This window comes from Cibotium barometz, chromosome 60 (genome assembly GCF_041138505.1).
Source record: "Cibotium barometz isolate CiBa-2024 chromosome 60, ASM4113850v1, whole genome shotgun sequence".
In the NCBI taxonomy this organism is placed as follows: Eukaryota; Viridiplantae; Streptophyta; class Polypodiopsida; order Cyatheales; family Cibotiaceae; genus Cibotium; species Cibotium barometz.
Window position 1 is genome coordinate 24,696,636 of NC_141105.1, and position 127,337 is coordinate 24,823,972.

General features: G+C 43.7%; 2 protein-coding genes across 4 annotated transcripts in view; both read right to left on the minus strand.

Annotated features, from left to right (window-relative positions):
• The window catches only part of LOC147605159 (MACPF domain-containing protein At4g24290-like), a 20,328-nt gene extending 7,317 nt beyond the window's left edge, over nt 1-13,011 (minus strand). The window contains exons 1-2 of one of the 2 annotated variants that reach the window (XM_086793705.1): nt 12,449-13,011; nt 12,126-12,364 (exon numbers count right to left, since the gene is read on the minus strand). In XM_086793705.1, the coding sequence (XP_086649831.1) occupies nt 12,126-12,364; nt 12,449-12,733 (524 nt within the window). In that variant the 5' untranslated portion in view covers nt 12,734-13,011. The remainder of the gene's footprint in view (nt 1-12,125; nt 12,365-12,448) is intronic. The other variant, XM_086793706.1, reaches the window with a different exon arrangement.
• Nucleotides 13,012-41,337: 28,326 nt separating this feature from the next.
• Nucleotides 41,338-121,350, minus strand: LOC147605160 (chromatin remodeling protein DDM1-like). 2 transcript variants are annotated; one of them, XM_086793763.1, is made up of 32 exons: nt 121,145-121,350; nt 120,699-120,778; nt 120,578-120,612; nt 119,952-120,105; nt 119,298-119,551; nt 119,085-119,154; nt 118,818-118,966; nt 118,486-118,561; nt 118,304-118,359; nt 118,153-118,207; nt 117,823-118,029; nt 117,665-117,735; nt 107,502-107,583; nt 76,430-76,494; nt 75,132-75,207; nt 74,947-75,018; nt 74,766-74,866; nt 74,595-74,670; nt 72,997-73,041; nt 70,596-70,646; nt 70,431-70,514; nt 67,642-67,731; nt 67,361-67,462; nt 66,097-66,138; nt 65,925-65,993; nt 65,672-65,776; nt 65,405-65,482; nt 65,254-65,322; nt 64,929-65,081; nt 43,458-43,535; nt 42,162-42,221; nt 41,338-42,061 (listed from the first exon to the last, which is right to left on the minus strand). In XM_086793763.1, exons 1-32 carry the CDS (start codon nt 121,149-121,151, stop codon nt 41,585-41,587), a joined length of 3,189 nt encoding a protein of 1,062 aa, XP_086649889.1. In that variant the 5' UTR covers nt 121,152-121,350; the 3' UTR covers nt 41,338-41,584. The 2 variants fall into 2 exon arrangements, with proteins under 2 accessions (XP_086649889.1, XP_086649890.1); XM_086793764.1 differs by lacking the exon at nt 66,097-66,138.
• Nucleotides 121,351-127,337: the final 5,987 nt, after the last annotated feature.

Here is a 127,337-nt window from a genome sequence, read left to right on the forward strand (position 1 = left end):
TCTCCTTTCCTCTCGGTGTTGCCCCAGACACAGCATGGGATTGCAACTCTGTAGAGGAAGTTTTGCGTGATCAGATACTGGAGTTTTCTCACCACTTCAGTGACTTGGGGCTCACGGACTTATTGCAGACCCGATTACACTCAGCCCGCATGAGCTTGTTTGGTATAGGAGATTGGCGGGCGGATTCGGTCCACACCTCAGTTGAGGCGGTGTTACTAATTCTCCTCCACGCCACCCCGAGGATGCAGCCTACCTTTAGATACATATATGCAGAGGATTGGTCTCACGCCTATGCCCTGGACAGGGCGAAGGTGGAGTGGGGCTGGACACAGAGACAGGTCACCCTCTTTTTGGAGAGACTCCCCACCCGGACAGACAGTGACTATTCCCCCTCCAAGCCGGCGCCCAAGACTCAGAGTGGAGGGTAGCTCATCCGGGCCGGCTGAGAGGGGTGAGCCAGTGGCGGCTGCTTCACTTGCCATAGCTCATCCATGAGGATCCTCTCATGGAACATCCAGGGTCTTGGTGGACCTCGCTGCTACATTGGTCGGGCAGACTTCGCCAGGAGATCCAGAGGGCTCTCGTTGGAGGACCCATAGATATCCTTTTCATCCAGGAGTACCACCTTTCTACCGGGCGTACCCGCACCTGCGGGGAGATCTTGCCAGGCAGGAGTCACACTTTTTGGTCACCGGCATATGGCTCCCTGGGGAACCAGGGTGGAGTATGCATCTCAGTCAGCGAGCAGCTTCTATCCGAGGTTGTGGATTCTGGCACTCTGGTCCAGGGTCGAGCGCAGTGGATCATCCTTCGGGTTGGGGAAGACCGCATTGGCTTCCTCAACTTCTACGCCCCTAATGGGGCGACCGGGAGAGCTGAGTTCTGGAGCACCATTAGGCAGTCCCTCCCCATGGCAGACCATTGGTGCCTAGGGGGGGATTGCAACATGCTGGAGGATGCAGAGGACAGGATGGGGGGCAGCCAAGAGACCATTCATGGGCCGGAGCTCGCTGCCTGGGAGGAACTAGTGCTGCAGGTGAGAGGCCAGGATCCGTGGACTCTCTCGGAGTTTGGCAGGTTGCAGGGGAGTTTATCTTTCTCGCGCTCGGATAGACGGGCCACAGGAGTTAACCTTTCCCGCATCGACAGGTTTTACATTGATGAGTGGGCTTGCGATAGAGGTGGCACTATGGGTATACTTGCAGGCTCCTCGTTTTCAGACCACTTTCCAGTGCTTCTCCAGATCGAGGACCCTACGAGAGGAGAGCGAGGCCAGAGCGTCCGGATTCCAGATTGTCTCATAGAGGAGCCCGAGATTGCGACCAGAGTTGAGCAGGTCTGGCATGAGCTTCAGTTCAGGAGAGGATCGGCAGCCAGCGATCTTGACAGGGGTTTGCAGGAGATCAGTAGGATGCTCAGACAGGCTGCCCTGGACCGTCTGGAGGCTTTCAGAGAGCAGGAGAGGAGCCTGCGGAGGAGTCCAGCTTCCCTTCAGAGACTTCAGGAGAGGGATCCTACGAGCCCTTGGATTTCAGAGCAGATGGAGTCAGCTCGCACAGAGATCAGATCCATCGAGGAGAGGAGGGTGGAGTTCCGATTCCATGCTCGGGCTTCTTTTTGGACACATGCTGGAGACAGAGTGACTCGAGATTTCTTTGAGGCGACAGGGCCTCGCTTCAGACGAGAGGGTCTCAGGCGTCTTCGGCAAGCTGATGGCCAGGTAGTGGTGGATCCCCCCAGGGTTCGGGCGATCGCCACAGATTTTTACAGGGATCTGCTCTCTGCTGAGCTAGCAGATGACAGGGTGAGAGAGGCTCGGGAGGCAGTCTGGAGCTTCACGAGACCGGTTGTGCCGGCCCATTTGCAACACTCCCTTCTCTCCCCCTTCTCGGATACGGAACTGGAGGCGGCTCTTCAGGCACTTCCTCGGGGCAAATGCCCAGGAGAGGACGGTCTCTCAGTGGCTTTCTTCCAGAGGTACTGGGGTCTCTTGCATAGGGGTTTCAGATTGGCATTCCAGGAGATCATGGAGTCGGGAGACATGCCGGACAGCATGGCAGAGGGGTTGATTCACTTGATCCCCAAAGCGGGAGGAGACAGACTGGAGATTAGACAGTGGAGACCGATCACCTTGCTAGGCACGGCCTACAAGGTCCTAGCTAAGGCGATCAACAGGCGGCTTCAGCCTCACCTTCCGGACATCATCCACTCCACGCAGACACGCTTCATCCAGGATAGGAGCATCCTGGATAACATCTTCTCTTTCTGGGAGGCTACGGCTTTGGCTAGATTTCGGCAGGAGGATCTAGCAGTGCTCCTTCTCGACTTTGAGAAGGCATATGATCGGGTGGACTGGGCCTTCTTGGAAGGCACTATGGAGAGGATGGGCTTCCCCCCTCAGTGGATCCGTGGGGTCTCTGCACTCTACACATCGGCTCACAGCCAGGTGCTGATACAGGGCGTGCGCGGAGAGAGGTTCCAGCTCTCGCGCTCGGTGCGACAGGGGTGCCCCTTGGCGCCCTTTCTTTTTCTTTTTGTGGCAGAGGCCATGAGCACTTTCTTGACCGCACAGGATACAGGTTTGCGGGGCCTCCAACTCCCCATCCGCACCTCGGAGAAGCTCCTAGACTCGGAGTTTGCGGATGACACTACTGTCTATCTTCAGGGAGGGGAGGAGAACCTCCGCCGCTTCGCCTCAGCCATGGACAGGTTTTGCAGAGCTTCGGGCGCTTTGATCAACTGGCACAAGTCGTGTGGGTTGTGGGTCAGTTCTGTGCCCCCCGACTTGGAGGCCAGTTGATGGGTTTCAGTGGCTGCCTCCCGGCACTACAGTGCGCTATTTGGGATGCTATGTGGGCATTGACATATCTCCGGAGCAGCAGATAGCCCCCCTTCTTCTGAGCATTCGGAAGAAGCTTCTGTATTGGAGTACCGCTCGTTTATCTCTGGCTGGCCGAGTGGTTGTGGCCAACCAGGTTCTGCTTGCTACCATGTGGTACATCACTTCTTGCTGGGCCTTCTCTCGGGCGTGCATTGGCCAGGTGCAGAGGCTCATCAAGAACTTTCTTTGGTCCGGTGGCGACGGGCGGCCCGCCAGGGCCAAGGTGGCATGGGCTGTGATCACTCAGCCAAGGGAGAGAGGCGGCCTGGGCATAGTTGATCCTATTTGTCAGAGCCGAGCTTTGCTTGGCAAGTTGGTGGTTCGTGGCCTCCTACCAGGCGCTGAGCCGTGGAAGGAGTTTCTTGTTTCCAGGATTATCAGCTGCACTCCTTCTCTTAGCGGCCCCTGGACCCCCAGCATCAGGTGGATCTTTACAGAGCTGCGATCCAGAGGAGTGGGCCTTGGCTTCGAGGAGCGTTTTGCAGCTAGCCTTCTGAGGGCCTGGGAGCATCTGAGGCCGTCACTCTTCCAGACTCCCTTGGGCACCGATGAGGAGCGCCTGAGGCAGCCATTGATCTGGAACCCCTTGATCCGACTTCCCAGTGGTCATATGGTTGGATCGCGATCTCACGTGTCGTGGGGCCTGTTGAGCTCCGGCCCAGCCCAGTCCCTAGACGACTGGTTATGTTTTCAGCAGCTGCCTCTAGAGGTTCAGGAGAGGAGACTCAGCGGGATGAGGGGCAGAGAGTTGATGAGGCAGGACATTGAGGCGGCCATCCCCCGAGAGTGGCGGACTCCAGTACAAGACCCTCCACGTCCACAGTGGATGGGCGTCTTTACTCGGCATGAGATCCTTCTAGCGGTCTGCGGCTCAGCAGAGAGTCGCCCCACTCACCTTCGAGGTGGGAGAGGGAGGCCAGCTTCAGAGGACCCGACTAGATTTGGATGAGTTCTAGGGTTGTATCGTTCAGAGGGTGCGGGTGGTCGGCTTTCATCAGAGACAGTGGCATGTAGACCCCTCACCGGCCTCGATAGGGAAGGACTATTCTTGGAGATTATGGGCTTGGGACAGCAGGCCTCTTATTCGCCTTCAGTGGGATCCAGGCGAGTGGCTTTGGCGAGATCCCTACTCGGCCCCTACCAGCCCAGGCACCCCCTTTTTTCAGTACACAGCGAGGCTGGGGCGGCGGATCCAAAGGCACAGGATAGCGGGCACCCCGGCAGCGGCCGAGCATTGGCGGCAACAGGGGCTCTCCCCTGCCTTCCTTAGGGACTTCTGGCAGCGCCTTTGGGCCAGCTTCCGGCCCCGGAAGGTGACGCTTTTTCTCTGGCTTACAGCGCATAGAGGACTGGCTGTGGGGGCTTGGCTAGCTTTTGGCAGACACCCAACGTCCTGCCCTCGGTGCGGCCATGCACAGGAGTCGCAGCGGCACTGCTTATGGGATTGCCCACAGGCACAGCAGGTCTGGCAACGCGCTCTCAGGATGGTTTTTGCAGGCTCGCCAGGTGAGATGATGGTGACGTGGGGTGCGGTGGCTTGGGCCACGGACAGCGGCCCGGCCCTTGGATACGAGGACGTCCCTGGCAGTGTGACCATCCAAGTCTCTGACAGGGCGATGGCGGTGGTTCCGACGCCAGACTTCTCTTCGGCAGTCTCCGAGGAGGGGAACGGGCACAGATGGGAGATGATCAGCAGCATGACAGCTTGGCACATATGGAGAGCCCGATGCAGGGAGGCCATAGACCGCCAGGCGACTCCACCGGCAGAGGTCATACAGGCCCTCTGGGTGGACATCATTCACACCTTGAGAGGACACTGGGGGAAACTTCAGGGCGACTCGGATCGCATGAGAGATCGCCGCAAGGCGTTCCTCCGCACTTGGAGGCCTGGCCCTTTCCTCATCGCGAGGGCCGAGGATGTCACTTGGCACTACAGGCCTCCAGTTTGGCTCTTCTCACCTCCCGCATGTACTACTAGGTAGTCCCCCCTAGAGAGCGGCCAGCCACGGGGGTGGAGCTCCGGTGTTCACTGTGTTTATTATCCCTCCTTGTGAGGTGAGCTTTGTAGCCTTATGGCGTTTTCTCATTAACTAATAGAAGGATCGTTTTTCCAAAAAAAAAAAAATCTAGATTTCAACCTAGCATGATCCTAGGGAGTTTAGAGAGCATGCATGTAGAACTCTAGGGTTAGGGTTTTTGGGCTGATTACAACAGAAAAAACAGCAAAATAATATCATGAGTTCATAGGCAATGGACGACTTTCTCTAGACTTTATCCAACGAAGAGTTACGGCATGAGTATGAGACCATGCAGAGTCATTGGAGACAAGAAGATAAAGAACGATACAAAAGGGAACAAGAACGCTAAGCCCACTACGAACGAATTGTCACCAAGTTTAGACAACTCCTCATAGAAGAGAACCGTCGATGTAACCGCTCCCTCTGGGAGGCCTACAAATCAGAAAATAAAATACATATTATTAGATCACTTAACCAATACAAACAATGGAACAATACTTGCAACGTTAAAATTGGAAATGACAAAGAACACTTGACACCATCACTCGGACCGGAAAGGGTCACCCCCCCCCTTGATACAGTTTGTATTTAGTATTTATATGTAGAAGTGTTCCAGGGTCCCAAGGACAAATTTCTCCATAACATGGAGTAAATACAACTAAAACAATAAGGTTTACTGTCGATGAAGAATCGGTTGTCAGAGTAGACCATATCACAGGTAGTCATCCACCTTCATTGGGTGAACATCCGCCCCTCACTGGTCTTCCGAGACAGTGCACCAACAAGGACGCCTGTACTAACACCTGGCAGGGTGAGGCACCGCGGAGGAAGTGGTACCTAGTGCTCCCAAGTAGGCTTTGCTCTCAATTTCCCTCAAACCCCATTGACCTTCATTGGCTCCTCTGAATGTGAGGGCACGGTCAGGATACTCACAGGGAAAGATCCCCATCCCAGTGACCTTCCATGCTGAAGGAAACCGGAGGTGATGATTACCTACACGAGACTTGAAAAAACAACATTTAAATTTTTTCTTATCTGAATTTAAATTACAAAAACAAGTACCTGATTTAGATTCAAATTGGGATCTAAGGAGAGGAGACTGTCCCCTTTAATGTGGTCCTAGTTGGTGCAGATAGCAGTAGTCGACGGGTACTGATGGCAAGCACAAGAGCAGCACCCAAAGTGCTGATGGCGAGTACACGGGCAGCAACAACAACAGCCGGCCCGTTTGATGGCGGGTACAGAAGCTCCAGCCGACAGCAGGGCTGGAGGCAGATACAAGAGCAGGAGCAGGAGCAGCCGACGGGTGTGACAGCAGGTACCAAGGCAGCAGCCGACAATAGGTGTGAAGGCGGATATAGGGAAAGCAGCAAGCGGGTGAAAACCATTCCCCCTCCACCAATCCAATCGACGTCTCCCTTTCCATCCATCACCCCCATTCACCACCATCCACATGCTAGAGTCCCATAGACAAAACACAAATCCTCGCACGGGCCTTCCTATGGAGTGACAATCCCATAGACAAAGCTTGGCACAAATATCAATGCTACCATGGAGTGACAGTCCCATGGGTAAGACGCAATCCTGGTTATACACGGGTGGTAGCAAACAGGCTCCCGTCCATATGGCACAATACTAGTCACACACACAGGTGGCACAAAACTGGTTCCTGTCCATGTGACATAAGATGACTGACCCTTCCACATGGGACACTGACCTGACCACATGTGAACATGGTGCAAATCTGGCCCCTCTATGGAGTGACAGTCCCATACAAGTGGCTCCAGAAATGAAGATGGACCAAATGGTGAAATCCCCTTGGCTTCCATACAATTGACCTCAACTGAAAAGCCTCAAGATACGCCTGCAAAAGTTGTGGGTAATCAACGAAGTAATCCTCATCTACCCACTTTGCATCAATGGGTAAATAATTTTTAAACTTCACAAGGTATCTCCTGGAAAGCTTTCCTGCTGGTAGCCTTCTCTCCTTGTGAAACACAATCTACTCTAGCTGGAGGATCTCCTCAAGCTCATCAACCTCGAGCGGATCTTCTATGACAGGCTCTTCCGGACCTAGCCCCACATACTTCCGCAAAAGACTCATGTGAAAGGCATTGTGAATCTTCCAATGATTGGACAAGGCAAACCTGCTGGACACTTCATTGATCTTTTCAATCACTTTGAAGGGTCCATAATATCGAGTAGAAAGCTTGGGATATGATCCCTCTCGTCTTGGCCTCTTTCGAAGCCTAGCTTTCTCAAATTTCAGCAATACCCAATCACCTTCCTTGACTTGCATGTCCCTTCTATGCTTGTTGGCAACCTTCTTATGCTTGTCTTAAGAGCGTGCAATGGCTGTCCGCACCTGAGCAAAGGCTACATCCAAGTCACGCACATACTCATCAGCTACAAAAATCTCATCCTTAGTGCGTAGGATGGGTGGCAAGACCACTCTGCCATATATAATCTCAAACCAAGCCTTTCCCATGGAAGCATGCACACTATTATTGTAGGCAAACTCTACAAGTGGAAGATACTTCTCCCAGGCACTCTTTTGATCTACCACATAACACTTCAACAAATCCAACACAACAGAATTCGCAGCCTCACTTTGACCATCTGTTTGGGGGTGAGAAGCGCCCATGTTGTCAAATAGAGCCCTCCAAAAGAGGCTCGTAGTCGTGGGATCTCTATCCCCAACAATGGACTTACGTATACCATGATGCTTAAATATGTGAGCAAGGAAAAGCTTCACCATATGATCGGCTTTAATGGTTTTCTTGACGGGCAAGAAGTGAGCTTGCTTACTAAACCTGTCAACTATGGTCCAAATAGCATCATTCCCATGCGGGGATCGAGGCAGGTCCATAATGAAGTCCATAGTAATGCTTTTCCATGGCTCCGAGGAAATAGGCAAAGACTGAAGCAAACCTAGAGGCTTTTGCCCATCAAATTTCACTTTTTGGCAAGTAATACATGCACGTATATAAGCCTCAATGTCTTTACGCATACTTGGCCAAAAGAAATCTTTCTATCATACGTGTCGTAGGTAAAATACCTCTACGACCAGCATAAAGTGGGGCGTGATATTCCTCCATAACCTTTGGACGCATATCTGTCATGTGCAAGAAATGCCATGGACATATCCTGAAACTAGTCCAGAAGGGGCAGCCAAAAAAGATCAGTTCGAACCAGAATTTAGGAGCACAGAGTGCAGATATGGCAGTGTTGGACTTGAAGCAAGGCATGGAAGACTTGGAAGAGGCTGTCGCGGCTGCAAGACAGGGGGCTGTTGGCTGAACAAAGTGGAGTCAACTGTACCTGATCAAAACGGCTGCAGGCAGCATTTAATGGAGAATTATGCCAATTGGCTGGCCGACCAGCAATCGGCCAGCATTCCCAAGGTTCAAGAAGCCTATAAATAGGCGTAGGTACTCATTGTGTTAATCATTCATTCCCTTATGGAATGGGTCATAGCTTAGGACAGATTTTGGTGTTTACCACCTTTTATATAAGGCAACCTATGGCTGTAGATTAGGGTACCTTTTTGTACCATATTAATATACTGAACTTCCAGCCATATCTCTCTCTCTCTACTCTCTTCATATCTGCGTTTTGCATCAGCATGTTTCCAGGAGTGTTTAGGACTGAAAGAAGACCCCCAAAGCTTCCACATGTTACATTGGTATCAAAGCATCAGGCTCAACAAAGCTAAACATTGATTCAGTCCCATATGATGATGTTCAGGTCCAAGGTACAAGAAAGTACACGGATATGAAGCCCACACAAGACTTGAAAAAACAACATTTAAATTTAATCTTTTGAATTTGAATTACAAAAACAAGTACCTGATTTAGATTCAAATTGGGATCTAAGGAGAGGAGACTGTCCCCTTTAATGTGGTCCTGGTTGGTGCAGACAACAGTAGTCGATGGGTACTGATGGCGAGCACAAGAGCAGTAGCAGCCAAGTGCTGATGGTGGGTGCAGAGGCAGCAGTAGCCAGCCCGTTTGATGGCGTGAACAGAAGCTACAGCCGACAGCAGGACTGGAGGTGGATACAGGACCAAGAGCGCAGCCAACGGGTGTGAGAGGGTACCAAGGCAGCAGCCGACAACAGGTGTGAAGGCGGATATAGGGAAAGCAACAAGCGGGTGAAAACCATTCCCCCTCCACCAATCCAATCGGCGTCTCCCTTTCCATCCATCACCCCCTTCACCACCATCCACATGCTAGAGGAGATTTTTCCCCATGCAATCCTTAGTCTAACATAATATTAGACCTTAATCAATGGTAAATTCTGGGACACCCACATTGAAAGGTGTCAAGCCATACATTTAAATATGTGTGAACACCCAACCTTATAAATATTAAGGTTTACACTACTCTATAGATTTTACATTTGAAAAAGGCCAAAAAGACAATACTTACCAGTGACCACCTGTTCACAAGCCACACCAACTCGTCAGCAAACAACACACCCACGGTACATTGGGAGCGTCCCAGTCCAATGTATTGAAACATCATAACAAGCAAACACATGAAAACAAGTTTATGCATGTGTGCATGTAATGGACAAAATCTCCCCTTCATGAAATTTGTACAAGAATTTCTTATCGAGCACAAAACTGACGCGATAGAAATGTGAAGTCCAGGTCTCCTCCTATGGAGTGACAGTCCCATAGGCAAACACAAATCCTGGCACAAGCCTTTCTATGGAGTGACAATCCCATAGACAAAGCTCAGCACAAATATGAGTCCTACCATGGAGTGACAGTCCCATGGGTAAGACGCAATCCTGGTCATACCACGGGTGGCAGCAAACAGGCTCCCGTCCATATGGCACAACATTGGTCTCACACAGGTGACACAAAACTAGTTACCGTCCATGTGACACAAAATGACTGACCCTTTCACATGGGACACTCGCCTGGCCACATGTGAACATGGTGCAAATTTGGCCGCTCTATGAAGTGACAATCCTATACAAGTGGCTCCAAAAATGGAGATGGACCAAATGGCGACAGTTGACAACGCAAGAAAGAAGCACATCAAGTAAAGCTTCAGAAAGAGACGCATCAAGGCAAGCTTCTGTACTAGCAAAGATGGGCACACCTCAAGGTAACATGAACACAGTTCATGGCAACATCAACAAAGGCCAAGGGGGAATTTATGAAGCAACCCATGATCGAGAGTGTTGACCCAACGACGAGAGCTTCTAAGATGAGGGTTCTTGGGAGACGTGATCATAGAAACATGTGTTTCCGAGAACTTAGAAGGTGCCATTCCTCAAGATGCACGTGCCAGAACCGAAACCCAAACCAAAGCCATAGATCGAGCAGGTGGATCTTTCTAAATCCTATTTAGAGGACGATGAGGTCAACCCAATAGTTCCCAAGGAGGTGGATCTCTCCAAATCCTATTTGGAGGAGGATGAGATCATCTCGACAATTTCATAGGAGTTTTCATAAGATTTAGAGATCGAGCCAGAGAACTCAAAGACCAAGTTAGAGAGCTTGGAGATTGAGCCGATGGATATGAAGTGCAGTCTTCAATCGAACTAGAATAGAATTGGAGCAAAGCTGTACGGATCACCCTAGTACTCCAAGCTTAGCAGGAGGGGATGTCATGTACATCCGTTAATCTCGATACTCATAGACATGTATATTCTCATTAAGAAATATATGGGCAGATTTAGTGGCAAATTTAGAGCAGATTTCGCAACCCTACAAGCTCCTGCAAGTGCCCAAGACATAGCCCAATGGTTGGGACATCTTTTGTGCATAGTTTGGACACAAAATCTGACTTTTTCGACAATGTTTTGTGGGAAAATAGACAAAACTGACTTGATTACGAATTCATATCTTTTTTCTATAAATAGGATCATTAGGTATTCATTAGAATCATCAATCAAAGATCAGGAGGATCCATTTGTCACAGTCTACAAGGCAACAAGGACACAATGGTGGATCAACAAGAGCTTCTCTTGGCTGATTGCAAGTAGAGGGCTACAAGGATCTTTGGTATGCATCATGAAGCTTTCAATCCGCAAGGTCATTGTATATATCGCATGTTTTGGCAATATACAGTAGATTAGGTCTATCTCATCTCATAAGAAGCAATGCAAAACTCTTTGAAGATGTTGTTTGAGAGTTGGGAGCCCTTTAGGAGCATGAAAATAAAATGAGTTGCTTTTTCTCTACGTTTGTTTTGCAACCAATCCTTATCAAAAGCGCTAACGCTTCTCAACTAAAATAGGCAAATAATTGTTTTTGAATGGCACTTTGAGAACCTGCATTGCATTTTATTTGCACCTTTTTGCTTCTATCTTGACCTTACTTCTCTAGATGAAGGCTAGCCCCTTTAAGCATCGGATCTTGAATAACGAGTACATTGGCTCGGTGATCTTTCTTTGTCTTAGGCACAATAATCTCCAACTTACTAGTAGACTTTGCTAGCTAGCTTCAAAGCTTCTCCCATGCCCATACCTTCGTTTAATGTAGCCGTTGTGCTAACTTTACAGTTGACACTACAATTGGAACTATCCACTTGTTTCCTATTGGTGGCCACTTGAAACATTAAACTTTAATTGATTCCCTGACCGGCCTATGACAAACTCATTTACAAATTGTCTTTTGCTTGCCGTCCTGCTGATTAATCATTCTTAAGAGGTTTTGTTAATCTGTCTTTTCAAAGCCATTGTGCTACCTGATTCTCATCTATCCATCTGCCTTCTTCGATCAAACCACAAGCAGCTCGCAACAGAGCGTAACATGTCTTTTGAACTTTGTTCTTCACAGGCTGCCCTAATCAACCTAGATTTCTTTAAAAATGTACTCTTTGTAAGGAGTTAATCAACCTCTTTGACTAACCTGTCTATGATAACAAATGTCAAAACTGGAAAGAGACTAATATCAATACTTGGAGCATTCAATGGACACACGTGTAAGGCATTAATAAGTCCTATAGCACCTTTTTTAAAGACTCCTTGAAAAGCAAACTAATAACACGTGCATCAACACACTTATGTGGCTTGAAAATGTCATCTTCGCATGGTTAAACCCTCAAATAGAACTGAAAGAGTTTCAATTCTATGTCTGACACAAAACGGACATCAATTTCCACGCTGATGATTGCATATGTAATAAAGTCAACATTTGGAAGTGAAGGGATTGAAAAGTCAAGAACGCCTTTTGTATCTTGGGCAAATGCTTAGACACAGCTTACCTTGCCAATGCAGCTGGGTCCCAAGAAGAGGGCACTGCTGCCTTCACTTCTTCCTTCAAGCTTAGTTGAGTTCTAGGGAGTTCCAAGCTGTAGAGATTAATGAACACCCCATCCAAAGCTAGAGTCTTGATCATGGATGCATCTTTTTGCCATGAACCCGTGAAAGCGAACATGGCGTTAAAGTGACCTACAGGGATCTTCCCTGTTATTGACAAACTCTGATTGAAATGCTCGGACATCTGCAAAAACAAGCTTAAGCTGAGATGGATACATGTTAGTTAACATAAGAAGATACAATGCATGGATGCATGTAAGTAGGGCACCTTGGTGAAAGTGAGGACATCGGATGTAAACCTCGTACGGTCTCCTTTATCACACTTGACAGAGGCAGGAACATTGGGGATGACAATATTGCCTGGCAGCACGAGATTTTGAGTAGGGCCGCCGCCATGGCCCTCGATCAAGCACTCACCGCCTTTGCAGTACCTCAGCCACAAGTCGGATGTCACGTCGTAGCCACGCCCCAAAGCCTCCACGGCCTGCTTAGCCACCGTCGAAGCGGGCAACGCCTGCTGCTGCGTCGCTGCTGCTGCTGCTGCTGCTGCCATAAATCGATCGATCGAGCGTAGCCAGACCCGCTGCCCGTCCGCGCCTCTCTCTCTCTCTCTCTCACACACACACAGTACCCTGACTTCTTCAGATTGTGCAGTGAAACTTGCTGGCCGTATGCAATGGATATGTTCCTAGCCTGCCAGACGACTGTGGTGCGCAGCCTTCGAATTTGGAAATGGAAGCCAGGAGTGTCTGTGCGCAACACAAGCGTTTCAGTGTGCCGCGCATTTGACCTGGCCTCGAGCCGTTTACACACTGGGAACCGGTCGTCAAAGATAGTGAATCTAGTGTATATCCTCGGGCCCGTTTCACAACAGGGCGCCGGGCGTAGGATGCCATGTCACGGACGTCCAAGGCTAAAAACCCTATCCGCCGACCACACGACACCAAAAAAAAATCTTGCTATGCCAAGTTTGTGATTGGTTGGAAAAGTATGCTCTGGCCCACTAACACGTGCCTCTAGAGGCCTTGTGTGAATTTATTTATGCGTGGCACGCGTGAACTCGACCTAACACTCCTTGAACTACAATGTGTTGTTTTCTAAGTTGACACATCTCTACTATTTTTTGTAACTTCGTTGACAAAGTATCTTGAATTGACCTAGTCGTAGCTAGTGGATTTGGAATACACGATTAGTTTTCAAAGTTTATCTTGAGTTGTCCCAAGCAATGACCTGAAGAAGCAAAGCAAAGCAAACCCAACCTCTTTGTCTTAATGTTTTCTACTTCTTCAACGAAAGCATATAAATCCAAACCTGAAGAAGCAAAGCAAAGCAAACCCAACGTCTTTGTCTTAATGTTTTCTACTTCTTCAACGAAAGCATATAAATCCACAGAAAGCGTCCATGTGTACCAACTAATTCAAAGAAAGCATATATATGCCAATTCACATGTGACAAGATCTTGGTACAAGGAGAAATCTCTCACCACCCTTTCAAACTAGAATTGAACTACATGTGCCAATAAATCAACCAATGCAAAAGCATATGAAAACGCATAAAATCATGAAAAAAATTGGGTGCAATCTCCCCACACCCCCCCCCACCCACGATGTGAGTGGCTCCACTTCCCACACAAGTATTTTTTATAATTTTTCCACAATAGCCCAAGGAGCCATTACAAAATTGGGCTTGTCTTTTACAAAAATAACCATAAGTCTTGCAACTAAGGTTGCAACCATAAATTATTGCACTCACATGTGCACAAATTGTTATAGGCCCCAACTATACAAAATGGATGGCGATAATAGTAACAAAATGGCGGCTCATGGCCAAATTATTATAGGCCCCAACTATACAAAACAGACGGCTATAATAATAACAAAATGTCGGCTCATGGGCAAATAAATGAAGTAACTCCACATGATACCACAAATGATAAATATGTGCTATGCACAACCCTGCACCCATACGACGTCCTAGTCGGTTGCATCTTATTACTCGTCACCTATTACTCACCAATGCCAACCATGTTACTTACATACAATCAATTGGACTCTTCATAATCAATCCCAACATAACAGCATAAAGTAGGCACAAACATATTGTTGCCATATATATATAGGCAGTGATGTGTGTGAACACACTTAGGACCGCCGGGGCACTTTTTGCCTCTTTAGGAGGTTTTTTCCCCCGGCTTGTAAATACGCCCATCCTTCTAGGGCTAACTAATCTTTTGTACATTGACACAATCTAATACACTTTGTGTTGTGTGCATTCTTGCTCCTTCTTCTCCAAGCTTTGTGTGCTTTCCTGCAACCCTAATTCCAACACATATACACCAATAATAGTAGCTTGGTATATAACACGGAATCACCCACAATACCAATAACACTAGCATGGCCCCAAATGTGCATACACTAATAACACTAGCCTCTTAGTATCAACTACCAGCATGGTGCAATGGTATTGCAAGCGTCCTCAATTGCATGTTTGCTTACATGAGCGGATGAGGTCTGGACAAGTGCGCTTACGTATCCACCAAACATCTTATATAGGATGGTTCTTTAAAAGTCAAAAGATACATAGTGTAGATTGATACCAAGTTCTACACCCACTATTAGGCACTGATGACGTTAGTGGGGATGTCGTAATATCCAATCCATACTATGCATGATGGAGTTGATGGTTTATTGTCTTGTGGATGACTACCATGAGGTTATAAATTGCACATTCTTATAAGGTGAATTTGGGCATGTTCCTCGATTCATCTAGGTACATATATATATATATATATATATATATATATATATATATATATATATATATATATATATATATATGTTTCCCGTGTAGGTGATAGATTCAATGATTGTGTCAAACTCAGGTATTTCCTCTTGATCGTGGCTCTTCATAAGTAGGATGTGAAGGAAGTGGTCCTCTAAATGGTTCCAATAAACTAATGTGGAAATAATCATAAATGTGCTAATATGATGCCAGATCTAATCGATATACAAGGTCGTTAATCTTTTTGGTGACCCTAAATGGTCCATAAAGCCTTGGTGCCAATTTCACTACTACATTCTTCTCACAACACTTTGGAGATCTCTCTTTTTAATTCTTAAGAGGACATAATCACCTTCTTTAAAAGAAATGGCTTTATGTTTCTTGTTTGCTTATTTAGCCGACGCTTCTTGGGATTTGCATATAGCTTGGTGTACTTATTGAAATATATTCTCAAAATCTAAAGTAAACTCATCAGTAGGCTAAACATAATACAAATGTCCTTAAAGAAAGAGTACACATACCCATCAATCAAAAAAGGATATTCCTATCCAAAAAGAAAGTGTACATTTATTCCAATCTACAAAAGGAACAATGTGTCTCGTGAAAGATGCAAACGTGACAAGAGTTGAGTGCGCCCACTTTGTCCTCGAAGATAAGTAGTTTATTTCAAACGATTGAATGGGAACTTAAATACCAAACCAAAGATTATGTTTACTGGCCTTTCAAACAAAGGATACATTTGTCACAAAAGAAAGAGTATGCATATTCACCTATCAAAAGAAGAGTACATATATCCCATATGAAAGAGTATGAATACCTATCTATGGAAAGAAAGTGACTATGCATATTGATCATCCAAACAAAGGGTACATCAAAATAGAAAGAAATAAGGGTACATGAGCAATTGAAGATAAGTATGTTCTTTCTAATTGGACGTTCTAATTGGACGAAGGGTATATAAATTCAATTTACAAGATGTGTATGAATGTTCCAACTTGAGTGTCTATATTGGAAGGAGGGTATATAAGTACAACTTACAAAAGATGTGTACGAATGTTCTAACTTGAGTGTCCATATTGGAAGAAGATATATGTTTCAATTAGAAAAAGGGTGTATATGTTAAACTTGGAAGCAGGGTATATATGTTTAAAAGTAAAATTGGATAAGTCCTTTTAAACCATAGAATAAGTAAAACTGAGTAAGTTCTTTTAAACTGTAGAATAAGTAAATTTGAGTAAGTCCTTTTAAACCATATAATACGTACAATCAAGTAAGTCCTTTTAAACCATAGAATAAGTAAAATTGAGTAAGTCTGTTTAAACCATAGAATAAGTAAAATTGAGTAAGTCTGTTTAAACCATAGAATAAGTAAAATTGAGTAAGTCTGTTTAAACCATAGAATAAGTAAAATTGAGTAAGTCTGTTTAAACCATAGAGAACATGTAAATTTGAGTAAGTCCTTTTAAACCATAGAATAAGTAAATTTGAGTAAATCCTTTAAACCATAAAATGAGAATGTAAATATTGAATTAGAGAACTGTACGTAGTACTAATCCATGAGAAAGTGTGTGTATCGACCTTTTCAAAGAAGGGTTACGTTTGCCCAAGAAGAGAGAGTATACGTTTGCCCAAGAAGAGAGAGTATATGTTTGTCCAAGAAGAAAGAGTATACTACCCTAATGCCTTTTCAAAAAGGACTTAGGTTTGTCCAAGAAGAAAGAGTATACTACTCCAATGCCTTTTAAAAGAAGGGTACATATGCCCCATAAGAAATAATGTATGTATCACTCTATAAAAGAAAGGGTACATCTCATGAAGGATGCCATACCAATTTTCCATGAGAAGAGTATGCATACCAACCCATCAAACGAAGGGTATATATGCTCTATACGAAAGTGTACACCCTAAATATGTATGTCTCTAAAGAAAAAGTACGCATACTCACCTATAAAAAAAAGGATACTTCTATCCTAAAAGAAAGTGTACATTTGTTGACTTATCAAAGAAAGTGTGCATACCAATCTATGAATAGTACGTCTCCAGAAAGATGCAAACGTGGTGAGAGTTGAGTATGCCCAGTTTGCCGCCGCTGAAGATAAGTATGTTTATTTCAAACCATAAAATAAGAACCTGAATGCTGAACCAAAGACTATGTTTGTTGTATGTGTACTGATCTTTTAAACAAAGTATAAGCATGCCCACTTTGTCCGTTGAAGATAAATATGTTTATTTCAAACCATAGAATAAGAACCCAAATGCTGAACCAAAGACTATGTTTGTTATATGTGTAATGATCTTTCAAACAAAGGATGCCTCTGTTACAAAAGATAGAGTATGCATATTGAGCTATCAAAAGAAGAGTGCATGTATTCCAAAAGAAAGAGTATACATATCTATCTATGGAAAGAAAACGAGGATCCATACTGATCGACCAAACAAAGGGTACATCTAAAAAGAAAGAAGGGTACATGAGTAATTGAAGATAAGTATGTCCATTCCAATATGTTCAAATTATAAAAGATGTGTATGAATGTTCCAGCTCGATGAGTGTGTCCAAATTGGAAGAAGGGTATATATGTATATGTATGTCCTAATTGGAAGAAGGGTATACAAAGCATATCTATTGTCAAGTAAAATTAAGTAAGTCATTTTCATAGAATGAGTAAGTTCTTTTAAACCATAGAATAAGTAAAATTGAGTAAGTCCTTTCAAGCCATAGAATGAGAATGTAAATATTGAATCAGAGAACCATGCATAGTTAGTCTAATCCATGAGAAGAGTGCATGCATTGACCTTTTAAAAGAGGGTTTTCCTTTTTTCAAGAAGAAGAGTATACATACCCCCGTGCCTATCCTCCAAAGAAGGGTACCTAAGTCCCATGTGGAAAAAAAACACGTATCAATCTACAAAAAGAAGGGTATGTCTCATGAATCAGAGAACCATGTGTAGTACCGATCCATGAGAAGCGTGCATGTATCGACCTTTTAAAATAGGGGTTAAATTCATCCAAGCATAAGAGTATATATATACCCCAGTGCATATCCTATCATTTCAAAGAGGGGTTACATTCATCCAAAGGAGAGTATATATATATACCCTACTGCCTATCCTCCAAAGAAGGGTACATAAGTCCCATAGAAAAAAAAGCATGTATCAATCTATAAACGGAAGGGTGTGTCTCATGAACGACATTATACCGATCCTCCATGAGAAGAGTATGCGTACCAACCTATCAAAGGAAGGGTACATATGTTCCATACAAAAGGGTACCATGCCAATAAAAGAATACATACGTCTCTAAAGAGAGAGTATGTATATGCACCTATCAAAAAAAGGATACTATCTGTCCAAAAAGAAAGTGTACATTTATTGAGCTATTAAAGAAAGTTTATGTACCAATCTATAAAAACAACAATACTTTTGCTAAAAAAAGCAAACGTGATGAGAGTTGAGTATGCCCACTTGTGACTCAAGCCTAGAATGAGAACCTGAACGCAAAACCAAAGACTACATTTAAAGTGAGTGTGCATACTAATCAACCAAAGAAAGAAGGGTGCGTGAGCAATTGAGGGTACATCTATAGAAAGAACGAAGGGTACACGAGCAATTGAGGGTACATCTATAGAAATAAAGAAGGGTACGTGAATGATTGAGGGTACATCTATAGAAAGAAATAAAGGGTACATGAGCAATTGGGAGTATATCTATAGAAAGAAACAAGGGTACATGAGAAATTGAGGATGCTCCAAATGGAAGAAAGGTATTCATCAACTTACAAAAGATGTGTATGAATTTCTCAACTCAGTCAGCCAAGTTCATACAAAAAAGGCATGAGCTACTACATTCATGAACGTAGACACTTGAACTTACATATGTGAGCGTGGAGGTGTGAGTCCAAAGGCATAAACCTAGATACATGAGCCAAGTGACATGAACTTTATAGACATGAGCCAAGAGGTGTGAGTCAAGAAACGTGAATCTACAAACGTGAGCCTAGACATGTGAATCTAAAAGCCAAAAACAAAACTTGTATGAAACCATTTTTGGATCTACACCAGAAACACCAAGGACCTTTGATGTAATCTCCACTAATTATTAGAAACAACAATATAGTTAATTGCAGTGCATCAAACCGCATCTCCTTAAACCCACCAAGCCTTTGATCCCAACAAATGACTAACACTCAGCAGAGTGCTCCCCATTTAAGATGGCTAAACTCCTTTAGATCCACCTCCAACGATAGGAGATTTGGCAGAAACACAGATGTGAGTGGAGGAACAAAGGAACCATTGAAAACAAGAGCCTCCATATGGGCCTCCGAGCTTTGGATTCACCAATTGGCTCTATAAACAATGTCGTAGAATTTATGAGGGAGGCATTTAATGGCCCTATCTTTGGGTACAACTCCAGTGAAGAAGCGGGAGCAGGAACTTAAACCTCAAGATTCACTTCCACATGAAGTAGTCAAACGCTACAATGTTTCAAACATTTGGTGTCGACCACCATGAGCTGGGTTTATTACAAGCAAACCATGACCAACAAATAGCCCAATAATCACAATCCTAGCAAATAGAATATATCTTTTTTACTATACCACCAGGGATAAGTGTTCTACAATACAGTCAACAAAAAGTGCACAAAGCGCAAGTAGGAATCCCGCTCTCCACAAGAGCCCTTTATAAAAGCACCGTTACCACTATACCCAGTTCCAGTTCTTCTCCACTTGTTGGATGAGAAACATGGAACACAAGGAGGGGTAAGGAGCTAGTGTCTAGGACTACCTCTTCACAAAGGGATCCATATAAGCATTCACAAAGGGATCCATATAAGCATTCATAGAACGTGTCCTTAGCCATAATAAGCAACTTTGTAGCCTCAAATCCTACTGGACTACATTCACAAAGGGATCCATATAAGCATTCATAGAACGTGTCCTTAGCCATAATAAGCAACTTTGTAGCCTCAAATCCTACTGGACTACATTCCTTAAGGCTATGGAAACCTCTCTAGATCTCAATACCCAGAGGCTGATGGCTAGACCAAGAGAGTGAACAAAGTGATCAAAGATATCCTTCGAGCATTTTATGGACAAGAACCCAAAACATGGATGAACTATCTTCCTTTGGTAGAGTTTTCTTATAATGCATCTCATCATCGAAGTATGGAAAATTTAAGGCACTTTCCAAACAAGATTGTGTAACTCCATTGAATTGGTATGCCCCACCACTGATCATAGTGAAAGTGTCAATACATGTTAGATAAAATGGATCATCAAATGCAGTCAATAAATAAAGATATTAAAGTTTCTCAATACAAACAAAAGTAGTATACCAATTTGAAGTGTACTTCCATAGAATTTGAAGAAGATGATATGGTATTTCTTCATGTGTGATTGAAGAGAATTTCCCTTTCCTTGGGAAAGTATAAGAAGCTATCACCCAAATACTGTAGACCCTATGGTTTGTCTTCACGTGCGATTGAAGAGAAGTTCACTTTCCTTGGGAAAGTATAAGAAGCTATCACCCAGATACTATAGACTGTATGTAATTACAAGGAGAATTAGACATTAATATTATGAACGTTTGTTTCCTTCATACTTAAAGATTCATAATGTCTTTCATGTGAGATTATTAAAGAAGTACGTACCATATTTGAGTCAGATATTAGATAATGAGCAAGTTTCCTTTACCGGCCATGTTGCGTGGCGAGTGGTGATCAATGCAAGGATGCAAAACAAAGATGGAAGTAGGAAAACAAGAGACTTGACATTCTTATTTAGGGCTCTTGTAGAGAGTTCCAAGTTGTAGGTGAGTGTGGGAGTGGGCTTGAGAATAATCCCACATGGGAAGTTTTGGGAGTTTTAGGAGTTTTAGTATAAATAGTGGCTCATTTGAGAGCTCACACACACATTGGGCTAAACTCATGCTTGAGCTCTCTTGAGACTAGCTCTCCCTCTTGTTCATAGAGGTGCAAGCTCTTCTCTCTCCCCATCTACCCTATTGTATGAGCAATGCTCTTCCAATTCAATGCAATGAGATGATGTTTTTCTCTCTTCTCATCTCCATTCTCTAGTGTGCATGCTCCTTTGTTGATGCTTGTGGATTCTCTATTAGGCTTTGTGTGGTAGTGGATTCAAGCTTAAGCTTTTCCATAGCTTGTAGCTTTTCCATGGGCAAGGCATTGCTTGAGTAGTGAATGAGAATGCATGTTTATTTCAAGTTCCATTAAGCTTCAAGGTTTGTGTGCATGCTAGGGAAGTAAGTGCTTGAGAATGAAGTGTGCTTTGAGCTTGTGTGCTTATGAGTGAGCTTGTGTGTGCATTAGCTTAGCCATCTTCTTGTATTGGATGCATGAATGAGTGGGATGAGGAGTGAATGAGCTATGGCAAGATTGAGCTTGTGTGTGTAAAGTCTATGTCAAGATAGTGGTGTTCATAGCATTTTCTCCATTCGTGGATAAGCTTCCGTGCACCAGTACGGGTTGAATCCCTAGCTCCGAAAGGGATGCAAATCCCATTGGATTGAGCTACACACGGATCATGCTACTCTTGCTAGCTTACAAAACGTCCATAGGCATGACACCTTTCAATCTAGTTTTTGGATTGGACGCTATCCTTCCGATAGAATTTATTGTACCTACACTTCGAGTTGCAAAACAACTTGAGTGGACGGATCATGAATTCTCTACACGGATCGATGAATTGGAGAGGCTAGATGAAGACAGGCTATTGGCAGTCTCATTGGCATGTATGCTGAAAAACGACGCCAAAAGCGTTGGCATGATACGCATGTGAAGAAAGGTCGCTTTAGGAGAGGTGATCTAGTGTTGCTTTACACATTGAAGAAACAAAAACGCAAGCTGAAAATGCGAGGACTTGGTCCATTTGTGATCAACGAGCTTAGTGCGAGTGGTGCAGTAAGGTTGGAAACCTTAGACGGAGAGCCAATGACTAACTTCATCAATGGTAGCCGCTTGAAGCGCTATGAAGAACCTCTAACAGATGATATGCTGATACGCATACATGCTAGTCAGACACGTAAAAAAGCTCAAGCTTTGTTACAAAGTCAAGCAAAAGAGGAAGCTAAGGCTAGAGTAGCACTAGCATGAAAGCGTCGCAAGGCAGCTATCATGGCCATCCACTTGAATGATGATGAAGACTTTGTAGATCCCTTTCATATTGATGCAAGGATCCCTACTCAAAGAGCAATCTTTGCAGCGTCTGCACTTATAGATTCGGGAGCCGACTGCAATGTTTTGTATTATGAAGCGTGGACATCATTAGGCCAACCATTGCTCACTAATGCATCATTAAACTTCCAGAGTTTCTCTGGTGATGAAACCCCAGCCCTAGGCAAGTGCTATATTAATATGTCCATTTAGGATCAATCTATGCACGTGACTTTTTATGTTGCTAACAAGAGCCAAGCAGTGGTGGATGTTGTTCTAGGCAGATCATGGATTAGAACCACTAGATGCGATATGGACTGGAACTCACGACAATACACCTTGTTGGTAAATTCTACTCACCTTACAGGATCAAGTGCTTCGGCACTCCCATCTTTTCAAAAGGTGGAGACCATCACCACTGTGATAGAGACAACCTCAAAAGAACCAATGATTTGGGTGAATAATGACAATGACAATACACAAGGATGGCATGTGCCAACATCTCTCTTATATGCACAAGGCTACGGAAGGGGGGAAGCACTTAGAATTCAAATCTGGTTACCTAAAGCAGCTCGCAAGCCAAGACCCAATGCTGCCAAGGAACATCCAAGGAATACAAAGCTAAAGAGGAGCTTCACCAAAACCAACAGTTCCACCTCCAACAAGACCACTCAACAACGGTGGATCCCAAAGAAGGTTCTGCAAGCACAAGGCTACTACGAGGGTGCTACTACCTTGTGGCTACCAAAGAAGAATGCAGGGACTACTGCAGCAAAACATAATTATGTTCCTAAATCTACTCAAGAACAAAAGCAGTCAATACCACCTCACTTACAGAAACCAAATCAATACTGGAAACCACGCCTTACCAAGCCTGAAAGAGTCTAGGTGGAAACACAAGATGACGCGTCAATCGGACATCATCAGAAGGTCTCGAACAGGAAGGGATACTCCAAACTGACATGGGAAGAAAAAGGCAAGTGGGTACCTTTACTCACTTCTATCTCAGAGGCAACACATCAAAAGGAGGATATTACAACCGAATCAAGTTCAGAGTCTATTCCTCAAAACACACGCAATGTCAAAGTTTGTTTTACAAAGCCGACAACTTTCAATCAGGCTCCTACACAAGTAGACTCCCTGACTATCAAGGAAAGAGCATTCTTCCTACAACTCCAACTATTTGGAATGTCGTCAGTATTCTACTCTTTCCCTAATCAAATTACATTACTACAGGCATAGGTGTTAGAGTTGGGCACTCTGAAGACCCAAGAAAATTTTGAAAGCCCCATGGGACGGCAAGAACACAGCTGCCATATGGTTGCCAAAGCTCAGAAGTGTTCAAACATCTACATTCACACCTCCTCCTATTTGTCCCAATGCCTTTCCTATGCCTATCGCTAAAATCTCACCTCCGACTAAACTTCAATCTCTTGCACGTACTCTGAAATGGGTACCAAAAAGAGTCCAACAAAAAGGAACCTGTGCCATACGTCATCACCCCAAAAACAGTTTGCATAATGTTACATCCAAAAGCAAAATCATTTTTGAAAGAACTATCATGCTACAATAGCTACTTTTTGGCAATTCATATATCGAATCTATTAGCTCTATTTCCGTCATGCCTGTACATACTAGCATTCTTCGTTCAACTTGCATTAAAATCTGAACACTCCCTTGTGTGTTGTGTAGAATAACCAAATGGAGACTTGGCTGGACACATGCAGTCCATCTTTGGACCTAGATAGCACTCACCCTGACCATCAAGGGGGCTATAGCATTACACCTTTTCAGACGCACTCCCGATATTTTTATGCCCCAGTGGGTGAGGATTGCTGTGGAAGACAATTTGTGGAGTTATACTACCAGCAACATCATCCGTTTCCACACTGCCGCGACTGTGCTTGTATGGTATTGGGGAATGCTTCCCATATATGTTGGCAGTGTCGCACATACTTCCGTCGCTATGGCACTGGTATGATGCAGCAGATCATGGGGGTCACACCACAACGACATAATCTCTGGGCAATTATGATGCCGCAACGTGGACCCAACCAACAAAGACTCCCGGAAGAGGAAAGAGCTCAAACATGGCGCGAAGACACCCTTCGTTTGCTAACCCCTCCCATTTTGCAGGTTCTTCTTCTCCATGAATCTACATGTCAGTTTTGGCTTAATGTGAGTGAGTCTTTAGAACGGTTTCAAAACCATAGGTGCCTCTTTAGCCTTCCTACTGTGCCCATACCATATGTTAGTGAAGATGCACTTCTTCCCTTGCCATCTTCTCCATAGGTAGGATTACGTTCTGGGTTATCTTTACATCCTGAAGCTATTGATGTCCACCCACCTGAGAATGCAGACATACATCCACCCCCAGTGCAAGACTAGCACTTGTACTCTCTTAATAAGAACTAGAAGCCAGGGCACTTTTTTCCATTGGGTTTTTCCCCTCGGCCAAATCCGGTGTTTAGCACCAATGTTTCTTATTTTTTATCTTTTTAATTTTCTTTCTCTTTAGTTTGTTTTGTCGGAATAAAACAGATACAAGCACCAAACTACATCTTCCGCTTCAGTACCGCAACTGACAGTCATACAATCAAGTGCAAACAATTCTTCACCAACTAGCACTTTAACAGAAACAGGTGAACTCATGCCAATCTCTTATGTTTTTTGTATTTTTCTTGTTGCTTGATTGTTTATAAATTTCACTTTACTAAGCATGAAAATATGCATCTCCTTTGGTCTAGAGTACGGATAGAATTCTAGTGGCTTTAGACTTGATAGTGTAAGTTTGACCGTAATTGTTTTTACCCGTTTAGCAATACAAAGTAATTAGTGTTTTGTGCTAAAGGTAGAGTTCCAGACCTAGGACAAAGAGACTAAATTAATCATAGGACCGTCAGTGGATATCTTGCCCTTACTAGGACATTGCTTAGGGACAATTTAATAAACCTTCCATAACAAAAATTGGCATGCCAAAAATAAAAGAAAAGTGTTTATGTTTGTGGCCTATTGCCTTGTTATTCATGGTAGGCAAGGGAGGTCTATACCTTTCCCAGACCAATGCCTTGTGTAGCAAGGAATAGCCATACCGCGGGTGCGTAAACATACTCTGGAAGAGAGGCCTGTCCCAAAAAAAAAAGAGGACAGAAAGGCACCAAGAGGAATGCTTGTCTAATCCAGGATGGTCGCCGTTGTGCTTAAAATATTAAACCTTAACACTAAGCAATATCAAGAGTCTGCCACTACATAATTATGTTAGATTTATTAGTGTTGAACCGACATCTTTGACTTAGCATAGGCTAGGTATACTACTTGATAGTCCCTCAATTAACTGTTGTCTTTTGCCTTCTAGGAAAAGAACAATACATTTGGCATAAAACATTCTTTACTTTAGTTAGCTGCAGTTAGTAATTATTAAGGCTTGAACAAACCTATTCAATCTCTACACTGCTTCAATGTTTCCTTCCTCTAGCTAATTGGACGTTTATTGCCATGTCTTATTCAGTAAAATTGCTTGTTTCGTTATTGTCTGTCAGTACTTTTGCTTTTAAAAAAAAGAACACACAAACCACCTATCATTTTGCTTGCAGGTACACACTGGAGATTCTACTCTTCCTTGGCATCTACGCGCTCGAGGACGTTTATTGCCATGTCTTATTCAGTAAAATTACTTGTTTCGTTATTGTCTGTCAGTACTTTTGCTTTTTAAAAAAAAAGAACACACAAACCACCTATCATTTTGCTTGTAGGTACACACTGGAGATTCTACTCTTCCTTGGCATCTATGCGCTCGAGGACGTGCGCAAAATAGGAAGGGGGGGAATGTTGCGTGACGAGTGGTGATCAATGCAAGGATGAAAAACAAAGATGGAAGTAGGAAAACAAGAGACTTGACATTCTTATTTAGGGCTCTTGTAGAGAGTTCCAAGTTGTAGGTGAGTGTGGGAGTGGGCTTGAGAATAATACCACATGGGAAGTTTTGGGAGTTTTAGGAGTTTTAGTATAAATAGTGGCTCATTTGAGAGCTCACACACACATTGGGCTAAACTCATGCTTGAGCTCTCTTGAGACTAGCTCTCCCTCTTGTTCATAGAGGTGCAAGCTCTTCTCTCTCCCCATCTACCCTATTGTATGAGCAATGCTCTTCCAATTCAATGCAATGAGATGATGTTTTTCTCTCTTCTCATCTCCATTCTCTAGTGTGCATGCTCCTTTGTTGATGCTTGTGGATTCTCTATTAGGCTTTGTGTGGTAGTGGATTCAAGCTTAAGCTTTTCCATAGCTTGTAGCTTTTCCATGGGCAAGGCATTGCTTGAGTAGTGAATGAGAATGCATGTTTATTTCAAGTTTCATTAAGCTTCAAGGTTTGTGTGCATGCTAGGGAAGTAAGTGCTTGAGAATGAAGTGTGCTTTGAGCTTGTGTGCTTATGAGTGAGCTTGTGTGTGCATTAGCTTAGCCATCTTCTTGTATTGGATGCATGAATGAGTGGCATGAGGAGTGAATGAGCTATGGCAAGATTGAGCTTGTGTGTGTAAAGTCTATGTCAAGGTAGTGGTGTTCATAGCATTTTCTCCATTCGTGGATAAGCTTCCGTGCACCGGTATGGGTTGAATCCCTAGCTCCGAAAGGGATGCAAATCCCATTGGATTGAGCTACACACGGATCATGCTACTCTTGCTACAAGTGTAGAGAGCCTTCCGTCTCTCCATTACCGGCCACTCAAGGCCAAGTGAAACCTAAACCAGTTTTGGATGTCAAAGAAAATCTCCTTAGAAATCAAATCTTAAAGGAATATCTGATTAAATAAAAGTTCTTCTCGGTTAAAGATGCTGCCTGGCTGGGAAAGGTAAGAAGACATAGTAAGCAATTATTCCCAGTGCTTACTTTTCCCAAGTAGCATCTTGTATTTTCAAATAGGGGAGAATGTAAGGTAAATGGTTTATTCAAAATTAGAGTCGTGTACTTTCTATTAGTCCAAGGTTTATTTTAGCCCCCAATTTCTATGGTGTGTATGCATTGCATGGTAGGTATGGCTTAACATTAACTCAAGAGGACTAGTCGCATGTGGAGGCTCCCAACCACCATTTTCAAATATAAATAAGCCCTCCCCTCATGAGAAATCCATGAGTTTTTTCTTGAGGCTTGAGAAGTCCATTTCATAGCTTTTTGTGCCAAGTACACTTCCTAAGCTAGTACAGTCCCTTTCTTAGCACTTTAACCCCTTCATAAATACCAAAATCTTGTCATATTGAGTATTACAAGGACCAAGGGAGGTGCATAAAAATTTCATTCTAGGATGATATGCAGGTCCTTCTCGTCCCAATTTGCATCAACACCAAGTCCAAAACAAGTCCCAATAGATACATTTCATATTTATAATTCAAATTTGACCTTTTCTAGCACTTATCTTACTTTTGATTGGTCTAAATTGAATTAATGTAAATAAAATGTATTTTGCATAAATAAATATGCAAGAACCTTAGAATTTTACTAAGTCTATAGGTTCTCATATAAAGATTAAATTAATCCTTCATGCTAGGTCAATTCTAAGTCTTAGTATTAATATGGTGCTCTTTTATTTAAATTTGAAAAGGAATATTCTCTGCTCATACCTTTAAAAAGAGAATATTAATTGACTATAGAAGTTGTCTTAGGTTTAATTTATTAAATTGACTATAGAAGTTGTCTTAGGTTTAATTTATTAAATTGACCTTAGCTTAAAATTCTAGTCTAAGGATACAGCTCTAAATTTAGAGAGGAAATGAATACTCTAGATTTAAGAGGAAATGAATACTCTAGATTTAAGAGGTTGCGCTTTAAATACGATAGAATAAATGGCTTTATTTTTAGGAATATTCTCTGCTCATACCTTTAAAAAGAGAATATTAATTGACTATAGTTGTCTTAGGTTTAATTTATTAAATTGACCTTAGCTTAAAATTCTAGTCTAAGGATACAGCTCTAAATTTAGAGGAAATGAATACTCTAGATTTAAGAGGTTGCGCTTTAAATAGGATAGAATAAATGGCTTTATTTTTAGAAATAAATTAGGGTTTAATCAATGAAGTGCATTGAATTATGCACATACGTGTGCACCTTGAGGATGTACCAAATGTGCACATAGATATGTATAAATTATGCACATAATTGTGTACCTTGAGGATGCACACAAATGTGCACATAGATATGTATAAATTGACCCTCTTCAAAGGAAATTTAGTTAGAAGGATATTAATCAAATGAGAATTAAGAGTTTTTTAATAAGATTTATTTTAAAAGGAAAACCCTAGGTCTAGAGAGATAAAATAGGATAAGGATTTTAGAGAGAGAACATGCAAACAATTCTAGAAAGAGAATGAAGAGAATTAGAAAGAGAGAAAGAGAAAAGACCTAAGCTAGTAGGATTAAGCATAAGATTGAGTTAAAATCTTAGGATGAGCTTTAGAAAATCTAGTTAATCTTTGAATATGACTAGACTAAGTCTATCCTTCTCCTACATTTATGCATAAGGAGGAGGAAAGCTCCTTGCTAATACCTACTTCTATTTGGAGGAGAAAGAGAAAAGACCTAAGCTAGTAGGATTAATCATAAGATTGAGTTAAAATCTTAGGATGAGCTCTAGAAAATCTAGTTAATCTCTGAATATGACTAGACTAAGTCCATCCTTCTCCTACATTTATGCATATGGAGGAGGAAAGCTCCTTGCTAAATTCTACTTCTATTTGGGCTTGGGGATGCCACCTAGGGTTTAAATCAAACATAGGTCCAATGCCTAGGAGCCTTCCAATCATGGGTTCGTCTAGAAGCCTAAGCATAGGGTACACATGAAGTGCAAGGTTAGGGAATTGCACCCATAATAGATAGAGAGTGGGTTTAGGACCCGAAGGGAAGAATTAAGGGTTCCAACTAAAGAGAGAATGCAGAGAGTTTATGAGGAGGGAATGGCTTGCTCCTAGAGTGTTCATTCATTGCGATACTCTTCACCCTGAAGAGGAAACATAAGTAATTGTTGGGGAGGTATTATGTTTGCTCGACCACCAAACCTCTTGTTCCCTAAATTGTTCCTAATTCATGCTCTAAGGACCTCTACTAGGGGATGAGGCATGTAACATAGACCATTTTTGGATCTTCCTTGGTATACTTGCTACCAATCATGCACTTGTTGAATTGGTAGACAAAGATCTTGCCATGTCCGTGCCTTATCAAGGGATTCATCCACTATACTGATCGAATCTTCGCTACATAAGGTTGGGGGGCTAACTTCTTCCTTGAAAAGGCTAGGGGGCTTCTACAACAACATGTCATTTTAGATGGTCCGACTCTGAGTCCTTGTTGAGATGGTACATCTTTGCCTCCTTGCACATGCACTTCTATTGTGTAGTCCATGGAGGGGCTAGTTGGGTTGTCTCTTCCATAGATATGTGAGAGGGCTTCCATTTCCTATTGTTACAAATGTTATCAGAGCAACTAGAGCAAGGGGAGCGGGGTGAGGAAGCACAAGAGAACTAGAGTTTGGGAAAGGAAGGGTAGATGCACTGGCCACGTGTATCAGCTGAACCACAAACTCGCTTGAGATCAAATTTGAAAATTTCGCATGTGAGAGAGCCATGTGCCACTCTCCTTCTGTACACATCTATTTCCTATTGGCCATAATTTAACTCAAACCCCCTAACCCTAACTTCCATAAGATGGGATAGAAAAGCAGGTCGTGCAAACTTAAACCCTAACCCTAACTTCCATAAGATTTTGAGCTTCTTATTGGTTCACCAATCTCATCGTGAGTTGATCTAAGGACCTATCCTAATATAATATAAAATCACCCTTTAAAAAAGAAAGAAAGAAAGAAAGAAAGAAAGAAACATGGCTAATTTGACCTCTCAATGTCTATATCCACACTTACCTCTTAGCTCACCTCTAGTTTATTCACAAATGTTCTTTTGCCAACTTCCCACACACTATACGCTCCACCACTATGCCTCCAATAAATTATATCCAAAATAGTTGGTATGATGATGAATGCAAAGCTACATGCATCCACCTTTTAAGGGAATGGGCATAGGGACAAATTTCTACACGTGAGATGTAGAAGTCCTTCCGAACGAGAAGATTCCTAAGCTTCCAAGATCCATGAAGGAAGAGTGAAGTTAGAGGAAAGAAGTAGAAGTGAGACTAGATGAGTGTAAAGAAGGATTTTGGTGCTTGTGCATAGTCAAATAACCTATCTAGCAGAGACTTGGTAGACCTAGACTAGTGTCGAGTAGTTTGACCTATTCATGACACAAAGATGGGTGGTTTCATGTACAACTACAACCCATTAACAATCTTTGAAAGAATGTCTAGCACTGACAAACCACACATAAAAGCACCAATTTGGAGGCTTCAATCTCATAATAAAGAGAAGATGGATGTAAATTGTTTTGCATCAAATTTGAGCAATGGCAGTCCCCATCCAAAAGCCCCTCTACCTTCTACCTTCTCAAGTGGTCAAATGAGCATGTCCTACCCTACTGCTGCCACCCATACCCCTATCTCGACAACAATCTAGGTGACACTAGCACCATCTTGCTAGGTGAAGCCCTAACTACAAAATAAGACAAAGCTCTACAGAAGAAGAAACCCATTTTTGAGTGGAAGAATAAGGAAATGAGTGGTAGCGGCATCTTCTCTTAAGATGATGACTTGACCCCCAACCACATTGTCTGTGTAGACAAGTCAACTATGATTTTGCTCCTCCAAGCATGAGAAGGGGTCGCTTAAGTGTAAGAGGAGCAAGAATAGACTATAAAATGCGAGTGTGTGTATGATGAGATGAGGGCAGTGTCTGCTATCTTCTATGCATTTCACAATGATGGTGTTGTGAAACGAGAGGAAAGCTTGCGATGACGAGAAAGAGTAGAGGGATTAAGGATGAGCAAGAGAGAGACTCCTCTATGTATGATAATTAATAAAGATATCTTTTAAGCACATACAGAACTGTTTACTAATGCCAAATTCTTGAGAAAAGTGTTGCTATGAAGTAGGCAAGGGCTCAAGCTTGTGCAAGACCTGAAAGAGACCAGCCTTCCAATCCTCTTCACATATGTCCCAACCTCTCTCCAAAACCTCAATCGATGACACCGTTAAGCACACCAATCAAGACTCATTCTAAGCACTACCCCAACAAAGCTACAAGCCACCCAATGAGACAACGAAGCCACCAACACACCAACCTCAATGTGCCGACAACAACAAGCCACAACTGTTAGATCGACGAGAAGAAGATAGCATCTATCGACCATTGGATTTTCGGTAAGCAACGATCAACACCATGCTGATGTCCACACCCTGACAACCTGGTAAGTGCAAGTAAACCCTTCACCCTCCTTTTACTATGCTTATTTTGGCTCTCCACTAGGTGGGTAGAACACTTGTAGAGATGGTACAACAAGTTGTTTATAGGTACTCTCTCGGAAAGTCCAACTGCATCTTCTTGAATAATCCAAAAACCTTTCCAAATAGGCACTCACCACATAACAACTATGCACTTACTGAAAACCTATGGGCTTAATCCATTGTGTATAAGAAACCTTCATGTACTCATGACAGCAGATGATGCCACATCCTTTTGCCATCAGTACTTAGGCACATATGTTTGGATAGTCCTGCCTGTTTTATGGTCCATCTTGAACCCATCTGTGCACTCATGCCTTTCATTGATCACATCATCCACGATCTCTCCACTGCACCTTATCAAGGTACTTTGACACCGAATCCCATCCTTGCATGCAACATCCATGCCCCATGCCAACACCTTGTATCTTTACCTTCAATCTAGTTATCTTGCTTGGTATTGTCTTCTTCATTGAGTCTCATTCTTGCTCAATCTAGCCCTCTTTCCATCTATAAAGTTGTTTTACCCATGCACCTAGCCGGAGCTCTTGACACAAAGCAGTGACACAATCCACCATGCTTTGCATCTTTGTTAAAGGCACACACCTTGCCTACATCCATGCTAATCAAGCAAGGTAGAGATGCCCAAAAGGTCACATCAACGTTGCATGCTCAAGGTCAACATTACTTGGCAATTCAAAATTTCACCCCAAAGCCATGGAAGCTTTGTAATGCTTCCATTCTTCTCGTCAATATCACCATGCTTTAAGCAAGCAGGCTGAATAGCCACCACACATCAAAAAGGGGCTCAAAAGTGCTCGGATCCATTCAGCCATGTCTGAGTTTGTGGTTTACTCTAGATTGGGTGTCCTAAATGCATTCATTCTCATGGGCAACCTAACCTCAATCACACCTGCCTTATCGGCCAGCCTCATTACACATCAACAACCAATTCCTTCTCTCAAACCATGTGTAAGAGTCAAAGAAAGCAAATTGAAAAGTGTTAAAGAAAGAAGAGTGTTAGAATTTTCACCAAAAGAAGCTTCTACATGGGCCCACTTGAATAACCTTCTACAAGGGCCCACCTTTTGCCGAATGCTCATGCATGCCACCTATAATATATCCACAAGCCTATGGATATATTATAGGTGGCATGCATAGCCTATGGATATATTATAGGTGGCATGCATGGGCATTGGGCAAAAGGTGGGCCCATGTAGAAGTTTCTTCTCGGTGGGCCCATTGGGAAAATATGAAAATTTTAGAGACTTATTATACATAGTTAGAGCATAGACATTGTTCGTTCTAGCTTTGTTATTATAGACATATAGACATTGTTTATTCACAATCCTACATTGAGCCTCATCACCAATAGCCTCATAGCCTTTGTAAGACAGAGTTGGAATATAAAAAGCTCTACGCTTAACCTTAAATAGGGAAAGTCTATAGACTTAATGTACATAGTTGCTTAAGACTAGTAATAGAGGCCGGACCATTTTTAAGTTTGGCCGGCCTAGTAAAACTAGTCACTTTTATATAAGTCATTTTTGAAAATAAGTAAGACACAATCATTCCCTTGCAATAGTTTTCTTGTGAACTCTCCTTCTTCCCTCTTCTTGCTTGCAATAGTTTTCCTATGAACTCTCCTTCTTCCCTCTTCTTGCATGCTTGCATACTATTGTATTCTTACTTGCTTGTTTGAATAGGTGTGATTATAGGTTTCCCTCTTCCATTAGCTTCTTCCTCCCTGCCTTTTGTGAGAAAGAACCATTATGAGAAGGACAATCTCTTCTTATCTCCATCTAGGCATTGAGAGCTCTTCCTTCACCCCTTTGGAAAGGTACATTCCGGTGTGATAATGGAGTGATGACGTGATGGACAAGCTAGTGCACTCACATTGGAAAGTTACAAGTTGCGACTCTAAGGAAAAACCCGATAACACATGCTTTGGTAAGACTAAGGTGAGCTCTTGACTTAAACATTAAGTTTTGGTAAATTTTTTGTTAATCTCACTTGCAAAGTGTTAGTTTTTTATTTTAAAATTTTTTGGTTAGATTAGGATGAGGATTAAAATTAAAAATAAGTCACTTTAGAGCTAGGAATAGTTAAGATATTTTTCACACTTTTAGGCATTGATAGAGTATACAATTAGTTTGGTTCTTACTTAAACAGGTTTGAATTTTGTTTTCTCTTAAGTAGTGTAGATAATTACACTAATATTTAATCTAGTTTTCTTGCTTTAGTTAATAAACAAAGTTAAATTTTTATCTAGCTAGTGTAACTTTCAATTTTAATTAGTCAATTTGATTATAGAGAAATTAGAATTAAAATTGGTCTTAATTGGGGTAAATTTCAATTGATGACACATGATTTGTAGCCCTTGATGAGACCTAAGAATCATGCTCTAAATAAGTCCCATAACTAGGTTTCAATGCATGGATTAGATTGGGATTAGTATGCTAATCAAGGCCTAATTTTAAGCCTAAACAGACCTTAAATTTGAGGTGACAATCATCTCAAATCATCTTAAATTTGAGGTGACAATCATCTCATTTGAAGGAAAAAATAAAGTTAAATCAAGAGACAGCTTCATTGATTGGGCCATTTACCAAAACTTGATGCCTAAATGTAACCTAATTGAGAATTAATTTGGAAGAGGACTTGATTTGTAAGATATTGAGAGCCCTGTTGTTGCAACTTCAAAACCGTGCCTTAATCCTTGATCAAAATGGGCTTCAATTCCTTACTTCCTTCTCTTCTCCTCTCAAATGTAGCCTACTTGAGTATCAAATTGGAAGAGGACTTGATTTGTAAGATAATAAGACCCTTGTTGCAAGTTTAAAACCATGTTTTAATCCTTGATCAACATGGGCTTCAATTCCTTGCTTCCTTCTCTTCTCCTCTCATCTTTCCTTTATCCTCTTCTTGGGGGTCTAGGCATTTCAAGCAAACACAAATTGTTATTAAGCCATATAACAAATAACAATATACTTACATTTTCCTTGCTCCTTTTGAAATTGTTCATCGTAGTTACATAACATCGAAGAACTAAGAAGACATTGATGTTACACCATCATCAGCTATTGTGAGAATACTGGTTGCTTCTTGCTGCTCGTATCATTAGATAGAGTGGCATGGCATTCCCACATGTGGATTTATGGTAATCTAAATCTATTTCATTCTCATGAAAAAACTTCCACTCTTGATGTGAATATCCTCCAAATAAACAACCTTAGGTTTTTAGGGTTTAATTGCTTTACTGTAAAAAAAGGTATTTGCTTTTGATAGGTCAACAAAACCTCAACCTTCACCCACATTCATACCATCCAAGAAAGAAATGGAATTTCTTTTCACATATTAACTAGAGATTAGAGGGATGAATAAAGACGACTAAGCATTGTTGTTGGGAAGCATCCCTCTTTCAGTCTCGTGAGGGATTGTCCACTTTCCTAGGACTGCCCCACTGAAAGCCTAATCTACATTTTCTAATAAGTTGTTCATCTTCACAAGAATTGCAGGCCTGTCACCTCACATATTACATGTGTTTTTAGTTCTCATAGCCACCCTCTTGTGCTATGTTTTCACTCCTTGTAGCCACCTACTTATGATCTTGCCATGATCATGATCTACAGGACTGCCATCTCACAAAACTCACCCAAGATGTAGCCCCTATAGTCACCCTTATAGTTGCATTTCAGACCTACCTATTAGCTCATCATATGGCGCATTTTCATATGTTGTGATCACTCCATAATTAGCATGTTATCTCATGAGGATTATCATGCAACAAGAGTCCATATAGTCAGCATTTTTCATGAAAAATCCTATGCTGTTATAACCACCTCCTATGCTCCACAAGATGACCTGAACCTGCAGATTTATTAGTCCATTCATCAAAGGTCTTCTACAAGAGTCCTAGAGCATGGGGGCATACTTCATCAACATCATCACTACAGCATGAGCGATAACTTTCCGATGCTTCTCTAATAAGAAGTTTAAGAATCATAATCTTTTTTAGTGGTTTGCTTCCTTTAACGAGGAAGTACATGAAGCACAAAAATGTGCTTCAACTTATGATGCCAAGACCACCACAGGGTCTACCTCATACACTTCTTTCATAAAGCCATGGGATCTTCTAGATTCGACATTGATGCCTATCTCAAGGCAAATATGTTCGGCATTGACACTCACTTCTTCGACGAGAACAAATCAAATTCTTATAATAATAACATCAATTTCTTCCTTAAGTCACTACCTTGTTAATTATGTGCAATAGGGCTTAGTGATCTACAAAAACCACAAGGTAATGTCCGCATTTTTGAACATAATACACCATTCTAAGCATGTGGTTTGTATAGGATTTCTCAATAATTTCTCAGTTGAGAAATTTCAACTTGAAAAATGTGCTTAAAAATATACATTCCCTTTTGGATTCCCTTCTGACTGTGTGAGGATAACCTCAAGTGCTACTCCTAAAACATCTACGTAGACATGGAAAATGGTATCCGACCTCAACTACAGAAGGAAAGGGCATTTAAAGGTAAATCTTTAAGGGTTTTAAATGCCTCTTCCGCAATCGATCCCATAAAAAAATTATACCCTTCTTGGTGAGTTCATATAAAGATGTAGCTATCTTGGCAGAAATATATATGAACCTTCTATAAACACTTATACAATTGATCTTACTTATGCATAATAAGGGTGGATATATTATGGATGGCTTTAATATTCCATGAGATTGTACATATACCTTGTTATATTTGAAACTTGCAAGTTGGGAATCATTAGGGTGGACAAAAATAGATTAGGCTCAACATTTTGTTATGTTTCTTCTAGTCCCTTGTCATTCCTTCTACCAGCTCTTCTATGGGTAAGTACTCCATTATCTCCTGCCATTCTAAATCCACGGTTCCTATTACAAGCAAATTCACATGTGGAAATGAATCTACTGCCTACTTCTTAGTGAGGTCCAAAAAGTAATGTCTGCATTTTTGAAATAATACACCATTCCGAGCATGTGGTTTGTATAGGATTTCTTAGTAGTAGTTGAGAAATTTCTACTTGAAGATTGTACTAACAAATATACATTCCCTTTTGACTATGAGGATAACCTCAAGTGGTAGTTCTAAAGTATCTACATAGACATGGAAAATGGTATCCCACCTCAGCTACAAAAAAGGATAGGGCATTTTAAGCTAAATCTTTAAGGGTTTGAAATGCCTCTTCCTCAATTGATCCCATTAAAAAATTATACCTTGCTTGGCGAGTTCATATAAAGATGTAGCTATCTTGGCAAAATTATATATGAACCTTCTATAAACACTTATACAATTGATCTTACTTATGCATGGTAAGGGTGGATATATTTTGGACGAGTTTAGTTTTCGATGAGATTGTACATATACCTTGTTATATCTGAAACTTGCAAGTTGGGAATCATTAGGGTGGATAGAAATAGATTAGGCTCAACATTTTGTCATAACTAAGTAGAGGAAAAGTAATTAGCACTAATGACAAACAATGCTAGAGACTTCATCCAACATTTTAGCATAAACTAAGTAGAGGAAGTAATTAGCACTAATGACAAACAATACTAGAGAGTTGATCCAACACACAAAAATTTCATTAGATGGGGGACCTTTAAATAGGCTTAGCTACATCATCATTAGCCCACTGGCTTAAGCTTAATCCTCACCTATCATCTGCTCACCTCCCTTGATTTATTCAAAGTTGATTAAAAACTTTTATGCACATCCAATGCCCACTTGTAGGCGCCTTCTTCTTGGGAATCTACCATGCCTGGTAACACCTTTTAAGGTTTACATTGCTTCTTAAAATTTACCAGTGTGATTTCTCATAACCTTAACAACCTTTTATCTCTAAGGTGTATACTCCTTCTCAAGTACCCTTCATCACTTATTTTCTAGCATTTTCTTTTAAGTGATGAATCCCTATCATCATATATGTATTGGGTCTACTATCTCAAGTCATTTGCTAGAGTGGTCCACCTCAATTTTCCTTTTGGGCTACAATGTGTTGACTTTGACTTGGAACTTTACACCATAGGTGGGAATAGGGTTACAAGTAGATGTAGGTGTCCTTATTAGATTCTTTTAAAAGAGAACTAGTATATGAGTCTCGATTTCATTTCTTGAAAGTCTTCTCCTTCCCTTCTCTTCAGTATTCATATTTGCTTCAGCTCATAGTCAATGCTAGTAGTCAATTTCTATCACAATAGTGACACTTCATCTTGATCTTGTTTCTCACTCCTAATACACTAATGACAATGTTAGAGAGTTGATCCAACACACACACAAATTCAATTAGATGGGAGGCCTATAAATAGGTTAAGGTAAATCATTATTATTCCATGGATTAAGCTTAATCCTCACCTAAACATGCCCCGATCCTCTTCACCTCCCTTGATTTAAGGCTCATTCAATGTTGAATGAAGACTTTTGTGCACATCACATGCCCACTTGAAGAGGTTTACATTGCATCCTAACATTTACTTGTGTGATTTCTCATAACCTTAGCAACCTTTTAACTCTAAGGTACATACTCCCCCTCGTTTCCAAGTATCCTTCATCACGTAACTACCCATTTTCCTTGAGTATGACCACTATAGGAAATAACCATAACTACCGAATAACTCAAGTGATAAACTTGGCCTTTAGGAAACTATCAATCTCCTTCCTCACTTTTGTTAGCACAGTTAGGGTTCATGTTATATCTCTACATCCTAATGGCTCAACAAAGGGAGGGCTTTAGAGGGATCCTATTTTCCCATTTATTCTTCAAAATATTTAGGCTCTCGGGTTTAGCTCTCAAGTTTCTTGGTCCTCGAGTATGCCCCATTCTTGTGTCTCTTGCGCTTCTCTTTCACGTGACTTTGTAACTCTCGAAGATGGTGTATTCCATTGCTCCTCTTGTTTCTTTATGTTAGTTGCCATTGTGAGTATCTCCCCCCACTGGGATAATGTCTATGGCCATCAATCTTTCCTTAATCTCTATTATTGTATACTATGCATATGCTAGCGTCCCTCTCCACATGTAGGAGATTTGTGGAAGTGGTGATACCGTGCCTAATGATTCCTAGAATTAGCTTATTATTGTCTCAACAAACATGTAGAACAGAGGCTATCCTTAGGCACCATCTACTGAGTAGTATTAAATAAGATGTACGTCCATCACAATGAAGTTAACACAAAATTATATCCCCTCAAGATCCTGTCAAGTTAGCCGAGTACATTCTTGTCACTCCTTGGGTCTTTGTGCCTTACGTTTAAAGCTTGTCTCATCAGCTCACATAAGTAAAAATGTGCTCGGGTGTGCATTGATGGTGTAACCACTTTTGAGCCCTCTCTCATAGAGTCTCATGACAATAATCTAGAGACTTCCCTTCTGATGTCCTTCAACCAAGCCCATCTCTCGAAGCCTTAAATATGGATCCTTGGACCCTTCTTCTTATCACCTTTGTACGTCGATGCTCATAATCCTAAGAAGATAATATTAGGGAGTTTGAAAAATTCCCATTACTTTGGGAATCAACTTTTCAATATGCTTTTTTAGTGTATCTTTAGCATATCAAATCCAAAGTTATCGAAGAAAAATGTGGATTTAGAACTTACTCTCCAAGAGCTTTCCAATGTCAAATGAGCTGCTTAAAAGAATTCACCATGCCCCTAGCTTTTTTATCTTGCAATATCTAGGGGTCGCTTTGCTAGAGAGCCTCTCACCAACACAACGAGCTTGATGTACCCCAAATCACTTCCCTTGGCCTCAATCAATCCCATATTCGATTACAAATGAAAAATAATATTGTCCTATTTAAAGAAGAATCTAAAACCTAATTCTAATTGACGATACTATCTTATAAATTCATTATCATAAAGCACTTAATACTTCACACATTCTACGAAGGAGAGAACTAGGTTAATCTCTAATCTTCTCATAAATAAAGACCATAAAAAAGATACTTAAAGAGAAGCCTAAGATTCTTGTTCTAAACAATATATTGTAAGTATTGTGATAAGAGATGCATAACAAACTACAATACTAGGTAAAAAGGGAAACTATCAATTAATCTACGAAGACACTAATGGACATAGAAGGTGAGATTACATATGCCTAGCAAGCCTATAGATTTGTCTTCAAAACTTATATAATTATGCAAAAATTTCATACTTGTGAATATATTTGCATAAGACACAAAATTATCCTTTGTCTTAAAGTACTTGGGATCTTTGATGTGTAGTTTAACCTTGACCAAGTGTGTGTAATAGTGACCAAGTGTTTGTGGCCATCAAGATGGAAACTCTTTGGTACATAAGTCTTTGTATGCATGACATGGTGCCCTTCGAGCACTACTTATCACTCGTTCTTAAACTTGGCCTTGTCCAATGTTTTTGAAGAAACATGTAAAGAGTTATAAATTCAAAACAAAGGTATAACAAGGGTACATGACCAACTCATCAAGGGGAAATGCAAGCAAGAAAAAGAGTGAGAGCCAGTCCCTCTTAATTTCATAATATGCTTGGCATCTTATCTTGGTAACAAATAACTAGGTCCCCTCTAGGGACTACTAGAATCTTTGAGTTAATGCATGTAGTTATCGAAGATGTTGAAAAGGCGGCAACACATTTATAAAGAGCCCATGTGTTTTCAAGAACTCCACTAATCTAGCATATCCATTCTTAATCCCTTCTGCAACAAGGAGCATGGATGACGATAGGTATAGCCTTATCAATGTCACTACCTACGTTGTGTATCAAGGCTACAAACTTGCATGCCTTGTATTAGTAACAGACTAAATTAAAAATATAAGCTCAAGAGAACAACTACAGATTCTAGCACAAATTGGAGTTTATTACACGCATCATGAGTTCGAGTTTGTGTGACCAATGCATTGGTAAGATATGAGATGTATATTGGTGTGGTTAATGTGTTTGAGCATATTTTACATTGTTATGTTGGGATTGATTGTATGGATTCTAATTAATTATTATAACTGACGAATGTGACTTAATAATTTAATTAATCCAAGGAGGGGCTTCGATTGGACATCCTGAAAGTCAACTTCCTCCAAGCATGCTGGCAAAGAACACAACTCCTACGTCTTGTGCCTTCACTTCCTATCCCCCTCAATGGTGAAAGTGAGTTTTGTCATCTCTAATAGACAGTCTAGAAGACCAAGAGCATAGTCCTGCCATGGTTAGCATGCAAGTAGATCTTATACTAGTGCCATGCATACAAGTGTCCTTGCAGCTCTTCGTGCTACATCATCTGCACTGGTTAGAACCTTGACTAACAAGGAGACCTTGCCAAAACTTGCTAGTGAATCTATAGTTGGTGTTCAAAATGGGTGTGGGCACACTTGCTCTCAAAGTTTTTGTGATATTTGTGCATAAACACTAGTGACTTGCCCTGGTGGTAAGATCATGGCTCAAACAAACTCATCTTCCACCACCTTTGGGCATCGTGCATTGTTATCACATCTACTTTTAAGATAGCACGTTGCTTCAATCTATGGTGACATTGTACAACCCTACAAACACCCCTTTATTTTTCATCAACATATTAGAGCACCTAGTTTGAAAAGTGGGAAAACTCTTTGAGAGTTCTTAGTAGTATATACTATCACAAAGTAGTATATACTATTCTGGAAGCATACATAAGCAACCTTTAGTGCTCTTACTCCATGCTGGGACTCATGCCACCAATTTAGTGATATAAGTATATCTGGTATTGTTACGTCATTCTTTTGTTAGCACTCCACATGAGTCCACCAGGGACATCTACCCACTCCACCCAGAAGTCACCACAAAAGGGCAAGATAGCCAATAAAAATCCAAGATTAAGTAAAAGGGGCCAAATGTTAAGAGTTACTGGAAGATCAAAATTTTCCTATCTCCTCTTCAACCCATCGTGAGAAGGATAAATGTAAGGTTCAGCAAAAATGTTTACCCCACCACCTTGCCTTCAAGAAACATCCTTTACCTCTCTCTGAAACCATTTCAATCAAGTATCTGCACCAATCTACTATCACAATTCACTATCATATGCAGCAATTTGGAACAAGGCCTAGTCAATAATCACTATCTCTTTCAAGCTAGACCAGTTTGTTCCATTTTTGACACCCATGAGAGTTTTCAACGAAGGATTTGACTCATGGAGGTTACATAGGGAAGGCTTTGTTTCATGCATGTCGTCCAGTGATGGGTTTAATTGCTTGACAGTATCCAATGGACGCTTTTGTTCATGCAACTCTTCGAGACACTGCTTGGATTCATGAAAATGAGGTGGTAGCACTCCTTTGGCTGAGTTGTGAAATTCCACTGCAGGATCCAATACCATCGTAGAAATATCCTTCTTTTCAACCTTCTCCACAGCCTTGAATTCAGCCCCACCTGAATGTGACAAAACTTTGCTTTTACTTCCCTCTGAGATGTAACCTGGCTGATTTTCTCCTCTCTCTGCAGGGTTCTGCAACTCAGCAGTCCCATTTTCTTGAAGTTTTGCTAAGTATCCACAGTAGCTGCAGCAGTGTATAAAGTATGCCTACACAGCTCAAGGGACAGAAATAGCTAAATGTCAGGACATTTTACACACCATATTGTGTGAATGATAATACAACAAGATTGTAAAAGAGATAGCACACCTGTGAAGGATGTACTTGACCGAGGTTCTGAAAGCGTTCACAGCTACCAACAAGTTCCGCCTGCACGACCATTTGCCAGAATATGTGGTTTCACTAAAAGATTCCTAGTTGGAAACACAAATAAAATATATGGAGGAAAAGCCACCTCTGTAGCTCTTCCATAAACCCTCGTGTGTAAAGTCAAACCTTAGGGCACTCACATGCAAGAGATGTGATACCAAAGGGTACTTACACCTGAGCAAAGCACCCTATGAATGCATGGCAGGCATACATCGATAAAAAAACTTTAGGTCGGGGGGAGGCTAGCATTGTTAGGTTACACCCCTATTATGAAAATTTTGAAGACGAGCACCCTATTGTCTTTTAGCCTTCTCTTGGAACACCTAGTAGTATCATGAAGAACATTCACAGCTTCCCACCAATCTGGTTGACCTACCTCTGGAACTAGCACTCCTTTTATTTGCCATAGATGAAGTAACACCTGCTCAGTCTAAGCTGTCTCCCACTCTCTGAAACATACACGGGATCATCCTCCCTACCACCAATCAAAGGCACCCACCCTGCCCTCATTTTTGTTTCTTCCTGCTTGTCTGTTGCCATATTCCACGCTTCTCTGTGCTCTAATCTGGCTTACTTCTGCCCACCTCTGCTGTCCCTTCTAGCTCTTATTTCGGGTTTCCTTCTCTCTGCTCTAAACTGACTTACTTCTGCCCACCTCTGCTGCCCCTTCTTGCTCTTATTTCTGGCTTCCCTTTCCAAACTGCACAGAACTCTGCTGTCACAGTCCAAATTGAACTTTTAGCAGCCTTCTCTTTCCTTCCAATTCTACCCACACCCAACCTCAATTGCCTTCACTCCGTATTAATCTATTCTGCTAGTGACCTGCTCTCAGATAACCTCGGGTGTACACCCACAGATCCACCCTGATTCTCAACCTTCTAGGGGCCTGCTGATTTGAGTGCCACACGGACCGGCACACAAACTTCCTTAAAACAGTCAAGGTTTGGCTGGTTGGGGCGGCTTGACAGTGTTAACAGCAACTAAGCCATCCCAGCCCCTGTGAATGTGCATGGTCTTATAGAAGAGAAACTTATTCCATTAATCCCATCTTGATCAATATGAAAGCCAAGTATCACCCCAGATGAGCAAACAAATTTGAAGAGCCCCCATTGAAATATCTACACCACTCTGGATCCCACTCGCTTATGATTTTGTGCACGTGTGAAATTTGTCATGCCAGCCTTGATAAACAAAGTAATCTTCAAGAAGCGCATTTCAAAAATTTAATTTCCTTACCTCTGCTGGAAGGTCATCTTCACAGTAAGCGTTTGGACACATTTCGCAACGAAACAAGAGTCCACCAACCGCTGCAGCCTGTAGAAAAGTCAAAATCATTTAATCAGTTACTTGATACATACCGAAAGAAACAATTGCCAGGTGCATTCCACCTACTGGGGATGGTTTTGACTATCATAATTGCACTTAAATTAAAAGAAAAATAGAACGACTGCTTTAGGGTTGGTGCCATGCTGATGCTCCTTTTTTTAATCTTAGTCCTCTGTCACTTGCCACACAACCCCCCTCTCCTCCTCTATAGGATCTAAAGCTTATTGAAACCCTAAAATCTGAGGGAAGAAAAGAAAGGGACACGAGATCCACAAATGCTACATTGTTCTTCTATGATCCACCAAGAGGGTGCATGCTCCCTGAAATACTTGAGGAGTTGCTTTTTGAAAAAGCGGGTTTTAGCTTTTTGATCCAATTCGATGCCCTCAGCTTTTGGTCAACAAAGTTTGACTTTTGCTTTTTCTTCCTTTTGACCTAGATGAGTGCTTTTTCCAATTCCAACTTTAGGAACCCAATTTCCATGTGTCCATCATCTTGTCCATGTGTCTGGGCATGAGTTCTATCATGTGAAAAGAGCATGGAGGACCAAATACATCACAATTGTCCTCAACTGTGGCATGCATATGATCATGGTACTAGCCCCATCTGGTGCTCTTGTGCATCTAGTCTTTTCTCATATATGTGGTGCCTTTTGCTCATCTGGCAACATCTTTATGCCTTTCTTTGACCAATGTCCTTGTTCTTGATGATACAGATTCTTCATGGCCTATAATAGGGGTTAGATATAATAAATGTATACTTACCTCTGCAAAAACTAGACACAAGCTAGTCAACAAAGTATGCATCATTCGCGTCTACTAGGTATTCCAAGTGCTGCGCAAGTAGTCTAGAGCCCAGTGGACTATCACATGCCATAAATCCAAGCATTGTCCACTTATCAATAACAGCACACAAAATCAAAGAAATTCAAACATACATCAATATGCAATGCACAAGTAATGATCCTTCTATTCATGGATTGTCGTGTCTGGTTTCATCAAAACCGTCCTAAGCCATCTGGTCACTAGGACTACTTAGACTGGTCTCTAGGACCACCCAAGAGTTTAGGACCGCCCGAGAGTTCATAAATAGTCATCTAGGCCATCTGGTCGCATTGACCGCCCAACTATGAAATCCAATACAGCCATCTAGTCGCAACGATCGCTCGACTGCAGAGTCCAATATAGTCATCTGGGCCAGCTGGTTGCAATGACCGCCCGACTACAAATGTCCGCATTATTGCCGTCCAATGGGTCTTCTGGCATCGTTGCCTCCCATATACAAAGCTTGCTCCTTGGGTTTTCTGGCATCATTGCCACCCAAACTAGGGCATGTCTACTCAAGACCATTAAATAAGCAAGATAATGATCAATTCCATTTTAGTATAAATATATACAATGAAGAGAGCTAGGACTACAATCCCTCCCTCTTAAATCTGTCTTGATCACAAGACGTTTCAAGCCTGTACTTCAAATATATCTTGACTAACTGCTTCCTCATAAGCTCGAAGAATATCTGAGCAGTCTTTTAAGTACTCTTCTGGCATCCATAGGCGAATAGTTCTTAAACTTCAAGAGGAATTTCCTGACCACTGTCTTTCCTCTTTTTCTCACGGTATGGAATACAAGTTGTTCCGCCTGTAAGATTTCTTCATGTTCTTCCACTTTAGGTGGATCCTCCAATACAGACTCCTTTGGGGGTAGTCTTCTATATGGCTTCAATCAATTGACATGGAAGGCATTATGTATCCTCTAATGATCTAGAAGGTCCAAACGATAACATACATCGTTGATCTTCTTGATAACCTGAAAAGGTCCATAACTCCTTAGCTTTTGACTTTCCAAGTCTTGCCTTTTCAAATCGTAGTAATACCCAATCCCCTTCTGAATGTCCTCTGAAACAATCCTTGTGATCTTGTGAATGTCCTCTGAAACAATCCTTACTACTTGATGGTATCCACTCTTCAAATCAATCGTGCTGAAAATAGTGGCTCCATCCAATCTATATCCACAATATCATCAATCCTAGGAATATGAAAACTGTTCTTTAAAGTGATCTTAGTAAGAGCCCTCTAATCAATGCACATACTCCAAGAACCATCCTTTTTCTGAACCAATAAAATTGGGGAGCAAAAGGTGATGAGCTAGGTCGAATCAAACTCTTTCCAAAAGCTTTGTCACTTGTTTCATAATCTCCTCTTGTTGAGCTTGACTCACTCAATAAGGAGGCCTATTATGTCAATCTTGTGATCTTCTAATCTCTTTGGAGATAGCTCTCTTGGAAGACTATCTGCAAAACAATCCTCATACTTCTTTAGGAAGTCTTTCCTTTCATGATCAAGAGTTGAGTGTTTCATTACCCTCAGATTCCTTTGGATCGCTTACATATATAAAGTACGAAGAAATAGATTGCTTTATTGCTTTAGGAACTTGTACATGACTAATGAGTGGAATGGAATTCCCCTCGACTTCTACATCAAAAGTTACATTCTTGTCTTTAAAAGGAAACCTAATCTTATTTCCAGCCCAATCAATGGCCGGATCTATCTTCTTGTGGCGACGCATACCCAAAATCACATCACAATGTCTAATTTTACCAACCACAAAGTTCTCGTGATCCACATAGTCTCCAATCTGTAAGCTAAGCTTTCCCAAAATAAGAGTCACCTCGGTCGACATTCCTTCAAAAGCGGCACCTATTGTAATAGGAGTTCTGAACCTATCGGGAGGGAGGTTCATGGCCTCAACCACTCGTGGATGGATGTAGTGGTGTATAGCAACACTATCGAAGTGGATAAGTATTGGTTGGTTTGTCACTTTGCCCCAAGCTTTGAGGAGTTACCTCTTCTCTGGTGGAGTATCATCTTGATGTTGAAGTTCTTTAGGTAATGCATTACTTTAGGATGGTTTGGCTTCTTGGCTCGATTTATCAAGACATTTTGCAGGCATACGTTCTTTCTTTCCACATTGGAAACATTTACCTTCTTTGACATAATCCTCGAGTTGCTTGCGGGATAGCTTCTTTTGGTACAATGGGAGTTTTTCATCATTTTTGTTCTTCTTTTCTTGTGGCTCGTTTCTTGCTTGAGATCCCCCTTTGGAATTCTTCTTTTGAGATGAGTCTCAATTCTAATTCTTTGATTTGCCCAACATCAAAGGCATATATAGAGCTTCTGCTTGCAAGGTTTTGTCTTGGGCTTCTTCCAAGGTTTTTGCTCCCATCATATAGATTGCTTAATAAAGGTGGCTCTTTGATACATTAGTGACACCAGCCTTGATGTATGCAGCAGCGGTTTGGGCACCAAGACTTGCAGCCTCCACATGGGTACAGCTGGAGAGACGGAGCTTGATGCTCTCGAGGATGATACGCAGCAAACCATCCGTCCCGCACGACATTGTTCGAGCTGAGTTTGCCGCACCACCTATGAAAATTGATTTTCAATGAATGACATGAGCAACACACTACGATATACAGACCAACTATAACTTTAATGGGTGATATCGTGTTGTATCATGCCATGACATGAGACAGAACCAGAAGCAATATAACTAGCACACGAAACAGATAATCAAATGTAATACAATGCGATGAGTTGAATAGACAATAGATACATCAATCATATCATGTTGTGAGACGAAATAGCACATGGAAAATAATCACATGTAATACAATGCAATATGTTTGACAAACATGAGATGTATCAACCATACCGCGTTGTGATGAGCTAGCACATGGAAAAGAATCATATGTAATACAATGTGATATGTTTGACAAAGGGTTTAACTAGAAACCAAGCAAGCAAGGACCAAGAAAGGATCAGACGATCTCCTTTATGTACAGGATAAGGGAGATGCCCACAGAGAGATTATCCCGCCGAGCTTTTGAGGCATCCAGACAGCTGGCCGAGGCTGGACACATTGGATCTTGGTATGCACACATGCTACAGTGGTTCTCACATCATGGGATAGAAATTGAGCGGTTGCCACCTTTTCAGTATGATCAATCTGCTCCACGGGGTTATCTCTCTCTCAATGAGAGGAACAGAGTGATGAGACATGACACATGGCAGCACTACATACAGGAGACATGTACAGCACCAGAGAGCCCACTACCACTGCAGATGCTGTATTACAAAGACCACTTTATTAACATCTCAAGGGATGGGTTTATGCAGCGACCGCTGTATACATGCCACAGCTCTCGCGTTGCTATTGGACAGCTGCGAGTCTCATCACATCAGCTAGAGATAGAGGCTAGGAGAGCGGCACGGGTTCCCATAGCCGAGTGGATATGCAGATTGTGCCGCGAGGATGTGGAGACTGAGGATCACTTTGTATGTAGATGTAGAACCCACCAGGGGGTCAGAGATAGTTATGCAAGATTGTTTGAGGAGCACTCTCGGACCAGCGATAGCTTGGCAGACTACTACTAGAGCTTCATAGTTCTCGAGAGAGACTCCTCCAAACACCCGCTCCCACTAGGGGTGGGAGACAGTCCTAGCTCACAGATTTCTTCCAGAGAGCTATGCCAGTGCTAGCTGATGTACCACGTGGGGTGACCGCACAAAGAGCAGAGGAATTGAGAGCCAGGAGGAGACCTAGACAGACTGGACACAGAGCACCCCGATTCCGTCACCGAGAGATAGCAGCCATCCGGATGAGACACCAAATGGAGACACAAGAGAGGCTAGCTCGCTTTCATTCAGACTCAGGGTACATGTTCACACCACTCACAGCCTCAGCATCGACGATGTATGATATCTTATATCCCTCTTATGGCACTGGATGGAGTTAGACATAGATCTGCATAGCATGCTTGTACTACCCCTTCAGCGTATAGAGATGCATCTTGCCTTAGCACTCCATCCACATCTCCACCCCCCTTTATATTGTTTATATATGGGCTCCACCGATCCATGATGATTCATGGTTGTATCCAAACACATGCACACTTTTTCTTTTCTTTCTTTTCCTTTTCTTCCGATGACCGGAAGAACACAGTTGTATTATTTTTTGTCTCATAGGCCGACTTTGGCGTCTCATAGACATTAATATATCTTTCTTTCTTTCTCTCCCCCCCTCCCGCTTTTTTCAGTATGATCAATCTGCTCCACGGGGTTACCTCCCTCTCAATGAGAGAAACAGAGTGATGAGACAGGACATATGGCAGCGCTACATACAGGAGACATGGACAGCACCAGAGAGCCCACTACCACCGAAGATGCTGTATTACAGAGACCACTTTATCAGCATCTCTGGGGATGGGTTTATACAGCGACCGCGGTATATGGATGTATACATGCCACACAGCTCTCGCGTTGCTATTGGACAGCTACGAGTCTCATCACATCAGCTAGAGATAGAGGCTGGGAGAGCGGCACGGGTTCCCACAGCCGAGCGGATATGCAAATTGTGCCGCGAGGAGGTGGAGACTGAGGATCACTTTGTATGTAGATGTAGAGCCCACGAGGAGGGGTTCAGAGATAGTTATGCGGGATTGTTTGAGGAGCACTCTCGGACCAGCGATAGCTTGGCAAACTACTACTAGAGCTTCATAGTTCTCGAGGGAGACTCCTCCAGACACCTGCTCCCACTAGGGGTGGGAGACAGTCCCAGCTCACAGTTTCTTCCAGAGAGCTATGCCAGTGCTAGTTGATGTACCACGTGGGGTGACCGCACAGAGCACAGAGGAATTGAGAGCCAGGAGGAGACCTAGACAGACTGGACACAGAGCACCCCGACTCCGTTACCGAGAGATAGCAGCCATCCGGATGAGACACCAGATGGAGACACAGGAGAGGCTAGCTCGCTTTCATTCAGACTCAGGGTACATGTTCACACCACTCACAGCCTCAGCATCGGCGATGTATGATATCTTATATCCCTCTTATGGCACTGGATGGAGTTAGACATAGATCTGCATAGCATGCTTGTACTACCCCTTCAGCGTATAGAGATGCATCTTGCCTTAGCACTCCATCCACATCCCCACCCCCCTTTATATTGTTTGTATATGGGCTCCACCGATCCATGATGATTCACAGTTGTATCCAGACACATGCACACTTTTTCTTTTCTTTCTTTTCCTTTTCTTCCGATGACCGGAAGAACACAGTTGTATTATTTTTTGTCTCATAGGCCGACTTTGGCCTCACGTAGACGTTAATATATCTATCTTTCTTTCTTTCTTTCTCTCTCTTTATCTCTCGTATACATGGTTGCATTTGTCACTGCATGCTCCGTTGGGCTTACTGTGGTATCAGAGCAAGATTTCTGTTGAAGAAATCTTTTCTGGGGTGACAGAACCACGTCGAGAGTTGAGGGAGACCAAGGACCTCAAGAAGGAAACAACTTTGAAGACAACCAAAGACATCTAGAAGAGATCCAAGGCCGCAAGTCTGTCTCTCATGAGACCGCAATCATGACATCAACTGAATATAGAGAATTTCAAAAGTTCAAAACTAGTACCGAAATCCAAAATTTGATGTTTCCAAATATCTACAAAAGCTCTTTGTTCTCAATCCGCACAAAAACAAACCCAAGGGATTCACACCAAGGTATGTATATGAGAAAGACATTGAGCTTTATGATTCGAGAATGTTTATTATATCAAAAGGTCAAGTTTGATCGACAAACACTAGCAAGATTATTGCACCCATTGAATGATCTATGGGAGAATATTACTTTGGATTTTATCTTTGGATTGCCAAAGTTAGGGAAAGACGATATATGGACCTTTCAAGATACCAAGAAGATCAACCATGTATATCATCAATTGGACCTTTCAGATCATTGGAAGATATATAATGTTTTCCGTGACAGTTTATTGAAACCATGAACAGGTTATCCCCAGAAGAACTTGTTTTGAAGAATCCACCAAGGGTGGAAGAGCCAAAACAGATGGTGTTTCATTCTGTGAGAAAAGGAGGAAAGACGGTGGTCAAAAAGTTCCTCTTGGAATTCAAGAGTTATTTGCTCTTGGACATGAAATGGATGCCAGAGGAGTATTTCTAGGACTATCCAGATATACTTCGAGCTTATGAGCATTGAGAAAGTGGTTGGTCAAGATGTATTTTAAGTACAAATATGGATGTCTTGCGATCAAGATTGATTTAAGAGGGAGGGATCATACCTCTAGCCCTCTTCACTGTATATATATTGGACTTGAATTGATCATTATTCTGCTTATAATGGTTATTTGGACATGTTCTAGTTTGGGTGGCAACGATGCCAGAAAGCCCAAGGAGCAAGATTTGTATATGGACGGCAAGATGCCAGAACAAGATTTGTATATGGGAGGCAACGATGCCAAATGACCCATTGAATAGCAACGATACCCGAACCAGATTTATGTATGGAAGGCAACGATGCCAAATGACCCATTGGACGACAACGATGCCAGATATATTGGACTTTGCAGTCAGGCGGTCATTGCAACTAGATAGCCCAGATGACTGGATTGGATTTTGCAGTGAGGCAATCAATGCGACCAGAGGGCCCAAATGACTGTATTGGATTCCGCAATCGGACGGTCATTGCGACCAGATGGCCTAGATGATTGTATTGGATTTCGTAGTCGGGCGATCATTGCAACCAAATGGCCCAGATGACTGTATTGGATTTCAAAGTCGAGCAGTCAATGTGACCACATGGCCCAGATTACTATCGGTGAACTCTCGCGCAGTCCCACTGACCAGATGGCCTTGAGGATAGTCTGAACGGTCCTAGTGGCCATATGGCTCAACACGGTTTCGATGAAACCAAACAAGACAATCCATAAATAGGAGGATCATTACTTGTGCATTGGATACTAATGTATATTTGAATTTCTTTGACTGTGTGTGCTGTTTTTGATGTATGGACAATGCTTGGATTTATGGCATGTGATAGTCCACTGGGTCTTCAGACTGCCTGGAATACCCAGTAGACGCGAAGGATACATACTTGTTTGTTGACTAGCTTGTGTCTAGTTTTGGCAAGAGGTAAGTATGCATTTATTTTATCTAACACATGTGACAGGCCATGAAGATGTCATCGAGAACAAGGACATCGGTCAAAGAAAAGACATTGAGATATTGCCAGATGGGCAGATGACACCATAGATATGAGGAAAGACCAGATACATAAACTCACCAAATGGGACTAGTACCTTCAAACATATGGAAGTACTTCATGTACTTGGAACACACGGATATACATGGAACATATGGATGTGCTTGGAACACTTGCAATCCGCAGTTGAGGACAACTGCGATGTAAGAGGGAGGGAATGTAACTATTTGGCCCTCCTAGCTCTATTTCACATAATGAAATCCATGCCCGACCACCAGACAGGTGGAAGAAGACATGGGGACAAGGTCCATAAGGATTGATTAAGAAAAAGCACAATTCTTGGAGAAAAAGCAAGAAAAACCAAAACGTCAAATAAGGTTGACCACGAGCCAAGGGCACCATTGGCAAGAGGCGACTAAGCCAGACCAAAAAGCTAAAAGCCGCTTTCTCAAAAAGCAACTCTAAGGCCAAAAAGCAAGGCCCTGAAGTTGTAAAAGCACAAATCAAGAATTTTGACTATTATTAATAATATTTAATAAAAAGACAAAAGTATTACTTTTTGGCAAAAAGCAAGGCTTCCCGAAGTATAAAAGAAGCATGGGCCTCTCTTGAGCATGAAGTTGAAGAAGAACCTCTTCATCGCATTGCCATCTTCGTTCAAGTGTGGAGATTATCTTCTTCATCATCATCTATGAACCAAATCATGGAGTTTTTAATTGCTACCCGCTGATTTTAGAGTGCCTCCAGCAACTGCACTGCCATGCTACCATCTTTCCGTGCGACTGTATGAACAAAAAGTTTCAAAAACCCTAAAACTGCTCAAAAAACCCTAAAAACTGCTTTTTGGAAGTTTTTATCGGCCAAAAACCATTAAAACAGGTTTAATATCTGTTTTCTTGCCAGAAAGAGCTTCTCTAGGGTTTTCATCATCAACAAGGCTATAGGAATTGTGGAGATTATTCATGGGATGAGCGAGTGGATTTAGAGCTTGGACATGGAACTTGGACATAGAGCTTGGACATGGAACATGAAGCTTGGCCATGGAAGCTTGAACTTGAGCATAGACATGAAGAACTTGGACATAGAGCTTGGTAATAAAGCTTGGACATGAACATGGAACACAGAGCTTAGACATGGAGCTTGGATTTTGGACTAGGATTTGGATTTGGATTTGGATTTCATTGGACTTGGAATCCATTGGATTTGGATATTGGATCTGGTACTAGCCTGGTGAGAGATACTTGTGGGTCATCCCCATGGTGTGCTCGACATCAAAGATCTTGTGCTTTGACATCGGCATTGACTTGGATATCCTACATCGGCATATTTGTTTGTTTTGTATTCATTGATTGTATTGATCTTGGCCAACGTGCCCGTGGATTATTCCTAAATAAATTCCTGAAAGGGGACGAGGCCTGTTCCCCGCTCAATGTGGTGTATTGTGCAAGATCCCCATTCCCTTTTCTCTCTCCCCTCTCTTTATATTTTTATCTCTTGGACATGTGGTTAAGTCTGTCATTGCACGCCCCGATGGGCTTTACAGAATGAAATTGTCCCAAGCTTGATGCTCAACATGCAACATAAGAGAAAAGCCAGATGTATTATCCTCCCTTGGAGGAGAGATGTTAAAATCTCCACAAACAAAAGCATTCAACAACCACAAATAGGAATTGAAGAAATATCCTTTGCCGCTCATGGGAAGATTGAGATGCATACACTTTTGCAAACTAAAAAATTTCACACATTGCATAATGAAACATCGGCCCAATGAATCATTATATTCAAATGTTGGCTCCAATTCATGTCGCAAAAGAAAAGCAACACGTGAGAATTGTTTACTTCCGGCATAGAAAATGTCATATTGAGCAAAATAAAACTCGCCTCCATACTCATGCTGATTGTGTTCTTGCAAACAAACTATATTTGGTTTCATCATATGTACATAATTCCATAAACATCTCCACTTATGAGGATTGCAAATACCATGTACATTAGGTGACACACTTTATTGAAAGCATCTTATGTACATCACAAAAAAATGAGAGGATTTAACTCTCATCCATATGTGCAGATCCCACGAGTCCCGCACTACATTCCAAACAACATCACGCTTAACAGAGAGCTGAGTACCTCCAGTACAAAATTGAACCCAATCATGTGAGACCGCATTAGCAACAAGATTCGCTTTTGCATTGAGAATATTAGTTGCCAAGGAATCCACATTGTCAGATACAGTCTCTTGAGTCCAAGTCCAATTACGGGTTTGTACAAAGGCGCCTTGAAAGTCTTTTTTGGGACAATCAAACCATCTTGATCCATTATGCTTTTCTCTTTAGACTTGACAATTGGCATAGCCTTACTAGTGGCAGCTTGTTGATGAACCACAGGCAAAGAGCCTCTCACTTTTTCTTGCTGCTTAGGTGAAGTACCAACGGGTGACAGCAAGAATGACATTTGCAAGAGAATTAGAAGGTGAAGCTGATGCCATTAAGAGACTAGACCACAGCTAGTGGTTTATAAATGACAATAGGACATTTATTGGAGATATGCCCAAACTGTTTACATTTAAAGCATGCACCAACAAAAGTGCACCAAATAAGCTCATAGTTCCAATGGCCAATCCCAAGTTGTCTATCATCAATACATTGTATTCCAATAGAGATCGAGGGAACAAGAGATCTAGTTGTATCCCAAAGAATCATAAATGATTTCCATCTTCAGCAAGTCGAGGAGGATAAATACCTTAACCAATGAAGCAACCAACATAGGCAAATGTTCACGGAAATGTTCTGGGAAATGCTTCACTGTGACCCACTCTAGGCATTTATACTTAAATGACACTTTCATAATCCTTATTTGCCGACCACTACAATACATGAACCAACTGAGTGCCAAACATGAGGCAACTTTTTCAACAAAGCTACTTTGTGTTGAGGTTCTTTAAAAAGAACCTCATAAATTGCTCTAGCAGCCCAGTACACACACTCACTACATTTCCCTACAATTATGATTTTATCATTTGTGCCACCTCTTTTACAAGAGGCATCTTGCCCAGAAAGAAGACCACTCTATGACATTTTCAAAGAACTTCTTTAGTGGTGAGACCATCGAGGGAGAGGAATATCAAAACTTGAAATCAAGATCCGGCAATTGCCATTACTATCCACAAAATCATCAATCAACATATCATGAACAAAGCGTTCATCAAGAGAAAGCTCTTGGAACATCAAGAGAAAGCTCTTGGAGAGATTTGCCAAGCTCAGTACAAAGAACCTTGTTCCTGTGCTCATCATTCTTGTGAGCATAATGATAGACCTTGATACTCACATTCTGATCCAAAGCTAACCGGTCTGAAGAAGAAGCCATGCTGAACCACGCAGTGAAGAGATACAAAACTGCTCACTATACACGAAACGGATGCACACACACACACACACTCTCACACTTAGAGCCCGCAGGAGACAGAGGACACCTGGCTTTCGGACACCACGCCTATACCAGAGAGAGATGACAGAGATCAAAGCTCAGTTTCACAGAGAGGGTGCGGAGCGACTGGCTCGCTTTAGAGCACACCCAGGCATGTTCTTCAAGGAGCTATGGACACCCCCTTCACTGATGTATACCATTTTATACCCCCAGTATGGTACAAGATGGAGCTAGCTAGGTTGCATATCATGATTGTATACTCCATGCATATAGTTTTGCATTCTCCTAGTAGTAGAGCTCCATCCCCTGCACACCCAGATTCAGCTTTTTTGTTCAGTACTTTTTCATTTTGTTGGGATGACAGAGGATACCCCATACAGGTACTCCGATTTGTCTCATAGGCCGAGTTCGGTTTTTTGGAAGACGTTAATAAAATCTTTCTCTCTCTCTCTCTCTCTCTCTCTCTCTCTCTCTCACACACACACACACACACACACACACACACTCACTCACTCACTCACTCACTCACTCACTCACTCACTCACTCACTCACTCAGAGAGGAGGAAAAACACGAGACCCAAACGAAGGGGAAAGGAAAGGTGTAGATGACAGGAGGCTAAAGCGAGCAGAGAAAGTGAAAAGAGAGAGGCGACACTCATGGCTCTTGGTCCCAGGTGGCAAGCATTGTTGTCTTGGTGGGTCTTAGTCACAGGCATAAGGCGGCTCTGAGGCGGCGCTGCTATGGAGACGCTCAATTGCAGATCTCAGGTGGCATTCAATCACATGATCTCGCGCAACACACAAAAAGCATGCACTCAAGCGACGCACAGTCGCAAGTCTCCAAACACAAACACACCACACACACACACACCCACCTAGTAAATGAACCAATCTTTCTTTCCAAGAAGAAGGAAGTCTGGACTCTGCTTGAATGCCAACAACAATTAATTATAAAAAGCAGCTCAAATTTCAGCATATCACAACATGAGGAGGCCACGGTGTATGGGAGGTATTTCTTTCTTAGAGCTAGGAGCTGCACATGGTCTCGTTATCTATATAGTGGGATGTCATGATAGCCATCCTCTGACGCCCTCACCTCCTTTCCTCACTCAGGAGATACTAGCACCGTGGACTATCTTATGGGATCTTTGGCTTTGGCACACCTTCTCCCCAACTTCTCCATCCCCTCCCCCCCCCCTCTATGAAGCTGACCATGCCTACCTCTCTTTCACTCTTACCTACGCACCACCTGTCCCTCCACCACCACACCCCATCTCAAATTACACCAAGGTCCATTTTGATCACGAGCTTGACATTATTTACTCCAGCCACATCTACCGCCACCTCCAAGATGTGGAACCTATCATCCCCCTACCCACCCTCACATCATAGCTCACCACCATACTCCACTTCTGCCACTTCTTTCATCTGCACATGACGGTCTACAGCCATGCCACCTTGCGGTTCCATGTCCCAAAATTGTTGGTATGATGACGAATGCAAAGCCACACGCTCCCGTCTTAAGCATGAGGTACGGATTGGAAAAATCACAAAGTGCCAAGTGCAACGGATTTCTCAACGGCTCACCCAATGCAAGAAACAGGAGTTCTACGCTCGGAAAGAGGATAGAGTTATAACGGCTTTTCTTAGGGCCAAACTGCAAAGAGGCCTAGAGGAAACTCCAAAAACATCGCCTCCCCACACCTATCATATACTTGGACACATGGCACTCCTATGCACGCTCCCTCTATCATATCTCCCATCAGCCACCCCTACCCCCACCACCGAATCCCCAGCCCAACACCTCCACCTTCTTCACAAGAGGCATGGTCCTCAAGGCCATTTGTAGACTACATAATGGGCAAGCATGGAATCATGAGGGACTCGTTGTCGAGTACATCTCGCATGCCGATGATACCATGGCACTCCTACTAGCCTACATGTTTAATAGTCCTTTGAGAAGGATTTCCACCCTCTTGGTCCACCAACACCATCACCCCCATTCTCAAAACCGGAGATCATTTGATCCTAATAATTACAAGACGATCATGATTGACAACACATTGCCCAAACTCTATGGATCGGTGCTAGAGACAGAGCTCAGTTCACTTGCAGAGAGACAAGGATGCAGAGCCTCCAAACAAGCAGGTTTTCGAAGGAGCTATTGTACCCTTGACCACATCTTCACCCTCCATGCCATCATCGAGGAGGATAGAGCACGACATCAGAGATTTACTATTTTTTTCCCCGAGAAAAGATCCTTTCATTAGTTTAAAAAAACGCCCACTGGGCTACAAAAACTTTCCTGCTCATAAGAAGGCAGAGCAGAGATCCAATCAAGGCAGCTAGGGAGACTCTCCCTAGGTGTAAAAGGTACAAAGATCAGTACAAATAACTGAGAGCTATATCATACAATAGGAGGGGGAAAAAGCCAAACAAGTGGCCTGTAATGCCAACGGGGGATTCTCGCATGTAGTGTATAGAAGGGGCCGCTGCGCCAAGTGGTGTGGAAGGCCTGGCACCGCAAGATCGTCCCATCCGAGTCGCCCCGGATCAGTTAAACTGTCCGCGCAGGGTGTGAAACAGCTCCTGTCAAATCCCCCAAACAGTCTCTGCTAGTGGTTGCAGTCTCCCCTCAAAGGCCCTGAAACATCGGGCTCTCCAGGTGAACCAGATGGTGAGGTTGCTGAGGAGCTCCCATCGTAAATCCCTCTCCTTTGTCCAAACGGCAGACGAGAAATCTGATGAAGGAACAAGGCGAGGCTGGCCCCTAATGAATCGGATGGCTTGGCTGTCCTGCTCCGTCTCGTATCCCAGAGCAGGCCTTGACGATGTCGACCAAGCAACGGCACCTCACGTATACATGCCCTCTGGAGAGAGGGGGGCCAAAGTGCGCCTCATCCTCAGCCAAATCTGCTGCGCCTGTGGACAGTCCCATAGGCAGTGTCTCTGTGTCTCCAAAGGGTGGCCGCATCGGACACAGGCCGCCGAAAGACCACTGTAGACAAGCCAGGAACCAACTGCAGAGCCCCTGTGGGGAACAAGCCATTGAAAAGTCGAGATCCTGCGTGCCTGTCGACTAGCCTAGAGCGTGGCCTAAAAATCCTCCAGGAACTCTTGTGAGAGTCCCTGTAGCCGCCAATGCTCCGCTGCGGCCGGAGAGACCATCCTCAAAATATGCCTCCCCAACCGAACAGTGTACTGGAAAAAGGTAATCTCTGTGGCCTCGAGGGACGCATAAGGATCATGCCACTAGTACTCGCCAGGGTCCCATTGGTGCCAGGCCAAGGAGCGCGCAGCATATGCCCAAATGCGCCAATCAGAGTCCACATCTGCAGGGTCTGGATCAATATGCCATTTTCGGGGAGCGACGGCCACTACCCGTATCCTCTGAAAGATGCACTCTACAACCAAAGGCGACTCCGTCTCCACTCTCTGAAGTCTGCCCTCATCCTGGATCTCATAGTAGAGGCATCTACCATCCTCAGTGCAAGCTCTGACAGCAATCAGGATCTCCATCTGTGTAAAGGCTCCCATCCACCGTGGGGCCGCTGGCTCGAAAGGCGTGAACCACTCCTCAGTGAGTGCCTCCTGAATGTCATCCCTCATAATCAGCCCCCCTCTGAAGTGACTCATCCTCTCCGCCTGGACCTCCTCTGGGAGGCTGCAAAAGGCCTGCCAGTCTCCAAAACTACGTGCTGGGTCTGCCGCCAATGGTCCCCAAGCTAGACGAGGCCGAGAACCCAGCATATGACCTTGCTCAATGCATACCGCAGGGCTCCAGATGAGCGGCTGTCTGGCCCGCTCGTGATAAGTAGCAGGTCTCTGAGAAAGCCCCTGTCTCAGCAGCTCCCAAGCTCGCAAGATGCTCAAGGCAAATCTGTCCTCCCATCCTCTACTGAGGCCTGTCCTCCTCATCTCTATGAAGATCCATCGTATCTCTGGTGCCCAAGTGCCCCCTGCTGGAGGAGCCCTAGCCTGCAGTCGCTGAAAAAGAAGCTCCTTCCAAGGCTCAGCGCCTGGAAGCAGCCCCCGAACAAAAAGCTTCCCCAATAAGGCTCTACTCTGATCAACTGGATCTATAATGCCCGAGTCCCCCTGGGCCAGCGGAAGAGTAATAACTGCCCAAGCAACCTTAGCCCGAGCTAGCTGACCGTCCTGCCCAGACCAAAGAAAGTTCTTGATCAGCCTCTGTACCTGGCTGATGCAAGAGCTCGAGAAGATCCAGCAAGACGTGATGTACCACATGGTCGCTAAAAGCACCTGATTTGTCACCACCACCCTCCCAGCCAAGGATAGCCGAGCTGTACTCCAATACAAAAGCTTCTTCCGAATGCTCAGAAGAAGCGGGGCGATCTGCTGCTCACGTGACAAATCAAGTCCAATCTGGCATCCCAAATACCGTACAGTTGTGCCAGGAGGAATCCATCTAAAACCCGAGTCTAGGCTTCATGCCGGAGTGGGAGCGCTACTGATCCAAAATGCCACTGTCTTGCGCCAATTGATCAATGCTCCCGAAGCTGCACCAAAAACCTGTAGCGACTGCTCTGCCCTCTGAAGATTGGCCTCCTGGCTCGTGTCATCAGCAAACTCAGAATCGAGCAAGTTCTCTCCCCGGACTGGGAGTTGAAGTCCTCTCAAACCAACCTCCTCTACTGTCAGATACATGCTCATAGCCTCAACAAAGAAGAGAAAAAGAAACGAAACAAGAGGACACCCCTGACGGACTGATCTCGTCAACTCAAAACTTGGCCCCCGTCTTCCTGCCATCAGCAGTTGGCTACAAGCTATGGAATATAGAGCCACCACCCCTCGAATCCAGACTGGCTCAAAACCCAGGCGAAGCATAGTGCCCTCTAGGAAACCCCAATCGACTCTATCGTATGCCTTCTCAAAATCGAGAAGCATAACGACCAGGTCCTCGCCGAGAAATCTAGCTCGGGCCGTCGCCTCCCAGAAGGTGAAAATGTTGTCAACGATACTACGCTCCTTGACGAATCTTGTCGGGGTAGCATGAATCAACTCCCCAAGGAAGGGCTGGATCCTCAAACTCAAGGCCTTGGCCAGGACCTTGTAGACAGTATTGAGGATCGTAATAGGTCTCCACTGCCGAATATCATCAGACACTCCCTCCCCCTTGGGGATAAGAAAGATCAAGCCCTCTGAAAAGCTCTGTGGCATCACCCCAATGTCCAAAACATACTGAAAGCCCCTGCGGAGGCCTGGCCCCAAAATGTCCCAATAGCGCATAAAAAAGGCAAGCGTCAATCCGTCCTCCCCAGGGCAACTATGGCGCGGAAGGACCCTCAAAGACTCAACAAGCTCATCCTCTGAACGAGGCTCACCTAGAATTGATTAGCATGAGTCTTCCCAAGAGCCTGCTTGACTTTGCCATAAGCCTCATCCTAGTCTTGTAAAAACCGATCCGCCTCAAAGTTCTTATCCTTAGTGTGCAAAATGGGTGGAACCTTCTTCCCTCCCTCCACAATTTGAAAAGGTGCCTTGCCCATTGAGGTGTGAATGGTGTTATTATATGCAAACTCTACCCATGGAAGATATTGTTTCCATTTTTCCCTATGATCCTATACATAAAACTTTAAACGATCTAACATTGCTGAGTTGGCAATTGCCCATCAGTCTTGTGAATGAAATGACAATGAGAACTTCAAAGTCGTATGCATATTCTCAAATAGTGCTCTCCAAAACAAGCTAGTCATCCAAGGGTCTCGATCACTGATAATAGAAGTGGGCATCCCATGACACTTGAAGATGTTCACCATGAACAACTTCCAACATTTGCTCTACATTTGTCTTCTTCCTTACTAGGATGAAATGTGCTTGCTTATTGAATCTATCAATAATAGTCCAGATGCCATCAATTCTCCTCCGAGTCCTAGAAAGCTCAAAGATAAAGTCCATAGCAATACTCTCCCATGGTCTATCAAGAATAGGTAAAGGATGAAGTAAACCAGGTGTCTTCTGACAATCATACTTCACCTTCAGACATATAATGCAATCCCGCACATGAGCATCAACATCTCTCCTCAAAGAGGCCAATAAATGCAATCTTGCACATGAGCATCTGCATCTCTCCCCAAAGTAGGCCAATAAAAGAAAGCCTCGAGTGCTCTCACTATAGCCTCAATGCCTCTATGGCCCGCGTATGGTGGAGCATGACTGTCAAAACCTTTGGCCACATTTACTTGGTGGCACGAAGTCGACCATGCATTAACATAAAACCATCCTGAAGAGTGTAATGATCATGCCCGTCTCCACTAAACAATTGATCCTACCAAAATCCTCGTCATGAGCATACTGCTCCCGCATTTCATCAAGCTCATGATGAAACACAAGAGATACTGCTACCACTTGTGGTTTCTTGGACAAAGCATCTGGCACAACATATCCACATGAACAATCTGGAAATGGAACATGGACAAGAAATTGACCCATCTCATGTGCTTCTTCGAAAGCTTGGCCTGAGTGATGAAATACCTTAAGGTCTGATGATCCATCTGTACCGTGAAGTCAGCTTCAAGAAGATTATGCTTCCAAGTAGAAAGGACACGAATTACTACCAAAAGCTCTTTCTCATAGACCTGCAAAGTCTTCTTGGCCCCATTCAAGATCCTACTCTCATAGGCAAGCACATGCCCATCCTGCATAAGAACAGCTCCAATGCTATCCCCACAAGCATCACATTCCACTACAAAAGATCGATAAAGATCCAATAATATCAATACAGGACCAGTGATGAGCTTCTCCTTAAGCCAAGAAAAAAACTCTCCACCTCTCACTCAATCCATTAGAACTTTACTCCCTTCTTAGTTAGTGCATGCAACGGTGAAGCAATCTCTCTAAAGAATCTATAGACATCATGTACCGTCCTGAGGTTTGGCCAATTCTTGATTACTTCAACCTTCGTTGGATCCATACGAACACCATCCTTAGATAATATGTGCCCAAGAAAGTGAATTTCTTCCATGAAAAACTCGCTTTTTTTTCTTTAATGACCAATTTATTCTATTTGGGCTCCTTAAACACAATGGTCAAATACTCCCTATGCTCCTCCTCCGTGCGAGAATACATAATCATGTCATCAAAGAAAGTGCCCACAAAAGCACGCTATGGACGAAAGATCCTATCCATCATCCTATAAGAAGTAGCTGGAGCATTTTTCAAACCAAAGAGCATGACTAAGAACTCATAAAGCCCAAAAGTAGTCCTAAAAGTCATCTTGTGCACATCCTCATGTCTAATCCTTATCTGATGATCCTCGCTCTTCAAATCTATCCGAGTAAAATAAGCCAAACCCTGTAATTTGTCCAAGATATCATCAATCCTTAGTACTAGAAATCGATTCTTGATAGTATTCTTACTAAGTGCCCTGTAGTTGATGCACATCCGCCAAGATCCATCCTTTTTTTGAACCAAGAGAACCGGTGAGTAGAAGGATGAAGAACTAGACTGTATCACTCCCTTCCCCAAGAGCTCATTCACTTGACTCATAATCTCCTCCATTTGGGCTGCACTCACTTCCGAACGCTCTGAAGGAAGCTCCCCTCTGAAAAGCAATCCCGATACTTTCGAAGAAAGTCCATTCTGTCTTTTGTCTAAAACCCCAAGATAAGACTCTGTTGATTCCTTTTTCTCTTTGGCAAAAATCAAATACACAGAAATATGATTTTTCATTACTTGAGAAATGGCCGAAGCAGATACAACAGGGATAGATTCCCCTTTAAGTTTTACATCCAAGACATGCTCTTTACCATTGTGAGTAAATGCTATCTTCCTATTATAAGAATCCACCACTGCCCTAACCTTATGACACCAAGGCATACCCAACAAGACATCAAAACCATCCAATGGCATGATGTAAACCTCATCTGAGTCCACATTAAGTCGAAGCTTCCCAATAATAGGAGTCACTAGAACTAAATGTCCTCAAACTAGCCTCTTGAATAGCGCCCATCTCCTCTAAACGCATCCTGGAGAGATGACATTAGTCATAGCTCCTAGGTCAAAGATGACAAAGCCGTCTAATCTCTTACTTTACCCCATGCTTTGCATAACTCTGACTCTCCATCTCCTTGGTGCTCCCCAACCAAATCTCGAACCAGTCCAACCGTAGGTTTTGGTTCTTTCCCTTTGACTCATCCTTAGTGCTAGAGTCTCCAATAGATTTAGAATTCCACTTAGGACATTGATAAAAGTGACGTCCCTCTTCTCCACAAGAGAAACATTCGTTGCCTGCAATCAATTCCTTCCGTTCTTCTCGACTCTTAGCAAAAAGTGGTAAAAACTTTCGCTTCTTTTCTCCTGTACCTTTGTCTTTAGACCCTGTTTCCTTTGATCCCTTCTTTCCAAAAAGATAACTATTTTTTAAGCTTGACATTTGGCCTGTGAGCAAAGCATACCCTGTTTGTACATTCTCTATCATATGAGACATTACCAACTCTGGTCTTGATGCAATAGTCCCCGAGTTCCTTGGGTACTCCACAAGAGTAGTTCTCCACTTGTTCCACCAATGGCACCGCACGAAGAAGTAGCTGGCAAACGGGCATTCCAAAACTCCCTGTTATACTCTTCTAAATTCACACAATCCCTGAAATCCAGTTTATGCCATGCCGTCATGACATCCACCTCAAATGTCAGTGTCAAGCATAAAGATGAGAAGATCTGCTTAAACTCCACCCAAGTACTACGAGCTATTCCCTGATGTAGCAGTGTTGACCACCATTGCAGAGCATTCCCCTTCAAAAAGGATGCTGCCTTCCACACTTTCGAAGCCTCCGTGAAGTTCCCTCCTGAAAACGTTGCATCACACTGCTGAATAAAAGTAAGGCAGAGGCGTAAGATTATCATACGTCCAGCTCAAAGACAGAGTACTTCTAACCTTAGCTCCAGCAATTGTGGGTCTTCTTAGGCATGATGACCATGGGAAAGAGCATGTTTCATGGGAGAAAGAAAGGTGAGCAACTTCCATCTATCCCAATTCCCTTTTGATTACATTTTTGTATTTGGGGGTGAGCTTCTAGGCCAGCCGGCCCGTAGACATGGCAGGTGCTCTTTTGAAGCATTGTACAAACACCTTCCAAATCCTAGGCAAACACATCCTTGTACTTGAAGGTGATGAAGAATTCACATGAGGATCTAGGCAACCCACTTACGAAAAACAAAGAAGAGTACCCAAAAAAAACTAAATCGCTCGGGCTCTAAAGTCTTTCTGTATGAGAAACAGATAGAGGAGCTACTTCAATTTCCAGATATGCACTAGTCTGCTAATGCGTGATGGGTAGGATTAAAGAACTTTGCAAGATAACACACGTGTGCGAGTCACATGAACAAGACCAAAATTATGAGTTTTCTTCCATAAATAGATCCTTCAGTAGTCAAGATTTTGATACACCCGACCAAAGGATTGGTCTTCCAACCCGAAGGCATTATAACTTGTGATCACAAAGTTGCCACAACATCAAAGGTGGCTGGTGGGGATTTGAGCTCAGGAACTCTGCTCCCCGAGTCACAAGCACTTGCTGCTTGGCTACATGCCTATTGCATAACAAAGCTAATCGTATCCACATGATTCACGAAATAGCACACATTCTTCACTGATCATGTAGCTAGGCTCGCATTGGATATATGAGGAGTCTGGCAACTGATTGGTGAAAGTTTGAACTGAAACAAATTATGAGCTTTGCTTTCTTCACTAGCCGTTGTCCAGTGTTGCATAATTCAACAATCCACCAAATGCAAACATTTTTTTAAAATGAAGACCCTAGGGTCTAGCCTAAAAAAGTGTTGGAAAAAAAAAGTATGTGAATTCATTGTTATCAAAAGTAACAAGTCTACAACAGATAGATAAGACACCAGCAAGTTTGTTTTCTTTTCACTCTGGCTTACCTTCCTACCACAAACTCCACAGGAATGATGAGGGCATAGCCACCTCAGCTTTGAAACCTTGGCTACTTCAGCCATGGTATAGCCAAGGCACTCCGAGTGATATGCAGCAGGGCACCCATCACAACAAATTAGCAATCCCCCATCTTTACACAACTGCCATGAAAACATAGCAAAAAATCAAAAAGTCAAATAAGAGATGAGGACACCAAGATAAAAATTGCATAGTCTCTATGTAGAAAGAAAAGGACTGCCGTTTGAAGTGTAGCAAAGTGTCAAATCTTTAAACTCATCTGGCAAATCCATAGGATTACTGTGTGTTGCATACCAAACAGACATCATCATGTTCATAATCAATGCCAGCCCTTTGAAGTTGCCTTTTAGAGGATTTGAATTCCTGCTTCATGACCTTCACCATCAGCATGGCTGCCACGTTTTACAAGCACACAACTTGCATTACTAGTTGTCAAAAAATTTACCTGGCCATTTTTTATGCATTCACGCCCGAAAACACTCGGTTCACCTTCCTCCAAGTCGTAAAGATTCTGTCGAAGAATCTGGGGAAAAATGTGCAAGATGGGTATGAGATAATAAAAGACAAGAGTTGCATGGATCCAATTTAAGCATAATAGTCTTTATTTGAAGCATTAATGTGACGGTGGGTGCAAACTTTAATTAAAAGTTTGCATTGAAACTGACTTTTTGGATCTACACACTTTGTAATCACTCGGTGTCTCACTACTTACACAGTAGCCATCTACTTCAACAGTTCTGGTAACACGCTTGCGCTTGGTTGTTTCAAACCATTCCTCGCCAATACTCCTGTTTGAAGAATGTGTATAATTGGTACCCTGCAGACAACACATACTCAGCAAACAAAATCAGTCGAGGCTGGACTAGAGTACGAATCATTCTGTGTGACGTATTGTCATCATGGCTTAAATTCATTTTTAATCCAAAAGAAACTCGTAGTAAAGGATTGAGCCATTGCTGCAACACCTCAAAGACCCTAATTGATGTAAAAGAGTCCAAAACTGTTGATTCTGTTTGTCGCACTTTTGAACATTCCTGAAAATGATTACACAGTACAACTTAGCATAATGTGCATACAAAATGCAGGCCATTCAAGGCAACATCTGCATAACTTATTCATTCAGGCCGTACGACATACAATCTTATCATCCTCTTGGTGTGAATCGTTCATCATGCTCTCCTGCGATAGAAAATCGATAAATTTGACATTCAATGCAGGTGCCTCATTATCGTTATATGAGCGTTTTTCAAATGTGCTTTCCTCTTTAGAAACAAGTAGGAAATCATTCATACACAAGCAAGATGGAATGCTCCTATCATTTGTCCCTTCCTCGTAACAATAGGAGCTAACTATGCCAAAGAAGCCCATAAAAAGAGGAGGAAAAGAAAGCGTTATGATCCCAAAGACATCCCCTGAGCTTTCACTGTGTAGTCAAACAGCAGTAATGTTAGCAATCTGCAACTCTTCCAAAGGATTGAATGGAGTTGTGAAGGTGCTCATTAATGGATTATCCCCATTGACAGGGATTTTTTGTAAATTTTTGTGCGAAATAAGATTTCTTGTTACAAGCTTTGGGCTGGTGAAAAGATACAACCCATCAAAGTCATTTGTATAGAAATTCTCCCAACTATTAAAGCCAAATGTCTCTCCCTTTCAGACCAACGCATTTAGCCAGTAGCTACATGGATAGTCATTACATGTGATAGAAAGCGTAATAATGCATTTATGAGGGAACTAGATCACATGATCTTCTTTTCCCATACTCCCTCATGATCTTCCTGTAACCATCAGCTCCCGGATTGCTTGTGCATGCTTTGCACACTAGGGTGAAATTTTTTCTTCTGCTTGACGGTCACTTAAAAGATATCTTTTTTGGGGGTCAAAAACAAAGACGGAGGTCCCACCTACAGTCCTAGAACTCATCCAACGTAGATCTATAACCTTTAGTAAATGCCACCTTACCTAAATTTGAAATGTTAGACAAAAGGACTAGGCTAAATACATTCTCTCCTAATGCCACCTATACTTTGCCTCTAAAAAGATCCATCTAGGAATCTGCATCAAGTCTATACCAATGGTAGAATTTGGCGTTGTAGGTTGACTGGTTTAACCTCCTTACCTAGGGTTGGTCCGCTTGAACATAACACCTCATTACGATAGCAAAACTACCCTCAAGGCACCCAGGCCATCCTAAAGATGCTAGTTTCCCTAAGGAAGAAAAGTCCTACATATGATTCATAAAATCCTTCACAATCTCCCATAAGTTTTAAAATTGCTATGGCAATGCTAGCATGAAATGTGATGCAGTTGGTAGGTCAAGTGACAACACCCAAGGTTGTTCCCTTTTTTGCAAGAAAAGAACTTCACACAAACAATCGAGGAAGTAGTAAAAGCAAAGCACCTGCTTGCCTATTTCTCCATCGGCAGTCGATGACGAACGATCTATTATCTTATCTAGGTCTTCATCTGTCAACTCTTTAGCATCCTCCAAGCTAATAAAGGCCTTGGGCCAAAAAAAAATAGCACATTTAGCATGGAATCTTTGAAGTGCCATAACCAAAAGCTTCTGATTTAGAAACACCCAAGCTTAAAAGGAGAAGCCAAACAGAGCCATCTCAATGGTAAGAGAGACATGGTTCCTACCTACTACAACAAGAGGAAGAAAAGTAGATTTGTCTTTACCTTTGCTCCGAAGGTAATTGTAGCCAACAACTCAGATAAGCTACTAGCTTCGGTATCTTCATTCTGACCAAAGCCACCTTGGTTGACAGCCTAAATAAACATGAAAAATAACACCCCTTTGATATCAATTCTGTGCACAAGTTATGACTGCAAAGCTAAAAATCTTGAATTAAGCATGGGATATACCACTGTTACATCAGTTTTATCAAAACATCCATGCAATCAGAGGCGCAAGACAGCCATGCTTGCAATCACTTTATTAATGGTGTATTATTCAGCCATGCTCTAGGGCTTGCATGTGTTCCTCAAGATGAAGGTGCTAAGGTGGCCAGCATGCTACTATTTGCTGAGTAATGGAAGCTCCTCTCACTTAGACACAAAAATTTCCTGACAAACACACTGATGAAATAAATAAGCATAATGGCAATGAAGTAGCTGGGATTTGCAACACCCTAACAGACTCCAGAGCCTGGCTGGACAATCTGCAATCTATTCTCTCTCTGCTCATTGGCAGCTCTTTCTTTCCACTTTCACCTACTACAAGAAACCCTTAGCACCATATGAAAAGCCCCATCTCAAGGCCCAATGTTATGTACCTAAGTCTAACCCTAGGGTCACGTTCACGAATCTGTGGGTTAGGGGACTCAAAAGATTAGTGAGCAGTGCCATGTCTGTCAAATGCACCACTGAAGTTACCTGATCTACCACGCACTTCCGCTTTCTCTCCCTCCTACACCTTCTCTGCCCGCCCCTCTCCTCTGCTTTGAGGTTATTAAAGACTTTGTGTTGCCTCCACGACCTAACAGTCTGTTGAAGACACGTATGAGATTGCATACGGAGATTGCAGGTAGACCTAACCAATGCTAGGTCTGTCACCAACAGGGGCACTTTGCCAAGGATTGCTCTAGGGCTAGGGGTTGTAGGAGATGGCGTTAACACGCATCAAGAAACTCACCCTCATGCTCCGTCTCGGCCAACGTTCCGCTAGGAGTGGCGAATCGTCTCTCAAGGCCACCTTTGGTGAGAATGTTGGCACACGGGATCATGCATCGCCCACAAACAATGTTTTTTGGATGATGATGTATTGGGTCACAGTGATGAGGTTGCTTAGTCATCACCTATGTAGAGACTGTGCAAAGTGATGACCCCCTCCTTCAGCATTATGAGACGTGAGCACAAACATCGACTAAGCATTTGCTTAGGTCCAGGGTCAAAACCAGATCTTTACCATGAGGATTGTCTCTTGGAATGTGCATAGCCTCAAGGGGCTTCCCACCCACAGCAGGAAACGCCTCATGAAGGACAAGCTCCATATTGTTGTTATGGGTGGATAAGCTCTTGTTGCAAGAGCACAAATAGGATAGGCACTAATGTGGTAAATCTGGTAAGATTCTTTCTGGCTACAGTTTTGCTTTTGGTCACATTGGACCAAAGGGGGTGGCATCTCAGTCACAACATCACTTATGCCACGTGTTATTGGGTGGCGGATGCAACAAACACTTCTTCTCAGCACATGCGCCTACCCACAGTAGAGAATGTGTACGATAATGACAGGACTCACACGGAGAGATTCAGACTGAGCCTGATAAGGTGAATATTGCATCAGATGTTTTTCGAATATTGCTTTGTTGGTTTATAGGAGATGTGGCATACAGGTATGATGGCCCCCCTTCTCACGGAGGGTCTTATCCACCTTACCCCAAAAGGTGGGGATAAGACCAACATCAAGCAGTGGAGGCCCATCACTTTACTTGGACCTGCATATAAATTCTTATGCTATGGCATTGAGTATGAGGTTACAGCCGGCTCTTCAAAGTATTATTCACGACACAGAGACTGGATTCCTCCAAGGAAGGAGTAATGATAACAGCTTCTCATTTTGGGAAGCTATAGAGTGGGCTAAATCTAGCCAACAACCCCTTGCCATCCACATGTTGGACTTTGAAAAAGCATATGATAGAGTGGATTGGGACTTCTTGGAAGGCACAATGGTACGTATGAGGTTTTTTCAAGACTGGATCAAATGCGCGTATAGGGAGGCCCATAGCACAGTTTTGGCTTGTGGGGGACATGGTGAGCACTTTCACATTTCCTGTTCGATGCGATAGGGATGCTCCCTAGATCCCTTACTGTAACTCATAGTAGCAGAGGCTATGGCAGGGCTACCCATGTAATCTCGGGCCTTAGATTGCCTCTACGTACGGAGGAAGAGTTATTGTACTAGGAGCTGGCAAATGATACTGCAATGTTTTTAGAGGCCTCACATGCATGTCTTTGTGCCTTCCGGACAGGCTTGGAGATGTTTTGTTTGGCAACGGGGGCCACGATTAATTGGGATTTTGGATCAATGATGCTCCGCAAACAAATTCAGGTTTGGATGCATGCTAGAAAGCTTGGCTGCCAGGTTGGCATTGACATCACCCCAGCACAAAAGTTTGCACCTGTGCTCATGAGTATCAAAAGCAAACGTCAAGCAAGAAGCTTGAGGCATCTTACTCCCAGAGATCAGTAAGTACATTAACAGCCAGTATTTTCAATGAAACATACTGGAAACAGGATCACCATCCAATCAAATGCCAATGTGGCTCTAACCTCAACAAAGAAGCTACTGCCGCGGTGTCTATCACCACTTGCAGCCCCATCGCCTTATGTGGAGCTCACATTCACTTTGAGTGTATACTCAAACTAGACCTAGTGAAATCAAATTAGCACAAAATATTCCAGATTCAAATAGACTATAGACACAAAATTGACCATTAATTGTGCCTTCATTTTTCACAAACTCGTACATGATCAAGGAATAGCTTTTTCTCAGCCCGTTGTTGAATTCTTTCTTCCACTGTACCAGCTGTAATAAGTCGATATACATGCACCTACATGCCCAACACATTACTCACAATTACTGATCCTACACAAAATCAAAGAAAACCTTTTTAGAAAAATACACAACTCACAGGCTTTGTTTGGCCAATCCTGTGAACCCGAGCCATGGCTTGCAAATCAACCTGAAAGTTCATACAATACTGTTGGTGATCCTTTCTGTCAGAAAAATTCGCATGCAGTACCTGCAATAATCTACATAGATAGATGTTCACTTGTAATTAAGAATTTCAGTACCTGCAATAATCTACATAGATAGATGTTCACTTGTAATTAAGAATTTCCATATTGCTGAAGGCATTATATCAGTGGACAGCTGTGATTTTTGGTTGTCCAAAGCATGACTAAACTCATAAAAGCAAGAAATCTGATTGAACTATGCCCTTGGAGATGATCAGTGCTACCGACTTTGGAAACTTTTCATCATTAAGCAGAAAGAAGCGTCTCAAGTGCCCATGCCAAACTGAGTTCGTGAAAATTCTAGATTTACCGACTCCTTTTCGTCACCTCCTAGAAGAAAAGAAAACAACTATGAGGTAGTCTGCCAGACTTCCCTTGGACTTGGTCTCTAAATACTAAAATCTTTATCCTTAAGGCTGGAGGTCCAATGGAACCAGACAAGAACAGAATTTAGATATAATTACTCCACTTTAGCTCATATTTTTTCTTTGAGGGCAGTCATTGAGGAGGCACATGCTAGATCTCAGAAAAAAATTATGTTGTTTAGTAGATTCTTGTAATGATTTTGATAATACAAAAATACATATTAGGAGTCCGCTAAAATTGTGTATAGGAGTGGTTCACCTGCACAGTTGGAAAGACAATTTCCAATGCTACATGGAGCCACAGACAGTTTGTTGTTTGACTCCAAGTCCACCGAGCAGCTATGTATTGGGCACCCTTTTGGGGCCTGCCCTCGACCAAAAGGAATGGGGTAAGATTGAGAGGCTGCACGTTATGATGATGTTCTGGCTGATTAGGAGCAAGCCCTACAGGCCAAATGAGACCATCCTTGTACAGCTTGGAGATTTGCCTCTTGAGGTTGACACAATGTTCCAAGCAATCACCTATCCTCATAGGATTTGGTCCTTAGCAATTAATGGCCTACCTAGGATTGCACTTGCCCCTTCGATAAAGCTGGTTAGCACTGAAAATGGATGGTAATATTGGACTCTCTTCTCCCATGCCATTCAGATGGACAAAACCACCACCTTTCTAATACAGCCTTGATGCCCACAACCTCTACCTGAACAAACAGGAGTTGAACAGTGTTATTCTCATGAGATTCCCAGCATCCAATGTTCCAGATAAGGATTGAACCGCCTCATCTTTCAACAGAATATGATGTTTTCTAAGGAGCAGATTTTAGAGCTTATTAGGATGGTTTCATACAGAGACCAGGGAATTTGCACACACATAGAATAGGTCATTTGCAGAGATACGTATTACATGCTGTGAGGACTGCAATCGATCATCATACACATCGTCTCACAAATCCGAGAGATGACTTTATGGAGATCCACAGTTACAAAACACTCCTAAAATATGCCAACTATGTGAGATAGGGAAGATTTAGATAGGAGTACTCTATCCTCAAATGGCTGGTATACTATGAGATCAGAGGGGAATACCACCAATTTTTCCTCTATCAAACTTCACTCAATACCCTGATCAGCAATACTTGAGCTTGAAATGACACGGCTCTGAGAGAGAATTAGACTCCTAGAGAGACTACTTATCAGCCGCAGACACTTATCACCTCCTTTCAGATTACCAAGGAAAAAAGATGTCAGATGGAGAAGAGTTCCAAGTGGCGTGTCATGTTAGATCCAGACCTTCCCAAGGTACCTTGTGAGTGCAACATTAGAGGCTATTTCACAGTAGCTCTGAGGCCACCTATTGGAGTAAGCACAGATGATGATGTTCAGTTGATTCCCCATGTCCCAACCCACACGTCCATCTACCATTAGGCAAAGGCAAGGAGCCATGATCCAGAACGCACACACTACAACCCCATGGTGCAGTCTCAATCTATGAACGTACTCCATGGGATCATTGAGACTACATCTACACCTTCACTAAGGTTTACATCTTCCAGTCGTCTGCTACGCAAGACATCCCCAACGTCCAGAGTGGGAATTCCCGAACGTGGCACGATATAGTTGGGCCTCATCTGGACTTTAGTGATCAGGGGGAGTAGCAATGTTGTCCAGCCTCATCATTCAAATATTGTCTGATGTGACGGACAACAGACATATCACATGTGGGTGAAAACCAAAAGAGGAGAAGCTGAACCAGAATATGTTGTCGTATGCTACTTTCTTCCTAGTGAATCACCACACATTGGTAAGGAGACTAGAGAGGGCACATAACCTTTTCTTTGAAAAGAAACAAAGGAAAAAAAATTGCAAGACCTGGGCTACAAAGATGATGCAGTAACAGTAGCTACTAGACAAAACTAGAAAGACTGCTGACCTGTGGATTCCAATCACTGTCAAAAAGTATAACTGTGTCTGCAGTCTGCAAAAACATTGTATTAGATGCAAGCAACTAATTGCGAAGATCAAAAATACTTGTATTGTTACTTCTAACAACCATGTATGCGCAAACTAAGCCAAATTGATCAGATAAAACAAAGTAAGATCCCATTCATACTCAGAGCCATTACCAAAATCAAAAATAACTTGTAACCAAAAAAGTGAACCATTTGAAAGGCATTACTACCACTAATAAATACAAACTGTGCAGCAAAGTGGACTTCATGTTGAAGCCTTTGATTCTTCTATTAGTGGAAAAAGTGTACATCCACAGAAACTAACCCTCCACAGAGAAGAGAAAATGCATGAAAACCCTCCAGCTCTGCCATACCTGTGGTTATCTCAATTCTCTTCTTCAGGAGGCTACACATTGTGAATTGTCAATCAACCCGAGACATGGTGTGCATTTGCATCTCTCATTTCTTGAGCATTCTCACCATTTGGTCCAGGCGCCGACAATCAATCCAGGTTTCCCTGTTCTGATCCGTTTCCTCAAAAGCATATCAGCAGTATTGTTTCTTATTCTTTGTTGCTAGGGATCAAGTATTGTCGCTATGTCCACTTCAATAGTCGTTAGCTACAAGCTAGAGTGGGACGAAGCTAACTGGCTATGAAAATGGGTGAGAATAGAATATGCAAATGTAGGAGAAAGGTGCTAGAAACACTAAAGTGTGTCTTTCATTGCTAATTTTTGTAAGACGTGGTGCCCAGACTGGAGTGGTGGAACAAAGGATGGCGAGGTTAAAGAGGCCCAAGAAAAATGTGGTACACTATTTTTAAACCACTTAATGCTTGGAGGATCCCCCAGGAGTGCATAAGTTCATCACTAGATAAAATGTCTGTTTGATCTTAGATCAAATATCATATAGATTTTTTACCATTTTCAAACTTTCTAGGTAAGAACACTCTAGCCATATTTCAATATAGCCAGCTTAGTACAAACCTGAACTGCCAGCACACAGACCCGGAATTGCACAGAAGCAAATGGAAAGGGGAGATTTAGAGACCTTAATCACTCAAGAATAAGCACGATTCAAAATGGTACTCAATGCCCTAGACATGCTTTTTTTTATGAGCTTTACAACCTGCCTATCCATGATCCCCTGAGCCTGCCCACACCTTAACACTCCAGCTCCCCTTTTTCTCAGCCCTCAACTCACCCACTCTTCACCCTTGTCCACACCGCTTATCCATGTCCCCTTAAGGCACTTCATTCCTATCGATACACCCAATAAGGCTTCAAAGCAATGTCCATTTGACTGTCAACTTACCACGGCCTAAGAAGTCATCTTTGAAAGCTGCAGATGCCACTTACTCTTACAGGCATCATACTGCCGTACCTCTAACTCCACAAAGAGACCAAAGTATAGACATGCTTAAGTGAGGTTTGCCCTTTCATTTACAAGTAGTCTCACCAAGCGATGATCTGTTTATATACCAGAAATAATTACCCTCAACATGGATTAGAATTAAAAAACCTTCACTAGGTTTCTTTACCTTTATAATAAAGAGGCTCCGTACATAGCAAGCACTGACCTGAAGGTTTATTCCCAGACCACCTGCCCTTGTAGACAGTAAAAAAATGAATATTGGGCTAGACGGCTTATTGAACCTGCCAAGAAAACCACATGATAAGGCTGACTCTCGAATTTAATTTAAAAGCATAGTTTTAAGTATTATCACATAAGCATTCATCTTATCCCTTACATATGCATATCGATGGTCCGTCTTACACGGTTGGTGGAACCATCCAATCGTCTGTAATCAAAGCCACGGAACTGGCAGTACTCTTCAAGAAGGTTCAGCATCTGCAGACCGGTAACAAAACTTGGAAAATGTACACAAACTAAGAGACCTTAGGAAAAAATATCCGTAAAGAATTTGATACCGTTGTGAACTGAGAAAACAGCACCACTCTGTGTCCATTGCTTTGCAGTTTATGCAGTAATCGGTCCAACAACTGTGCTACATTAACTTTAAATCACAATCTTTTCCGCTAGAAACCATGTCTTGGCTATGCTGTAGACAGACAGCCATAATTTCATAATCGACCCTGCATGGACATAAACAGACCTGCATTTTCCCTGAGGCCGTGATGATATCATCCCCGACAGTGTCTCGGTCGTCATCAGCTCCGGGAAACAAATACCTGTTTGAAAAATTTAGATGAAATCAGCAAATGAGTACAGCATTAACCCAAACAGCAGCCTACTACCCTTAAACCCCACTTAAAAACCATTTTCTGCCACAATGATCAGGAAAACAGTTATAGTGACCAGGAAAGCTCAACTTGTTCCCTCAACTTAACAAGGTAATGATCAGGAACACAGTTATAGTGACCAGGAAAGCTCAACTTCACAAGGTGATGTTCAAGACTCTTGTCACAAAATTTCAAAATAGCATATCCCATTGAATGTCACAATGTAGTGGTTTATCTAAAAAGATTTGTTCACCTAAGGTGGACATGTTTATGCATGAACCTGCACCTACTCTTGGCCGCTGATGACATGAGGGGTTGTCATAGTATTTAGTCTATGATCAGCTTTGTGAATAGACTCTCATGGAGTTAAGATTCCACTTTGGCTTTTGTTTAGTTCGGGAGATAACCTGATTTGGTAAATATCCATTCAGAAAGATCCGGTTTTTAGGAGCTTTAGTTTTTTTTTGCGCAAGGTGCAGAGTCTATTAATGCAGTTTAGAAATGCATTATAGGTATAAAAGCTTCTAGTACTTGGTAGAGTTTTTCTCCTTTTTGTGAGATGGAGTATCATTGGGATCTAGTTGTGATGGCATCTCTATTTGAGAGCAATCTGGTCCTTGAAAAAAAGAGGAAACTGTTGCCCCCCGTCATTCAGACATTCGGTTCTATATATGTTTTGTTCATTGGCCTCGCCATTTCTTAAGGTCACGTTTTAGGATTTCCATTCTTCTTGGGCAATGCTGGTTTACTGGCTTTTGTGATGTCAAGAAAATTTGCACTGGCTTATGTTTGTGGGTGAAGGAGTGTATTGAAAGTCCCTTTGATATCTTTGTCTCGAGTTTTTTAGCTTGTTTTTCTTTTTTGGTACGAGAAAAATAAGGTTTAGAGTGAAAATCTATATAGGATAAACGAGTTCCAAGAAAGCATAATAATATTTTAAATATTGGAACACATCTTCGTTAATAGAGGATTATGATAGTTTTGTTACTTAAGCATTTGATCTTTGGCTAACATGAGTTTATCTTACACAGCCTAAGATGTCATCACTCCTCACTGGGCTGGCTGTAAAGATGTAACTACTGAGGTGGAAGTTTTTTATGAACCTGCACCTTGATGTGTAGGGATGCCATGCAGAATGTTTGTGTACTAGCTGACAGAAGCATCAACTTACGGATGATTTGCACATTTTCTAAGCTGCATCAACAGGCTCTGTAGCTTCTTCCATGCATCACTATCCTGTCAAAAATTTCCATATTAGTATTCTAAATGCAAAATTCATGATTACATCTATTATTAGCTTCTCCCGTTGAGCACGAGTTGAATAATTTTATCGTAATATTTAAGATAAGTACAAAAATAACAGCATCAAAGGATGTGTAACATGACCTTGGTGCCTTTCTCATTCAAAAATTTTCCATGACAAGTTGTACTTAATAGAGCATACACAACACTAATAGCATCATAGTCATTAAGAAGAAGCACTCATGAACCATTGAATGTTCTTTGAACTGGAATATGAGGAAGCACAAGACAAAGAGCACAATGACATGTCACCACAATCTATTTGGATTCAATTTCAGACACTTGCAAGGTTCTATGCTAGAATCTGCATCTACATGTTTCTAAAAGCCTTCGAGCACCCACATTGAACGTTGGTCACTTCTTTTACCCAGACCACTGCATATATCTGCTAGCCCACAATTGATGTCCAAGATCATCATACATGCAATCATTATCAAATATGGGGAGTCTATTAAAACAAAACCACAAATTTCTGAGATCTGCTCCTGCGAGCTCCGCCTCACCCCCCCTCCCGCTGCTTCTCGCCGTCGCGCGCCCCTCTCCCCCCCCGCCTGTCCCCCGCCTTCTCCCCCGCCTCTCTCCCCCGCCTCCTCCCCCGCCATCTCTCCCCCCCCCCGCCTCCTTCCTCGCTTCTCTCCCCCGCCATCTCTACCCCCCCGCCTTCTCCCTCACCTCCCCTTCCGTTTCGCCCCTCCCCCCACCGCTAGCTCCCCCGCCTCAGCTCCCCCCTCCCCCCCCCCCCCCCCCCCGCTATCCTCTAACCTTCCGCCTCTCCGTTTCCTCATAGGGCTGTGTCCCTCCCGTTGGTGACCCCGGTTTCTGGCCTTTTCCCTCTGGAGGACTCCATGGAAGCCGCTCCGACTACCCCTGCTGATTCCGGTCTCCGTCTCAAGTTCACAGCTGCAAATCATCAGTTGTTTGTTTCCACAGTATCCGCTCTTGAGGCCTCCTCCTTGGTCTGCAAGATAGTGGGTAGCCGTCCGATGTGGAGAGAGCTTCGCGACCTTCTGCAAGGCAGCCTCGTTGGCGTGCCTGCCAAGATCGTCAGCGTCGATTTTTTGGGACGTGGCTACTACCAGGTGGATTTCGAGCCCCCCCAGGCAACTCAGATGGTGCTGGCTCGGAGCCCCATTGCCCTCCGCTCATCCCGGGCGTTCCTGGCGCGATGGACTCACGGTTTCGACCCCGCTTCTGACCCGCTAGCAGGCGCGACAGGTTTCCCCATCACTATTTGCTTTCGTGGACTCCGCAGGGAGTACTTGCCCCTCTTGTCATCCATTGGCAAGGCGTTCGGACAGGTGGCGGAGACGCCTCAAACAGCGGCTTCAGTGATAGCTCGGGCAGCAAGACTCCCGGCCATTCGTGTTGTGGTTCCGTCACCAGAGTCCCTCCCGAAGACGATCCTCCTCCCTTGTCTTTCTGGAGGACATCTGATACAGCGCGTGGAGTATTCGGGCCTCCCCGGCCAGTGCTACATCTGTCGGGAGATGGGCCACCTCGCACGCGCCTGTCCCCGCAAGGGGGTTCATCCTTCACGCTTAACCGCCTCTGGACCCCCTTCAGGAGGCCCGAGGGGTGGCCATCCACCTCAGAGACCGGACATCCCTGGCTCGTCTCAGCAGGCGCCATCATCTGACGAGCAAGCCCCGGCGGAGGATGCCGTGCAGACCCAGGAGGCTGGCGGATGGCAGGAGGTTCGCCGGCGGAAACGCCCGGCCCGCAGGGACCGTCGCAGACGCCAGCAACAGGCAGCACAGGCTGGCGGACAGGTGACTCCGGCTGGCGTCCAGGCACCTACCCGCACTTATGCTCCAGTCAGGGATAGGCGGCCAGCAGGTCCCACCTCGATGGACGAGGATTCAGACTCAGTGCCCGTTGAGGCCGCCGGTGGAGCCCCCACGTGGAGACCTCACTCCCACCTCCCCCCGCGGGGGCCCCGCCCCCTCCATGGAGCAGATTCCTGAGGATCCCGGGCCGCACTCTGCGACCCCCGGCTCCTCTTCCCCTCACTCGGAGAGCACTCCTTCCACTCCCCCCTAGCCCCCCCCCCTCCCGCCTCCCCCGGCGGCCCCCCCTACACCTATCCTCTGGCAGATGCCTCTCCATCCTCTCCTTGCTCTCCCCCCTCCTCTCCGCGAGCCACCATCCCTCCCTCGGCCTCTCCAGGATACTTCGCCAGACCACCCACTGCCCCGGGGCAGCGCAGCTGGGTAGGCCAGAGTTCAGTCCAGCGGCTGTTCCACCGCCACTCCGGGCCGGTGGAGATGGCAATCCTAGCTTCGCCCGCCACAGAGTTCTCTCCAGCCTCCCCTGGGGGGCCCCCGCGAGTGATGGGGCTCCCAGTGGATTACGTTTTTTTCAGGTGTCTCCAGCTGGATGCTCGCCCGTTCGAGACACTGGTCGCGCCCTTGCGAGTTTGCGTGGTGTGCCATCCCTCTCGTTCTCCTTCAGTGGTGAGCAGCATGGTGGCCTTCTCCTTTCCTCTCCGTGTTGCCCCAGACACAGCATGGGATTGCAACTCTGTAGAGGAAGTTTTGCGTGATCAGATACTGGAGTTTTCTCACCTCTTCAGTGACTTGGGGCTCACGGACCTATTGCAGACCCGATTACACAGCCCGCATGAGCTTGTTTGGTATAGGAGATTGGCGGGCGGAGCCGGTCCACACCTCAATTGAGGCGGTGCTACTGATTCTCCTCCATGCTGCCCCGAGGGTGCAGCCTACCTTTAGATACATATATGCAGAGGATTGGTCTCACGCCTATGCCCTGGACAGGGCGAAGGCGGAGTGGGGCTGGACACAGAGACAGGTCACCCTCTTTTTGGAGAGACTCCGCACCCGGACAGACAGTGACTATTCTCCCTCCAAGCCGGCGCCCAAGACTCACAGAGTGGAGGGCAGATCATCCGGGCCGGCTGAGAGGGGTGAGCCAGTGGCGGCTGCCTCACTTGCCATAGCTCATCCATGAGGATACTCTCATGGAACATCCAAGGTCTTGGTAGACATCGCTGCTACATTGGTCGGGGCAGACTTCGCCAGGAGATCCAGAGGGCTCTCGTTGGAGGACCCATAGATATCCTTTTCATCCAGAAACACCACCTTTCTGCCGGGCGTACCCGCACCTGCGGGAAGATCTTGCCAGGCAGGAGTCACACTTTTTGGTCACCGGCATATGGCTCACAGGGGAACCAGGGTGGAGTATGCATCTCAGTCAACGAGCAGCTTCTATCCGAGGTTGTGGATTCTGGCACTCTGGTCCAGGGTCGAGCGCAGTGGATCATCCTTCGGGTTGGGGAAGACCGCATTGGCTTCCTCAACTTTTACGCCCCTAATGGGACGATCGGGAGAGCCGAGTTCTGGAGCACCATTAGGCAGTCCCTCCCCATGGCAGACCATTGGTGCCTAGGGAGGCATTGCAACATGCTGGAGGATGCAGAGGACAGGATGGGGGGCAGCCACGAGACCATTCATGGGCCGGAGCTCGCTACCTAGGAGGAACTAGTGCTGCAGGTGAGAGGCCAGGATCCGTGGACTCTCTCGGAGTTTGGCAGGTTGCAGGGGAGTTTATCTTTCTCGCGCTCAGATAGACGGGCCACAGGAGTTAACCTTTCCCGCATCGACAGGTTTTACATTGATGAGTGGGCTTGTGATAGAGGTGGCACTGTGGGTATACTTGCAGGCTCACGCAGCGATGATGATGACCAAATCTGGAAACACTTGAGCAAGAACAGTGCAAAAAAACAGCACAAGAGAAGGAGAGAGATAGAGGCGTGTAACTCTGCTCTATATACACAAGAAGATCCCGGAATACAACACAATACAAGACACTAAGTGGCAAGGGGTTGTGGGGCCATTATATATGGCCCCAACACTGCAGTCGATTTGCTCTAGGACAACCGACAAGAACATGTCCACCACGATCAATATAAATACCAATCGGCCAGGTATGAACAGTCGGCCAGAATCATCAAGGTGTCCACGACCTGTAATACACAGTCGGCCAGCACTAATAGACATAGATGAAGTCGGCCAAGAAATAAGACATCCTGCCACCTGAGGGTTGCCACCCAAGCCACAAAAAATTGGAAAAAAATGGTATCAGTAAAGACAAGAGATGACTTCTAGCACCCCCTCTCAGCTCCTGGCTGCGAAACCAACCGCAGGGAGCTAGAGTGCCGCCTGAGCAAAGCCTAAGATAGCGACTTCGTGAAGCGATCCATTGTACTGTCCTCCGTCGAACAGAACTCTAGCAAGATGTCATCAGCAACGATCTATTCACGAACAAAGTGCCTCTGGATGACCGTGGGTTCCTCCAATGGAAGCCCAATCCTACCATGCAACCTCTGCAACCTCACCACCACAAAAGCAGCCCGCTATTCTACCTCTGTCGACGACAAGGCAAAAGATGATTGTCTCTTACTGCTTCATAAAATTGCTCCTGGGCCTAAAGTAGATCTCCTCGTGTCTGGATCTCCTTCCCAATCTGAGTCACTCCAACCGTGGAGTCGGACTCCATCCATGAATCCCCCTCTTGTGTAAAAGAGTCTATGATCCTTCGCATGCTGCACAAACCACAAGATACGCAATCCTGCCTCCCAAAGAGTCATCTCCAAACACGAGCTCAACAGCCTCATCAGGAAGCTCTCGTTCAATCTGGTATTACATCAACCAAATCAATGAACCATTTTGCTTCCGAGTCAAAGAGACATCACACTGCTCACAAGGATCAACACCTGTTACGGTGGGAAGCCAAGTCTTGGAAACCTGTTGAAGACCATGCAAGGCCTTCTGAAACCTGTAAACCACTCCCTCTGAATCCGAAACCACTAAGCCTGGAGAATGAGCAACAACCACCTCCTCCTACAAGTAATCAACTGTCACCTGCCTGGCTTTCCAAGAGGTCCCCGTGCAAAGAACATCCTCATCTATAGGAGTTTCTTTGTCCCGAATACTACAAGACATCATAGCATAGGTTACCTGTAAAGTTTCCTCTGACTGACGAACACAAGAACTACCAACATCGGTACTGGAAAGTTCCTGCCAACAACTACATATATCAACTAGCAAGCTATCCTCCATCTGGTCTCGGAAAGCCTACACCTGCAGCGTATCCACACTTAAGTGGCCATTACTAGACTGCCACTCATCACAAAATTGAGGACCTGGGAGAGAGAGTGCTGAAAGTTTGTAAACTCCATTCTCCACTCCGCCTTCCCAAACTACCTGGCCTGTTGCCTTGTCTTGGAGAGCAACAAAATGCTCATCAAACTGCACCCGTACACCAGTCTTGCAAACCTGATGCACTGAACAAATGAAAACCAAGTGATGGAACATACAACACCTAGAAGGAATGCTTCCCTCCTCTGCCACCACGAACTATCTCCAACCTACCCTCACTGTGAACTGGGATAGTGGATGTATCCTCAATAAGAATTTACCCAAAATACCTGCAGAGATCTTGTAAATCTGAACGGGAAGGAGTCATGGCTTGGAAGCACCACTGTCTAGAATCCACTCCCGAGTATCCGTAGCAGCGAGTCCTCCAACCTCCTCCCTGCTTGAAGAAAATGAAACATCGGTGTCCATCACCTCCAGCTGCACAAATGCTGGAGTCTTCACGATTGCTGCTAAGGAGTCTTCACCCTTCTCGGTCTTCCACTTGGAACACTGCCTCCAATAGTGGCCTTTCTCGCCACAATCATTACAGGTCCTCTCTGCCTTTAGTTTCTCGTGGTCTGAGTCGAACTTCTTCTCAGAAGACTTCTCCGACGAAGCCTTCCCTTTGCTCTTGTTACGGCCTTGCGACCGTTGGCCAAGAAATCCTCTTCATGGGCGATACCTTGTTATAAAGAGAAGCCAAATGCTGCCATATACCTCTGGCCAGTGTCATATGCTTGATATGATTGATTACTTGCGGTGTGCAGTTGAGGAAGATAAATGAGCGGACCCTGGCATTGACATGATCCCATAATTGTGCCTATGCCCCCCGGTCCTTATTACGAATCGACGATAACTCCCCTTCCTCTACCTCCGACCGTGGAACCCCAACAACGATGAAATCAGCAAGGTCGTAAGACTCCAAAACAGATTCCATCATAACCTTCCATATGCCGTAGTTGTTCCCATCCAACTGACGATCCACTGGGAACGTGGGGAGTGTCGGGATCTTCACATGTCTCTCAGCCATCTCAAGCAGATCTGCCATTACAGGGATGTAACTGAAAAAGGGTGGGTGGATGGGTGGGAGCAAAGAAGAACTTAACCTACAAGTGGCTGTCCCGCAAATCAACCCACCATCCTCTTGCTTCTCCTCTTCCCAAACAATCCCAAACAATCCACCAATCAGCAACGCAATAGTCCCCCTCTTGCTCACACAACTCCCAACAACTATCAAGAGCCTAGGACTCTGATACCATGTCTGAATACGCAGCACAGATGATGACCAAATCTGGAAACACTTGAGCAAGAACAGTGCAAAAAAATAGCACAAGAGAAGGAGAGAGATAGAGACGTGTAACTCTGCTCTATATACACAAGAAGATCCCGAAATACAACACAATACAAGACACTAAGTGGCAAGGGGCTATGGGGCCACTATATATGGCCCCAACACTGCAATCGGCCTGCTCTAGGACAGCCGACAGGACCATGTCCACCACGACCAGGTATGAACAATCGGCCAGCATCATCAAGGTGTCCAGGACCTGTAATACACAATCGGCCAACACCAATAGACGTAGATGAAGTCGACCAAGAACTAGGACATCCTGCCACCTCACGGCTGCCACCCAAGCCACAGAAAAATGGAAAAAAATGGGGGGAAAATATGGGAGGTGAGGAAAAATGAGAAAACACCTACAAGGGCGGGCATACCCACAACAGAGTCCCTCGTCTATCAGTCAAGACACGAGATGACTTCTAACACAGCCATGGGATGGCCATGGAAGGGCTGTAGGACAGCCCTAGGGCTCCTGGATAGGCAGCCGACAGGTTACACAGCCCTAGAGGGCTGTAAGCCAGGTGTGGGGCAGCCCACACGGACTGCCCAGCAGCCAGATCTGAGGCGCCTGATGGCCAGCAGTGGTTTTGGGTCATGCGCTGATTTTACAGCATTTAATGCTGATTTTACCAGTCGTGGAGCAAATTTCAGACAGTCGGCTGGCTTTAAAACAACCGACTACCTTCCCTTAAGGGTATAAATACCCAAGACATAAATCAGTTCATTTAAAATGATCTCATAATTCACCAAGTGCTGAAGCTGAACAAAGGGCTAGGACAGCCAAGGACAAGCTAACGCAGAAGGGGTGAAGGATTGAACGTCAAGGGCAGAGATCTATCTCAGCCAAGAAGGTTCAAGTTCAGTCTTTTATTTCAGTTTTGCATCATTCTAATAAAAGCAAATACACCATTTGTTGTGGGGGCCCTACAGAGGGTATTCGGGACCCAATACTGTGTTCTCTTCTCCCTCTCTCTCTCTATTTTTCTACACATCTATATTCAGTTTTGTGCATTAATTTCGTCGCGACAAGTGTGCTTTTTTCTGAGCATTGAAGTTACCGATCTCCCCCAAAGCTTCCGCATGTTACAGTGGTATCAGAGCCTACTTCAAGTGTAAAGATTCAACAAGAAACCAGGAATTTTTTTGCGCTCGTGTGGTTGGTTTTTTAGACTCCGGTGGACTACCCCTTTCGGAATGACTCCTGTCCCTCGAAGGACGGTTGGTTTTCAGCCTCCGGAAGCCTCCTGCACACACAGTGGATGGTCAGATTGCGCTCTGGAAAGGAAGTGTGTTTTCCTACCATGGCGAGCTTCGACAACAAGAGAGACCAAGAACCTTGGGATCAGAGTGCACCATGCAGCCGAGCTAGGGCATCAAGCATGAGTGTTACAGAGATGTCCCAACAGATGATGCGTGCAATCGCAGACCAAACTACCAAGTTGGAAGAGCAGAAGGCACAGATCCTGGCTCTAGAAGACCGCACCCGTTCTCCAACGCCACGTTTTCCGTCTCCTCCTCCCTCTCCTTCCGTATCCCAGATTCCAGATCCTCTACACAGGGACCCTCTCGTAGGGTCACGACCGCAACCGAGTTCCGACATTGGAGATCCGACAACAAGAAGATGAAGTCATGCAACGCGTGGAACATGAGCATTACCTTGCAGCTTTGGATGCCAGATTGACACTAACGGCTTCCTCGAATCATTTTCCCGAGAAAATAAACTTCAGTAAGTATAATGGTAAACTCGACCCCACAACTCTTTATTCATGGTTGCATCAATTTGAAGCTTACTTTGCCGCAGTTAGAAAGAACGATACTGACAGAGTGATCTTAGCCAGTTGGTACTTGGAAGGTGAGGCCATTCCTTGGTGGACCCAATGGGCTCATGCCCACACCAATTTAGGTATGGAAGCTTAGTGTGGGACGAGTTTGTCCGCGACCTTTAGCAACGGTTTCTACCGCCCATTACCTTGAGTGACTCGAAGACGAGTTCAAGGGAGCACGTCAAAACGCGCAACCAGTCCTTCAATTTGCCAATAGAATTTTGACTTTATGTTTGCAATTAGGCTTATCTGATTCGAACAAGAAAGGGCAATTTTTGTATGGCCTTGACACACAAATCCAGTGGGAGGTGCGTATGTTCAAGCCAGCCACCTTTGAAGACGCACTCGCTGGCGCAGAGTGCTAAAATAAAGCATAATGGTGGCAAGACCAAGACTTCCCAGCTGGCTACTCCCAAGGCTACCGCCTCGGGGGGGAAAGGCCATAACAAGACAGGGTCTTCTCCAAGACAGAGCACAGGAGCCTCTGGCTCCAAGAACTCGACCAATGCATCCAAGCTTACTCCAAACCAGAAAGCAGAGACAGATAAGACGGGTGGCAAGTTGAGTGCTGAGGAGATTTCTCAGTACAAGGAGGATAGGTGTTTCTTTTGTCATACAAAAGGCCACACTTCTCGGGAGTGTCCCAAGAAAACTACCGCTCCAAAGACCGCAACGGCACCACCTCAACCTCCACAGCTTCCGTGGTGAGCTCAGCTCCCACACAAACCCTAGTAGCTGTCCCTAGTTCTTCAAATCCCAATGCTTCAGTTGGAGCAATCATTAGCCGGGAGCTCGAAGATAAGCAGAAGGGCGCCCATGACCAGGAGTATGAGCGCAACGAATTGCTCAAGACCTTTGGCTACATAGGTGGCCAGAGAGTCGTTGTCTTGTTTGACAACGGCAGCACGGAGAACGTGGTCACGAAACAGGCCGCTCGACGTGTCCATTTTATTTTGACTTCGATGGACAAGCAAGTTGAGGGGTTTAGCAAATGCATGACAACGAGTGTCAAGTATGAAGCTCTAGGTGCTAAATTAGTTATTCAAGGCATAGAGTTTGTACGTGATTTTATGGTTGTCCCTCTCGTAGAAGCAAACATAATATTGTACATTTAATGGTTTCACAAGTTCCTTCCTAATGTCAAGTGGGACAAGCACACTTGCCAGATTAATCAGAATGTGTCAAACGCCCAAGTGACCGTTAAGTGTGAGCCAGGAATTCCGAACTTTCCACTTATAAGCCACTTGCAGGCTAAGCGAGCAATCGGGAAAGGCGCACATTGTGCGATGATATACATCTCGACTGCCCGGACGGTGGCCAATACTTCTGAGAAGTATTTGGCTCTCCATGAAAAGTTCCATAAGATTTTTCTTCGGGACAATCTCCCTCCCCAACTCCCCCCGTCCAGATCGAAGGACCATAAGATTGATCTCCTCCCATGCTCGGAATCCCACGAGCAAGTTTCCACATCGCCTTTCCAAGGCAATGGAATCGGAGTTGGACCGCCAACTCGAAGAATTGTTGCAATCTGGCTTTATCCACCCCAGCATGTCGCAAGCCATTTCATGCAGCAGTAAAGAGCAACCTATTGTGGCGCTTTCCTCTACAGAGGCGAAGTATCATGCAGTTTGTTATGCTGCATGTGAGGCAATTTGGTTGTGGAGATTATTGGAGGAGCTTGGCTGTCCTCCTACCGGATCTACTCTTCTTTGGTGTGACAATCAAAGTTGCATCGCCATCGTCAAGAACCCTATGTCTCATGCTCATACAAAACACATTGAGATATAGTATCACTATGTTCATGAACGGGTTCTTACTGGAGATTTGCGTTTGGAGTATTGTCCTTCAATGGAGAATGCAACAAATTTGTTCACCAAGCCGGTTTCTCAAGCTTCCTTGGCTCCTCATCTTCGGCTTCTCGGAGTATGTTCAGCATCCGAAGTATTGTCCTTTAGTGGAGAATGCAACACATTTGTTCACCAAGCCGATTTCTCAAGCTTCCTTGGCTCCTCATCTTCGGCTTCTCGGGTGTTAGCACATTCATCTCTAGTTTCTGCTCATATTTGGTGTCCCCTTTTGGTCCCTTTTCATGGCCCTTGGTTGCGGATTGACCATCCTATTTTTGTACATTTTTCTAGGCTTTTTTCCATCTCGGGTATCTTTTTCCCAATCGGCCAACAGACCCATGTCCAATCGGCCAGGTTCTCATGTCCAATCGGCCAACCCCTCTTACCTATAAATAGGTGGACTGGCCTCCCACTTTTCTTATAGTCTAGTCTTTCTTTTTGCTCCCTCACTTATGAGACTCTTCATGTCTCTTGCTTGGAACTGTATGTCACGACCCTGTGTTTTTCTCTGGACAGTATGCAAGTGTGCACGAGGACATGGTGGACAGTGTGAATGGCATCAGTTTGGAGTTGAAAATGAAACCCATGTGTGGACAACACCATGTGTGAAGGGGACGGAGATTTAAAATTTAAAAAGGTTCTATAACCTTTGGTGGCCAAAAATTAAAGTTAATAAGGTTTTAAAACCTTGGGAGACCCCTAGGTAATTTATAGAGACTACTCTACTTTTGGAGGGAGGCACACCTCTTTCTCTCTCATGCTTTTTGGGAGGCCGGCTCTAGGAAGTGCAAGACTCTCTCTCTCTCTCTCTCTCTCTCATGGAAGGCGGCGCAGGACTGCTGGCCATTGCAAGAGGGGAGGCGCAAGGCTGAACAGGTCTTTCTCTCTATCCCTCTTTCTTTTGGAAGGAGGCGGGCAGAAGGAGACGCACAACCGAGACTGTTTTGGGCTGTTTTTGTTTGGCTGCAAATTCAGCTATGTACTTGGGTTTCCGGCTGCAAGTAAAGGTCACTTGAATGTGTTTCTTGGCATGGGAGTGAAGCAAGCTCGCATGGTTGCATGCTCATGGAGCAGATTGTTTTCTTCCTGCTAGAAAGGAACAGAGGGACCTACAGTTATAGGCATCTCTATGTTTCCAGATGTTTCATGAGGGAACAGGTAACTAGATGTATGCCGTTGTTGGCACTGTTGTTGAATGGTGCCATGAATGCTTCTGTATGGAAACAGGACAGAAGTTTCAAAGGGAAACAGGCCTAAGGGTTTCATGTGGAAACAGGTCATAGGTTTCTCGAGGAAACATGTTTTTGGGTTTCTCCAAGAGATAGGTCACATGCAAGCAGAAGGTACAAGAATGGACACATGTTTGGTACAACCTTGCTACTGATTGGGCAGGGGATAGGGAATCCATGACAGAGATGGGTAGTACCCTTGGAAGGTAGAGAGGGTTGGTACAGGTGTGTCGACTGTATGGTATGCTGTGCTGTGATGCGAGTTCTCTTTTAAGAGACAGTTTGGGAGTCTGTGTTGTGATGCAGAAGCATTGGATGTGTCAGGGTGTGATGCTGTTCATAGGGTGAGAGGCTATGGATGGTTGTGGTAGTTCTGATCATGGGAAAAGACTTCTGTATGCAGGACTCAATGTGGGAGAGTCTTTCGATGTGAACAATGGCTGGACTTGTTTGTGGATGCCGAGTGGATATGAAGCCATGATGCAGGGTACTTGCAGGCTTCAAGAGTTCTACTGTGACGGCTGAGTTCCCAGCCTTATTGTAATCAAAGCTCTTATATTCAATTAAAGAAATACCGCAAGGGACGCCACTCCGATTTGGGGCCAATCGGTGTCCGTGTGCTGTTTGTAGGAGCACTCTAGCTCCCCTTGTTTGTTTTCCTTTTCTAGGTTCTCAATGGTGTTGAAGTGTTTTATGTGTGAGTGTTTGTTTCACCGCCCTTTGGTTTTGTCTGAAGACCGAGGCCGGTTTCACTGTATCACTTCAGTACATTCAACATAGTTGCTTCATATCTCTGACTTGCACTCTCTACTCAGCACACTCTAGTGCTTGTTTGCTTCCGCACTGTGCATTCATTCACTAACTAGTAACTCATGTCCTGGCACAATAACTCCTAACACCTACATACAATTCCACTACTAATGTGAATATCTCTACAAATCCTCCCTACATTGGAAATGTGTATGTACAAAGTAGATCAATCCCTCAAAGGAATCAAGCCCAAAGCTTTGCAAAAAGCTTCGAACTTCTCACAAGGAAGTGCTTTGGTGTGGAGATCTTCCAGGTTGTCTTGTGATGACAATAGATGAGGCTAATATCACTTGCATGAACCCTCTCCCGCACATAATGATAATGTACCTCTATGTGCTTGGTCCATGCATGGAAAACTGGATTCCGTGCAATAGCCATAGCACTCCGACTATCTATAAGTAGGGGAGTACAACAATCGAGATAGATGGAATCATGAGTGTCTCTCTGGATGGATAATCTTTAGCCCTAATCGCATGCATACAAGTCATCACGTAACCTCCTCAACCATATGCACCCAACTATGGCTGTGAAGACTACTTGTACTCAGCTTTCACATGACGAAGTCACCACTATAGATTGCTTTTTGCTAAGCCATGAGATGAAAGAATTCCCCAACAAAAAGCAAAAACCACCTATCGAATGTTAAGCATCATTGTCGCCAACCTAATCTGCATCACTGTAAGCGCATAGCCAAACTCAGCCCAAATAGAAATGTAAACGACCAAGATCTGACATTTCGAATGCCTTCTGCAATTCAACTTTGAAGCTGTAATTTTCAGCTCATTGTTCCTTGTAAGATCACACCATCCACATACAAGATGACTATAAAAATGTATGAACCATCTCTGCACATAAAGAGTACTCTCAATAAGCCTATTTTGGAATCCCTGGCTAGACAAATGTGTATGAACTTCTCATACCAAGCTCGAGGAGCTTGTTTTGAGACCAATGAATCTTCTCATACCAAGCTTGAGGAGCTTGTTTGAGACCATAAATTGCCTTCTTTAAGAGACATACCTTGCTTTCATGTCTTGCAACTACAAAAGCCTATAGGTTGTTGTACATACACCTCTTCCACAAGATCCTTATTCAAAAATGTTGTCTTTATATCCGACTAATGCATACTCCAACCATGGTGAGCTACCAATGCAATGATTGTGCAAATGGTTGCCTTTAGCAACCAGCCTTGCCTTGTACCAATCAATGGATCCATCTTGTTTCTGTTTGATTTTGTACACCCACTTCATACCAATCACATTCTTGCTTGGAGGCAAGTCAACTGGTCCCAAGTATTGTTTTTCTATATGGAACTAAAGTCATCCTTCACGGTTGTCTCCCAATGATCATTGCCATGAGCCTGCTCATAAGAGAATGGTTCCTCAAAATCATACATACTACCCAAGCAAGTATAATCCACTTCATGCTTGCAAGTTTCACCTCTTGTCTGACGCACTTGTCCTGCTGTCAAAAGGAGCACCTAGCTTTATTTCTTGGGTGGAGGGTACGAATCAGCCATCTAGGGACTGTCCTCTTGTATGGATGTCCGTTCATCCCTCACAGCTTTATCAACACCTGCATGACCATAGGACTCATTAGCGGACTGATTTCCAAGCCCATCCACAGGTGTTTGCTGTCCCAAACCTTGCTACTCAGAAATTTCAGAATGTGGGAATATCACTGAATATCAAAACAAGTCATCCGGGTCACCAATAACTTGCTTATGTGTAAAGGCAAGCGGCTGAACCAATTTTTTACCAAACATGACATCCTTGTTGGTGATAACCTTGCAAGTAGAGAAGAGAGGTCATAAAGACTGTAACCTTTACTCTCATGACTATAACCCACAAAAGTACGTTCCACAGCTTTATCATCCAGCTTGGTCCTTTTCTCCTGGGGTACATATGCATATGCCAAGCTACCAAACACACGAACGTAATCAATTTTGGGCTTACGCTCATGCCAAGCCTCAAATGGTGTGATGGTCTTCAAGGCCTTCGTGGGGCATCTGTTAAGTACATGAGTTGTGCATAGAATGGCCTCAAGCCAAAACTTCTATGGCAATTCTTTATCATGCATCTTGCCATTTCCATCAAAGATCTACTCTCTCTCTCTCTCTCTCTCTCTCTCTCTCTCCTACACCATTTCGTTGTGTATATGGCGTTGTGCATTGATGCTTGATACCTTTTCCTTGCAAGTATGCCTTGAAAGCATTTGACATGTATTACCTAACTGTACGAAGAGTGTGAGTTTAACAACCCACAACATTTCAACCGTTGCATGGAAGTGCTGAAAATCCATGAACGCCTCGGATTTTTCCTTCATTGGATATACCCATATGAATCTCGCATAGTCATAAATGAAAGTGATAAAATACATGTATCCTCCCAAGGATGGGGCCCTCATTGGACCACCAACATCCATTGGCAAGCACCAAAGGCACCTTGCCTATGCCTTTTACGCAGTCTGAAGAGTGATCTGCACATGAGACACTCCTCCCATTATCCACAACCTGCATGGAGTTGAATACATCACGTCTGGAAGTGGTGATGCTTGGAAGCTCCGCTGTCCATGTTCCAAATAGGCTGACTTTTCTCTCGCGCACTCAAAGACAACTCATCATTGAGCTCTTCCATGGTCAAAAACACCCAGTCATCCTCCAAACGGCCTCCAAATGGTTGGTTGAATTCTCACTTTTATCATTCAAGGGAGCCACCACATTGCCCTACTCCTTGCCTCCCATCATTCTTCTTGTCTTTCTCTTGGCCAATCCTCTTGCAATAGTCATTGATATAGTGTCCTCGCTTGTGACAAAAATGACATTTACCTTTCTTCTTCTTTGAAGGTTCACCCTTGGCTGAATTATCACCTTTTGAAGACGATGTTTTGTAATCAACCTTACATTTCCCTTTAACCTTCATAGCAAAAGCATGTTCACCACCATGAGAGCGCTTCGCCCTAGTTTTCTCCTCTTGGAGAAGCAAGCCCACTAGCTCATCAAAAGAACCTGGATCTCTACCACCCTCATAGAGAGATTAAGAGAATAAGCTGCCTACGTGACCCTTTTTTTGAGGGAAAAAAAGTTACGAGGCTGGACACAAGTTTCCACTCGCACGCATTTAGTCTTTTCTCTCTCTCTCCATACCTCGTCCCAGTAGTTGAGAGTGGAGACTACCAGATATGGGCCCAAGGTGCGGCCACACCAGAGGACAAGATATGCCAGCTCTGTCACACAGAGCCCGAGCTAGAGGATCATTACATGTGCCGATGCCCTGTATACTATGAGATTCGGGGCAGGTTCCACTGCCTCTTCCAAGCTGGGTTCGAACCACTTTCGAAGATCATGGACTTCCCAAATCAAAGATTCCTGGGACTTTTTCTTCTAAAGCTCCGTAGACACAAGGAGTCCTTAGTGAGATCCAGATCAACAGTTGTACTTGCTCGGGGACCAGCACAGAGAGCTCTCACAGACTTCTTCCATGCCAACACTCCAAGGGCCGATCCACCCATCATACCCGACCCACAAGCTAGTGCAAGAGCTCGGACAAGAGGTGTGACACTCGACAAAGCCACTAAGTTATGCAGAGCTCGACACCCCAGACCCCATGGCCCTGGCCTACGGCCACGTCACTACAAGAGGATCTAGGCCATCATCTCCCATCATTGCAAGACCTTCGCGTGCCAGCTCAGTTTTACCACCTTGAGCACCATGTCACAATGGCCCATGAGGGATGTATTAGGGTGATATGAGAGCTCTACTAATGTACCTAGATCAGATTTTATAGTTCTAGATTTTTGTTAACAAAAATTTTTCTTTACCTCATGGATATGATGTAACCTTCTCTCTCTCTCTCTCTCTCTCGTTGGTAGTATGGAACTACAATGGCATGTTGTGGTCGAATCCAAGAGGCTTGAGCGAGATTCTCACACGCAGGGATGTCATTTTTTTTTACAGAGACTCATTAGAGCCATAGTTGCAAGCATTCTTTGCATTCGTGCATTCGCATTCGAGAATGCCGAGTTTGCAAAAGAATGCATCGAGGGTGGATGCATTCGCATTCGTGGTGGGTAAAAAAATTATTTTTTTGGACATAAATAGAATGTTCAAAGTCAATGCTTGAAAACACAATGAAAAACTTGAAAGCTTGAAACTTAAAAGATGTTAGAATTTAGAACTTAAGACTCAAGACTCAAGAGTGCTGGAAATGTACTCAATACTCATATTATCGCATAAAGAGTGAAGTACATAAGTCAGAATACTAGACTGTAGTCCCAAGGCAAAGAGCCCAACACACTAAAAGTGAAGTGTGCTCACATGGGGAAAAAACCCTTGTCCAGCCAAGGTAAAAAGTGCCCGTGTGTGAGAGGTCATGTACATGGTGAATCGTGATCATTCATCATCTTCCTCTTCAGAGGAAGAAGATGAAGTAGCATCCTCATCTGTCTCAACAATATCAACTTCAGCCTGCTCAGTACCAACTGCATGCATGTCCTCTTCTTCCTCATCCTCCATAGACTCACGAGCCTCTTGTGAAGAAACAAATCTCTCATCATCTTTCTCCTTGTTGATCATTTCCAAAGTTACCTCCACTTTCTCATACCCTCTTGGCTTGATTTTGGAAACAAGTCGAAGGTTGGTATGTATGTATACCAATTTCTCAGTGTTTGAAGGTTTCAACTTGTTCCTCTTTTTGGTATGAATGAGTGAGAAAGTGCTCCAATTTCTCTCACATGGGGAAGATGTAGTTCCTTGAGAAAGCACTCGAATGGCAAGTTGTTGCAATTTAGGGGTGCTTGCACCAAAAGACTCCCACCACTTTACCCCTTCATGCATTCTGCTTTCATCTAGAGCAAGTGGGCGAGAAAAAGTACCCTTCAATGACCTGTAATTATCCAATTCATCCATCAATGCACCTTGCTCAACAACATCTCCAAGCGTATAACGCTCAATAAATGTCATCCATCCATTTTGCACCTCTTCATCTGCTTCTTGTCCCTTGCCTCTCCAAATTGGATGCAATACATAGCCTGTGGCATGAAGAGGAGAGTGCATCATGTCCCAACGATCAACACATAAAGCCTTTACTTGGTTCAATTTGCATTCATCAACACCTGTCATTTTTTGTATGCTTTCCACCATCCTATCTGTGAGCTCATAAACTAATCCCATGGTGGCTCCCTCCCTATCAGCCATGCGAAGAATCTTCAAAATAGGTGCCATTATTTTCACAATCTGTCTTGCATCCTGCCAAAATCTTGTCTCTTTAACACTTTGCTTGTAATCTCCAAGCCAATAACTTTGTTCTTCACCTGTTTTGCATTTGTCCATTCATCGCTTACAACCATCTTCCTCAAGCCAGTGTAGACTCTCTCATCTAGCAAGTTTGACAATACAATAAATGTGTAAGCAAAACGTGTCTCTGCTGGCTTTAAAAGCTCCTTCTTGCTGTACCTTCGAAACATGTCCAAAAGAGTTGGCTTCCTTGTTATAAACTTCACAATCTTCTTTGCCCACTCAAGAACGGGGGAAACCCATGTCAAGCTGCCAATATCTTCAAATAGCAAATCCAAACAATGGCATGTGCAGCGCGTAAAAAAGATATGAGGCCATTAAGCCTCGACAAGCTCTCCCGCAACCACACAATTTGATGCATTGTCCATGCATACCTGCACAACATTGGTAGGACCAACATGAAGAATAGCATCTTTAAGGATACCAAAGATGAACTCTCCGGATTTCAATTGACCGCTTGTGTCAACGGCTTTTAAGAACACACTGCCATAAATACATGATGCCAGCCCATTAATGATTGGCCTTTTCTTGGTGTCGGACCAGCCATCACATACAATTGTACATCCATATTTCTTCCATTTATCTCTTATGCCAAGCAAATCTCTATCTATGCATTTGACTTCATCTCTCAACTCCTTAACACGCAGTGCCTCATATGAAGGTGGCTTGTATGAGGCTCCGGCTTCGCCAATGGCTTTGACCATATCCAAAAAATACGGACTTCTCACTTTGCAATGAGCAATGTCCTCTGCATAGAAGAAACGCCGCACTGCAATTGTTGCATTTTTTCTTGCTTGCAATTGCCATGCTGCTCCCAATTTTCCTTGAGAATGGCTACGCTTAGAGACTCTTTTTCTTTTGTCTGCAGAAACTGCCTCGTTACATGTACTAGAAGAACCACATACATTTGACATTGAAGCCGCCACATTTGATACATCCTGAGCAGCATCCCCCAAATCCCCCACCGCATCATCAATTGCCTTTTTACCATACATAGGGTCAGCTTTGACATGCAATCGCCTGCATATATCTTTCACATCCTTTGGGGCATGCTCACAATTGTCCACACCGTGCAGTGAAATGGCTAGGATGTGAGCACGAATTCGCAAAGGCCCACCTATCCACTCATGAGGACAAAATTTACACCTGCACTGATACATCCCTCTTCCTTTCTTTTTCAAGCGGGTTACATACTCCCACTCCGGTCCCGAGGATTTTCCCATTCCCAAATCTCGAAGGCTTGAAGGCAAGAAGTCCTTCACTCGGTAGTAGAGAGAAGCTCGGGAGTCGGAAGCTCGCGGGTCGGAAGCCCCTTGGGCGGCTGGGCCTCGCCGTGGGTGAGTACAAACACGCAAGGGAGCCGAGAGCGCAGGCGTGTAGTGCTGGTCAACAGCGCGCAAGGAGCGGAAGTGTATGCCAGAAGAGTCGTTATGTTAAAACTGCCCAAAATTGGCCGAATTTGTAAGTGTTAAAAAAATTGCAGGCAAAGTTTGCAAAGGGATGCAAACTGCAACCGTTTGCAAACGTTTGCAAAGCCTTGCATTCAAGAATGTTTGCAACTATGATTAGAGCCCTGAGAGGGGCTTACCATACATAGCCGAGTATGAGTGGGAGTCAGCTTTTCGAGGCGAGACCCACACATCAGGAGTACTACGTGGCTCTAGGGGGGGGTAGCTCTCCTTTTTAGATCCCATCTCTGACAGATTCTCAACATCGTCCGGAAGGACGAGGATGCACGATATCTTTGGGTGCGACTACAGCTTAGCAATGACAGTGTCATCCACATTGCTGTGTGTTATTTTGCACCACGCCACTCCCCTTACGCCGCACAGCATGGCCAGTCACCATACTTACCATTATATGAGGATATCATGGAGTTTTCACAACTAGGGGAAAGTCCTACTCGAGGATTTCAAAGCCAGGACGGGAAGTCAGCAAGTCCCACTACTCGATCTAGACGACCCTATCAGACTACAGGAGCTGGACATCACTGACAGAGGGCTGCAGCGATCATCACAGGACCGTGAGGAGGTCACAGTGTCCGGGAGATATTTCTTAGAGCTGGGAGCTGCACATGGTCTCGTTATCTATAACGGGATGTCCCAATGGCCCTCCTCCAGCGCCCTCACCTCCTTCCCTCGCTCAGGAGGTACTAGCACTGTGGCCTACCTTATGGGATCTCCGACTTTGGCACACCTTATCCCCGACTTCTCCATTTCGCCACCCCCTTTCGAAACTAACCATGCCTACCTCTCTTTCACTCTTACCTGCACACCACCCGTCCCTCCACCTCCCCCATCTCACATTACACTCAAGTCCTCTTTGATCACGAGCTTGACCTTGTTTACTCCAACCATATCTACCGCCAACTCCAGAATGTGAAACCTATTGTCCCCCTATCCACCCTCACAACACAACTCACCACCACTCCACACATCCGCCACAGCTTCTTTCATATGCACGCGGCGGTCTACCACCAAGCCACCTTGCAGTTCCATGCCCTAGAACAGTTGGTATGACGGGCCACACGCTCCCGTCTTAAGCATGAGGTACGGATTGGACAAATCACAAGCGCAACGAATTTCTCAACGGCTCACCCGATGCAAGAAACGAGAAATCTATGCTCAAAAAGAGGATGAGTTATACCGACTTTTCTTAGGGCCGAACTGCAAAGAGGCATGGAGGAAACTCCGAGAACATCGCCCTCCCACACCTATTACCTGCCTAGACACATGGCATTCCTATGCACACTCCCTCTTATGAAATCCCCCATCAGCCACCCCTACCCCCACAACCTGACCCCGCCCCACCACCTCCACCTTCTTCACAAGGGCTTGGTCCTCAAGGCCATTCGTAGACTACGCAATGGGCGAGCCCAAGATCATAAGGGACTCACTACTAAGCACATCTCGCATGCAAATGATACCCTAAAGCCCCTACTAGCTACATGTTCAATAGAGCCCTTTGTGAAGGATTTCCACCCTCTTGGTCCACCAACACCATCACCCCCATCCTCAAAGCCGGAGATCCACTTGATCCTAATAACTACAGGACGATCATGATTGGCCACACATTGGCCAAGCTCTATGGATCAGTGCTAGAGGCGGAGCTCAATTCATTTGCAAAGAGCCAAGGATGCAGAGCCTCAAGACAGACTAGCTTTTGGAGGAGCTACCCTACCCTTGACCACATCTTCATCGTTCGTGTCATCATCGAGGAGGGTAGAGCACGATACCAGAGGATTTACTGCTGCTTTGTGGATTTCCACAAAGCTTTTGATATTGTACCCCGAGCCCGTCTCTTACACCGTCTACAGGAGATCGGAGTCCCATCTGACATGGTTTGGAGCATCATCGCCCTCTATGAGTCCTTCACCGGACGAGTGAGAGCCCCAAGAGGTACATCACAGGAGATTTCCAGCACCATTTGGGTGAAACAGGGCTGCCCTCTATCACCCACTCTTTTCGGCCTCTACATTGACGAGATCTCAAGCTTCATTGATGGATTAGGCGGGGCTGGTCCCACACCGGCAGGCATATTGATCCCCATACTACTTTATGCAAATGACATCGTCCTCCTCTCAGACTCACCCTAAGGGCTTCAAAGACAGTTGGATGCCTTACATGACTTTTGCACTCAGCGGGACCTCTCTATTAACCTTGGTAAAACCAAGGTAATGGTCTTTAATACCTCCCGCCCCGTCACATCCAGATTGAGCTTCACATATAGAGAGGATCCTGTGGAGATTTTCCCATCCTATGTCTACCTTGGTGTCACTTTCAGTGGCCCACGCTTTACCATGCTTCTCGCAGCACATGCCAGAGTGACGCAAGGATATGCAGCCTTGAGCTTACTTGAGTGGTAGTGCTTCCAGGCACATTTCCAAGAGCCTAGGACGAAGGGCTAGCTTTTCAACACCCTCGTCACACCAGCCTTTTGATGTATGGAGCAGCTTTTTGGGGCCAGATTTATCCGATGAGGATTGGCAGCGTGTCGAGAGGCCCCAGGTCATCATGTTCTCCCGTATGATCCACAGCAAACCATCAGTTCCACACCAGATTATCCAGGCAGAGCTTGCTACAACCCCGATGGTAGTGGAGGCACTCTTCCAGACACTCACGTACCTTCATCGCATCAGTCACATGGATCCCCACAAGTACCCGAGGCTTGCCCTGGAGTCCTCCAGACAGCTAGCACTTGAGGGGCACTTTGGAGTATGCTATGCACTGGTTTCCACTTGGTTCTCAGTATACGGGCTCTGCATGGACCGCCTACCCCCCCTTCAGTCCAGTTTGGACTCCCCTTTTTTCTGGCTATCTCATGAGGATACCAACCGGGTTATGCGGTCAGATCTTCTTAGCCTCTACACACATTGCACATGGATCACACCCCCGGAGCTCCCCACGAAGATGCACTTTTACGGAGACCACTTCCTCACACTCACTGAGGATGGATTCATCCAGCAGCCGGGCTACTTGAGTGTTCACATGTCCCATGCCATGCGGATTGCGATTGGCCAAATACGGGTTTCTTCCCACCGCCTCTCAGAGTGGAGACAGGTAGAGCTGAGCGCATCTTCAAAGCCGGGAAGCTCGTATGGACACCCAAAGAGGAGAGGATCTGCCGACTATGCCACACAAAGGTTGAGACGGAGGAGCATTACATATGCCGCTGCCTAGTATACTATGAGATCCGCGAGAGGTTTCACTGTCTATTTCATGAGGGATTCGGTCCACTCTCCAGGATCATTGACTTCCAAGACCAACGTTGCCTGGGCCTCTTCCTGCTTGAGCTCCGCAGACACAAGGACATCATCTTGAGACACAGGCCCCATCCACCCCGCCCCCTCCCTCGACAGCCAACCATCACCAGTTTCTTCCGAACCCAAGAGGTGGTGGAAACCGATATAGTGGATCTTGTGGACCCTCCACGAGCTGCTCTGGACCTACCTCACCCAAGGAGTTACCTCGGACCGAGCCTCTGCACTCCAACGTGCCCGACGCCCTCGACCCCCCCCCCCCCGGTCGGCCACGATCACCTCATCAGCTCCAGATCCAAGACATGCTCCACCGCCATCGAGCTACCTTTCCACGTGACATAGTTGAGGGAGACCTCTCAGCCATACTTGTGAACCCCATGCTTGACATTTTGGAGAGTGGCATACCATCTACTCGAAGCTGATGTTGCTCCCATGTTTTTATGTTCTTAGTTTTCCATGACGAGTTTCCATGAACAGTTTTGTATCACCCCAGTGAGATAGCTATATTTATGTTTTCATTCTGTTTTATTTTCCATTCCATGAAGAGATATGCCATGTACATTATTGTACCACTTTGGTCTCATAGGCCCATTGGGTCTTTAGTAGACGTGCCCCTCTCTCTCTCTCTCTCTCTCTCTCTCTCTCTCTCTCTCTCATGTATTCATATCCATGTACTCATGTACCCCATTTTGACTAGTAGCATTAGCTTCCCACTCTCCCTAGTTGCTGCTTCCGGATGCTTCCTACTAATGTATTGTAGGGCTAGCCGCTAGATACTTACCTTCAGTTCTTTCTTTTCTTTTCCAGACAGTGTATCAAATGTCACATGGTTGTAACTTTGGTCTCATAGGTCACTTTGGCCTTTTGAAGACGTTAATATAACATTTCATTTCATTTCATCATCTCTCTCTCTCTCTCTCTCTCTCTCTCTCGACTTGCCTTGGAGTCCTCCAGACAGCTAACACTTGACAGCCACTTTGGAGTATGGTATGCACTACTTTCCACTTGGTTCTCAGTATATGGGCTCCACATGGACCAGTTTGGACTCCCCTTTTCTCCGACTGTCTCACAAGGATACCAACTAGGTTATCTGGTTAGATCTTCTCAACCTCTACTCACATTGCACATGGATCACACCTCTAGAGCTCCCCACGAAGATGCACTTCTACATAGATCACTTCCTCACTCACTGAGGCTGGATTCATCCAACAACCACGCTACTTGAGTGTTCACATGTCCCATGCCATGCGGATTGCGATTGGCCAGATCCAGGTTTCATCCCACCGCCTCAGAGTGGAGACAGGTAGAGCTGAGCACATCTTTAGAGCCGAGAAGCTCATACAAAGACCCAGAGAGAAGAGGATCTGTCGACTATGCCACACAAAGCTCGAGACGAAGGAGCATTACATGTCGCTGCCAATATACTATGAGATCCACGAAAGGTTTCACTGTCTATTTCGTGAGGGATTTGGTCCACTCTCCAAGATCATTCACTTCCAAGACCAGCGTTGCCTAGACCTCTTGCTGCTTGAGCTCCGCAGACACAGGGACACCTTGAGAGAGCTTCGGCCCCAGCCACCCTGCCCCCTCTCTTGCCAGCCACCCATCACCAATTTCTTCCGGACCCAGGAGGTGGAGGACACCAACATAGTGGATCTTGTGGACCCTCCACGAGCTACTCTCGACCTACCTCGCCCGAGAGAAGTTACCTCGAATCAAGCCTCCGCACTCCAGCGTGTCCGACACACCCCCCCCCCCCCCCCCGGCGTCAGCCACGATCACCTCATCAGCTCCAAATCCAAGACATGCTCCACCGCCATCGAGCTACCTTTCCACGTGACATAGCTGAGGGAAACCCCTCGACCATAGCTTGATATTTTGGAGAGTGGTATACCATCTACTCGGAGCTGATGTTGCTCTCATGTTTTTATGTTCTTAGTATTCCATGATGAGTTTCCATGGAAAATTTTGTATCACCCCAATGAGATGGCTATGTTTAGGTTTCCTTTCTGTTCTATTTTCCATTCCATGATGAGATATGCCATGAACATTATTGCATCAATTTGGTCTCATAGGCCCATTGGGTCTCTTTAGTAGACACTTAATATATCTTTCTTCCTTCGTCTCTCTCTCCTGCCCGCCTGCGCCCCCCCCTCCCGCTGCCCGCTTCGCTGCCTGCCTGCCTGCCTGCCTGCCTGCGCCCCCCCTCTCTCTCTCTCCTTCGCCGCCCTGCCCCCCTTCGCCCCTGCGCCCGCCTCTCTTCTCGCCTGGGCTGACCCTTCCTTAGGCCCCCAAGGCAGCAACATAACTCTCTTCTCCTCTCTTTCCCTTTTCCCTACATGACTTGAAAACCCCCCCCCTCCCCCTGTTGCTGCTGCTGTTTCGCGCCTGTGTCATGGATTAATTTTCAGTCCATTGGCTGTGGGAAGTTCTACAAAAAGTCATGGCCAAGACCGGGTTTAAAGAGGAGCTCGTGAAGGTGGAGGGCAAGCTCGGCACAATTATCAAAGAAAACAAGAAGATGGTCAACTCTTCCGTCACCGCAATCATCAACCGCCTCTCCAAACTCGAGAAGGGATTTGACAAAATCCAAGAGCTCGAAGAGAGATCTTCCCAGCTCTTAGGATGGAAAATTTCAGCCCTCCTTTATTGAAGAGCTGAATACCATCAAGGAACAAATGAGGATCATTCGAGAGGAGGAACAACATAAAGAGAAGACATCTTCATGGGTGGAGGTGATCACAAAGACACAAAAGAAGATGGACGAGGCCGAGAAATGGATCAAGGTCGCCAGGAAAGGGAAAGGTAAAGAATCGCCACCCATCCCCACTCCCACCATCATCAACATGACCCTTGAAGAGGAGCAAAGGAGGAAGACCGGGGCCTTACATGTACAAGTGTTCGGTCTAAAAGACCGTGATGATGCGGAAGGGGAAACCAAGGAGCTCTTCTCTATGATGGGCATTGAAGCCACGCACACAAAGGCATGGAGAGTGGAAAAGAAGAGAGAAGGTAGTGGTGGCGAATCTTCTAATTTATCATTCGTTTCCCCTCCATGGAAGCGAAGAAGGACTTCTTGAAGAGACGTCCTACACTCAAGAAGATGGGAATATTTCTTGGAGATGACCTCACACTCTCGCAACTTGCCCACACGAAAGAAGTTATGCCAGAGATAAGGGCAGCCCGAGAGAAAGGGAAAGTGGCCTTCTATAGAGATGGTAGAGTGGTGATTATGGAGAGGCACTCTTCATGACGGCGCGAGACCTATGGGACTACACTCAAAGTTGCTACTTGGAATTGTAATGGATCTCTACGTCTTGATGTAGGGGCTTTTGAGGATAGTTTCACTGGGAGGGACATCATCTTCTACTGTGAGACGCATCAGGCTCCTGGACAGTCCATGCCACATGTTAGTGGATACCGATGGGAGACAGCTTGTAGACAGGAGACTCGTTCAGAGCATAGAGGACGGGGCTCAAGAGGAGTGGCAGTATTGTTTAGAGAGGAGCTACAACCACTGATACATATAGTCCGCAGAGATGAGCAGGCTAGGTACATGTGGCTTAGACTAAGGGCAGAGACGGGCAAATATCTCTACATTGCTATATACTATTTTGCTCCTAGTACATCAGTGTATGCATCACCTAGCGGGCAGTCTCCCTTTTCTATTTTGGATGATGACATTTGGGAGTTCTCCAGGGATATTGACATCATTCTCCTGGGAGACTTCAATGCCAAGACCGCCCATAACCGGACAGTATTTTATGATACCTCAGAGGAGATGTTGAGGGAGCTTGATGTTAGGGATATGGGCCTATCTAGACTCTCACAGGATGAGGAACATATAGTGTATGGGCGGTATTTGATAGACATGGGGACTGCACATGGATTGGCCATCCTGAATGGCCTACAGAGATTCCCGACATCGGGCGGTTTCACTAGCTTTCCACATAGGCATGGTGTCAGTACATTGGACTATGTTATGGCTCAGCCGAGTCTCATTCCCTCTTTTCAGGATTTTATGGTAGGCACTAGGCCGGTTGGAATAGCAGTGGATCATGCTATCTTGTCCTTCACTCTCACATTTCAGTTCAGCACCGCTCCATTGGGACACGTCTCCACACACACTCGTTATAACTTTATGAGGGAGACTGACACCGTGTACACGGATGAGATATACAGACGCTTATGTGCCGAGGAGCCAGGACGGCCATTAGATGAGCTCACTCAGATATTGATAGAGACGCTTCATGCTGCAGCATCAGAGGCATATCCCCATAGTCAGCCTACACAGAGACGATCTGGGAACATGCCCCAGAACAGTTGGTATGATGAGGAGTGCAGAGAGATGAGGATCAGATTACAGAGAGAGGTGCTCATGGGTGTTACCACTCACAAACAGTCACGGATTACCTTCCGGCACCTAGTGCGACGGAAGAAGAGGACTTATCTTGCTCAGTTAGAGAGGGATTTGTATCAGTTATTTATGAGTCAGGACTCAAGCGAGGCATGGAGACTATTCCATGAGCATTCACCATCACCAGCCCATTACCTCCACAGAGATTTGGGGTGAGTATGCAACATCCCTGTACACAGCAGCAAGACAGCCGCCCCCGCCAGACCCATTGGAGCCATGCCCAGAGACATGTGCTTTCTTTACTGTTGAGATGGTAAGGAAAGCTATTGACAAGATGAGGACTAGGAGAGCATATGATCATGATGGTTTGGTAGCAGAGCACTTTATTCATGCCAAAGATATGCTTGCAGAGCTTATTGCTATGATGTTTAACCGAGCCATGTGTGAGGGTTTTCCTGAGACTTGGAATATGTCCACGATTGTGCCTATCTTCAAGTCAAGGGATCCCATGCTTCCTGGGAATTATCGTACCATCATGATTGGTCACACATTGGCTAGATTATATGCATCTATTCTTGAGCAGGAGTTGAGTAGATGGGCAGAGAGAGAGGGCATACGTGCATCAGGGCAGGCAGGGTTCAAGAGAGGTTTCTCCACTCTTGACCATATCTTGACACTCAGAGCTATTATTGAGGGGGGCAAATAATATGGCAGGAGGATTTATTGTTGCTTTGTGGATTTCCGCAAAGCTTTTGACACAGTACCGAGAGCCAGACTGATGCGCAGACTACAGGAGATGGGAGTGCCCACAGAGCTGATTTGGGGAATCATGGGTTTATACAGGACAGTTGTGGGACAGGTACGTACTACTCGGGGTATATCTGAGATGGTTCACTCCACTATTGGGGTGAAACAGGGCTGCCCCCTTTCTCCCACCTTATTTGGGATGTACGTGGATGAGGTTTCAGACTATGTAGAGCGGGACGGTGACAGAGGAGCACAGCTAGCAGGGACATGGATTCCGTTGTTATTTTATGCTGATGATATTGTGCTGATCTCAGATTCTCCAGAGGGGATGCAGCGTCATTTGGATGCATTGCACACGTTTGCACAGGACAGTGGATTGTCTGTTAACCTTGGTAAAACCAAGGTGATGGTGTTTAACACCACAGCACAGTGGGTTAGGAGGTCAGTACCCACCTTTACATATTGTCAGGAGACAGTGGAGTATACAGATGCATGGGAAAAAATAGGGAAAAAATGCGGGGAGTGAGAAAAAATGATAAAACACTTGATAAGGGCGAGCACACCCGCAACAAAGGCCCTGGTGTATAAATCTAGACAGGAGATGACTTCTAACACCCCCTCTCAGCTCCTGGCTGTGTAACCAACCACTGGGAGCTGGGGTGCCGCCTGAGCAAATCTTGAGATAGCGACTTCGTGAAGAGGTCCACCGTACTGTCCTCCATCGAACAGAACTCCAACAAGATGTCATCAGCAATGATCTGTTCACGAACAAAGTGCCTCTGGATGACCATGGGTTCCTCTAGTGGAAGCCCAAACCTGCTATGCAACCTCTGCATCCGCACCACCTCGCAAGCAGCATCACAAACAGCCCGGTACTCTGCCTCTGTTCTCGACAAGGCAAAAGATGACTGTCTCCTACTACTCCGTAAAACTGCTCCTGGGCCTGAGGTAGAGCTTCTCGTGTCCGGATCTCCTCCCCAAACTGAGTCACTCCAACCGTGGAGTCGGACTCCATCCAACAATCCCCCTCCTATGTACAAGAGTCCATGATCCTTCGCATGCCGCAGAAACCACAAGAAACGCAATCCTGCCTCCCAAAGAGATATCCGCAACCATGAGCTCAACCGCCTCATCAGGAAGCTCCCGTCCAATCTGGTGTCCATGAACCAGATCAATGAACCATACAGCTTCTAAGTCAAAAAGGCATCACACTGCTCACAAGGATCAATACCTGTTACGGTGCACACACAAGTCCTGGAAACCTGATGAAACCTGTCAACCACCCCTCTGATTCCGGAACCACAAAGCCTGGAGAAACCACCTCCTTCTGCAAGTAAGCACATGCCACCTGCCTGGCTTTCCGAAAGGTCCCCGTGGAGAGAACATCCACATCTACTGGAGGTTCTATGTCCCGAACACTACGAGACATCAGAGCATAAGTGACCTGTTCAACTTCCTCTGACTGACGAACACAAGAACTACCAACATCAGTACTGGAAAGCTCTTGCCAAAACTGCTGCCATCTACTGTTAAGATATCCACCATCTGGTCCCGGAAAGCCTGTACCTACAGTGTATCCACACACAAGTGGCCATTACCAGACTGCCACTCATCACAAACCTGAGGACCTGGGAGAGAGAGTGCTGAAAGCCTGTAAACTCCATTCTCCACTCCGCCTTCCCAAACCACTTGGCCTGTTGCTTTGTCCCAGAGAGCAACAAAATGCTCATCAAACTCCAGCCGTACGCCAGTCTTGCAAACCTGATGCACTGACAACACATGAAAACCAAGTGCCGGAACATACAACACCTGGGAGGAATGCTTCCCCCCTCTGACATCGGGAACTATCTCCATCCTGCCCTCACTGGCTGTGAACGAGGATAGTGGACGTATCCCCAGTAAGAATATGACCAGAACACATACAGAGATCCTGTAAACCGAAACGGAAAAGAGTCGTGTGCCTGGTAGCACCACTATCGAGAATCCACTCCCGAGTATCCGTTGCGGAGAGTCCTCCATTCTCCTCCTTGCTTGAAGAAAATGAAACATCGGTGTCCATCACCTCCAGGTGCACAAAAGCCGGAGTCTTCATGATTGCTGTTGAGGAATCTTCACCCTTCTCGGTCTTCCGCTTGGGACATTGCCTCCAGTAGTGGCCTTTCTCGCCACAATCATTACAGGTCCTCTCTGCCTTCAGTTTCTCGCGGTCAGATGCGCACATCCTCACACCAGCTAGAGATTGAGACTGGCAGATTCAGAGGAGTACCAGCTGAGGCCAGGATTTGTCAGCTGTGCCAGATGGAGCCCGAGACAGAGTTACATTACATGTCACTGTCCAGTATATTATGAGATACGAGGCCGTTTTCACTGCCTGTTTAGAGAGGGTTTCGAACCACTTTCTAGAGTCATGAGATACCAGGATCTAAATTGTGTGCAAGTTTACTTTCCTTTGATTTTTTTAGACATCTTATGATATATGAAATGGATTATAAAGTTCTCGTCTCATTTCTCTTTGCCAATAATTTGGTGAAAGTATAATTTATTGACTATAAAATATAATGTAATTAGGGCCACGTATGTTTCAGCCCAAGTGAGCCAAACATACTTTCATACTCGTATGTGTATGCGTATGCGTATGCTTCACATATGTTAAAAGCTATAATTCAAAGTGAGCCAAACATACTTTCATACTCGTATGTGTATGCGTATGCTTCACATATGTTAAAACCTATAATTCAAAGTGAGTGCTAATTAATACTAGTGTCCTAGCACAATAGCTCCTAACACCTACATATAGTTCCACTACTAATGTGAAATATCTCCTACATGATTGGGACAGTTTTGACAGCCCTATAGGCTCTCAAAGGTGCCCAAGTCATGCACCAAACTTCAAAGGTTGGGACATTTATTGGTCACAATATGAGCATGTTTGGTGACCTTTATGATGAAGTTTAACGACCTTAAAAAGGATGGTTGACCAAATACGACTTGCCATCAGATCCCTATATAAAGGGAGATAAAGTCCTTCTTGGACATTCAAAGACAAGGGTTGCAAAGGCAAGACCAAGGGCTAGAGAGCCAAGACCAAGGGCAGCAACAGCCAAGACATTTGGATCACCACTGAAGCTGTGAATTCAACAAGACACCTTTTGGTATGCATCAATAGATAGGCATGCATGACTAGAATCTAAGTTCAGATCCAAGAACCATTGTTCATATTCATGTTTTGGAATATAGAGTAAATTAGGTTACATCTCTTGTATAGCAAGACACCTTTTGGTATGCATCAATAGATAGGCATGCATGAGTAGGATCTCAGTTCAGATCCAAGAGCCATTGTACATATGCATGTTTTGGAGTATAGAGTAGATTAGGTTACATCTCTTGTCTCTTCCTTTTCTAAATGTTTGCAAGATTAATAAGGATTAGCAATAATCATCATTAGGGCTCATGAGCTACTCAACATAGGGCTTATTTCTTTACAAAAAAGGAAAATGTGTTTACTGTGCATTTGTAGAAAGACAGCATGGCAACCAAAACTAGGTACAAAACTGATGCATAGTTTAAGAAATGAGATTTGCCTTGCTCCTTCCAAATATGCCTGCCGCTTCTGCCTCCAGTTGAATTAGAACTTTGCTGTTTTTCAACAGTAAACGCCTATACCTGCCAAATCAGTCTTCTAAGAAAAACAAAAACTGGATACAAAGCTAACTCAACAGGTGGCAACTTAGTATTTTCAGTTTTTTATCTCTGCAAATAACAAAACAACGTACAGATAACTTGACATGATAATTACATTACTAATGCAAAAGGAGTATTGTGATACATAGGACATTTGTGGCCGATCTCCAAATTGCACTCACCCAATTGATTTTTCAGAAACTGAACCATAGCTAATGAATTATCAAATGAGGAAGGTTAAAACACATTTCAATACAGCATAAAAAGAGGGTTTTGATACTTGAAAGTACTCGACAAGATATTCATAGGAAAGGAACTTGATGTGCCTTACAAGGAGGTATGAAAGACAACCTATCAAGTATTTGTAGGAAGAATGCACCTTCATGGTTTCTTGTCCATTAGTAGCCATTCATTCATGCAATCAGTCCAGTTTTATCATGGATTAGTAGATTGAGAGTAGCCTCAGCTAGATCTCAGACACACTTAATAGACAAACATTAAAAACTATAGTATACATCACCTCGATCAATGAGAAGGCCTGCAATTCAACCTAACACATAGAAGCTTGCACACAAAACACAAGGAAAAGCCCTATGTAGCATTTCAACTTATTGGTTGACTCTCTCTCAGGGCGGCAAGCCTGGAATGATGCAAATTTGTGGAGTGTAAACCTAGTGACACGTGAAAGACAGAGACAGAAAGAAAGAAAGAAAGATATAAGCGTTTACTTAAGACCCAATGGGGCCTATTAGGCCAAAGTGATACAATAATGTCCATGGCATATCTCATCATGGAACGAAAAATAAAAAAGAAACAAATCACAACTATCTCACTGGGGTGATACAAAACTGACCACAAGGGTACATGAGGCCAAATGTATCATCAAAACATTAAGCTATTGTAACTATTTGGCCCTCCGAGCTCTTTTTGACGTGATGGAACGCATGCCCGGACACTTGGACTGGTTGATCGACACATGAGAATAGGGTTCCTAAAGCTACCACTTGAAAAAGTCAAAAAGCAAGAAAAAGCAAAGGGTCAAACTATGTTGACCAAGAGCTAGGGGCAGCACCATTGAAAAGAGGACGTCGAACTGGATCAAAAAGCTAAAAGCCGCTTTTCCAAAAAGCATCTCCAAGGCCAAAAAGCAAGACCTTGAAGCTACAAAAGCACAAATCAAGAACTTTGGCTATTTTTTACTATTATTAAAATATTTAAACAAGAAAAGCAAAAGCAAGGTATGGCAAAATATTAAATATTAAAATATTTAAAAAAGAAAAGCAAAAGCAAGGTATGGCAAAAAGCAAGGACCCTCCTTCAAGTATATAAGAAGCTTGTACCCTCTTGAAGATTTGGACGAGAGCTTGTGGAGAATTTGTGGAGAGTCACCTTGGAGATTCATCTTGTGTGAGAACGAAGCTTTATCATCATAGTGTTCCTCTCTGCCTCCTTGCGCCACCTTGCTGCGCCTCTGCAAAGCCCATTTCCGCAAGCGCCGCCTCTACAACGCCCATCTCCACCGGCTGAACAGCCGCCGCCACCCCAAAGCCATCTCCGCAACTCGTTGCGTCACTCTCCAACACCTTCGCCGCCAGTTGCACCGCCTCTGTGCTACCTTGTGTGTCGCCTACCGCCTCCAACAACGCCGCATGTGCCTCTTGTAATGCCGTCATGACTGCCATTCAATTGCCATGTGCACCGCCTATCAACCATAGCCTACACCGCCTTTGGAGGGCTACCACCATCTGGAGGAGCGCCACCACCACCCCTTGGGGGAAGAGCCTTGGACAGCCTTGCTTGTTGCACCATCTTCTCTCATTCTTCTACCTCGGTGTGTGCCTTTTTTAGATTCTTCTCTAGATTAGGTGTAGAGACTCTTGTGGGAATGCGAGAGTATCAGATCTGATTTAGACATTGGATATTGGTACTAGCCCAACGTAAGACTCTTGTGCATCTTCCTAGTGGTGAGCTCAAGCATTAGAGATCTTGTTTAATATTGTATTCATTTGTTGTGTTGGTCCTAGCTTGGAAAAGCCCGTGGATTGCTTTTGAAATAAATTCCTGAAAAGGGAGGGGAGCCTGTTCCCCGCTCAATGTGGTGTACTATGTAAAAATCCCTAAACTCTCCTCTCTCTCTCCCCCACTCTCTATCTATGTCTCTTGGACACATGAAATCTGTCAATAAGTCTAAAATTAGTGAACATGTGTTTCTATGCCTTGCACCTGTCAGATTCACATGAGTTTTAGAGTGATGTTCCCTTATGCAGGGAGATGCCACGTATTAATTATTGATCACATTGGATAAGCTTAGATGCTATTTTTAGCCAGTCATCCTAGATAAAAAGTTATTCCCACCTGGCAATTTGATGCCCTTAATATTGATGAAATTTGGTAAAACCTTACAAATGGCATCTACCAGGTACATAGAAGCCAGTACTAAGGGCTTGAGTCATTTGGACAGGTGTAAGCTGCTAAAAATAGAAATAGTCAATTTTTAAGCCACTAAAAGAGCAATTTTTCAAAAATTGGGCTGTTGGAAAAATCCCGATGACATGTATATACTAACAAGAGCTAGACACCTCCTACCCCATGTCACTACACGCTCTATTGGGCTTACAGCTATCATGCACAATGGCTGGCAAGCAATTTTAGATCAAAAAGTGATGTCGTCAAATCATGGCCACCTTCTATGGATGGCCATCCAAGATCATCTAGTGCAAGATCTCGAACATCTAGTTTAGATCACTCAAACGGTAGTGTATAAATCCAATAGCTATGGACAACGGTCTAATCTTAGGATGGTCTACATCGCTTATACTCATCTAGCATCACGTGATTCTCAATCCGAAATTACTCAATTTATGACAAAGAGCTCCTTATCGTGATCCAAGCCCTTAAACACTAGAAACAATTCTAGTATGGATGCAACTTTGTTGTTTGCATTGATCACCAAGCGCTTAAATGGTTACAAACTATGCCTAGAATCTAAGACCAAGAAGTTTCAAACTCCTAGTCTCTCTCATGACAATTTCACGGTTGCCTCATGCATCAATATGCATCAATATCATTTAGCCATCACGAGAGTGTGATGAATCATTAAACTTATCACCTTACGAGTGACGTTTCAATGCTTAAACAATCACTTGTTGTCACCTCACAAACTAGCATTGCTCCTCATATTTACCATGGGTTAACTATGCCAAAGCATAGAATGCTCTGGATAAGAAACCCACGAAGCCTCAAGAGATCCTACGTGAGAATACACTCTGGCATCCCGTACCACCAAAGCACACCCCACATAAAACCCCCATAAAGCATGATCAATGAAATGGCCAACTTTCTCTCCTCCAACCTAACTTGAAGCAACCAAATTCCCCTCTAAACACCAAGGTCAAACCTTGAAAACAACTTCACGCGTAAAACCTTGAGAAAAATTGAAAATGAACAAAAGAGAGTAGAGAGAGAAGACACCACACTAGGAGTCAGAATAGCCATAGGCCGACCCCCCCTCCGAGTTATATTAAATAAAACTTCTTGGGGAAGTCTTGAGTACAAGTTCTTAAGAGCTAGAGAGCTCACGTGTCTTTTTACATGTCTCAACAATGAGAGCATAGCTGAATTTATAGTTCTTGCCCAAAAGCACTTGGAAAAAGCATTATAGCCCAAATTGCATCTTTTTAATAAAGAAAGCTCTTCTCTTTATAGTATTTAAAAAGCATAGTGGTTGAGTACTTTAGGTACAAGGCGATATGGTACGTGTACGATACGAGTATGTAAAGTACGCATCAAGATAAGTACTTTAAGCACGCTCACGTTTTTTACTATGTATCTATGTATGTATGTATGTATAGTAACGTAAGGAATATCTAGCATCCATACAAAAATAACATGAAAGAAAATGGTAATGCTAAAATGAAACTAATCTATTAACTACTGAGCAATGATCACTGACTTAAATAATTAAAAAGCGGGCCAATAAGTGTTTTGCTTTGAACCTCATATTTGGTACGCAAACCTTATCCGTACGAGGTACGGTACATATGGAGTGGTACGAAAAGTATTGAAGGTACACATCGAATGAGTACGGGTACAGAATGCAACTATGTTAAAAAGCTTTTAATCTTTTGCTTTCCAAAAGCTAGTCGCATCATTCCAAGCCTCGTTGTTATTCTGCCACATCGACATCACGTTATCGATGCCACGTGACTTTTTTTTCAAAACTCTTTTTTTTGCGCGTTGCGTTTTTGCATATCAACAACCTATATTTTGATGCTCCAATGACACCTCCTAGCTTATTTAACAATTGTCCTCAATTGATAGGTCTTGATTTTCTCTGCTTTTTCTTGTTGTAGGCTTAGCTCTTCTCTCCCTGGCTCTTGAGACATGGTTCTTTATGCGGAATGTCCTCCTCTTCTCTTATGCTTGGCTTTGGAAAGAATCTTATCCCATAAGTCTTTTACTTAAGAAATGTAAGAAATGACAATCACCTTCATTAAGAGACAAACCATATAGCTGACTTTCCAAATTAATCACTCTATAGTGAGACTCTTCCTCTCAAACTATCCTTACAAGATCCTCCATGCCTCAAACAGATGCCTCTCGTTTGAATAAGCGAAATCATAGAATCCGACATGGTCATGATAATCAAGGCAAAGGCTTGAGCATTGTGCTCCTCCCTATCTGCAATCAACTATGGGTCAACTACTACTTCACCAATAGCACCTTCGTCATCCTCAATGATAAGTCTCCTTCTCAACCTAGATGTGAGACTCTTCTCTCGCCCTCCTAGTTTCAACTCCTTGCCTTCAACAATTTTCCACAACTTGCGAGCAACAAGCTAACTCCGGATCTTTGAGAATCCAATAGGTAGTAGAGATGCCACTAAGCCATTTTGTTAAAAAGCTCCCACTAGAATTGGGAAATTCCCCGATGGAGCTGCTAGTGTCGGGTATTAGCTAGAGTAGAAAGTAATGGAATGGTGGAGAAATTTGGCATGGTGCTTGCTGGACCTCCATAATACCTAACAGGTCAAGTCTTATATCAATCGTATGGAGCACCAACGCATGAGGAAGGGACAAAAAGAATGAGTCCATGACTTGACATGGGCAAAATGCTACCTTTTAATTCCCTGAGTGAAATCTTCCCTCCTTGCCATGTCTCAACCCTAAACCAATGCTTATACTAAAGACCTCAACCAATAGTGCAAGAATCCTTGAATTTGCAGCCAAAACACCACTTGCAACAAAAAAACAGCTTACCCCCTTTACGTTTAAACTAAAAACAGTTCTCACTAACTTGGCCTCGATGAAGAGTTGCACCACACTTTCGTTTTGCTGCAAATGGGTTCAATCACCTTTCCTCCCTTCTCCACAAGATGAAGAACCAACACTAAATTTGCATTTTTCAGCAGACCCTTTCTTCATATGATGAGCGATAACATAGCCCTTGCGTTTTCACCTCTACGGGATGAAGAGCAATGTTTTTAGCAGACCATTCCTCCACGAGATGAAAAACATGTCTTCGCGTTTTCAGTTCCACATGGAGAAGAACAGCACATGACTTCAACCAAGCTCCCTATGGTTATGCACAAAGTCAACTCTGCTATGGCAAAAAAAATGCAACTCCAACAAGTCACCAACAGCAACAAACCAAGAAAGAACTCACGTGAATTGCAGTAGGGCTGCACATGCACAGCTCCACGTGTTTGCAACAGAACGTGCTTTACGTTGATTGCACTTACGAATAATGTTACATAAGGGTCCTTTATATAGGCGCTAAACTAAACCTAGCCTCAAACTGCGTGGACTAAAGTGTATTCACACTAACATTACACTTAATTAAGAGACTCTTCACATGTCCGTAAATATAACACTTACATATGGCTCTGATGTCTCCTCAAGGAGACACAAGTGGAGATGCACTATAAACCCTACATCCAACAATTTTGGCATGCTTTATTTGATAATGTTCATACTAAGCCAAATTTGTTAAGTGCATTCCATCCACAAGCACAAGCGAAGATAAACAACCAATTGGCTTTCGATGTGGTAAAGTGTTACATCTACCATCAACAAGATAATTGGAAAGTATATATACCTTTGTTTCAAGAAAGTCTTAATGATTTTGTTTCTTCCTCCATTGGAAGAACTTTATATGAAGCAACCTTTGGACAACCATTTTTATCATTAATGACGAGGACCATCTTCAAGGTGCTCAGGGCAAATAGGATCATGGAATCCTACAAGAAGTCCTGGAATCTAACAAGGATCGTTCAACCAAAGCACAAGAGGCCTATACTCGTCAAGCCAACAAGAATAAGAGGTGAAGTTTTTCTAGAGCGACTAGGTTTATCTACAAATTATGAAGCAAAGCTGAAGCAAGTGGACACACAATGCCTAAAGGTATTTTTCACAAGTTTTAGACCTTGTCCCATCACTAAGAAAATCAACAAGGTCTCCATGAAGTTACATGCATGATGTATTTGATGTCAACCCAACTCAAGCCGTATAAAAGTCCAAAACCATCCAAGGTTCCAAACAAGCCAAAACAAAGACTATAGACGAAGTAAAAAGTCATGATTCTAAAAGAACTAGTTCTTCAGCTTGGCTCTATCCATCAAACGCGACGACCTTGCCAAATCCCAAAATTGAGGAACGCATTAAGCAATTTGGTTGGACAAGGAGTTCTTTGCAAAGTATCCAAAATTGTTGACACGCTACCTCAAGGCAATGGAACTCCCATCAACAAGCTAAGCAAGAGGCCATGTCACATGCATCCCGCACTTAGATGCCGTGGATATACTACAAACTCAAGTGCAAGGCCCGAATAATAGGCATTTTGTGAGCCCTTGTCCAAGATGAGTCACCAATGTACTGCCAAGGGATAGTAAGAGTCATGCACATCCAGCACATCAATATTATGCTCGTCCTACGCTCATTCATAACCCTCTTGTACTACGTAATGCATCATGTCATCCCATGCACTTATTAGGCCATTGATCGTGTGCCCATCATCAAGTAGGTCAAAATGTGTCCTAATGTGTATAAATCCTTTTACAAGATACTAGCAACAACATACATCCAGCACATACGTCCTACGCTCATTCATAACCCTCTTGTACTACGTAATGCATCATGTCATCCCATGCACTTATTAGGCCATTGATCGTGTGCCCATCATCAAGTAGGTCAAAATGTGTCCTAATGTGTATAAATCCTTTTACAAGATACTAGCAACAACATACATCCAACACATCAATATTATGCTCGTCCTACGCTCATTCGTAACCCTCTTGTACTACGTAATGCATCATGTCATCCCATGCACTTATTACGCCATTGATCGTGTGCCCATCATCAAGTAGGTCAAAATGTGTCCTAATGTGTATAAATCCTTTTACAAGATACTAACAACAACATACATCCAGCAAGCACATCAATATTATGCTTGTCCTATGCTCATTCGTAACCCTCTTGTACTACGTAATGCATCATGTCATCCCATGCACTTATTAGGCCATTGATCATGTGCCTATCATCAAGTAGGTCAAAATGTGTCCTAATGTGTATAAATCCTTTTACAAGATACTAGCAACAGCGTAGTCATGGAGCAATGGATAAAGGCCATCCTTTTGGACCTGAGACGGCCCATTGACCACCTACACATGAGAGCCATGTGAATCTGGGTGACCACGACCATGGACAATGGCCCAATGTGAAAAAATATTTAAAAAAGCACCGACAAGGCATCCTCTTCACCCACGATCAGCCCTGAGCCCTAGTTCTCTTGTTACCATGCAATTGGCCAAACCCGCATATCCTATCTAAGGATACTTTAAGACCCTAACATGTCATCTCATCATTGTCTTGCAAGCAAGGTTAATACCACCTACAACAAAGATCAAAACAATCCTCAACCTTAAACAAGCATAGGAGATCAACTAACAATACCATATCACTATTGAATCGATCACTGCGCACTACTCACCAAGGTGGAGGTGGAGAAGGAACACCTCCATACATTTTCCACAAAGTTATCGAAGGAGCTTCCCATACTTCAAGCTCAAGCGGCAAGGTTGGTGACCCTCCGTGAACCCTCCAATTAGCTTTGGATAAACTCGTTCTTCCAAAGTCTACATCAACTTCACCAACCTTGAGTCCCTCCATTCTTGCCACCACATGGAGATTCCCATCTACACAGCCTAGCAAGTCGATTGCATGAGCAAGTCTTATGATTTTAGCGTCAATTTTTTTGCATTTTAAAAATCATTATGTATGTTCACAACACTTAGTGACATTCATCATTGTACATAAGCCATGTCATTTCAATTATGTGCTATTAGTGTTTGCAATTTTTGTTTTGCATGGATTGTGATGGTCATTCTATATCTTCTCTTCGCCAACCTATACATTATTGCAACTGTATCTTGGCTTGTAAAGTGATTCATTTGCCTACTAGTGCAACTTGACGATAAGTCACCAAGATGTGACACCCGTAAAGGACGAGTAACCTACCCAATGACCAACTCCCCTCACATTGATCGCACCCACACACCAACTTACACATCTTCGCCGAGTTGATGGTGCTCTCTCCAAAGACACCTACCACTTGGATGACTTAGAAGGTAACATCGCCTCTAATGTACGAAGTCGCTTTTGGAACTTTCTAAGGACTAGTTGTTAACTCTTTATTGATTACTAGTGTTACGAAGTGAGCTTCGTTCTATCATCTTTCATTAGATATTGTTCAAGATTTTCAACATGATCGTGTTTCTATGGAGCGTTACTACTTATATTGTGGTTTCATGTCTTCACAAGTGGTGTCTCCATAATGGTGTCTTCATTGTGTTGTGTATCTAATGGAGCAAGACAAAGTAGTTGCACGTCTCCCTAGCTCGAGTAACAACTCCTACCCTACAGTTGGAACTCATTCTTGTGACGCTTCAGGCTTCCAATTAGTGCACCTAGGCAAGCAAATATGCTACACTTGCCTCCTCCATGATAGCTTCCACAAGGAAAATATGGTCCAATGTCCAGTAAATCCTCCTAGAGCCAAATTGTCCTCTAGCCCTATGGCCATATCTCTATCAATGTACTGATCTAAGACTCCAAAACCAATGCATATAACTTGGTCCTATAGTTATTAGGATTTAGGGAGTTCCTTGCTTTATGACTCAGAACACTGATATTTGTGGACCAAAATGGTGGAAAGACTTCACAAATTGAAGATGTCTATTAGAAAAACTAGAACATTGCATCCATGAGCAAAGTGCTCTATCTCGAGGTCTTGATGGTCCGAGGACATCTAAGTGATTACAAGACGCATGCACTTTAGCCACTGTCTCTTTGGGTGTGGAATGGATATAGCTACACTTCATAACATTAAGTGCCACATTAAAAAGGGAGATTGATAGTAGAAGAAAAAAAGCAAGGATACAAGAGGTTGTGGATAGGAGAGAAGAAAAGATAATCAAAGGAGGCATAAAGAGAAAATGAATGAAAAGGATAATTGAAAGAGAAAAAATAAGAGTAATCATAATGCAAGTATGATGTAATGTCCAAAGTCCGTCAAAGGTCTTTATGAAGAAAAGACCTCTCAAGTACAAAGTTCAAAGTTCAAAATATCCAAAAACAACACAACACTACTTCACACACACACACACACACACACACACATATATATATAACACAGTGAGAGACTAATTGCAACAAATTGACTCAAAGCAAACATTAGAAAAAGTTATGAGAAAGAATGTAAGGACTTTGTGTTCACATACCTGAACAAATATTAACTAAAGTGCTATCTTAACTTCAAGAGAGTCTGGACTTTGCGTGCACATACCTGAACAAATATTAACTAAGTGCTATCTTAACTTCAAGAGAGTCTACTCACAAAGCTTCAAACCATCAACTCCATCATGCACAACACAAACTACATGCTAAAACAAGGAACTCCACATAGATCACAAAGTTTCATCTCCAAAACATACTTGTTTAGAAAAGATCTTCGTTTAAAAACATGTCATTAATTCAAGAATGTGTACTAAATGAAGAAACATGCATACCAGAAGTGTTGCATTTTGGACAAAGGACTAAATATCTTTAACTCTGTTCTGGGTGGCAATGACTTCTCAACCTGGATGAAGAAAATATAAAGATTACTATTCAAATTTAGAAACAGGCCAACCCAACTCAAACTACCTGTTCAGGGAAAGATACTTGCATCCGCTTTTAGGCGCCGTAGGCACAAGGTCTTCAGCAACAAGTGTGCCTTGTCAAGGGTTTTATAATCACACGTGGATTGGGATATACTATAGATGCTATCAAACAATTTGGAATCTGTGAAGATTTCTGGAAACATTTGATTAAAGAGAGCCCAAAGTTCATGCAGATTGTTCTGCAAAGGAGTTCCCGTTAGTAACAAAAGGCCCTGCAGACAAGCACCATGCAGTCAAATTCTGCATGATCAGCAAAGAACTCTATTTTGACTGATCTGTTCTTAATGCAGTAGCCATCTGTTTCGGCCACAAAGAAATGCAATTGCTCATCACACCTGTCGATTAATGTGGCGCACTGCATCTGAGATCAAGGCATTTTCATTCTTTATCCTAAAAAACAGGACAGAAAGCCACGCAACAATGCATCGGTAAGAAAACCAAATATGGTGCAGTGCAAAGAGTTGCAAACAGTTTAGGTAGTTATACTTGTGTCCTTCGTCCAGAACTAAATAGCGCCAATGAATTTTTGAGCGGAGAATCATCTGCAAGGGCCCCACAAAATATTATAAGCTGAAACAGCACTACAAACAAACAGAAGTTTTTCCCATTTGCCCTGCTCAAAGGGCAGACTACTGCTATATGAAGCAGGTCATGAGCATGCAGTTCACCTTCATGTTTTGAGAAGACACCATCTCATAGGTTGTCACAACCACATCAAAAGATGAGGACTTATTCAGCACCTCCCTGTTCAAAAGCAGCCCTTCAGTGCGTTACGCATAAGCGACACATAACGGCTATTTTACGCGATTAAAAACTGGCATAATAGTGCGACGGTTCTCTCTCTTTCACATATACACAATACAATGCAATGGTTCTCTTTGTCTCTCTCTCTCTCTCTCATTACAGGAATCTTCTCTCTCTCTCTCTCCAGCTTAATCTAATTAGATCGTTTTAACTATGATTCTCAATCCAAGAGTCTAATTCCAGGCAAGTACCATACCTGCGGAAGCGTTCTCTCTCAGCTTTGTCTGAGGAGTGCAGCCGAATAACTCTTAGTTCAGGACACCAGTGCTGAAATTCTCTCATCCAAGATGATAGCACTGAAAGAGGACACACTACCAGATGTGGACCTTCCACATGCCGTTCAAACTGAGCTTTGAAAAATACAAAACCAAAGGGCATTAGAGGGAGAACATCATCAAAAAGCATATAGGTTTTTTATAAGGAGCCAATAAAACATGATCGGTGTCAAGTTCAACTGCCCAACCTTGAGATATCCCAGGAATGCTATCGTCTGAAGGGTCTTCCCAAGGCCCATTTCATCTGCAAGTATTGCACTGTCATGGTTGCCAATTCGGCATGCACACCAGATGATAGAAAGTTAATACACCATACCACACAAACAGAACACAAGGTCAACTGGTTTACTTTTATGACAATAGAAGAGGTTGGCATAAAGCAGGTCTGTACAGCATTATACCTGAGGCCATTGTCAAACATTGATATTAGAAATGAGAGACCTTCAAGTTGATAATCTCGCATTTCTCCATTAATAATACACTTTGGCTGTCTTGAAATCTGCGTCTTTGGCAAAGATTGCTTGAAAGGAAGCTTTTCTACCAGTTCCGTTATTTTCCTTTGCACATCAGTTGTGATGAATGGCTGAAGTATGTCAAGTACACTAAGCATGAAAACCATGGCTCTATTCCTGGCAACTTTAGAGTCTTCATTTATCTGTTTTGCAAGATAAAGGCAAAGTCAGTATGCCAAGCATGGGATCATTTTCCGCATTGCCTGCTTCAAAGTTGTTTATTCAAGCCTGAATATATTTCTTAAAACTACCATTACGTAATCTATAGTCTATGGCCACAACTTCCACATACAAATTACATTTGCTTGAAGAAAACACAGTTCTACCATTTGAAATAGGAACAATCCTTGAAGTTGCGTATTAGAAAAACATAAAGAGCTCAATCCTTGTAAGGAAAGCTCGGCAGTTTCTGGGCTGATTTTACATTTTCAGCGGCTAAAAAGTTATCTAGAGGCTGGTTGTTGTTTCAGGTACTCTAGACAACCTAATGAAATTAAAAAGCCAAGGCTAATCATTAGCATTGAATTCTCTATGTGCACGTACCTTGTGATTATTGCTTGCCCATGCATTCACATTTGCCTTCTTGAGGCCTTGTTCTCCCCCCTTCTTGCTTAATTTGACAACTTTTCTCTTTTTCACTGGCTTTGAAGCTGAGAGCATCTCATTGCCTTCTGTTTCCCTGAAAACACTGGGCTCACTACACAACATTGAAAAAAAAAAGTCAGTCTGCATTATCCCGAATGCCTACATAAATTTCTATGCATATGAGTGGCCCGTGGTAGGACACAAATCTCTCTTAGCCCGGCTTCCAAGTATTGTAAGGGTGGTACTGGGGTGTGTGAATCTCCCCCAGCCGGGTACATCCAAGTTTTTTCTGTGATCACTTCAGCTTCTTAATGGCTGGCCGTAATAAATTGCAATGCATGATAGCAGACATGCATATGGGATGCAGCTGCATGGTTGTGCATCCATCAAAAAGGCACATTGAATGCAAAATAAGAAAAGGAGGCAGGCAAAAAGATTGCGTTTGAAGAACAACTCCTGCAGCCATAATGTCATCAGATGCATGGTTAATAACATGCATGTGATGCATCCCAACCCACTATTAACATACGCATTGTACGTCAAACCTCAGTTCATTGGAGTATTGAAAGGAGGGCTTTGCATACCCTTCTTCTAGCGTGTAGGTGTTTAACCTTAAAACCTGCAGCAAAGCAGAGAAACTCGCATATGAGACACGAAGCGTTAAGGTTGGTACTGGGACGTGACGAGAGAGGCCGAGGTACGCACCGCATGGCCGTCCACGTAAGTTAACCTAGACTTCCGAGGACGCTCGCTTCTCCTGGGTTCCTCCATTGAACTGCCAATGTCTGCAGAAGGCAGGGCAGGAACTCATGTAAGAGCGCTCTCTCTCTCTCTCTCTCTCTCTCTCTCTCCAATCGCGGATGGACGGACCGTACTCCAAAGCCAGTTGCCATCAGCAGACAAGACGGCTTCGTATGCACAGGCAAAGGCACATTCTCATCGCATGCAATCTCTCTCTCTCTCTCTCCCCCGTACACAAAAGACATGAGCACCTCCCCCTCGGAGCCATCCCAAACGCTGACTGTCTATGTGTGGGATCATTGAAATCGCTTCTAGGCGCAGTTTCTCTGAAATACTGTGATTGTGTTTTGGGGGAGGGAGTGGGGAAGATGGATGCGCGACATCAAGAGCCCTCGCCACCGATCACTTACCGGGCATCCAGGCAGGCCGAGACACGCAGAGGGTTAGAAGAGGTGCTTTCGCAGGAGAATGTCCTCTCGCCACCTCCCCTCTCTTTCTCTCTCTTCTGTGATAGGTACCTAGGTAGGTGGAACTCGTAAGCCGGCCCCCTCCGTATTATCATTAATTGTGAGGTTAGCCACTTGGGAGTTCACAAGAGTTAAAAAAATGTAAGTGTGAGAGCTGTTACATCTCCTTCCCGCCATAACTGGAGCTGGGTTCAAACACGTATATGGGCATTGGGCACGCTCATGGCCCTCCTCCAATGGTCAATAGGCTGTTTGGTTTTGCCACGTGGGAAACCCCTCCATAAGCATGAGCAGAAATTTCCATAATTTCTTCGAGATATATCATGATGCATGCAAAGCACATTCACCCCCCCATGAAATTCAAGTTGTTAGCACGTTGTCAACGATTTTTGTGCATGTGATGGAAAAAGAAGACTCTTGTCCACGAGCATGGGTGGGGAGGTGGGGGGGGGGTCTTCTTCTTTCTGAATCCCTCCATCATTCCAGAGCGAAAAGCAAAAAAAAAACCAAGCTAGGGAGCCTGATGTGTAAAAGGTCCTAAACTGCTAGTACACATAATAACGCATCTGTAGGCTTAACATAAACTAATTTATTTCAATCACTTATGCATTAGGAGTAGGGTTTAGGGTACTCACCTCTTTTTCCTCTTGTTCTCCTTGCTTACTAATGTGTTAATGAGAACTAACTTTTTTATTTATCATGTTTCTTTTTTGTAGGTTTATTCAAGTGAACAAGGATTTAGGCCAATCCTCTCATACGACTTTTCATTAAAGAGGTAAGCCCTCTTTTTTTATTTTTTGTTATGCTTCTTCTCTTTGTGTTTTTTGCACCCTTGGGTGCCGAGGATTAGTCTTAGGTCAATAGGCTATGCATAAGCCTTATGCATAGGCTTATGCAATTAGCCTTATGCATAAACCTTATGCATAAGTCCTCATGCAATAGGCTAATATGTTAATGAGAACTAACTTTTTTATTTATCATGTTTCTTTTTTTAAGGTTTATTCAAGTGAACAAGGGTTTAGGCCAATTCTCTCATACGGCTTCTCATTAAAGACCTCTTTTTTAATTTTTTGTTTATGCTTCTTCTCTTTGTGTTTTTGCACCCTTGGGTGTCGAGGATTAGGGTTAAGTCAATAGGCTATGCATAAGCCTTATGCAATAGGCTTATGCATGAGTCCTTATGCAATAGGTTTATGCATAAGCCTTATGACCTTATGAAATAGGCTATGCATAGGCCTTATGCAATAGGTTTATGCATAAGGCCTTATGTAATAGGTTTATACATAAGGCCTGTTGCATAATATGTTAAAATGAACTAGCTTTTTGATTTATTATGATAATTTTTTGTAGGTTTATTCAAGAGTGAACAACCACCAAGAGTTTAGGCCACGGGGCGGCTCATACAAATTCTCAAAGAAGAGGGTTTGCATAGCTCCTATGCATAGGCTATTGCAATAGGCTTATGCATAAGCCCTTATACAATAACCTATGCATAGCCTATGCATAGCCCTTATGTAATAGCCTATTATACATAGCCCTTATGTATTCACCTTCACTTTTTCTTACGTTATGTTTTGTAGGTCTTGCATTGTTGTCCTCTCCTTTCGGCTGACATTGTCGAGGTAAGCTCTCTTATTCATTCAACCTTATGTTTATTGTAACCTCGAGCCTAGTTTAGGGTTTAGGTTTATGCATAGATATATGGAACATTATGGTAGGCCATCTAGAATGTTTTTGTCAAGTTAGGAGTGGTTATCCGTGAGTAGGTGGTTATAGTGGAGAGGGAGCCTTCAATCTTCTCACTATCCTTCTCTTTGTAAAAGAGAAGTTGCCTTTGGCTTTAATATTGGGGAGCGTGTGAAAAGTCCTAAGAAGCTATCATCCGAAAGGAGCACTGTCCACCCTGCTTATCTAAACAATATTGTAGGAGGTCTCAACAATGTTCTAATATCACATGTTACCTTTTTTTGCCTAAGCTTGTGTTATTGTTTTCTCTTGTTAGCTTGACATTGTCGAGGTAAGCTCTCTTATTCATTCAACCTCATATTTATTGCACCCTTGGGTGCCGAGTTTAGGGCTAAGGCTTGTGCATAGAGATATGGGGGATTATTGTAGGCCATCTAGAATGTTGTTTATGTCAAGTTAAGAGTGGTATCCGCGAGTAGGTGACTATAGTGGAGGGGGAGCCCTAGATCTTCTCACTTTCTCTTGTAAAAGTGTAAAAGAGAAGTTGCCCTCAGAAGCTATCATCCAAAAGGAGCACTGGCCACCCTGCTTGTCTAAGGAGTATTGTAGGAGGTCTCAACAATGTTCTAATATCGCATATTGCCTTTTCTGTCTAAGCTTTAAGCATGGCTTTTGCTAGAGCAATCATATTTTGTTGCCTCTTATGCATGTATATATAAATAATGTCGATCAACCCATCACAAGACCCAAATGTGGCAAATCTGCTATCTATTATAAACGAATGATATGGGCTGCAAGCTTGGTCTTAGTTTACTCACACATAGGTATGGTTCCATCAAACCTTTTCACATACACAAAGTTAATCTTTTATGCATTCTATAAGTCTTATTTTTTAATCTTATATGCAAGCGGGCTTACAATCGGGCTAGTCGATGCCATGGGGGCAATCTACCCCACTTGGCCAGTCGGGGTAAACCACACCTTTGATAGGCGTAGGGCCGAGTGGTGCAGGCCCATCACAATATGGTTGTGATGAGCCTACACTACCTTCCTCGACTAAACCCACCCCCGCTTTCTCACGTCCATCTTCACCACCACCACGACGTAGTAGGGAGTTTGGGGAGGCTAGTAGAAGTGCTAGCGGGGGGGAGCAGGCTACCTTTTCTTTGGCAACAGCAACACTAGGTCTCCCAATGCGTCTCCCCAGCAAGGGGGCTCTTCATCTACACATTATGAGCCAGTCCCCCCCCAGGAGACCCATTCCACCATTCAATCCGCGCACCCTACCATACAACGTGGATGTCAATGGTGCCCTCGTGAGATGAATACACGAGGGAAGCAAGTCATGAACCGTATGCATGTACTTGCAAACCTAGAGTTCATGAACTCCTTTCAAAAAGTGGAAAGCACAAGATGAGCTTTCAAAGCAATATGTCATTGATGTGCTTAAGTCAGAGTTCCCTGTTCCACATGTGGGTCTTTGCTTCTCCGAGGAGTGGATGAAGAGACAAATCAAGCTTTTGCTCTCCAATAGGAGAGCAAATATTAAGAGAGCAGCAAATAATAATTTGGAGAAGCCCAAAATTTGCACGCCCGAGAAGTGGAGACATGCACGCAACTTCGTGAGAAAGCACCCACATGCTTTTCAACAAGCGGCGACGAGTGCTTCCCAACTACGGAAGCGAGAGGCTTTACACTTCGGCTTACTTGTTTCGTAAGTACCTATTTTAGTAATCATTTATTCTCCTCTTTCATTTTGTTTTGTACTATATTGTTTTCTTTAACTAGTTGTATATTTTCTTAATTGTTTTTTTGTAGAGGGAGGTTGTTGGATGTGACCTAACAAAGGAGGAGCACGACTATGGATATAAAGCCCCCCGTTCGCAATTGTGGGTGTGGATGCGTACGCAAGGATACAATTGGATGAGTCCATTTTGGGAACTCAAGCAAATGAGACAAGTGAGCCTAAACCCTTCTCTTATCTACATCTAATTGTATTTTATTGCCCTTTCTTACCTTGCACTTGATGGCATGTATGTAGGATTAAGGGGAAGAGGAAGAGGAGGATCCTGATTATGAGCATGAAGCGGTGGAAGAAAGTGAAGAGGACGACAAAGACGACGATGATGATCACTCAAAATCCGATGAGGATTCTAGTTAGCCACCTCTTCATTGATATATTTTTTTGTATATATGGCCAAAGGCCTGACACTTCGTGAAATAAAATCAATTTTGGGCTCAATTGCATTCTTCACAGTCTATGTGTTTCTTATGTTTATGTTTGTGTCATAAAACTGTGACTCTGCTTTAATTTAAAAAAAATAACTAGGGCAAACTAAGGAGTCGTGTGTAGACTCCCCAGTCTGTCCTAGCTCTTTTTTTACTTTGCAGTACTTTCGCTACTGAGCAACGAACCCATTGCAGTGAAAATAACAGCATTTTCTAGCGACAAAAATAGCCCGACATCTGCCTACCCTTTAATTATAAAAACACTGCTACACCCTCATTATGTTGTAGTGTTGAGAAAATAACCTCATGCATATATCAACAACATAAGTGTAGACATTGGCCTTGAACAAGTCAAACACAAAAACCATAGCATAAACAATAATCAGGAAAATAAACATCACCATGTACTCAAGATTGGGCTGAATCTCCCCCCTCAAGCGTGTAGCTCCCTTCATGACATGGGTATTTGGATATGTATTCAAAAATCAGTCCTTGGAGCTAAAAAATATAATCTCATACAAAATTAGGCTTGCACTTTTCAAAAATAGAATTGTACACACATAGAGTGTGCATAAAACTAATAAATCTAGTTCACATGCGCTAATATAAGTAGCATTGCCCAAATGCAAGGCAAATAAAATAATATGTACAAATAATGGCACATGGCCAACAAATAATCATGGCACTATCAAAAATACCAATAAGTGTCATGCGTATATTTTTTACCATCATTACAAGACGTGCTTGACATCACTTATGCCTCTCTTTCACCTACTCGCAAAAATAATCATGTCAATGCCACACAAACCTGTGAATAAGTTAATTACACTTCAAGGTAGTGCTGCACAAAGGTGGAAATGTAAATCACACACTAACAATGATTTAGGCTAGACGACTATGGTGTCACACAGTATTACCCGTAACTCTTAGTCCAGCCCCACTCTTGTATATGTCATACGTTCAGAAACAACGAAATCACCCATGAGCTAGAAACATGACACAATGACTTCTCGAGCATGCCCAATGGTGATGAAGGATTATGTGCTAACATCCCTCTCGCATGGGTCTGACCTTAGTTGCTTATTTGGTTGTAAGAGGTGATGAGATGTGGGCAACTTTTTAAAAAAAAACTTTTAAGCATCCAACATGGCATCCTCTTAGGGATGGTTCTTGAAGGTTACAAGATATCTAAAGTATACATTACCATTCCTAGTTGTGGTGTTCTCATGGTCAACTTAGCCTCAGGTTGTTGTTGTCATCTACTAATTTGGTGGTAAATCATGTGAACAAGATGAGCTAGGAGTGGTCCTCTAAATGGTCTTAAAAGGTTGATATGACAAGAATTATGAATATTTCAATTTGACGGTAGTTTTAATCTATAAGCCACATTATTAATTCTTTTCAAAATTTTAAAATGACTATAAAACCTAGGTGCTAACGTCACAACCAGATTAGTCTCAATGCTCTTCAGTTGCGCCTCTTTTCTATCCTCAAAAGAACATACTCTCCCTCATTAAATATGATATGTTTACGTTTCTTATTTTCTTGGTGAGTGTATTTATGTTGAGTTTTCTGGATAGCTAAGCAAACTTGGTCATGCTCTAGAAATCTTTAGTAAACTATGCAGCCTCTATTGCATGTGAAAGATGAGTAATGGATGTAGGAAGGGACTTGCCACCATAACTACCTCAAAAGGTGATCTACTAATAGCAGTGTGTGGAGTGTTGTTGTAAGCAAATTGTAAAACATGTAAGTTCTTATCCCTATGCTTTGGTTGACTAGAAATATAGGCTCATAAAAACAAGTCAAGAATAATGTTATTTATTATCTCGGTCTAACCATTACCTTTAGGATAGAAATTAGTAGTGAAATCTAGTCTAGTACCAAGATTATGAAATAAAGTAATCCAAAATTCATTGCAAAATTCCCAATCTCTATCGGAAACAATGACTTTCGGTAACCCATGATAAACAAAGACTTGTTTCAAGTATAAATGTGTGCAACTTGATATGCAGTTAAAGTCTCTCTACAAGCAATAAAGTATGCTTGTTTACCACACACAATTGTCCAAATTTTATCATTATAGTTAGAAGTAATAGGAAATCTAGTAATAAAATCCATAGACAACTGCTCCCAATGTGCATCTAAAATTGGAAGTGGCATGAACAAACCTTGTTTCTTACCCTTTTAACTTTTAACTTTTTGGCAAACAATACAGTCA

Excerpts from the sequence above, each read along its gene's own strand:
- LOC147605160 (XM_086793763.1), bottom strand. Across the intron at positions 74,671-74,765 it reads CGGACCATCGATATGCATAT|GTTCAATAAGCCGTCTAGCC; the intron begins GTAAGGGATAAG and ends TTTTCTTGGCAG. Across the intron at positions 65,994-66,096 it reads ACCAAGAGGATGATAAGATT|GAATGTTCAAAAGTGCGACA; the intron begins GTATGTCGTACG and ends AATCATTTTCAG.